Source organism: Lathyrus oleraceus, chromosome 6 (genome assembly GCF_024323335.1).
Source record: "Lathyrus oleraceus cultivar Zhongwan6 chromosome 6, CAAS_Psat_ZW6_1.0, whole genome shotgun sequence".
Taxonomy (NCBI): Eukaryota; Viridiplantae; Streptophyta; class Magnoliopsida; order Fabales; family Fabaceae; genus Lathyrus; species Lathyrus oleraceus.
In genome coordinates, this window is record NC_066584.1 from 196,691,301 (window position 1) to 196,835,479 (window position 144,179).

Consider the following 144,179-nt stretch of genomic DNA (forward strand, 5'->3'; position numbering starts at 1 on the left):
ACAACTTATGAACACTCTAGGTTTTACCAAAATTGCTGCCAACACATAGAACCAACAAACTCCCCCTTTGGCAAATTTTGGCTAAAACATACATCAGACCATTTGTTCACAAGATAATAACCACATCAGCAGTTTAGCAGCAGAAGTATTGAAACACACATTACTAGCTAAAATAGCAACTAGTAAACACATATTAAACACACATGCGCTTCCTCCACCTCAGTCTGCTCAACACAGACATCTCCTTCAACATCACCTATGACATACACCTCCCCATCTGACATCACCTTCAACAACACCTGTACATACATCATCTTCAATATCATCTGTCATCTGTCATCTGTTTATAGCATAACTACTTTAGCTACAGCTCCTTTAGCTACTTCTCCCCCTTTTAAGCCAAAAGAGACCAAAGAGACCAATGAGACAAAAATAAATGTCTATTAGTCAAACAGAATGTCACATAGAATGACAAAACATATGGTTAGGTGTTACAAAACCACAAACATACACAGCTTAACGAGATGAGATAAAAATCCAGAGAAACCAAAAAGAACCCCAAAACAATACATCAAGGCATCAAAACATGACTGCCAAAAAAAAACCACCATCAGAACATCCAGAACAGCACACCGTCAGACAAGTGGGGGACAACTTCAACAAAACTAGTCAGAGGAGTTTGCATCTTCATCAACTTCAGAACCAGAACTGCCACTTGATTCATCTTGAGATTCAGACCTCTCACTAGAGGTTTGGGCTTCTATTTCCTTGGTCTGTCCAACATTATCTCTATCATCTTGCTCCAAGCTATGAATCAGAACCTCCAAAGCTTCTTTCCTGGATTTAGCTACCCTTATCCCAGTCTCCAATTCCTTACAAGTTTCTTTCAATTCAGCAATCAAACCACCTTTTGAGGCTATCTTCTTCACAACAGATGTCATGACAATGTCATTGACATGACTGCCTTCAAACAATTTGTAATGAACTGATATAGGGGGTTTCCTTCTACTAGGAAGATCATTTGTGCTCAGAATTCCAGGTTGCTGGCTCAGGATGATCCCACAAATTATTGAGGGAAAAGCTATGGGCAGCTTGACTGCATTTGTAGAAGCATGTTTGACAATTTGTTCAAACATGAATCTACCATAATCAAAATTCAGCTTGGTTCCAACAACAAATATGAACCTTCCAAGAGCATTTGAGATTGTAGAGATGTGAATGGTCGGTACCCAATTTGTTGACCCTATCTTGTGCAAAATAACATATTTCACAGTTAGCTTTCCAGTAGGGAGATGCTTCTTGCTAGGCCACTCCTTGACCTGTTTTGCAGTTATTTCCCTACATACCTCATTGTCTGTGGCTTCTAGTTCACATGCACCTTCTGTTCCTCTTCCTAGAAACTTGTTGATCACAATTGGAGAAAAATTGTCACACTTCCCTATTACAAACACCTTACAAAACCTTTTGTTGTTTTTATCAGCAATGTCCTCAGGGATGTTCACCACAAATTCTTTAACCAGACCTTCAAAACACTGAGGTAACCCAGTAACAGTTTTCATTAATCTATCAGATTTAATCAGGTCCATGACCTCTTTAACCTCTACAGCATCCTTGCCCAGTTCTCTTTCCATATCTTTGGATTACAAACTTCCATTTTGCTGCTCTATCTTCAAGATGGAAGGAAATATTATCCAAGTGTACAACAACAACTTTTGAAGGGGATTTCCTAACAGTTGTCCTCTTGACAGGAGAGATGTCAGGGACATCGTCTTCAACATCTTCATCTGAGTCAGAACTTTCTCTTACTTTTCTCTTCTTCACCTCCACTTTGCTCCAATACTTTGAGGGGCCTACATCAGTAGCCTTCTTAGTAGTTTTGGCTGTCATCATCTCAGCCACAGACCTTCCCTTTCTGGTCTTCATCCTCTTAGCCACACCAGGATTCAAGTGATGAAGCAAGCTATCATCTTCATCATCGGAACTCTCAACTTCTAGGTCAATAACCTTCTTAGCAGAGTCATGCTTCTTAGACTGAGAAGCATTGGCAGTAGGTGACGCCACAAATTTCTTACTAGACAAAGTTTGCCCTAAAGAGCATAATCCTTCAGCAGTTATATCTTTTTCAGACCTAGAGGAATCATCCTCCTTCTCATTGTGAGGTCGAACCTCATGAGAGGGGTCCCTTCTTGGTAGAGGAGTAGAAACTCCCTTTATAGAGTGTCCTTCATTGAGGATCCTCGTGACAAGATTTCTAATGACACGATCAGTGTGATGCATGTCATCCTTAGAACTAGGAGTATAAGTAGAGCTGGAAGGGATATTGGAACTGTTACCTTGAGTAGGGCATGCAGTGGAGGATGAACTAGGAGCGTCGCCTGGAATGACAGACAAGGGAATCACGTCCAAAATGTCTTCATTAAGAAAGTCCATAGAGGGCGTTCTATCTTTGTGCGCATGTTTGGTATTTTTAGAACCAGACGGTGAAGGATGTTGTGACATCTTGTTGTTCTTGTGGAAAGGTTTCTGTTGCGCTAGCAGAGAAGGTTGATGAAGTTGAAGGAAGGTGGAAATGTTTGAGTAGAGGTTGTGTGTGAAAAGGTTATAGATGGAAGTTCCAATACTAGGTGATGATTTACAATAAATGGGGCACTTTATTTTAAGTGGGCAGACAATATTTTTATTACCTTTTCCACTCCAAATTAATTGCTATAAATTATCATAAATACAAATCCCTAATTTCCCTCTTAGACATTCAAATTGGTTAGCATCCAAAGCCTTTGTAAATATATCAGCTAATTGCATTTCAGTAGCAACATGCTCCAGGGCTATGATTTCTCTTCCATTAGTTCTCTAATAAAATGATGACGAATATCAATATATTTTGTCCTGCTGTGCTGAATAGGATTTTTAGAAATATTTATAGTACTCAGGTTGTCACAGTACAATGTCATGACATCTTGCGTGACATTGTATTCAGCCAACTTCTGTTTCATCCAAACCAGTTGAGAACAACTACTTCCAGCTGCTATGTATTCAGCTTCAGCAGTGGATAGAGACACACAATTTTGTTTCTTATTAAACCATGATATTAAGTTGTTCCCCAAGAAGAAACATCCTCCTGATGTGCTTTTCCTGTCATCAGCACTTCCAGCCCAGTCAGCATCAAAATATCCAGTCAGCATAGATCCAGATCAATGAGTGTATAACATCCCATAGTTACTGGTGCCATTGACATATTTCAGTATCCTTTTCACTTGGTTTATGTGACTGACTTTTGGTTCAGCTTGATATCTAGCACAAACACCTACAGCAAAGACAATGTCAGGTCTGCTTGCTGTGAGATATAGCAGACTTCCTATCATACTTCTGTAGAGACTTTGATCTACACTAACACCATTTTCATCTTTGGAGACTTTCAGATGTGTAGGAGCAAGTGTCCTTTTATGACTTGCATTCTCCATGCCAAACTTCTTAACAATGTTTTTTGGCATATTTTCTTTGAGATAGAAAGATATAATCTTCCATCTGCTTGACTTGTAGCCCAAGAAAATAGGTCAGCTCTCCAACAAGGCTCATTTCAAATTCAGACTGCATTTGTTTGACAAAATGTTCGACCATCTGATCTGACATCCCACCAAACACAATATCATCCACATATATTTGAGCCACCTTGAGTTTTCCTCCATCATTCTTAACAAATAGGGTCTTGTCAATGCCTCCCTTCCTGTATTCATTGTTAATGAGAAACACTGTGAGTCTATCATACCAAGCCCTAGGAGCTTGTTTCAAACCATAGAGGGCTTTCCTTAACTTATACACATGCTTTGGAAGATTTGGATCTGTAAACCCTTTAGGTTGTTCAACATACACTTCCTCATTTAAGTAACCATTCAAGAAGGCACTTTTTACATCCATTTGGAACAGTTTAAACTTCAGAATATATGCCACTCCAAGCAATAGTCTAATGGACTCAAGGCGAGCTACAAGGGCAAATGTTTCATCAAAGTCAAATCCTTCAACTTGGGTGTATCCTTGTGCTACTAATCTTGCTTTATTTTTAGTAACCACCCCTTATTCATCAGATTTATTCTTGTAAACCCACTTTGTTCCAATAAAATTTATTCCTTCAGGTCTTGGAACCAGTTCCCATACTTCATTTCTCTTAAATTGGCCTAACTCTTCCTGCATGGCATTGATCCAGAATTCATCAGTCAAGGCTTCCTTGACATTACAAGGCTCAATCTTGGACACAAAGCAGCCATGTGAGATCACTTCCCTTGATCTAGTTGTGACCCCTTTATTTGGGTCTCCTATAATGAGATCTTTAGGATGATCCTTCTGAATTCTAATAGAGGGTCCCTTATTAATTTTGTCAGCTTCAGGTTCAGCTTGAGTGAGTTCACTCTCATTACTTTTGTCTGGGAAATCAGCTGGGGGATCATTTAGGGATGTCTCAACATCGTCTGTGACATCAGTCTGTTGATCATCAACCACAACATTGATAAATTCCATCATTACTTTTGTTCTAGAATTAAAGACTCTAAATGCTCTGCTGTTTGTTGAGTAGCCCATAAATATTCCTTCATCACTCTTGGGATCCATCTTCCTTCTTTGTTCATGATCAGTCAAGATATAACATTTACTACCAAACACATGGAAGTATTTGACTGTAGGTCTTCTTCCTTTCCAGACTTCATATAAAGTAGTAGGAGTCCCTTTTTTCAAGGTTACTCTGTTGTGAACATAGCAGGTTGTGTTCATAGCTTCAACCCAGAAGTGGTAGGGCAATTTCTTAACATGAATCATAGCTCTGGCAGATTCTTGGAGAGTTCTATTTTTCCTTTCTACCACACCTTTTTTCTGAGGAGTAATGGGAGATGAGAACTCATGACTAATTCCTTCAGATGCACAGAATCCAGCAAATTTGTTGTTCTTAAATTCTTTCCCATGATCACTTCTGATTCTGATAACCTGACTTTCTTTTTCTCTTTGAAGTCTTAGACAAAGATCTTTGAAAACTTAAAATACACCAGATTTTTCCCTTATAAAATTAACCCAGGTGTATCTGGAGAAGTCATCCACCACCACATAAGCATACTTTTCCCACCAAGACTTTCCACCTGCATAGGTCCCATCAAGTCCATGTGGAGAAGTTCCAGCACTCTGGAAGTGGTGTCATGTTTGAGCTTCTGATGTGACATCTTTGTCTGTTTTCTAATCTGACACTCCCCACAAACTCTTCCTTCATCAATCTTTAAGTTTGGAATTCCTCTGACAGCTTCAACATATATAATCCTATTCATTCCTTTAAGATGCAGATGGCCCAATTTTTGATGCCATATCTTCACTTCTTCTTCTTTGGCTAGAGTACACATTGATGAATAACTAGTTTCTTGAGAACTCCACATATAGCAGTTGTCCTTAGACCCGAATCCTTTCATGATCACTTCATTTTCTTTATTAGTAATCAGACATTTAGTTTTTGTGAAGTTTACAGTTAGACCTTGGTCACATAGTTGACTGATACTTATTAGGTTTGCAGTCAGTCATTTAACAAGTAGGACATTGTCAAGGTTAGGGACTCCATGGCAGTTTAGCTTTCCAATCCCCTTGATTTCACCCTTTGCTCCATCACCAAAGGTTACATAGATGGTGGCATGAGGATAAAGGTCAGTTATTAGGTTTTTGTTTCCAGTCACGTGTCTGGAGTATTCACTGTCAAAATACCAGTCTTCTTTGGCTGAAACTCTGAAGGAAGTGTGAGCTATCAGGTTAGTAACACCAGTCCTAGGAACTCATTGTTTTTTGTTGACAATGATGTGATGTTTGGGTCTAGGTTGATGATGAGAAGGACTAGGATAGCCATACAACTTAAAGCAGAATGGTTTTATGTGACCAAATTTTCCATAGTAATGACATCTCCATCTTTGGCGTTTTCCTTTATGCTGTCTTCCCTTATGATGTTGTGACACATGATGTGACATCTTTGGTTTGCTACCAGTGTGACTACACTCAGGTTTGGATTCATTGAACCCAAGGCCAGACTTGTCTCCTGCCATTTTTCCAGTCTGGAGAATTTTTTCTAAGGTGTTAGATCCATTGTTTAGCATTCTGACATACTTTGTCATCTCATCCAGTTTGGAGTTCAAGAACACTGCTTCAGTCTTCAAATTAGAGATGGTTTCCAAGTGTTTTGCCTTCTCATTCTCCAGTTGTGTTATCACTTTCTTCTGAATTTCCACTTGTTGACACACTTCTTCACTTCTGTGACACAACTTTCTGTAGGTAGAGGCTAACTCATCAAAGGTTACTTCATCATCACTTGAGTCTTCATCAGAACCCCATCTTTCAGTCAAGGCAGCCACAAGGTTTGCAGACTCTCCCTCTGTTTCACTTTCATCATACCAAGTAGCAGCAAGACTCTTCTTCTATTTCTTGAGGTAGGTCCCACATTCATCTCTAATGTGTCCATACCCATCACATTCATGGCACTGAACTCCTTTTCCTTGTTTGGACTTTTCATCAGATCTTGTTCTTCTTCCAGCATCATTGGACCTACTGATGTCAGATGAGATGTTCTTGACATTAGACTTAGACCTTACATCCATCTTCTTCAGAAGTTTGTTGAACTGTCTCCCTAATAATGCTACATCATTTGCCAAATCTTCATCAGTCTCTTGACCACTTTCTTCCTCTTCAGTGTTTGACATGAAGGCTATGCTTTTGACTTTCTTTTCATATCCATCACACATTCCCAACTCAAATGTTTGGAGGGATCCAATTAGCTCATCCACTCTCATATTGCAAATGTCTTGAGATTCTTCTATGACTGTCACTTTCATGGTAAATCTCTTGGGAAGTGACCTGAGTATTTTCCTCACTAGTTTTTCATCTAACATCTTCTCACCCAGGGCTCCTGAGGCATTAGCAATTTCAAGGATATTCATATGAAAGTCATGGATATTTTCATCTTCTTTCATCCTCAAATTTTCAAACTTGGTAGTGAGCAGCTGTAATCTAGACATCTACACTCTAGAGGTGCCTTCATGAGTGATTTTGAGGATTTTCCAAGCATCTTTAGCCACTTCACAGTTGTTCACCAGTCTGAAGATGTTCTTATCAACCCCATTGAATATAGCATTCAATGCTTTAGAGTTTCCAAGGGCTAGTTCATCCTCCTCCTTGGTCCATTGTTCCTCAGCCTTCTTCTCAGTTGTAATTTCTCCTTCCTTAGTAATAACTGGATGTTCCTATCCTGTTAGAACAACCTTCCAAGCCTTATTATCCAAAGATTTCAGGAAGGCTACCATTCGAGGTTTCCAGTAGTCGTAGTTAGATCCATCCAGAATTGGTGGTCTGTGAACAGATCCTCCGTCTCTATCCATAGTACCAGAAAGTAACGTCCCTAGATCTCACCCAGAACCAGAGCAGGATGCCTACTCTGATACCAATTGAAATTCTGGTATCAGATATGAGATGTTGAAGGTAATGTCATGACACTAATATCTGAACAATATAAACAGGATAAAAGATAAAGAATAATAATGCAAGTGACACAAGCAATTGTTAACCCAGTTCGGTGCAAACTCACCTACGTATGGGGGCTACCAAGCCAAGAAGGAAATCCACTAAACAGAATTAGTTCAAAGACTCTCAGTAAACAACTTCAAGTTACAGTCTTTTCACCTAATCTCTACCCGTGTGACTTCTACCTAGGAACTCTTAGATATGAGATCCTACTCACTCCCCCTCAATCACAGCAGTGATGTAAAACAAGTATTACAATAAAAAGAAGACACTCTTCAAAAACACATACTTGATCTTGCTTAAAAGCTTCAACCAAGTAAATACACACTCTTGCCTCAAAGCTTAGAGTGGACAAATTACAACTCAAAAGTTAGTCCAATTCAATCATCTATGGATGAATGAATGGCTCACAATACACACGACCACATAAGACTAAAACCCTTATTCTCTCTCAATATTTTGTTCATTATTTCTTGTGTATAAAACCAGGTTTTCCATGCCCTATTTATAGAAACGTTTGGCTGGGCTTGGACATCATAAAACCCTAAAACTATTTTCCATTCATATCTTCTCATGACAGCTGATTATATCTCGTTGGAAAAAAGTCAATCTGGTTGTAATTACTGATCGAATGGCGCGTTCAATCATCACATCAATCACATAGAGATTAGCATAAAAAACGCAATCACACAATACATAACATTCAGACTGAATGTTCTGTATACAAATGTCATGACATCGAGTCTGACATCTCAGTAAAATCCTGCATATCCGCATTTTAAACACCCTGTAGGAACATGTTATCTCATATCAAGACAACACTTGTGACAACTTGTGAACACTCTAGGTTTTACCAAAATTGTTGCCAACACATAGAACCAACAAATGGAAATATGGAAGTTACAAAATACACAATTGTTTCTTCCTGCCTCGGAGATTAAGGAAGTTATTCAGGAAGTGGTTGAGGAAGCTGTTCATGATGCTGAGGTTGATTCTAGGCATCAAGATTGTGTTATGGAAGAAGATACTGCTCATATAGTTGTTTCTGAGATCCAACAATCTGAAGACCAACAAGTTGAAGCTTCTCTTCATCAATAATCTACGGGAACTTCATCTGGAGAAATTCCTAATGCGCTTCGCAAGACCATTGATGAGATAAAAGATGATAATGCTCTGGTCAAAGAACATCTAGACAAACATGAGATAATATTTTAACTGATTTTATCCAGACTTCATCCGCCTCCTCCTCAGAACCCTTAACTCTTTTAATTATTTTTTTCTTATGAATGCATCTTTCCGCCTTTTGGCATGTTTAATGAAAATCATGTTTTGTTTCTTTCCATCATTTATTTTATTATTTGTCTATGTCTTTTTGATTGATGACAAAGAGGGAGAACATATATAAGGGGAATAATCATAATTAATTTTGATATACCTAAATTCCTAACTAAGAACCCAAACATTGTTTAATGTTTTCTGCTAACAACTACTTCAAAGAATAGTTTGTTATCTGTTTTGCAGGGTTATGTTCAAAGGTCATAATGATTATGTTCAAACATTAGAAGCTCCTTTGAAGTTTCAAAGGTCAGAATGGTTAAACATCAGAAGCTCTTGTGAAGTTTCAAAGATCAGAATGTCAGTTACCAGTTTCTGAAGAAATGTTCTACTATCTGAGTCTGAAAAACCTTCATGCGGATGACTAAGAATCAAATGATGTTCTGAACTTATAAAATTGGGTACTTGGCATCAAGTTTTAAAGAAATAGAAAATTTTGGCATCTAGCTATGAGGAAATGTTGATGTTAACCATCCAACATTTGAAGATAAACCAGACTCTGATTAAAGATCATTCTGGTACTTCAAAAAGGTTAATCAGGAAAGTGTTATTTCATTCTGATTTTACCTTTTTAGGATTATACATCATAGGGGGAGCTTTATGCTTTTGTAAGATGTATTCTTTTGTGATTACCATGTACAAAATTATTCATCAAAATAAATGTTTTGTCATCATTAGAAAGGGGGAGATTCTTAGAACAAGATTTGGTTATGCATCTATACCTTAATTTTTGATGATAATAATATTGTATTTGCATGAGAATAATTTGTAAGAACAAAAATTGTTCTACAACAGATTCCTTGATTTTGATGATAATAAAGGATGAAACCAAAAATGGCACCCTAACAAAAAGTTTCTAAGTGTGCAGGATTCTAAAGAAAGAAGGAAGAAATCTGATGATGTCATCAGATACAAAACCAGATCAGATACAAATTATCAAATGATCAGAAGCATCTGAAGTGGAAACAAGTTCGAGAAAGTCTAACTCTGAGCAAAAACAACAAAGTATCAGAAGCATCTGAAACAAGAAGTAAGCTCTAGAAGTTCTGACTCTGATCAACACCATCTCTAAACTCCAGAACTTATCAGCGCTATCTGAAGAATCTATCAGAATCCAAAAGAGATCAACATCAGAAGTAAGACTCCAAAATTCTCAGATACACAAAGACTCTGATAATGGAAATGCTAATTATGAAAGAGTAACGTTAAAGTCAAGTAAAGGTTTGCAAATGGATTTCCTAAAACAGAAAGAGACGTTAATCTCCAAATTTCAATAAAGAAGATACTATATGTGGTAAGTAGTCATTTCAAGGAGAAAAAGTTATCCTGCAGAAGCTATTTATGTTATGGCGTAAATTCATGTTATTACTCATCAGTTCCAACTACCACCTCACTTCTCTATATAAAGGACTGCAAATCAACATTCAGTACACAATACATACAAGCAGAAAATATACTGAAACATCAACGCACAAGAAAACATTCTTGCTCTCTAAATCTTCACGAAGCTTTTGCTTATAACGTGAATCACTTTGTTCTTACTATTGTAATATTAGCTTATCTTAGAAGCACTCTAGATTACATAAATCTTTCATCTATTGTTTGTTGATTTCCTCAAGTGACTCTGTGTAGTCTGTATACTTGAGAGGACTAAGAGATTTTTCTCTTAGACGTTGTTTGTAATCTTTCAAGATTAGTGGATTAAGTCCTTGTTGAAGGCGAAATCACCTCGGCCGGGTGGACTGGAGTAGCTTTGTGTTATAAGCGAACCAGTATAAAATCCTTGTGTGATTTTCATTTTGAAAAGTGCTTATTTTTCAAAACAATTCAAACCCCCCCCTTTCTTGTTTTTTCTCACCTTCAATTGGTATCAGAGCTTAGGCTCTGTTATTGATTTTCTAATCAAACACTTAACAGTGTAGAGAGATCCAGAAAGAGAAAAACTATGGCCCACACAAATGAAAAAGATAGTTACAATGCTAAGCCTCCTGTCTTTGATAGAGAGAAGTTTGATTACTGGAAAGATAGAATTGAAAGTTTCTTTCTAGGCTATGATGCTGAACTCTGGGACATTGTCACAGATGGATACAAACCTCCTGTCACAGAGGATGGAGCTAAAGTTCCCAGAAGTAAGATGTCAGAAGAACAGAAACAAGTTTTCAAGAATCATCACAAGGCCAGAACCATACTCCTAAATGCTATATCTTACAACGAGTATGAAAAGATCACCAACAGAGAAACAGCCAAAGACATACTTGACTCTCTAAGGATGACTCATGAAGGAAACTCTCAAGTCAAAGAGACAAAGACTCTGGCACTTATCCAGAAATATGAAGCTTTCAAAATGGAAGATGACGAAGCCATAGAAGCAATGTTTTCTAGATTCCAAACTCTGATTGCAGGTCTCAAGGTTCTAGACAAAGGATACACAACTGCAGACCACGTCAAAAAGATAGTCAGAAGTCTGCCAAAGAAATGGAGACCTATGGTTACTGCTCTGAAGCTGTCAAAGGATCTGAACAATATTAGCCTTGAAGAACTTGTCAGTTCTCTCAGAAGCCATGAGATAGAACTAGAGGAAGATGAGCCTCAGAAAAGGAACAAGTCTGTAGCATTAAAGTCCAGACCTGAAAGACGCAAACTTGACAGAACCAAAGCTCTCCAGGCAGAAACTGAAGATGCTGACAACTCTGAACCAGAAGACTCTGATGATGAAGAAGAATTGTCCCTACTAACCAGAAGAGTTAAGCAACTCTGGAAAAAGAGGAACAACAACTTCAGAAGATCAAGACCCAGAGGGGATCGATCAGAATCAACTTCAAAAGGTAAATCTAACAAAGATATTACCTGTTATGAATGTAAAGAAACAGGTCATTACAGGAATGAATGCCCCAAGTTAAAGAAAGACAACTCTAGAAAAGAAAGCTTCAAGAAAAATACCTTCAGGACAAAGAAAGGACTGATGGCTACCTGGGATGATAGTGAATCTGGATCATCAGAATCTGACTCTGATGAACAGGCCAACGTGGCACTTATGGCTACCACATCCAGTAGCTCAGATGAAGAATCTGAAGAGATATCCTATGCAGCAAAGTTCAGACACCAGTCATGGTACCTGGACTCTGGATGCTCGCGACACATGACGGGAAGAAAGTCTATGTTCCAAAGTCTGGAACTTAAAGACGCTGGATTTGTAGGCTTCGGAGGAGATCAGAAAGGAAGGATCAGAGGCTCCGGAACTATTGGTAATGGTACTCTTCCCTCTATATCTGATGTTCTTTATGTAGAAGGATTAATGCATAACTTATTATCCATAAGTCAATTAAGTGATAACGGTTATGATGTAATCTTTAATCAAAAAACATGTAAAGCCATTAATCAGAACGATGGCTCTGTCCTTTTCACAGGCAAGAGGAAAAACAACATCTATAAAATTAATCTTTCTGATTTAAAAGAACAAAATGTTAAATGTCTGATGTCTGTTCATAAAGAGCAATGGGTGTGGCATAGACGCTTGGGCCACATTAGCATGAGGAAACTTTCTCAGCTAACTAAACTCGAGTTAGTCAGAGGCCTACCTAAACTGAAGTTTTCTTCAGATGCTCTGTGTGAAGCATGTCAGAAAGGAAAATTTTCAAAAACATCCTTTAAAAAGAAAAATGTTGTTTCTACCTCTAAGCCTCTGGAACTTCTTCACATTGACTTATTTGGTCCTGTGAAAACAGCATCAATTAATGGAAAGAAGTATGGACTAGTCATTGTTGATGATTACAGTCGCTGGACATGGGTAAAATTCCTAAAGCACAAGAGTGAGTCTCACTCTATATTCACTAGTTTTTGCTCCAAAGTGCAAAAAGAATTTAATACTAAAATTGTTAGAGTCAGAAGTGATCATGGTGGAGAATTTGAAAACAAAGATTTTGAAGAATTATTTGACTCTAATGGAATATCCCATGATTTCTCCTGCCCTAGAACTCCACAACAAAATGGAGTTGTAGAGAGGAAGAATAGGACACTCCAAGAGATGGCCAGAACCATGATCAATAAAACTAATGTGGCAAAGCATTTTTGGGCAGAAGCTGTAAATACAGCGTGTTACATTCAGAATAGAATCTCTATAAGACCCATTCTGGAAAAGACTCCCTATGAACTGTGTAAAGGAAGAAAACCAAACATTTCATATTTTCATCCTTTTGGATGTTCTTGCTTTATTTTAAACACTAAAGAACATCTGAACAAGTTTGATTCCAAAGCACAGAAAGGTATTATGTTAGGATACTCAGAACGCTCTAAAGGCTACAGAGTATACAACACAGAAACCAAAATTGTAGAAGAATCAATTCATGTCAGATTTGATGATAAGCATGACCCTGAAAAGTCAAAGCTAGTTGAAAATTTTGCAGATTTAGAAATCACTCTTGCAGGATCTGATAAAACTCCAGAAGCAACTGTCACTCAGAACTCTGAAGAAATTAAAACCCCAGAAATCCCAAAGAAAGTTAAAAGTCGTATCAATGTATCTGAAGATTTGATTCTGGGAAACAAGGACGAACCTGTCAGAACCAGATCTACCTTCAGGACCTCTGAAGATACTCCTCTTGGACTAGTGTCTCTGATTGAGCCTATGTCCTGTGATGAAGCACTTCAAGATAACGACTGGGTTTCAGCCATGCAAGAAGAATTAGATCAATTCTCAAAAAATGATGTCTGGGATCTCGTTCCTAAACCCAGAGGCACTCATGTCATTGGAACCAGATGGGTTTTCAGAAACAAGCTGAACGAGAAAGGAGAAGTTGTCAGAAACAAAGCTCGACTGGTAGCTCAAGGTTGCAGTCAACAAGAAGGTATTGACTATAATGAAACCTTTGCTCCAGTCGCGAGGTTAGAATCTATTCGTCTTCTTGTATCTTTTGCTATTAATCACTCTATCAAATTATACCAAATGGATGTCAAGAGTGCATTCCTTAATGGTTATATTTCAGAAGAAGTGTATGTCAACCAACCTCCAGGTTTTGAAAATTCAAATTTTCCAGAACATGTTTTTAAACTTAAAAAATCTTTATATGGACTTAAACAAGCTCCCAGAGCTTGGTATGAACGTTTAAGCAATTTTCTTCTGGAACAAAATTTTATCAGAGGGAAAGTTGATTCCACACTCTTCTGTAAGAACCTTAATAATGATCTCATGATATGCCAGATTTACGTTGATGATATTATTTTTGGTTCTGCTAATATCTCTGTTTGCCAAGAATTTTCTAAGTTAATGCAGGCAGAATTTGAAATGAGTTTAATGCAAGAACTAAAGTTCTTTCTGGGAATTCAAATTAATCAAACTCCAGAAGTCACGTACGTTCATCAAAGCAAGTACATTAAAGACGTTCTGAAGAAGTTTGACATGACTGAATGCAACTCTGCAAAAACTCCCATGCACCCAACTTGCATTCTTGAAAAGGAAGAGGTAAGCAACAAGGTTTGTCAGAAGCTCTATCGAGGTATGATAGGCTCTCTTCTCTATCTGACTGCTACTCGTCCTGATATTCTCTTTAGCGTCTGTCTCTGTGCCAGATTCCAATCAGATCCTAGAGAATCTCATTTAACAGCAGTTAAGAGAATTCTTAAGTATCTGAAAGGAACTCCTAACCTGGGCCTGATGTATAAGAAAACATCAGAGTATAGACTTTCTGGTTACTGTGATGCAGATTATGCAGGAGATAGATTAGAACGAAAAAGCACATCTGGAAATTGCCAGCTTCTGGGAAACAATCTGATATCCTGGGCTAGCAAAAGACAGTCAACTATCGCTCTATCAACTGCAGAAGCAGAATATATCTCAGCATCACTGTGCACAACTCAGATGCTCTGGATGAAGCATCAGTTAGAAGATCTGCAAATTTTTGAGAGTAACATTCCTATCTTCTGTGATAATACTGCTGCCATTTGTCTAAGTAAGAATCCCATTCTACATTCCAGAGCTAAACACATTGAAATAAAACATCATTTTATCAGAGACTATGTTCAGAAAGGGATAGTAACATTGAAGTTCATTGATACAGATCATCAATGGGCAGATATCTTTACTAAGCCTCTAGCTGAAGATAGATTTCTTTTTATCCTAGAAAATCTGAACATTCAAAATTGCCCAGAATGAAGTGTGGCTCTGAAAATGTAAAATGAGACTCTGACATAAACAAATGTTCTTCTGCCTCTGACTCTGATACTTCTACAAGTTAAGAAGATATCTGAGTTAGAAATCTCCAGGAATCAATCTTTTGGTATTCCTGAAGATCAGATACATCAACACGTGGAGCACTAAGCGTCTAACCCTAGAACTTCTAGACAGCTGTCAAAAGAAATTCAAAGGACAGACGTTTGAAATCTCCTTGAGCAGTGTGCGTACTGTTGGGATTAGACATTCATTAATTAGCTGTAATCATTTTTCCCCCAAGCGTGCAAACTTGAGCTTTGTGCTAACGCATTTTGATGTGTCGTTTTGCATGTGTTTTACTTAGAGTATTTAAACACTTTTCTCACATTTCACACATTTATCACTCTCACTCACTCTAAAACCCTAAACCTCTCTGAAGCATTCTCTGAAAGCTCTTCATCTTCATCAATCTTCATCTTCTTCTTCACCATGGACGCTCAACAACAACAAGTTTTCAACTTTTTCACAACAAATGGAATCAAGCTCTACTGCTCAAACTTCAAGCATTCCAACTCCAACGGTTACAGGCATCTCCATCACCCCTGTTTACAAGGAACCCCATGTTCTTGACCGTGAACCCCATATTAACCTATCTACCCCTTTTGAAGGACTGGAAGTGTTGTGTGAAACGCTAGTAGATTTCGACAACTTGAGGAGAAATGGCGTTGATCTTACTGAAGAACTTCGTCAACAAGGGTGGGAAAACTACTTCCAAAGGCTTTATGGTCCTGTTTACCCACTTCTCATCAAGGAGTTCTGGAGATTTGCAGATGCTGATGACCATTTCATCGTCTCCTTTGTTTTGGGAGTAAAGATAGTAATTACTGAAGAGTCAATTGCTTCTTTACTGAACATGGAGAGAGATGGAGGAAAAAGGATTTACAACATCCCTCCTAGGTCAAAGCGCATTACTGATGTAATCAATCCAACCATCTTCAAATCCAACACTGAAGGAAATCCTTCAAAGAACAAAGAGCTGCATCAGAACCTCAGAGTGTGGCTGAAGATCATTCTGGGAACTATTCACCACTGCCCAGCCTCTAACTCCTCTGATTACATCAATGCAGATCAGAAGTGCATTCTGTATTGCATTCAGAAGGGTGTGAAGATCTGCCTTCCTGCACTTCTCTTCAGATATCTCAGAGATTCTGTAAGGGAAACCAGAAACAACATGAAGCCCAGATCCTACATCCCTCTGGGAAGGCTCATATCTGATGTCTTCATTGAGAATGGACTGGTAGATCATCTGGAAAAGACCAAACTGATGGATGATCTGGCAATAGATACTGGGAAGCCTCTGAACGCCAGAAATCTCAAGAGTATGGGAATAATAAAGAAGATTCAAGTCAGACCCACTATGGATACCTCCTGGGATGCCTTGAAAGATCAGAGGAAGCTGCCTCATGGTCTTGCAAGGTTCTTCAAGGATGAACCCAGAGATGCGGTTGTTATCTATCTTCAGCGTCTGCTGGATGAAGGTGTTGACATATCTGACTTCAGCCTCGACGACTGTCTGGATTCAGAAGAAGACTTCGTCAGATACAAGAGAGGTCTCTCTGAGAAGAAAATAGCATCACAGGCAAAGAAGGCCAGACTTGGAGAATCCTCTGGAAGCAGATCTCCAGCTCCTCTGCAAATTTCTACTGGTACGTCTGTTCCTCCTTTTACCTCTGACCCTCTGATGGTTTCCTCTACCCCTTCCTCTAATCCTCTCCCAACACCACCTATTTTTACAACCTCTAAAATCCCACCTTCAACCACCAGAACCTCACCTTCACCAATTTTAAATATCGCCCGTACATTCATACCTCTTTCTGAACCTGAACAAATAAACCAAAGCACTTCCTCTTCATCTTCCACAGCCCCAGAATCACCACCATACCTCAACATTTCTTCTGACCCAGAACTCTCAGACCCTAACTCTCCAACCCTAGCCCAAATTTATGCTCTAAACCTCGCTTCACAACAATCAACAGAACCTGAAATAACTTCACCACCACAACAAACAACCACCATTCCTTCTGAAAACCAACCTTCTGAAAACCAACCTTCTGAAAACCAACCTTCTGAAGACCAACCCTCTGACCTTCCCACCTCTGATATCAACCCACCAAACACCTCTGCTGCACCTGAATCAGAAACTGAAACTGAACCTTTAGACTTAAACCCTCTTTACGCTTCACCCCAAAGATCTGAACCTGAAGCAGAATCTGAACCTCTCACATTAAATCTCAGCCCTCCAACATCTTCACCCCAAACCTCTGAACCAAACCTTTCTGTACCTACCCTTGAGGAAGCCATCATGCTGGTAGCAGGGGCTTCAGTACAAAAGGTCAAGTCTCTGACCACTAACTCTGAAGTCAGTGATGATCCTGACTCTGTAAGGACACACTGGAACAGAGTCATTGGCTGGATGACCTCTGAGGCTTTTAGACTGAAGAACATCTCTGAACAAGTCAGAAATGGCTACATCAGAGATGCTGAGGCAAGACTCCAGGAAAGACTTGCCAGAGAAGCTGCTGAGGAAGCCAGAAGGCTAGAGGAAGAGAGACTTGCGCGAGAAGCTGAAGAAGCCAGAAGATTGGAAGAAGAAAAGGCTCGTCAAGCTGAAATCCTAAGGGAAAAGGAAGCTGAAGCTAAGGCTCTGGCAGATGCTGCTGCTGCTGCAGAAGCTGAAGCACAGGCCGCTGCTGAAGCACAGCAGGCTCTGACTCTGGGAGAGTCCTCTTCTGTTATCCCTATGGTTCTCCAAACGCTGAAAGAGCTTAAGCAAGAACAGAATGAACTCCGGGCCAGAATGGACAAGCAAGATACTGTCAACGACAACATCCAGAACATGCTTGCTATGTTGCTTCAGAGAATGCCTCCGCCTCCGAACCCCTAGACACTTAGGATATTTTGTTTGCCTGTTGTTTTGTTTTTGCTTTCTGATGTTTTCATGTTCTTGTTGCCTTTGTGCTTTTATCTGAATACAAGTTTTTCTCTAAATTTATTTATTTTTGCTATGTCTTTTTGATTCTGACAAAAAGGGGGAGAAGTCATTAATAGCTCTGATGAAAATATTGTCTAAATACCTTAAGCACTCTGCAACATATTTTTCTTAAATTAAATTTATCTAACAATAGACTTAAGAAACTGCAGAAGGTATCTAGAAACTTCATCGCTTGGAAGCTCTGGTAAGAATTTCTGAACTCCCTAGCACTAACTCAGGGGGAGCTCTTATCTATCTGATCTGATATTATTCATGTTTCATCTGCTAATTAAGTTTGTTTTGTCATCATCAAAAAGGGGGAGATTGTAAGAACAAAAATTGTTCTACAACAGATTCCTTGATTTTGATGATAACAAAGGATGAAACCAAAAATGGCACCCTAACGAAAAGTTTCTAAGTGTGTAGGATTCTAAAGAAAGAAGGAAGAAATCTGATGATGTCATCAGATACAAAACCAGATCAGATACAAATTATCAAATGATCAGAAGCATCTGAAGTGGAAACAAGTTCAAGAAAGTCTAACTCTGAGCAAAAACAACAAAGTATCAGAAGCATCTGAAACAAGAAGTAAGCTCTAGAAGTTCTGACTCTGATCAACACTATCTCTAAACTCCAGAACTTATCAGCGCTATCTGAAGAATCTATCAGAATCCAAAAGAGATCAACATCAGAAGTAAGACTCCAAATTTCTCAGATACACAAAGACTCTGATCATGGAAATGCTAATTATGAAAGAGTAACGTTAAAGTCAAGTAAAGGTTTGCAAATGGATTTCCTAAAACAGAAAGAGACGTTAATCTCCAAATTTCAATAAAGAAGATACTATATGTGGTAAGTAGTCATTTCAAGGAGAAAAAGTTATCCTGCAGAAGCTATTTATGTTATGGCGTAAATTCATGTTATTACTCATCAGTTCCAACTACCACCTCACTTCTCTATATAAAGGACTGCAAATCAACATTCAGTACACAATACATACAAGCAGAAAATATACTGAAACATCAACGCACAAGAAAACATTCTTGCTCTCTAAATCTTCACGAAGCTTTTGCTTATAACGTGAATCACTTTGTTCTTACTATTGTAATATTAGCTTATCTTAGAAGCACTCTAGATTACATAAATCTTTCATCTATTGTTTGTTGATTTCCTCTGTCGCGTTACACGAAAAACCGGCGGGAAAACAAGAACAACAGAGCCGCCACCGTGCGTTATTTATCCCAAAAGAGGGAAAGGAAACGCTCAGAGTAAACCTGGAAAAGACATGGTCTCGCGACCAAAGAGAATGGGATCGGGAGTCGGTTATGCGAAGGGAAGGTATTAGCACCCCTCACGTCCGTCGTACTCGACGGGATCCACGCTCTAAGAAAGAAAAGGTTGCTAAAACAAACACCACACACACACACTGGCTGAAAGAGACACAGGAAAACAAACAAGACTGAAACTGACTCGGCAGGATATCGGATCCTGGGCCTACTTAGTCTATCAGGCATAGACATCAGAGTCAAAGTAGTTCGAACTGGGGAAACGACACATGCTCGCTAGGATATCGCGTCCTATGCATACGTATCTCCTTGGACGAAGGAGAATCAGAGCATTCGTAGCTCGGCTGACACGCACACAAAAACAGGCAAAGGCAAACGTGGAGCCCGAATGCCAATCACTGGACTTACATCAGCATCCAAACCAACACACGCACACTGGAACCCAGATGCCACTCGATGGACTTATACCAGCTTCCAAGCACACAACAAGAACAAACAGACAACAAATTGCTAAGGAGTCGGGAACTCGAGCCTAGCAATCGTCAAACAACACACACAAAAAGAAAAAAGGTGCCCGGAGAGACCTCGCACGGTCTCCTGCCTACATACCTCGTCTGGAACGAGGATCAGGGCGATGTAGTTCCCCCTGAGGGGAGAAAGACTAGACTAACCAGATAACAGAGGGAGACACAACTAGGGAGACTACGACTCGAGCCTAGATGTTATCATGCAAATCATCCCTAAGTTAAGGTTTCTAGCTAACTGGCACAGGGAGCCAGCCTATCCTAATCATGACTTGCACAGGAAGCAAGCCACACACACACTTAACTTGCACAGGAAGCAAGCCAAGCAAAACCTAACTTGCACAGGAAGCAAGTCTAAACTAACCCTAACTGGCACAGGAAGCAAGTCAAACAAACATACAAGCACAGGTAGCACACACTATACACAAGCAAGGGGCTCAAACAAGGCTAGGTTTTAGTCGAGGGGTCATATCAACCTCAACAAACAAACCTCTGGAACTGGGTAAATGTTGCTCTTAACCTTGACATTGAGAGCCAAGGTGAAGCAGATGAAAGGAGATGAGGGGTGTGCCTTATTGCTCTTATCCCTGGTCAGGGAGAGCATTTGAATATCAGAAGGTGTGGGAGTTCAGAAAGTTGGAACTCTTTCCACAAGTTAGACTCTATAGATCTTGGGCTTTTACTCACTATGCATCAACACAGGTAGTGTGAGCAAGGTGAGTGACACACAGACTAGCAGGGGATAGATTGCTTATCCCTTGGGTTCTGCCAATTGCCTCTTCACTTAGGAGGTCTTTGCATATGTACAAGGACAATTTTAAACAATCAAAAACATTGCCTCTTAAGGAGGACTTCAGACAGTTGCCTGGCCAAGTAACAGGCCAGGTCTTCCAGACTACATGAAGGTTAGAAGTATACCTCAATACAAATTGCTTATCAAGCAAAGCAAAGCAAAAGTTCACAAGGAACTGGGCAACTAAAAGTACCTGAAATAGTCAAACAGACATTAGTATACAACTTCAAAATTAAAGCAAAAGGAAACAGATATCAACCAGTCAACACAAACAAGCTAAGTGTGCAATGCACAGAGCTCAAGGCATGTGAGCCAAGCAACCTACAAAACAAATGTATTAGTCATGATAAACAAACACACACAACCAATTTGTATTGGTCTCATTGGACAATTGTTGGTCAACCTGAAAGAATGAGCTCAAATGTGAGTAAAAGGACCACTAGGGCAAGCCTAGGGTCAAAAGAGAATGAGAAAGTCAAAACAGCAAATGGCAAGTGTCCAAAATCATGTTCAAACAATCAAGAAATAAACCCAATTGGTTTCACATTCATATCAATCATTATCATCATTTTATAAGCAAAAGAAGTCAAAGCATGGCATTTAGAAGCCCATAGAAGTCAACAGCAAGACTTGAAACAAAAGCAATTTTAAACATTTCCAAAAATCATCAAATAAATCATGATCAATCACAACCCACAGCATGGTAAGCATGTTAAATTTCAACTCATTTGGACAAGTAGAAGGTAGTCAATGAAAATCAGAAAGGCAAGGCAATTTTAGACATGCTCAAAGAAGTCAACCAAACATACATCAACTTGAAAAAAATCATAAATCAGTGATAGCATATGAGAAATGAATGGGACTAAAACCATGGCAAAGCTTAAGATGTCTAGTAATCACATATCAAATTTCATGTCCATCTAATAAAGTATGAGGATTTCACAAATGAAATGGGAGCATGTGTCACAAACAGTCAACATAAGACCAAACAGGGGAGAAAAATCTCAAACAATTGGAAAATGTCATAAACAAATCCACAAAAAATCACATGTAAACTAGACATAATCAAGTGAATTCATGCAAAAAATCAAAGCATTTTGAGGTCAAGAGGCATGGTATTGAAAATTATCAAGTTGCACATCAATGGTGTGACACAAATTGTCACACCCTACTTCAAAAAATCATAACTCAAAGACCAGAGATGATAAATTCATGAACTCTATACCAAAATCACCATGGATGTGTCTAGTTTATGCACAAAAAATTTCAAGGGCAAAGGATAAAGCATCACTATTTCACAAATGATTTGATAAAAGGTACAAAAAATGGTCACATGAACAAAACCCTAATACCAATTAAAAACCAACCATCCAAAAATTCTGGAAAAAATATGATAAATAAGCAGAGGTCCAGATGAACACAATGCAAAAATTCCCATGAAAATTGGATTTAAAATGAAGGACTTATGAATTTTGTAAGTTGATGTATCCAAATTGAAATAAACATTAAAAACCAACATGATTTAATCAAATAATTGGTCACGATGGCAAACTGGTAAATACTTGGCCAACTAAACAAAACGCGGCGTTTTGGCCGCTGAAACGAAATAATTTTATTGGCTACCAGCAATAGAACAGTAACGCGTCCATGCAGTACGTGAAATACATTTTTCTGGAAAACGCAGGCTAGGGTTTATCAACAGTGTATCATCTTCATCACTTCAAATTCGTGAAAAAAAAATTTATGCCCAGAAATAGCAATTGAACATACCAATCAACTCAGCAAACATCACACATTACAAATCCATCATTCATTTGTATTGAATCAAGCTAAATAACATGAATCGAGCAAAAACAACATTCAACATCAAACTTAAAAACTAGATTTCTCTTAAACTACTCAACCATTCAACATGATTCCAAGTTCATTATGACCAGGGCAAGGAGACCTACCTAATGCATAGCACGATTTAGAGAAAAAAGGAGGTCGAATTCTTACTTGTTCTTAAAGAAAATGTTGAAGCAGTGAGGATTTGGTAGTATTGGCTCAAAACAGTTGCATACCAAGCTTCCCAATGATGGATGAGTGAAGAAATTTAGCTCGAGAGTGCTTGGTTTTACTTCAATCCCAGCCTGCCATTGATGAGTGCTTGGAGAAAACAGTCGTGGAATGGCTTTACAGTTGGAGATTAAAGGTTGGAATGGACTCAAAGATGATGGTAGATGATGAAGCAACAACAGCCAGCTCGTGTGCTTTTCAAGTTTTCAGAGCAAAGTTCAAAAATGCAAAAATGTCCAATTTGAGAGAGTGAGATTTTTCTGTCTTGTATGTTGGCTGCTAGGGTTTCAAATGAGCAGAAAATGAGCTATTATACTTCTGTTTATGATTGGTTAAGTGTGTTTAGCAAGGTGGTAATCCAAATTTGTAAAATGACCTCTTTTGCTAATTTTGCCAATTTCACTTAAGTGGTGAGGTGTATGATGGCTGCAGCTCGAATTGGGCTTAAAAACATGTTTCAAATATCATTCCTGAACATTCCCAATTGGCACAATTGATTAAAAATGGTTATTTCAAAAATTCATTTTTGTACCACACTTGAAATAATTCAAAGCCAATCCAAAAATGCCATTTTGATCTATGATGTTTTGGTGAATGATGGTTACATATTTGGAAAGAGGGGATCAAATGTGACTTGTTGCAAAAAACCCCACCCAATTTGGCCAAATGGTTTGAGAGATATGGCCTTTTGAAGTTCAAAAATTTCTGAAAATGATTTGATCATAACTTGCCAACCATACATGGGAATTGAGTGTTCTTGGACTTTTTGGAAATGGGAAAACAAGATCTTCAACTTTCATGTTGGGCAAAAATTCATTTGAAGCTTGTATCATGATGTAAGTTTGAGGATCAAGACTTTCCATTTTTGGCAAACTCCAATTACAGGTCAACTTTCTATTTTTGGAAATTTCTTGTCTGGCTTCAAATTCTTCCATGATGGTGTTTGACATGTTATATGAGGCCTATATGGACATGAATGAGACCTCTCAAACCAATTCCCACCTTCAAATCCCTGATCAAACGCACAGTTGACCAACAGTTGACTTTTTAGGGTTTATGGTGAACTGAGCCATGACTGATGACTTCTGAGCAATCAAACCTTGACCAAAACACTTCAAAAGGACCCCTAGGTCATGTTAACATGTTGGACCAACCCTAGGGCCTTGGCTCAATGAAAATTGCACTTGCTTGCTTGATTGACTGATCTCTTGACCAGTTTGACCTAACTTGTCAGCTGAACTTGCACTTGGGCAAATGGACAATGCAATGTTATGCAGTGGACTATATTATGTTAATGAACTAATGATGAAAATGTATGTACAAAATGTAGGTGCAAATTTGAGGTGCTACATCCTCAAGTGACTCTGTGTAGTCTGTATACTTGAGAGGACTAAGAGATTTTTCTCTTAGACGTTGTTTGTAATCTTTCAAGATTAGTGGATTAAGTCCTTGTTGAAGGCGAAATCACCTCGGCCGGGTGGACTGGAGTAGCTTTGTGTTATAAGCGAACCAGTATAAAATCCTCGTGTGATTTTCATTTTGAAAAGCGCTTATTTTTCAAAACAATTCAAACCCCCCCTTTCTTGTTTTTTCTCACCTTCATAGTTTTGGTACACTAATGGTTTGTTATTGTGTAGCTTTAACAAGCAGTTCTGGTTCTGAGTATATGACGTGCAACCTCACCAGTTTCTGAATGATGAGTTCCAAATCCGTTTCTGCGCCAGTCATAAGAAGTTATGAAAGATGTTCAAAGTAGCTGTTGCACTAATCTTTCCGCTTCTGTGTTGATTCACTCTCGAGAAGCTTCTGAGGAAATGTTATGTTGCTGCTGCAACATTCTCTCAGTTCGTGCTTTTGGATGTGACTCTGATCACCAAGCTTCTGAAGTATGACAAGCTTCTGAAGTTGTGTTACGTAGATGAAGATTTTGAAGATCTCAAGCTAGACGATTGAGGTTATCAAAGTTCTGACTGTAGATTATGAAGACTCCGAAGATTCTGAAGTTACTGAAGATCTCAAGCTAGACTACTAACGCTGTCAAGGTTCTGACTCAAGATTCTGAAGTTACTGAATCCAACTTTATGTTTCTTCATTTCATACTTCATCAACTCTCATCATGAGTCAATGAACTTAAAGATAAGATCAAATGGGTACGTGATCAAATAGTACATAGTACAAATTAAATATCCTTGATTTCATGGGCAAAGGACAATACTATACATCACACCTATCACTGATTTTATGGGAGAATGACAATACTCAATATCACTCCTTTCACCATCCAAAAGTGGACAGTCGTTCTATGAGGTTTCCCCATTTTCCCTCCAACGGTCTTCTTCTTATGATATATAAGTAAGACTTGGCGACTTGAAGAAAAATAAGGTAACGACGAAGAAATATACAAAAGTGCTACTAAACTTTGAAAAGCTATCATTCTTTGTTTCTTTAAGTAATTGTTTATCATTTGTGTAAAATATGCTTGTATAGAAGCAACTTGTAACACATAAAATATATTTCAAACTGTTTCTTTGATTCCTTAAGGAGACTAGGGTATAATCAGATCCTTGAGAAGACAAAGAAGGTTACTCTTTGTGAGTCCTTAAGGAGACTAGGGTATAGTCGGATCCTTGAGAAGATAAAGAAGACTATTCTTTGTGATTATTGTAATCTGTTGATTATAGTGAATTAATTCCTTGTGTATAAGGCAAAATCACCTTGGCGAGTGGACTGGAGTAACTTTGAGTTTCAAGCAAACCAGGATAAAAATACTTGTGTTTTCAACTCTTTGTTATTAACTTTTAAGTGGTGTTCTTGAGTTGGTAAAAATCTTTTGTTTTGTAAAACCCAATTCAAACCTCCCCTTTCTTGTGTTTTTCACACTTTCATTATACACCCTCAACAAAGTCCACGACGGTATATCCTTAACTTAGAAAGTCATCATAGTGGGATATTAGTGACCTTGAATGGTCCAATATACCAAGGAATATGTGATGGAATGTGAAAGGTTCCAGAAAAACATAGATTTTCATATCACCCATCTATTCAAACTCAATAATTTAACTGCACCAAGGCCATTCTCCTAGTGGGGGATTGATAACTTTTGGTCCCTCTCCATTGGCTCCAGGGCAGTTAAAGTTAATCATAGTGGCAGTGGATTATTTCACCAAGTGGATCAAAGTTAAGGCGCTATCAAAGATCACAATTGTAACACCCCTAATTTATTTAATTGTTTTTATTTAATTATAGCATTTTATGAATTATTTCATAATTTATTTATGTGATGTTTGTGTGTTTTTGGGTGTTTTATGATGTTTTAGAGTATTCGAGAGTATTTTAATAATTTAATAATGATTAAAATATTTGGGGGAGAGCGGTAGATTTTATTTAATTATTTAAAATAACGATAATAATAATAAATATTTTGTTTGGGATTAAATATTTGAGAATTAGTCTTAATGTTGGATTAAACCTAATATATATCGTATCGTAAGGGAGTTAGAGTAAAAATTAAGTTTTGAGGCATATCTCTAAACGACGTATCTAAGACCATTTTGGGAGCGATCGTGAGGCAGCGATTTGGAGAGGGAGGAACATCACGACCTTGAAAGCCCAATCGATAAGGTAAGGGGGGATATTGCTTACTATAGGGTAGGTTTTAAGGAGCAGAATGATGATGGTTCCCTTACCCTCATCAACGCTGGGTTATTGTTATTTTTATCTCTGTGAAATGTATCGAATCTACAAACAAGTATTTTACTATGCTGATTTGCTCTGACCATATGGGGTTTGACCTAACCCCTTTGGTCACATATTGTATGAATAATATATTTTATATTAAAATTTTGGTTTTTAGGAGTCGATCGTTGTTATGATCTGTGCCCAAATAGGATAATCCCATTTGGTCACTTTTGGTGATCAATATGATTTTTGTATCGATAAAATTGTTTTTTCTAATTTGTTAATAAAATTCAATTTTGATGTTAAATCAGAGTATAATATGAAATAGGGTTTTCCCAAAATTCTTTTGGTCATTTCTAGATGATAATATCCCACAAGTGTTTATAGGGATAATCCCATTTGATCAATCTTTGTCCTTTTTCATCGTTCTGTTCACCGTAATCCCTTTTGGGGAAAATCTCAAAACTCTAAAATTAATCTTTTGAGGTGTTGATTCTAAGTGTTGGCAACAATTTTGGTAAAACAAAGAGTGTTCACAAGATGTCATGTCTGATGCCTTAACATGAGATATCCTATGTACCTGCTGGAGTTCAAGAACATGTGCATGCAAGATTGTTTCAGAATGCCACTTACAATTCTAAGGCTTCTGATATTGGATGTACCTGCTGGAGCTTAAATGAAAGACATGTTCATGCAGGATTGTTTCAGATGACATACACAATGTCATGGCATCTGATATGGCTGTACCTGCTGGAAGTTATAAAAGGATTATTGGATTATGCAGGATTTTTCCAGGATGTTAGACCCGATGTCATGACATCCTGTACACAGAACATTTAGTATGAATGTCTGGTGTTTTGTGATTGCACAATTAATGGCAATCTTTGGATGATTGAAGATATGGCTAGCTGGCGCATTCAATCATGGATTACAACCAGATTTACTTATTTTCCAAGGAGATCTAAACAACTGTTATAAAAAGATTTGATTGGAAAATAGATTTAGGGTTTTCAAGATGTCCAAGCCCAGCTGGATGCTTCTATAAAAAGGGACTTAGAAAACCTGTTTGAACACACAACCAAGACTGAGCGAAATACATAGAGAGAGCTAGGGTTTGTGTCTGTTTAGTCGTAAGACTTGTAGGTCATTCAAGTCATCCATTGATGATTGAATTGGACTGATTTGTGGTTGTAATTTGTCACTCTAAAGCTGTTAAGCAAGAGTGTGTGTCTTCTTGATCAAAGCTGTGAAGCAAGATCAAGTGTGTGTCTTCTTGATTGAAACTGTGAAGTAAAATCAAGAGTGTGTAATTGAAAAGCATATTCTTTTCACAAGGGATTGTTGTTTAAAATCACTGGTTTGTGATTGTAAGGAAGTGAGTGGGTTCTCATATCTAAGAGTGCTTAGGTAGAAATTGCACGGGTAGAGATTAGGTGAGAAAGACTGTAACTTGTTGAAGTATACGGAGAGTCTTTGAACTAATTCTATTTTAGTGAATTTCCTTCCTGGCTTGGTAGCCCCCAGACGTAGGTGAGTTGCACCGAACTGGGTTAACAATTGCTTGTGTTATTCGCTTTACCATTCTGTATTTTTTTTATCCATTGTGTGTTAACAGATATTAGTGTCGTGACATTACCTTCGACATCTTATATCTGATACCAGAATTTCAATTGGTATCAGAGCAGGCATCCTGCTCTGGTTCTGGGTGAGATCTAGGGGCAATACTTTCTGGTACAATGGAGAGAGATGGAGGATCTGTTCATAGGCCACCAATTTTGGATGGTTCTAACTATGACTATTGGAAACCTAGAATGGTAGCGTTTCTGAAATCCCTTGATAACAAGGCTTGGAAAGCTGTGCTAACAGGATGGGTGCATCCTGTCATGTCTAAAGAAGGAGAAGCCACCATTGAGAAGAAGCCTGAAGAACAATGGTCCAAGGAGGAGGATGATCTTGCTCTTGGAAACTCTAAAGCCTTGAATGCAATATTCAATGGGGTAGACAAGAATATTTTCAGGTTGGTAAATAATTGTGAAGTGGCCAAAGATGCTTGGGACATTCTCAAGAACACTCATGAAGGCACCTCTAGGGTAAAGATGTCTAGACTTCAGCTGCTCACCTCCAAGTTTGAAAACTTAAGGATGAAAGAAGATGAAAACATTCATGAATTTCACATGAGTATCCTTGAGATTGCTAATACTTCAGGAGCCCTGGGAGAGAAGATGACAGATGAAAAGTTGGTAAGAAAAATACTCAGGTCACTTCCTAAGAGATTTGCAATGAAGGTGACTGCCATAGAAGAGTCTCAAGACATCTCCAACATGAGGGTAGATGAACTAATTGGTTCCCTCCAAACCTTTGAGATGGGATTGAATGATGGAACTGAAAAGAAAACCAAGAGCATTGCCTTCATATCCAACACAGAAGAGGAAAACAGTCAAGATATGGATAAAGAATGGGCCAATGAAGTTGCAATGCTGGGGAGACAGTTTAACAGATTGTTAAAGAAAATGGATGTAAGATCCAAGGCAAATGTCAAGAACATCTCATCTGACATCAGCAACGGAAGAAGAGTAAGGTCAGAGGAGAAGCCCAAAGAAGGAAAAGAAGTAAAGTGCTATGAATGTGATGGGTATGGACACATTAGAACAGAATGTGGAACCTACCTCAAGAAGCAGAAGATGAGTCTTGCTGCCACCTGGTCAGATGAGAGTGATACAGAGAAGGCTGCAAATCTTGTGACTACTTTGACAGGAAGATGGGGATCTGATGAAGACTCAAGTGATGGTGAAGTAACCTTTGAGGAATTCGCCTCTACCTACAGAGAGTTGTGTCATAAAAGTGTAGAGCTGAGCAAGCAGGTTTTAAACCAGAAGAAAGAAATAACTCAACTTGAAAATGAGAAGGTAGAATACTTGGAAACCATCTCCAAATTGAAAACAGAAGTTGTGGCTCTGAAGGTCAAGCTAGATGAAAGTCAACAAGTTGAGAGCCAGAAAATAGTACAACTGGAGAAGGAAAAGGGAGAACATGTGGAAACCATAGTCAAGCTAAAAACTAAAGTCATGCTCTTAAACTCAAAACTAGAAGAGACAACCAAGTATGTAAGGATGCTAAACAATGGATCTGACTCCTTAGACAAGATTTTCCAAACTGGACTAGTCACAGGAGCCAAATCTGGAATAGGGTACCATAAATCTAAGGCTGAAAGTAGTTACACTGGTTGCAAACCTCAAGCTAAAACTAAATGCAGCAATAGTAAGAGCAGTCCTAAGATGTCACATCATATGTCACATCATCAGAAGAGAAAATAGCAGAAAGGCAAACACCAAAGATGGAGATGTCATTACTGTGGGAAATTTGGACACTCAAGGCCCTTCTGCTATAAGCTGTATGGTTACCCTACCCCTGTTCATCAACAGACTCACTATCAACCCAGACCCAAATAGCACAAGCCTATCAACAAGAAGCAATGGGTTCCTAAGACTAATGTTACAAGTCTAATAACTCACAAAGAAGAGTGGTATTTTGATAGTGGATGTTCTAGACACATGACTGGAAACTCAGACTTGATAACTTATCTTCACCCTCATGACTTAAGCTATGTAACCTTTGGTGATGGAGCAAAAGGTGAAATAAAGGGGATAGGCAAGCTTGAGTGTCCTGGAGCTCCTAAACTTGACAATATTCTACTGGTCAAGGGCTTGACTTCAAATATGATAAGCATCAGTCAGCTAGGGGATCAAGGTCTGAATATCATCTTCACTAAAACTGAATGTCTGATTGTTAACAAAAACAGTGAAGTGATTATGAAAGGAATCAGGACCAAAAACCACTGCTACATGTGGAGCTCTCAAATGGATGACCCCTCTAAGATGAGTACAATTGCGAGAAGAACCTTCAAGGGAAATGAAAAATGGCAGAGAAGGATGTTACACCAAAAGCTAAGACCTAACCTCATGGAAGAGAAGGTCATGATGTCCCAAACACCTGAAAAAGGGGAACATATGACTGGTGGTATACAGTCTGAAGTTAGTAAGAGCTTTGCTGGAACTGAGACACAAGGGACTATGTGTGCAAGGAAAATTGAGATAGAAAAGATATCAGATGAAAGCAACAATTCTCAACCAGGTTGGATGAAACTACCGATAATTATATACAATGTCACACTCGATGCTTTGACATTATATTATGACAACCTGTATGGTACACCTATGGCCAAAGATCATATTCAGCACAGCTGGACCAAGTACATTATTTGCTTCCATCACTCATTTAAAAAATATGTGGAAAACAAACTCATAGTTCTACAACATGAAATGTAACTAACCAACAAGACTGCAAGGGATTTGTATGATGTCCAACTGAAATATGAAAGGGGGAAATTAGGGGCTTGGTTTCTTGAGAAAATATGGCAATTAATATGGAGTGGAAAAGGTAACAAAAATATTGTCTGCCCAATGAAAAGAAAAAGCCACATTAATAATGAATCATCTCCTAGTATTGGAAATAGTATCTATTTCATTAGCACGCTCTGCCTGAACACAATTCTTTCCATCTTCATCAATCTACTCAGAGAACCTCTGCTAGGGCAAAGAAACTCTTCTCAGAAGTTCAATAACATGTCTCAACATCCATCAACAAAACCCTTTCATACAAGAACTTCCTCCATGGAATTCTTAGATGAAGATTTGATGGACGTGACTCCTCTGCGTATGATACCAGGTGACGTCCCAGGCTCCCCTTCCATGGCTGGAGCTAAGCAAGGTAACACTCCTGAAAATTCTCCTGATACTGCTCAGGATATTGAGGAAGAAAGGTCTGAGGAAGAAGATGACACGTTGGTCAATCTTGTGAAAACAAGAGTAGCTAATAAACTAAGAAAGAGGAAGAGTATGGTTGAGATAAGGACAGATAGGAAAGAGAAAAAGGTTGCTGGTATAGGTCCCTCCAAGTCTTGGAGTAAAGTAGAGGTCAGGAAGAGGAAAGAAAATGAGAGTTCTGAATCTGATGAGGATGTCGAATACGATGTCTCAGACATCCCCCCTGTTAAAAGGAAGTCTGTAAAGAAGTCTCCAAACAAAGTGGCTGCTGTTCATCTTGACAATATCTCTTTTCACGTAGAAGATGGTGCTGCCAAATGGAAGTTTGTGACTCAAAGGAGGGTGGCAGTTGAAAGAGAATTGGGAAAAGAGGCAAGTCAAGTAAAAGAAGTCATGGAGTTAATTAAGGCAACTGGTCTTATGAAAACTGTGACTGCTCTGCCTCAGTGCTATGAGGGGTTGGTCAAAGAATTGATTGTGAACATCCCTGAGGAGATTTATGAAAGAAGCAGCAGGGAGGTCTGCAAAGTTTTTGTAAGGGGTAAGTGTGTGAAACTTTCTCTTACCATCATCAACAAGTTCCTAGGGAGAGGAACTGATGGAGGAGTAGATCTAGAGACCACAAACAATGAGGTCTGTAGAATTATTACAGCTGGCCAAGTTAAGGAATGGCCTAGTAGGAAACACCTATCAGCTAGTAAGCTCACTGTTAAATATGCCATTCTGCACAAGATTGGTTCAGCAAATTGGGTACCTACTAATCATGTCTCTACCATCTCCATTGTCCTTGGAAGAATCATTCATGCTGTTGGAACCAAGATAAACTATGATTTTGGCAAATTTATATTTGATCAAACCATCAGACATGCTTCTACAAATGTTGTGAAGTTACCTATTGCTTTCCCTTCCCTTATGTGTGGCATTATCCTGAGCCAACAACCAGGCATACTCAATACAAATGACATGCCAAGCAGAAGAAAAACCCCTCTATCCATTCATTATAAGTTGTTTGAGGGAAGTCATATAAATGATGTTGTTATGACATCTGACAGAAGAGAGCCTGCATCTCAAGGAAGCCTAATTGATCAATTGAAAGATACCTGCAAGGAATTGGAGAAGGGTATGAAGGTGGCCAAGGCAAGAAAAGAAGCTTTGGAAGCTCTTATTTGTACGCTGGAAAAAGAGGAGTTAGAGAAGGCTGGTAAGGATTCAGATGGAAAAGCACAATCCAGTGGCAGCTCTGGAAGCTCTGAAGATGAAGATGAAGGTGAAGGTGATACTTCTTCTTCTGATTAATGGTTCCTGCCTGAATTGAAGACTGGGAGGTGTGGTGGAAGTTGGGCTGCTGTTTGGAAGGCTGTTGTCTTGATTGTTTTTTTTTATTATGTATTTTGTGGCAGTCCTTATTGATGCCTGTTATGTAATATTTAGGGCTTTTAATGAGTTCCTTGGATTTGTTCATTATTCCAGCTATCACAGCTGTGTTTAATGATGGTGTGTACTTCCTGAATATTTTGTTTTAACATGCTTAATGTTATAACATCTGATCTAACATTCTCTGCTAGGCTAATAGACATTTATTTTGTCTAATTGGTCACCTTTGGTCAATTTTGATAAAAAAAGGGGAGAAGTGCTGTTATGAAAGCTGTTGTGGAAGTTGTATGTGGCTGGACAGAAGGACAACTATTATTGAAAGAAGTGCACAGGTGCTAAAACAGAATGTTGTTCTGTTTACAGTTGTTATAGATGTCAAAGAGGATGTCTGATATGGTGCACAAGTGTTGATGTTGAAGCAGATGTCAGAATGACATTCTGGCTGGTACAGGTGCTGGAGTTACAATAGCTGTTATTTGATGAATGCACAGATTTAGGGGGAGAAGAAGTACCCTTGTGCATTGTGCATTTGTGTGTCTTACTAGTTGCATCCATAAACTAGTAATTCTGATTGTTGCACAAATTTAGGGGGAGGAGATGTACCCTTGTGCATGTGTGTATTACTAATAGCCATAGCTAGTAATTGTTTTGCTTCTGCTGCTGATTAACCTACTGTTATGTTGTTTAACTGCTGATAGTTTACCTTGTGAACAAAAAGGACAGATATATGTTTTAGCCAAAATTTTCCAAAGGGGGAGTTTGCTGATTCTAAGTGTTGGCAGCAATTTTGATAAAACAAAGAGTGTTCACAAGATGTCATGTGTGATGTCTTAACATGAGATATCCTATGTACCTGCTGGAGTTCAAGAACATGTGCATGCAGGATTGTTTCAGAATGCCACTTACAATGCTAAGGCTTCTGATATTGGATGTACCTGCTGGAGCTTAAATGAAAGACATGTTCATGCAGGATTGTTTCAGATGACATACACAATGTCATGGCATCTGATATGGCTGTACCTGCTGGAAGTTATAAAAGGAATTATTGGATTACGCAGGATTTTTCCAGGATGTCAGACCCGATGTCATGACATCCTATACACAGAACATTCAGTATGAATGTCTGGTGTTTTGTGATTGCACAATTAATGGCAATCTTTGGATGATTGATGATATGGCTAGCTGGCGCATTCAATCATGGATTACAACCAGATTTACTTATTTTCCAAGGAGATCTAAATAGCTGTTATAAAAAGATTTGATTGGAAAATAGATTTAGGGTTTTCAAGATGTCCAAGCCCAGCTGGATGCTTCTATAAAAAGGGACTTAGAAAACCTGTTTGAACACACAACCAAGACTGAGCGAAATACATAGAGAGAGCTAGGGTTTGTGTCTGTTTAGTCGTAAGACTTGTAGGTCATTCAAGTCATCCATTGATGATTGAATTGGACTGATTTGTGGTTGTAATTTGTCACTCTAAAGCTGTTAACCAAGAGTGTGTGTCTTCTTGATCAAAACTGTGAAGCAAGATCAAGAGTGTGTCTTCTTGATTGAAACTGTGAAGTAAAATCAAGAGTGTGTAATTGAAAAGTATCTTCTTTTCACAAGGGATTGTTGTTTAAAATCACTGGTGTGTGATTGTAGGGAAGTGAGTGGGTTCTCATATCTAAGAGTGCTTAGGTAGAAATTGCACGGGTAGAGATTAGGTGAGAAAGACTGTAACTTGTTGAAGTGTACGGAGAGTCTTTGAACTAATTCTATTTTAGTGAATTTCCTTCCTGGCTTGGTAGCCCCCAAACGTAGGTGAGTTTCACCGAACTGGGTTAACAATTGCTTGTGTTATTCGCTTTACCATTCTGTATTTTTTTTATCCATTGTGTGTTAACAAATATTAGTGTCGTGACATTACCTTCAACATCTTATATCTGATACCAGAATTTCATGAGGAAAAGCATAACTTTTGCGAATTTGTCATTGGGAAATGTATGTTGTAAGAATTCGACCTTGGGAGGCAGAAGAGTCACCATGACAAGCGAAGAAAGGATCTTGAATTTCAGGATGGCGATCACACTTTTCTAAGAGTCACTCTAGTGAATGGTGTTGGAAGAGCCCTAAAGTCTAAGAAGCTCACTCCTCACTTTATTGGATTGTATCGACTTACTAAGAGGATTAGACCAGTTACTTATCGTGTGGCCTTACCCCGTCTCTTTTGAACGTGCGTGATGTTTTCCATGTGTTGCAATTTCGAAAGTATGTTCATGATCCTTCATACGTAATCTAGATGGACGACGTGCATGTTCGTGACAACCTGACTATTGAAGCAGCTCCTGTTTGGACCGTGGATCGAGAGGTTAAACAATTGCAAGGAAAATAGATTAATCTAGTGAAGGTCATTTCAGGAAGACCTGCTGGAGGTAGCATGACTTGGGCGCTAGAGAGCAGGATGAAGGATTCCTACTCAGAGTTGTTTTCGCCATGTAATTTTCGAGGGCAAAAATCTTTTTAATTGGGGGTAGAGTTGTAACGCCCCTAATTTATTTAATTTATTTTATTGAATTATAACATTTTATGAATTATTTCATAATTTATTTATGTGATGTTGGTGTGTTTTTGGGCATTTTATGATGTTTTAGAGTATTCGAGGGTATTTTAATAATTTAATCATTATTAAAATATTTGGTTAAGAGCGGTAGATTTTATTTAATTATTTAAAATAACGATAATAATTATTTGAGATTTATAGTAATAATTAATTAAAATATATTACCCTTTTAAAATCAAATAAATATTTTATTTAAATATTAAAGGCGTGATGCTTAATTGAATACTTAAATAATAATAATTATAAAACTCAAATAATTATAATCGTTATTTTAAATGATTAAATAAAATCTACCACTCTCCCCAAAACATTTTAATAATTATTAAATTATTAAAATACCCTTGAATACTCTAAAACATCATAAAACACCAAAAAATACACCAACATTACATAAATAAATTATCAAACAATTCATACAATGCTATAATTAAATAAAAACAATTAAATAAATTAGGGGCGTTACAACAACCACCAATATTTAGAAATTCTTCAAGAAGAATATCCTAGTCATATATGGAACACCATGTAGCGGGGTATTCGTTACCTTTAGATTTATTAACTAAATCAAAAGTAAATCATACAATTCGAGTCGCCACCGCACTTCTATTTATCCAAAGGAAAGGTTAGAAAGCGAACAAAAACCGAGAAGTTTTATCAAATCAAAAACTAATAAAAATGTCAGAGATCTGGGTAAGGGGGTTGGTTATGCAATGAGAAGGTTTTAAGCACCCAAAACATCCTTAGTACTCTAAGGGAGCCCTTTTCACAATTGTTGTAAGGTAGGTTGGTATTTGTGAAAATTTATTTGTGCAAACATGATTGGGGAAGATGAGAGAAGAATGTACAAATTATTTACAATTTTGTGTTTGAATGGATAAACCCATTGCCTACGTACCATCTTAAAAAAGATTAGGATCAAAACCTCGTAGTTCGGGGTAAAAAATATAAAAACAAGTTGGTGAATTGATTGGTCAAAAGCCTTAAGGTATTTTGTTATCAAAGGGAGAAAACTTAACCTAAAAACCACAAATCCACCATGTGAGGAGAGCTTCAACATGCTAGTGAGGGGTTAACCCTATAATAAGCATGGAAGACTTATTGTCCATCACTAAGGATATAAGTGAGTATTATATCAACCTCAAGGATAACTCAAACCTAATAGCTAATGTTTATAAAAAGATTTGGCAAAAAGTGGCCATTTGAAACCACAAAACAATTGAGTGAGTTGTATTTACCAATGAAAAATATTCACAAAAAGGTCAAAGTTGACTTAGGATTCAATTCAAAATAAGTGTTATGAAAAGAAGTTTGAAAAATCAAAAGCATAGTGCTTAGGTTTCTAATTTTTGAAAAGCAATGTTAATGTTTGCACAAAAGTTTGGCTTGGGTTAGAATGGAGGGAAGAAGAAGAATTGCTAAGATCCTAAACATGCAAAGATGAAGGAGGAAGAATAAAACCACATTGGAGTTCCCTTCTTGAGATCATAGTGATGATCCAAGTTGTTCCCTTTCTTTTGGAATAGCAAGCAATAATAAAATAACTCAAGCAATCAAGCACACAATCAATCAAGCTCCTAGGAATCTTCCAATGGCTTTTGTATCTCTCACTTTGGATGCTCATGACAATGGTTCTTCTACTTGGCAAGTTTGGGATCCCTAGCACATAAGAACACACACATCAAAAAGTTCCACAATGCAATAGAAAGAATGGACAAGAGTGAGTTTATAATTTGGTCCTTTCAAAGTCCTCTTCAAGATTAAGCATTCTAAAGGCATGAGGCCTAGTTGCTCTTTGTCATTTTTCTTCTTTTATAGCATTCTAAAGGCATGAGGCCTAGTTGCTCTTTGACTCCATTAGCATAGGGAATGTCCTAAAATCTAAGTCCTTTTGTCCATTTGCATTTGGTTCACACAATCAAAAACAACACAAGCACAATAGTATGTACACAATTATGTGCTCAAGTGAGCAAAAGGCAAATTGCATTAACATAAATATGAGCTCAAGTGAGCAAAGGGAAAAAACAAATGAATAATGAACAAGAAATTAAATTGCATTAATGTAAATTACAAGAATTAAATGACTTGAATTAAAAGTTAATGGTCTTTGGTTAGTGTTAGTGTGCCATAAGGCAATTTAGCGCTATGTTAAGCAATCGTAAGTGGACTAATGTAGTAGTCACACCTATTTGAGGCCGGTCAAAAAAACTATAGGCAACAAACACAAGTTAGAGACCATGACTAGTAAGCTAAGCTCCTACAACTTGCCATGCCAAAAGAAAAGAAGAATGATATTGTATTGATTTAGGTTTTTTGCTTGACCAAAAAGCAACCTATCCTTAATGCAAAGTCATTCATTTGATCTTTGATCAAGATGAATTAGATTTGAATCAAGGAAGGTTAAGCCTCCCATATGTCAAGGTTAACCACCAATCTTTAACTCATTGATCAAAAAGAAAAAGATGAAGAAGAAGATGAATAAGAATGTACATGAATTGAAATTCAAATGAGATATCCAACACACATTGATCAAACATGAATAGAATCAAAGTCAATCAATGGTAAACAGAAGCAAAATGAAACTTAGAAGTCAAGAAACAAATAAAATATTTTTGGTATTTTTGAGAATTAAAATAATACTTGAATTAAAATAAACAATTAAAGGTCAAACTTCAAATTCATTTCAAATTAACTTTGAAAAGTCCAAATGGATCATCCTAAGTTCAACAAGGTCAAACAAAGTTTGACAAAATTTTTCAGCATTTTTAGAAACCATAAACTATTTTTTAAACAATTAAAAATGAATAAAAAATAAACTAATTGAACTAAAATCTCAAATAAATCTCTAATCAATTAATAAATTGGTAAAAATATTTTTCATAGATTCATCATCATTCAAAGAGGTTAAGAAAATATTTTTCAATTTTTTGAATATTGGAAACTATTTAAAATGAATTAAAAATAACCAGAAAAGAGAAAATTCACAAAAAAATATCAAATGACAAAATAAAAAATATTAAAAATCATTTTCAGAAACTAGAATTAAAAAGGGAAATAATGCAATTGGTCCCATATTTTTTGGAATTAAAATGAAAGAGTTATGAATTTTTGAAATAAAATGGAATTAAGAAAATAAAATGAATTAAATCAGAAATAACAAAAATCCTGGCGCGTAGGATCTGTTTCATTAAATAACGTGGAAGATCCAAAGGTCCTCATGCGCGCCCTCACCATAAGCTCCAATCAAACGAGACACACATCGAATTAAAAAAAGTCATAACATCTGAGGGCCATGATTCAAACTGGAAATCATAATCAACGGCTTAGTTGTGATCTGGCAAAGGGACGGTGGTGTACACCACCGTCTTCTCCGGCGAGTATGGTAATTCCGACCAAAGTTGCAGGTCCAAAAATCTTAACAATAATGAGCGATCCTCATATCATTGGAAAGCTGGGGTGATGTACATCACCCCTGTGCCATTGATTTTCACTCTAGATCCTCATAGGAAGAGAAATCATAGATGGAAAATAATGGAGTTCAAACTGAACTTGATGGATTTACAAAATTAAATACACAATTCAATTGCCTCTTATGAAAGGACTTCAGAGGAGCCAATAACCACAAGAAATGAGGAAGAATCAGTGAGTTTCGATTGAAAAAAGTATGAACATCAACCTTTGAAATGCAGATCTATGAAGCACGATCTCTTCCAATTCATGATAGCAGCTTATTCTTGAGATGGAAATAGGGCAAGGCTAAGGAATTAGAGTCCAATAGTCAACCAAGGAAGTTGAAAATTGGATCTGAAAAAATTGAAGTGAAAGAGCAAAATTCCTTTTCAGTGAGGTTTGGGTTGAGTTCTGCAGCATATAAGGCGCCTTAAGGTTGATCATTGATGAAGCTGAGCATGCTTATTTATAGTGGAAGCTGATGCAAGGCATGAGAATTTCATGTGCATGTGTGATAAGGGCCTCCATGCATGGGCCTGTACAGGCGCATGGGAGGCCCAAATGCAATTGATTTGGCATGCTGAAATGTAATTGAGCTGAAACGGATGTGTACATGTAATTGAATTGGAGTGTGCATGATGTTTTAACAATGTTTCCATAATTGCACCCAAACTTTCTCCTCTTCGAAAATACCTCTTACAAAAATGCAACATGGCCTTGTGGGTAATGGTTGGAAAGGTCTTGACATGCGAAACAATTGTTATGTTGAACACAAATCCATTTCGAGTTGGGAAATTAATGAAAACTGATCATAAAGTCCAATGTACAAAACATGCATATGTGAATTTTGCCAAAATGGACCAACTTCAAGCCCCTCTTTTTCAATGATTCAAGCCTCAAATGACAAAACCTTCAACATAAAAGTTGTAGATATTTTCAATAAAATCAATTTGGACTCAAATTTTGCATCATTTGGAGTTTTTATGAGAAAGTTATGAGCACTTGAAGTTAGACTTCTTCATATTTCAATGACTTTGGTCCAAAGTGACCTATAATGTTTTGTATTATCACATATGTTTATTTTAGGATTATGAAAATTTGTTCAACATAAAAAATTAATTATACATCTTAAAATTTCCAATGCATTTGATCCCATATAAAAATCATGAAAAATGAATGAGTTATGTCCTTGGGAAATTGACCCAAAATTAGGGTTTCAGTCAAAATGACCTATAATGTTTTGAAATGAATGATGACCTTCCAAGCTTCAAATAAACTTTTTGATGAAGATGAAAGTTGTTAATATGGTTATTAAGAACATATTTTCTCTTGGGGTCATCTCCATTTGACAAACATATCAAAAGTTAGGTCTCAGTGGATTTCAAAATAGTCAGATGCCAAACTTCAAATATTAATGAATGAATGACTGAGGGGCCTCAAATAGGCTCATATATTCATAAAATGATGAATTAAAGAACTTACCTTGATTATATTTGATCATGGGTTGAGGTTGCTTCATGAGCAAGGCACAATCAATGTATAGTTGAATTAGGGTTTCCTTGGGAAACAATCCTCAAGCCCTTTGGTTTGATTTGATCAAATTGACAAATTAAGATACTTGGGATGCATATATGATGAATGAGAGCTTTGGGAACCATTGTCATGCTTGCTTTCAACTTCATCTGGCCATATCAATGCATACGGGCCTCCTAGGAGCCTTGGATCTTATGATTGCTCAAGCTACAAAACAAAAGATGTTAGTGACATATTTTTGTGATTTTGGTTAGTAAACAAAATAAGAAAAGCAATAATATACAATTCAAACATGCTTGGTGGTCTCAGACCAACTCACACAAGTCCCCCCCTAGGGTAAAGAGCCAAGATGCTATGATCCTTGAGGCAAATGCAAAGTGCAATGATATGATGCCATGAGGGATCTTAGGGTCAAAATTAGGGTCTTACAGATGCCTCTATTTAAGGTCATTCTAGCCGGAGATATGAAGGTTAAAATCTTCGTCTCGACGAGGTATAATGGGCTTAAATAATAACAAAGAGACGAATTTTGGTCCCTAAGAGACCTCATGATGCAAATGTATGTATGCAAAAGTTAATGCTCTATGGGGATATATGTCCACGAAGGATAAAAGAAATCAGGAGAAACCGAAAGTCCATACGAGTAATACACTCAGAAATGGGACAGAGACTCTAGGGACTTTACTGGGAAGTAAAGGGGATAAAATGCGTGAGCAGGTCACGGCTTAAAACTTGATGGAGACACGAAGGGATTCCATGAAAATAAATCAATGAAAAGACTCGGGCTGACGCAAAGATGCATGTATTGGGGAATATGCCAATACAACAAAACTATCCACAAAGGATACTTCAGATAAAAATCCAGACTCAGATGGGGGAAAACCCACTAAGGGACTCAGGCTGGGAAAGTCCACAAAGGACTCAGCTGAGGAAGGAACAAATGAGGTATTACTGGTTACTGGGTAATAAGCTCAAAGAGACATGTGATCAAATCACCGGTATAAGGGTGAGAGAACAACACGCTCGGGGAGAATGAATATCTAAGACCGGTATATGGGTGAGAGATATCAATCATCCAAACATCTAAGGAAGACCTAAAAAGGTATATTCAACTCAGAAAAATCTGGCTCCACAGGGGACAAAAAGTCATAATAGGGAGCAGAAAGGAAGGAACACCAAGGATACCGGTTACTGGGCATATAATAGGTGACCAACCAGGCGTGAATTAGGGAATATTTTCCAAAACACTCATCATCCGACAGGAGGGTTGAAAAAGAAAACTCGATTACAGGATGAAGATTCAATTTCATAAGGAAATACGATTCTTACTTGACTGGGGAAGAAAGAGACTTCGACTGAAGAGCGTATGAGATATATTATCTATTACCGTCAGAACGTAGATAACATTCTCGCATGGAAGATTATCCACAACCGGTTACTGGGTTAATAAAGGATAAATCGCCCGGAACGAAAGGACATCGGGATACCGACTAATGGGTATAAAATGATGACCAATCAAAGGGAGAAACAATCATTACCAAACAAGGGTAAATGAAAGATGACTCGCTGGGGATACATTGCTTGATCAGAGAAATTATCCAAGAGATATATCACCGGTTAATGGGTGGTATACTCAAAAGGTGAAGGAATATCAATACCGAATATTGGATAAAGATAACCAACAAAGAGGGGATTACATCTACCGGTTACTAGGCAGAAAACCACAGAAGAGAGTAACCGTCATCGGTTAGGATGAACAAAATCAAGGGTTAACTCTGCACGGGGACAAAATGGGGTTTACAACTACCAGTTACTGGGTAGAAAATCATAGAAATAGGACTTATAACTACCGGTTACTGGGTAGAAGGCCACAACAACTCCGCCGGGGGAAAAATGGACAATTACTGGTTACTGAGCAATCCTTCATCTAAACTGCGGGGAAGTGCAGGGGAAATAACACAAGTAGTCAATCTAGGAACAAACTAGAGAGACACAATGAAACAAGACTCAACCCAATGAGGATATAACTCAGGGGAGTAATTCCATCCCAATACATGTTTTGGGAGGAAACTGAAATAACAATCATCCACGAGAACATAACTTAGTGGGGAATATGGAAGAAAGGATATACACTTTCTGCCTATGGGGCTGACTCTATATGGAGAGATCAAACACAACATCTGCTTGGGGAAATATATATCACCAAATAGCAGGAGATAACAAACAAAGATATATGGCAAAGAATGCAACATGAATATCTGAATGTTTATAATTATGCACATATATGCATGGTTTATGTATGATTAATGTTGACAAACAGACATATCTAACACAAACAGTTCCAAGAATCGATGGACGGACATCCGGTACTACATCTCAAAAGAGAAAGCCAGGAAGCACTGATCTCTGCAGGGGATAAAAAGCCAATGTTGAGGATCAAATAGAGTTGCTGTCGGGAACAAAAGCTACTGCTAGGGAAGCACACAGGATCACCGAGGATTAGAGAACGCTGTTGGGAATAAGCGAGGGATCCCAATCACCAAAGCTGGGGATCTTCCAACAGTATGCAGAGACAAGGATAAGATTAGTCGGAGAAAAAAAATCTACGGGGGTTCTTATCGGGGGACGATATAGAATTCTGTGGGGAACAATCACCAACAAAAGCACATCAAACAACATTCACTTCTAAACACGGAAGGAAATGTCTCTGCTACGGAGAAGGAGAACCAGTCACTCCGCTGGGGAAGGAATCAACATATCTTCCACGAAGTTCCAACGCCAAACTTAAATCAGGCAAGGCTTTAGCTGGGGGAAGCTAAGCACGGATAAGATCCGTCGTAGAAACAACTCTACTGAGGAAATTATCAAGGAGAGAGATGAAACTCTGTGGGGAATATCCACCAAACAAAAAGTTCCAATATCCAATCACAATTCCTCAAACTGCTGGAGAAACAAACTCTGCCGAGGACAAGGGAAACACTGCTCCACTAGGGGTAGGAAAATAAACATTTTCGTCACCCGCTCCGCTAAGGGGAAAACTATCCAAGAAGAAGGAAGCAACAACAATCAGATTCTCATCAGGCAACTCCACTGGGGAACAATTGTTGAGGGCTGAACTAGAAACAACCTGTAGGCGCTTGGCTGGAGATAACCTGCTGGTGACCAGACTGGGGAAGTCTAAGATGAACAAGCCTGCTGAGGATGAATAAAGAGGCAAACCTACCGAAGATTAATGTAGGTGAATCCACAAGAGATAAATTACAAACCCAATGCTCAATCTGCGGGGGATTTCCAATTTGAATGTGGGAATACCAATTTCCTCGAAAATATAGCATATCAATTTATCAATCTATAAGGGATTTTAGGTCAATCCACACAAGGGATGACAACCATATAATTGATAACACAAATGCTAGATCCAACCTCATTGGGGAGCCAGAAGATTAGGAACAGACTCCAGACTCTCTGGGGAATCAGATGACTGAGGCCAAATTCCAGACTCTCTGGGTGGTGTTATAGATATACTTCTCTAAATAACTCAGGACCAAAGCTCCAGTCTTTCTGGGGAATTTGGTGATGCATAATCTTCTTCTGCGCTCACGGCGGAGACAACCTGAAAGATGATGAAGAGGATACAAATATGCTAGGAATATGAACAAATGTCTTACCCTTTTGGAGATCATACTGTCCTTGGGAGAGCACTGAAGATGTCCCAATTTATCCTTTTTGGTCTTTGTGAATGTTCACTTTGTTTAAAAACAATTTATGAAAATTTTATTTATTTAAAGCAATGATATTTATTAATTAAAACATGCAAACATTTGTTAAACAGAAAAAAATAAGAGTGCAAAGAATTGGATAAAGGCTCAAATTTATTTGATGGAATGGTAGTCTGCAAATGGCAAGACTCCATGGATCTTTACAAATTTGAAATTGGTGATATATATTGGAAAAAGGCTACATTGAACATAATGACCATTTCTTCACCAACTCTGAATCCAATGTATTTGAAGCTTCAGTTGACGATGACTGAGCGAAATTCCTTAACAGAAGATAGTTGTAAAACAAAGTCTTGTCAAGATGCAGTTACTTGCCAAAAATCCCTAATTTTTGCCTAGATTTCCCCAGGGTGAGGTACTCAATCTAGCGGGATATATATTCATTTCTTATGTCTCTAATTTTTGCTTGGATCGCCCTTTCGGGTTTTCAATCCACCAAGACGCTCATTTTTGCCTAAGCCGCCCTCTCGGGTTTCTGACTTAGCGAGCTATTTTATTTTTATTTTAGGCGAAGTATTTCTTGACTGCATCTGAATTCACAGGACGAGTGAAATCCTCCCCATCCATAGTTGTAAGTATCAAAGCGCCGCCTGAAAAGGCTCTCTTAACAACATATGGACCTTCATAGTTTGGAGTCCACTTGCCCCTGGAATCGGACGCGAAAGACAAAACTTTCTTGAGCACAAGGTCACCTTCTCGGAACACACGAGGCTTGACCTTCTTATCAAAGGCTTTCTTCATCCTTTGCTGATATAACTGACCATGGCACATGGCAGTCAATCTCTTCTCTTCTATTAAATTCAGTTGGTCATAACGACTCTGAACCCATTCAGCATCAGTCAACTTAGCATCCATCAAGACTCTCATTGATGGGATCTCGTCCTCCACGGGGAGCACAACCTCCACGCCATAAACAAGAGAGAAAGGGGTTGCCCCTATTGAAGTGCGGACAAACGTACGATAGCCATGCAAAGCAAATGGCAGCATCTCATGCCAATCTTTGTATGTAACAACCGTCTTCTGGATAATCTTCTTGATGTTCTTATTAGCATCTTCAACAGTCCCATTCATCTTGGGTCTATAAGGAGAAGAATTGTGATGTGTAATCTTGAACTCTCTACACAGCTCTTTCATCATCTTGTTGTTCAAGTTAGATCCATTATCAATAATGATCTTATTTGGCACACCATAACGGCATATGAGTTGATTCTTGATAAACTTCACAACCACCTTCCTGGTCACATTTGCATATGATGCCGCTTCAACCCACTTGGTGAAGTAATCAATAGCTACGAGATAAAATTTGTGACCGTTGGACGCTTTCGGCTCTATCATGTCAATTCCCCACATAGAGAAAGGCCATGGTGATGAAATCACATTCAGAAGTGTCAGGGGAATATGAATCTTATCCGCATAAATCTGACACTCATGACATTTCTTCACGTACTTGCAGCAGTCAGACTCCATTGTCAGCCAATAGTAGCCTGCTCTCAACATCTTCTTGGCCATGGCATGTCCATTGGAATGAGTACCAAATGAACCCTCATGGACTTCAGTCATCAACAAGTCTGCTTCGTGTCTATCCATGCATCTGAGCAAAACCATGTCAAAATTCCTCTTATAAAGCACATTGCCGTTGAGGTAGAAACTGCCTGACAAACTCCTCAAAGTCTTCTTATCTTTAACAGATCCCCCAGGTGGGTAAATCTGACTCTGAAGAAAACATTTGATGTCATAATACCATGGCTTATCGTATTTTACTTCTTCTACTGCAAATACATGAGCTGGTCTATCCAAGCGCATCACAGTAATATTGGGGACTTCATTCCAGAATTTCACCATAATCATCGAAGCAAGTGTAGCAAGCACATCTGCCATCCGTTTCTCATCTCGAGGAATATGATGGAAGTCAACCTCAATAAAGAACATTGAAATCCTCCTCACATAATCTCTATATGGGATGACGCCAGGCTGATTCGTCTCCCATTCACCCTTAATCTGATTAACAACAAGGGCCGAATCACCATAAACATCAAGATGCTTGATCCTAAGATCAATACATTCTTCTAAACCCATAATACAGGCCTCACACTCCGCCATATTATTCGTGCATTTGAAAGTTAGCCTTGCTGTAAAAGGAAAATGTGTGCCCTGAGGAGTAATAATCACTGCCCCAATACCATTTCCATATTGATTTACAGCGCCATCAAATACCATGCTCCATCGGGAACCAAGCTCTGGCCATTCATCGAGCGTAGGCTCATCGCAATCTTTCATTTTCAAATACAAAATCTCCTCATCAGAGAAGTCGTACTGAACTGACTGATAATCCTCAATTGGTTGATGTGCCAAGTGGTCAGCCAAGATATTACCTTTAATAGCTTTCTGAGCTCAATACTCAATATCATACTCAGACAACAGCATCTGCCAACGGGCAATCCTCCCAGTTAAAGCAGGCTTCTCAAAAATATACTTGATTGGGTCCATTTTGGATATCAACCAAGTCGTATGATTTAACATATTCTGGCGTAAGCGCTTAGCAGCCCAAGCCAAAGCACAACATGTTTTCTCAAGCATTAAGTATCGAGACTCACAATCAGTGAACTTCTTACTCAGATAGTATATAGCATACTCTTTCTTCCCTGATTCATCTTGCTGACCAAGGACACAATCCATAGAGTCTTCAAGAACAGTCAAATACATAATCAAGGGTCTCCCTTCCACATGCGGAGATAGAATCGAAGGCTCAGACAGATATTCTTTGATACTGTCAAAGGCCTTCTGGAAATCCTCGGTCCAATCATGACGCTGATCTTTCCGGAGGAGCTTGAATATTGGCGCACATGTGGCAGTCATGTGAGATATAAATCTGGAAATATAATTCAAGCGGCCAAGAAAACCTCGGACTTGCTTCTCAGTTTTGGGCGCAGGCATCTCTTGTATTGCTTTGACCTTGGCAGGATCAACTTCAATACCTCTCTCGCTGACAATAAAGCCCGATAACTTGGTAGAACGGACTCCAAATGTACACTTGTTTGGATTCAGACGAAGCTTATACTTACCTCAAATGCTGAAAAAGCTTCAACAAGTGCTCAACATGTTCCACTTTCGTTCTCAACTTCACAATCATATCATCAACATATACCTCGATCTCCTTGTGCATCATATCGTGAAACAAGGTAGTCATAGCTCGTTGATACGTAGCTCCGGCGTTCTTCAAACTGAAGGGCATCACTCGATAACATAATGTTCCCCAAGGTGTGATGAATGTTGTCTTCTCCATATCCTCGGGTGCCATTTTAATTTGATTATATCCGGAAAATCCGTCCATAAATGAGAAGACATTGAATTTAGCTGTATTATCTACCAACATATCAATATGTGGTAGAGGAAAATCATCTTTCGGACTAGCTTTATTCAAGTCTCTATAGTCCACACACATTCAGACTTTTCCATCTTTCTTAGGCACGGGCACAATATTGGCCACCCATTGAGGATATGTAGAAGTCACCAGAAACCCCGCATCAATTTTCTTCTGAACTTCTTCTTTGATCTTCACTTCCATGTCAGGATGAGTCCTTCTAAGCTTCTACTTTACAGGAACACACTCAGGCTTCAAAGGCAAGAAATGTTGCACGATATCAGTATCTAGACCATGCATGTCTTCATATGACCAGGCAAAGACGTCGACATATTCTCGTAGCAACTCAATCAACCCCTTCTTTACAGATTCTTCTAGGAGTGCCTCAATCTTCACTTCTCGAACACAATCCTCAGACCCCAAGTTGACTGTTTCCAGATTCTTAAGATGTGGCTGAATGATCTTCTCTTCGTGCTCAAGCAGACGGGTAATCTCATTAGGAATCTCTTCAACATCATCTTATTCGGCCTCAAATACAGGGAACTCAAAGTTGGGAGATGGTGTTGGATCATTATGTTCAATGGGTTTGATCAACCTGCATAATGATTTTGGATATAAAAGAGATTTTAGAATTCAAAGAAGGCAAATCATTATCCAGATGAAACTATTGATTTTATTTTGTTTTTAGGGTTTTTTGTGATCACCAATTTCATGCAAAAAGCAAAAAGTGAAAATAATTTGAAAAACAAACATTTACCATGAATTTATTGAACGAATATCATTGTATTTATGTGCCAACAATGTCATCACTTCTCCTTTTGGCATGGGAGAAGGGTTTTTAAACAAAAATGAACATTACGTGGACTTATGGACAACTGTTGGAACATCAACAGCGACCCAATTATTGCAGACCCCTCCAGGGATGACAAAGTTGCCAGAATCTTCCTCTGCATCATCCTCCACAACAGCAGCAACTTCCTGGTCCTCAACTGTGTGGATAAAACCACCACTCTGAAACAGACCGTGCTCGTTGAAAGTGCCCGAAGAATACCCTATGCCAGCCCGAGATTTATTGTCTTCCAGCTTGATCATTTGTCCTAAACCAGTAGTTGCGCCATGCTCAATGGCAAACTTTGCATCATTGTAGGACGCAAATGAAGAAGTTCCTTTCTTAGAAGGCTCAGCAATAGACAAAGCTTGGAACGGCGACCCAACTTCGTCCTCATCATCAATATAAGAAAAGGAAGACAGATGGCTAACCAAGAGAGCCTTCTCTCCCCCTACCACCACCAACTTTTTGTTCTTTACGAACTTCAACTTTTGGTGTAGGGTGGATGTCACGGCGCCTGCCTCGTGAATCCATGGTCTGCCTAACAAACAGCTATATGACGGGTGAATATCCATGACCTGAAAAGTGATCTGGAAATCACTTGGTCCAATCTTGACTGGGAGCTCAACCTCTCCAATCACAGTTTTGCACGATCCATCAAAAGCTTTGACGATCACTCCACTTTGCCTCATGGGAGGCCCCTGATATGACAATCTTTCTAGAGTGGATTTTGGCAACACATTCAGCGATGATCCAGTGTCTACTAGCACACTAGACATGGCATCATCCTTGCAGCTCATGGAGATGTGAAGTGCCAAATTGTGGTCTCTTCCCTCCTTGGGGAGATCAGCATCACAAAAACTCAGGTTGTTACAAGCAGTAATGTTTGCAACAATACTATCGAATTGTTCTATTGTCACATCATGATCTACATACGCCACGTCCAACACCTTTTGCAGAGCTTCACGGTGTGCTCATAATTCATTAACAAAGACAACACATATATCTTTGGAGGCGTTTGTAGAAGCTGATCTACAACATTGTACTCACTCCTCTTGATGAGCCTTAGCATCTCATCACAGACCTCTTTCATCATGCCATTTTGGCCAGCAGGGACATGAGTTCTAACAGCATCGGCAGTTCTATTAACAACAAGTTCCAGATTCAGAGAATTGGAAGAATTTTCCATCGGACGGGTAGCACTATCAGCAGTATCAGCTCTCCCGGTGTCAGCTTAGGGTTTCGGCGGCGCCGAGAAAACACGACCACTACGGGTCAAACCGCTGACATCAACAATGTTCACAACAGAAGTGGAGGGTAGGGGCACCTCCCCATCTTCCAATGCCACATCATTATAATGACAGGGAACAACCTTGTTGGAAGAGTATGGCGCAGGGCCAGTTGGCTTAATTATGAGAGTAGGAGAAGCCTTTTGCTTGCTGCTGTAAGACCCTAATTTTGGCCCTAAGATCCCTCATGGCATCATAACATTGCATTTGCATCTTACCTCAAGGATCATAAGCATCTTGGCTCCTTACCTTTGGGTGGGATCTCTTGAGAGTTAGTTTGAGATCACCAAGCATGCTTGAATTGTATATTATTGCTTTTCTCAGTTTATTTACTAACCAAAAGCACAAAAATATGTCACTAACATCTCTTGTTTGTAGCTTGAGCAGTCACAAGATCCAAAGCTTCTAGGAGATCCCATGGGCATTGATATGGCTAAGAGAAGATGAAAGCAAGCATGTCAATGGTTCCCAAATCTCTCATCCATCAAATATTCCTCCCAAGAATCTCAATTCATCATTTTGATCAAAGAAAACCAAAGGGTTTGAGGTTTGTTTCCCAAGGAAACCCTAATTCACCTGTTCATCAACTGGGCCTTGCTCATGAAGCAACCTCAACCCATGATCAAATAAAATCAAGGGAAGTCCTTAAATTCATCATTTCATGCATATTTGAACTTATTTGAGTGTCCTCAATCATCAATTCATCAAGATATGAGGTTTGGACTTGAGAAGCTGATCAGTCAATTCATTTGACTATTTTGAAGTACACTGAGACCTAACTTTTGATGTGTTTGTCAAATGGAGATGACCCCCAATATAAAAAATGTTCTTAATAACCATATGAAAAACTTTTATGTTTATAAAAAATTGATTTGAAGCTTGGAAGGTCATCATCCATTCCAAGACATTATAGGTCATTTTGACTGAAACCCTAATTTTGGGTCAACTTCCCAAGGAAATAACTCATTCATTTTTCATGATTTTGAAGTGGGATCAAATTAATTAGAAATATTAAGATGCCTACTTCAAATTTTATGTTTATAAAAATTTCAAAATCCTAAAATAAATACATGTGATAATGCAAAATATTATAGGTCACTTTGGACCAAAAGCATTGAAATGTGAAAAAGTCCAACTTCAAGTGCCCATAACTTCTTCATCGAAAATCCAAATGATGCAAAATTTAAGTCCAAATTTATTGTCTTGAAAAGATATAAAACTTTGATGTTCAAGAATTTGTCATTTGGCGCTTGGATCATTGAAACAAAAGGGCTTGAACTTTGGCCATTTTTGAAATTCTCACATGTACATGTTTTGCACGCTACACTTCATGACCACTTTTCATCAATTTCCAAGTTTCAAATGAAGTTTTGATCAACATAACAAATGATCCTCATGCAAAAATCTTTCCAACCATCACTCATAAGGTTGTGTTTCAAGTATGGACATGGCATTTTCGAAGACATGAACACATTGGTGCATTTTTGAAAATCAATAAAATTTGCATTGCATGAGCCAATACTACATAATCTGCACGTCCAGTTTGCATATGCTGATGATTAGCTGCCAAATCCAAGTGGAATTGGGCCCTCCATGCACCTGTACAGGCCCATGCATGGAGGCCCTTTCCATTCATGCAACACTTTGATCATGCATTTCAGCCATGCTTTTGCTATAAATACAATGCTCATGCCTCTCATTTCAGCAACCTGAAGGCGCCCTAAATGCTGCACAATTGATCCCTCAACCACACTCCAAAGGAACTCACTAATTTTTCTCCAATTTTCAAATCTAAAATTCAATTCCATTGATTATTTCTTAGATCTAAAAGTTCCTAAACCTCACCACCTTGATTCATAGAGTGTACTGCAAGCATTAACACCAAGAAATTGGGTCTCCAAGCTCTGCAAATCAGAGGTTTACTTCTGATTTTATTTTCTTCGAATCTGCTCATACATTGCTTGTTTCTTGTTGTTTTTGTGTGATCTGAAGTCCTCTTCATAGAGGCAGTTGATTTGAGCTTTAAATTTTTAAATTCCAATAAGTTCAGTTGAACACCACATAAATTCCATCTCTGATTTCTCTCAATGTAGAAACCTAGAGTGGATTTGGTTGGCACAGGGGTGATGTACATCACCCTAGCTTTCGATTGGTACCTAAATTGTGGCATTTGGTGAACATTTATTTCTCTGCAAGTTTGAGCTTCGCCGGAAGCTGGCCGGAGAAGACGGTGGCGCAGGTCACCGTCCAATCTCCAGATTCAATCTCATCCGTGCATTTTATTTTCCAGATTTAATCTGATCCGTCCCATGTTATGACTTGTTTAAATGCTACATGTGATGCATTGACTAAGGAACATGGTAGGCGTGTATGTGTGAGCCTTATGATTTGCTAGCTCAAATAATGAGCTCAGATCAGACGCTCCATGTTTTTTCCATTATTTTAATTTCTGATTTTTATTTTCTTTTATTTCTTTTAATTCCATTTCATTTTAAAAATTCATATATCCTTCATTATTGGTCCAAAAAATGTGAGATTAATTGCATTTTTCTTCTTTTAATTCCTAGTTTCTAAAAATGATTTTTAATATTTTTTATTTTATCATTTGATATTTTTTAAGAATTTTCTCTTTTCTGCCTATTTTTAATTCATTTTAAATAGTTTTTGATATTCAAAAAATACAAAAATATTTTTCCAACCTCTTTGAATGATGATGAATCTATGAAAAATATTCTCATCAATTTATTAATTGATTTGAGATTTATTTGAGATTTTAATTCAATTAGGTTATTTTTATGCATTTTTAATTGATTAAAAATAGTTTCTGACTTCTAAAAATGCTGAAATTTTTTGTCAAACTTTGTTTGACCTTGTTGAACTTAGGATAATTCACTTGGACTTTTCAAAGTTGATTTGAAGTGAGTTTGAAGTTTGACCTTTCTTTATTGTTTTAATCCAAGTTTTATTTTAATATTGAAAAATACCAAAAATATTTTATTTGTTTCTTGACTTCTAATCTTCATCCTGCTTCTGTTTACAATTGTTTGACCTTGATCTTCTCTATCTTTGGTCAATGCTTGTTGATTATTTCATTCCATTTCCATCATTGTACTTTAAAATCCATCATCTTCTTCTTCTTCTTCTTCTTCTTCTTCTTTTTCTTTTTTGATCAATGAGTTAAAGATTGGTGGTTAGCCTTGATACATGGGAGGTTTAATCTTCCATGATTCAAATCTAATTCATTTTGATCATGGATCAATTTAATGGCTTTGCATTAAGGATATGTTGCTTTCTAATCAAGCAAAGAACCTAAATCAATACAAGATAATTTCTCATCTTCTTTTTGGCATGGCAAGTTGTAGGAGTTTGATTCACTAATCAAAATCTCTAACTTGTGTTGTTGCCTACATTATTATTGACCGGCCTCAGATAGTTGTGACTTCTACATAAGTCCAATTACGAATGCTTAACATAACGCTAAATTGCCTTATGGCACACTAACTCTAACACTAACTATTAACCATTAACATTTAATTCTTGCTCTTTACATTTATGCCATTTACTATTCTTGTACATATTATTCATTTACTTTTGCCCTTTGCTCATTTGAGCACATGTTTATGTTAATGCAATTTGCCTTTTGCTCACTTGAGCACATAATTGTGTATATATTATTGTGCTTGTGTTTTGTTTTGATTGTTGTGGACCAAATGCAAAAATGGACAAATGGACTTAGGTTCTAGGACATTCCCTATGCAAAAAATGGAGTAAAAAGGCCTCAATGTTGAAGATGGATTAGAAGGACCAAATCTCTAAACTCATTCTTGTCCATTCTTGATTTACTTCATGGAACTCTTTGATGTGTGTGTGCTTTTGTGTTAGGGAATCCTATTTGAGCCAAATTGAAGAACCATTGTCATGTGCTTCAAAGAGAAAGATACAAGAGCCATTGGGGACCTTCTAAGAGCTTGCTTGATAAATTTGATTGCTTGAGCTTACACTTATTTGCTTGCTTATTCCAAAGGATGAGAGCTACTTGGATCATTAATATGATCTCAAGAGGGGAACTCCATTTGTGGTCATGTTTCTTATCCTTCATCTCTTGTATGATTAGGACTTTAGCCATTCTTCTTCTTCCCTCCACTCTAACCCAAGCCAAACTTTTTGTGCAAACATTAACACTTGTTTTCAAACATTAGAAACCTAAGCATTATGCTTTTGATTTTAAAACTTTCTTTTCATAACACTTATTTTGAATTGAATCTTTAAGTCAACTTTGACCATATTTTGGTAAATACTTTTCATTGGTAAATATAACCCATTCAAATACTTTTGTGGTTTCAATGGCCATTTTCCTATTAAAACTTTTCATAACCTTTAGCTATTAGGTTTGAGTTATCCTTGAGGTAGATGTAATACTCACCTATATCCTTAGTGATGGACAATGAGTCTTCCATGCTTATTATAGGGTTAACCCCTCACTAGCATGTTGAAGCTATCCTCACATGGTGGATTTGTGTTTTAGGTTGAGTTTTCTCCCTTGGATAACAAAATCCTTAAGGCTTTTGGACCAATCAATTCACCCACTTGTTTTGAGATTTTAACCCCGAACTACGAGGTTTTGATCCTAATCCTTTTTAAGATGGTACGTAGGTAATGGGTTTATCCATCCAAACACAAAATTGTAAATAACTTGTATATTCTCTTCTCATCTCTTCAATCATGTTTGCACAAACAAATTTTCATAAAATACCAACCTTACAACAAGTGTGAAAAGGGATCCCTAAGAGTACCTAGGATGTTTTGGGTGCTTAAAACCTTCCCATTGCATAACCAACCCCCTTACCCCGATCTCTGACATTTTTACTAGTTTTTGATTCGATAAAACTATTAGGTTTTTGTTCGCTTTCTAACCATTCCTTTGGATAAATAGAAGTGCGGTGGTGACTCGACTTGTATGGTTTACCTTGGATTTAGTCAATATGTCTAATGGTAACGAATACTCCGCTATAGCTGCCATCGTATCGGATGACAACAGGTTCGGGTATCCGGAATACAGGTGATATCACATTAACTTCATCATCCTCATCACGATTCTGAAGTATCTCTATCACACATTCATCCAACATTTCTTGGATGTCTTTTCTGACCTGACGACATCCTCTCTCATTGACAGTGCAAACGCGGTAGCTGTCGTGGTCATGCTCATAGTGAATGTATTGACACAACAGTCTATGCATCTCGACCAGAGATTGTCAGATATGGCTGACATATCAGACCTTATATTTACCAGGGCAACCCTGAACCATGTTGACAGCCGATTTCCCATGCTCGGGAAATGGGTTCTTCTTCATGTTAGGACCTACGTCCTCGAAAAACAAGATACCGCTTCTCACAAGGTCTTGAACCTTGGCCTTCAACGGGTAGCAATTCTCCACATCATGTCCGGGAGCACCGGAATGATAAACACAGTGAAGCGCAGGCTTATACCACCACTGAGGGTTGGTAGGTATAGCAGGTGGGTCAGGTGGAGTGATAAGTTTTCTTTCAATTAAAGAAGGATATAACACTGCGTAGGTCATCAGAATAGGATCAAAAGTGACCCTTTTCCTATCATAGCTTGTACTGGTCTGATTGTTGTTTCGAGGCTGGTAGGCCTGCTGTTGAGGATGGTGCTGTTGTTGCTGATACTGTTGATGTTGCTGTTGCTGGTTGTGATTATGATGTTGATATTGCTGGTTTTCTCTGAAAACAGGGGCTATATGAGCCACCTGGTGCTGATTACCGGCGGGACGCACGGTCTTCCTCCTCATAGAGGGTCTTCTAGATTTGACATGGGAGGTCACAACATGTGCTTCACCATCTTTCTTCTTCGCAAACGTCCCATAACGTTTGGCAGAAGAGCCTTCTTCTCTAGTCAGGCGCCCTTCCCTGACTCCTTCCTCTAGACGCATCCCCATATTCACCATCTCGGTGAAGTCAGAAGGAGCGCTAGCAATCATCCGCTCATAATAGAATGAGCTCAAGGTCTTCAGAAAGATCTTGGTCATTTCCTTCTCTTCTAGCAGAGGCACAATCTGTGCAGCTAATTCTCGCCACCTCTGGGCGTACTCCTTAAAAGTTTCCTTATCCTTCTAGGACATGACCCTCAATAGATCCCTATCGGGAGCCATATCAATATTATATTTGTATTGCTTGACGAAAGCTTCACCAAGGTCGTTGAAGGAGCGGATGTTCGCACTATCCAGGCCCATGTACCATCTCAAAGCGGCACCGAACAAACTATCCTGGAAATAGTGGATTAGGAGATGATCATTGTCGGTCTGAGTCGACATTTTTCGTGCATACATAACCAAGTGGAAGAGTGGGCAAGTGTTGCCTTTGTACTTTTCAAAATCAGGCACTTTGAATTTGATAGAAATCTTGACATTAGGAACCAGGAAAAGCTCAACAGCAGATTTGCCAAAGAGGTCCTTCCCTCTACGAGTTTTGAGTTCCTTGCGAAGCTCAAAGAACTGATCGTTCATAGCATCCATCTTCTCATACACGTCTGGGCCCTTAGATGGCTCAGAGTGGTAAATGGTGTCATCTACTCTCGGTATAGTATGCACGACTGGAGGTGGCACAACGAGGACCGGGATAGATGACGGAAAAGAAGCAAACGTTGGGGCGAGAGCCTCTGGGACGAAGTTCGGGGGCATCCCCCAAGGAAACCCGACTGGCATAGCAGTATGCGCGAAGTGAGCGCTGGCAGCAGGCACTGTTGAAGAAGCAATCTCAGAAATGACTGTCCTCTGGGGAGGAGTTGAAGGCGTTGAAAAAGACTGGCTTTGGGCGGCCAAGAAAAACTCCATCAGGGCAGTCAAGCTTGCCACTTCATCCTTCAATTCTCTGTTATCTTGTTCTAGGTGATCCATTAGTCTTGATGAGTTGGCTATGGTATAGTACCGATGCATCAACTTGTCTTCAAAATAAATGAAGAACACAGAGTTAGACCACTGAACAAGAAGCCCTGGAAGAAAACCTGCTTATGCACATGATGCATGCAATGCTTATGCATATGATTTATTTTTAATCAGAGGAACTTTAGAGTTCTATTTGAAAATATTTGGAAAATATTAATCATTGAGACATATATGGAAATATCATATCAATAATATATGGAAAAATTTTAGACCAAAAAAGTACAGTCTTGGTAACCAAATACAATACAAGAGAGAAGGAAAATGAACATCCTATGGGACCTTAGAAACAATCGTCTAAAGCTCTGGAGACCATAAGATAAGCAACACGGAGCTTCTTCACCTCTCTCTCATAGGCTGCTTCCATATCTGCCTTCTCCTTGGCAAGTCGATCATACATCCTCTTCCAAAACCTGGAAGACCGAGGAAGAAGAGAAGTCACCACATCATCGATAACCTGATGCTTAAGAAACACTATCAACGCATCCTTATCTCTAAGCTGTTGAAGTAACTCATCTCGCTCACGAATCCAAGCACGCGAACGGTCTTCGTCTCTCAACTCCTCTACTCCTTGGTCAGGGAGGGTTGAAGGCCCAGCCATAACCATAGGTGTAGGTCTTGGATAATCATAAGGCATAAGGTACTCAGAATCTCTCCTCCTAACCCATGAGGTATAGGGTTCCAAAGCAATACAGTTCTTCGGACCAAACTCTTTCCTTCCCTTCTTATGAATCTTGCGCCAAGCGCGGACCATCCTGCCCTTCAAGTTTTGGGGATCTTTACCCTCTTGAAAGAACACACCCTCTAACAGAATGTTATTAGGTTTATCCTTGAAGGGGAACCCAAGCTGACGACGTACTAAAATAGGGTTGTAGTTAATCCCACCACATGTACCAAGAAGAGGCACATTGGAGAATTCACCACAAGAGTCGATAATCTGCACACCATCATATATACGGTTATACCAAAAGATATAATCATTAGTGAGAGACATAAGTCTCGTGGACCACCGTAGACATCCTTTTTTCTCCTTGAAGGCGACCGTCTGTGGCAAGTGCGAAATAAACCACTTGTACAACAGAGGCAAACAACATACAATGCTACCACAACCCTTTGCATTCCTCATATGCAAAGAGAAATAACTGTCACCCAACAGAGTCGAAACGGGATTAAGAGTAGAGAAAATCCTAATAGCGTTCACATCCACAAACTTGTCGATGTTGGGGAATAGCACTAGCCCATAGATGAGAAGTACAAATATGGCCTCAAAGGCGTCCTCACTCATGGCCTTCCCATACATAGTAGCTTGAGCAATGAGGAAATCAGACGAGAGACCTTGAATTCCACCTTTGGTAGTCATATGTGCAGCAATAATAGATTTATCTATATGCAACAGATCAGCAATCTCTTGCGAAGTAGGAACCCTCTCCAAGCCACTGAACGGCAACTGATCTAGGATAGGTATACCCACAAGATAGGCATACTCATCAAGCGTAGGCAAAAGCTAGAAATCCGGAAAAGTGAAGCAACGGTACAAGGGATCATAGAACTGCACCAATACACTCATCAGACCTTCATCCACCTGAGTAGCAAGAATAGACAGAAGCTTCCCATGACGAGCTTTAAACCCCAAGGGATCTAATACATAGGATGTCAAACTCCTTAACTCTTTCAAGTCTGGCTGTCTGAATCTGTACTTCTTCATATTCCTTCTTTGTCTATCCATGTCTGAAAATTTGCAAATAGACCTCTTAAGTTCCTTGAAAATTTTCTCATTGTTGATGATATGGATATGTATGAATGCATGAATGCATGGATGTAACAATCACACTCAAGGATCAAGCAAAACACACAACACAAAGGTCATGGGATGGATCAAGTCATCCTTAATATCAATCATCCATTTTGGTGGATTATGGTTTACACCTTATCAACACCCAAGTTCCATTGATATTAAGGATATACAAGAACGGATCAACCATGAATCAAGGGTTTGTTGCAAGTCACGAGCATGGAGTCTCGGTTAAGAACCACACAAAGGGAGTGTACTATGGTTAAACCTGCCAAACATGTTCTACAAGAGGTTCCCATAGTCATCATCCCATCTTTCGGATATTATCGGATAAACGACTACTCGTATTCCAAAAATATTCTCAAGAGAGACTCTTATGAGTGTAGTATCGCGTAACAATCGTATCAAATCTTACACTTGAACGACTTTTGCACTACGTCCTAAAAATAGGCCAAGATGGGCTTGGTAAACTAAGGTCCTTGGCTTCTAAGGCATATATTGGAAAGAGTAATGCCTAACCACGACTACTCGTGTGACATTATTGATCCCAACATAACCTCCACCAAGTGAATGGGCTTACAAGTCAACTTGCTAAGGAATAACTCCACACAAGTCAACAAGACTATGCCATTCTCCTATCATAAGTGCACTCGAGTTTGGGTATAGAACTCAACTCACAAAGATCACCAAGAATACAAGCAATTAATATATCAAGCAATTCATACATTACAAATAATACAGTAATCCCAAATTTGCACAAAAATATGTCAGAAATAATATACAATACAATACAATACAACAAAGATGAAAAGTAGGCAAAACCCACTAGGCCAAGATGTCCCCAGCAGAGTCGCCACTTTTCTGTAGCGGGGTATTCGTTACCTTTAGATTTATTGACTAAATCAAAAGTAAATCATACAATTCGAGTCGCCACCACACTTCTATTTATCCAAAGGAAAGGTTAGAAAGCGAACAAAAATCGAGAAGTTTTATCAAATCAAAAACTAATAAAAATGTCAGAGATCTGGGTAAGTGAAGGTGAGAAAAACAAGAAAGAGGGGTTTGAATTGTTTTAGAAATTAAAAGCTTTTTCAAAAGTAAGAACACACAGAATTTTATACTGGTTCGCTTATAACACAAAGCTACTCCAGTCCACCCGACCAAGGTGATTTCGCCTTCAAAAAGGACTTAATCCACTAATCTTGAAAGATTAATACAACCAAACGTCTAAGAGAATGATTTCTTAGTCCTCCCAAGTATACAGACTACACAGAGTCACTTGAGGAACAAAGGCAATTTAGCAAAATAAATTTGTAATAGAGAGTGCTTCTAAGAGTAAGCAAGTATTACAGCAGAATATTTAAACAAGCGTTTTCACGTATGAGCAGCAACTCGTGAAAAAATGAGAGAGAATGTAAAGAATTTTCTGTGCGTTGTTGTGTCTCTCAATGAGGTAGGTTGTCCTTTATATAATGGTGAAAGGACCGTTGGAGTGATGACAGAATATTGGCCTTTGATGAGCATTCAATGTCATTACTTCTGTGTTTCTTGGCATAACCAATTTGTTTCTAAAAATACTTCCTTTCCATTTTAAGAAATTCTTTCCGATACTCTTTCTGGATTTGGAGAATCTTCATCAGAGTCTTTGTTATCCCGGAGTCTCTGTGTCATAAGGAGATTGCGTTGAGGTTACATCAGAGCTTCTAAGAGTACCGGTCTTCTAGATCATCAGAACTAAGTCCAGTGGATGTTTAGAGCTTCTGGTTCTTTCTACTGTCTTGTTTTGCTCAGAATCAGAACTTCTAGAGCACACTTCTTCTTCAGATGCTTATGATCTTCTAGTACTTTGTATCTGATCAGAGTTTGTATCTGATAAAACGATCAGATTCCTTTGTAGTTGTTCAGAGTCTTGTACACTTAGAGAATTTTCGTTAGGGTGCCATTTTTGGTTTCATCCTTTATTATCATCAAAATCCTGGAATTCTATTGTAGAACTAATTTTGTTCTTACAATCTCCCCCTTTTTGATGATGACAAAACAATCTTAATTAAGAGATGATACATTTAGATAAGATTTTTTTAGATCAGATAGAAGTGAGCTCCCCATGAGATAAGTCTAGGAGTTCAGAAGTTCTTACCGAAGCTTCCATGAGATGATGTTTCTAGATACTCTTCTGCAAATTTCTAAGTCAAAAAGATTAGAACCAATTTTTTAAACAATGTTTGCAGAGTACTGAAAGGATTTAGATATATTTTCATCAGAGCTGTTTTTAGTTCTCCCCCTTTTTGTCAGAATAAAAAAGACTTAGATAAATGAAGGAAGGACAAAGATATATATATATTCAGAGATGTTAGAAAACATAAACAGCAGAAAGCGAGAACAAACACAACAAAAAGCAACAAGCAAATCAACAAGCAAAAAAAATCCTAGGTGCCTAAGGGTTTGGAGGAGGAGGCATCCTCTGAAGCAGCTGGGTCAGCAGATTCTGAATGTTGACATTGTCTGAATCCTGTTGATCCAATCTGGCTCAGACTTCTTTCTGCTCCTTCTGAAGATCTTCAAGTGTCTTGAGAACTAGAGGGACAAAGGTGGAAGACTCCCCCTGAGGTAGAGCATCCGGTTCTACCCTGTTGGCAAATTCTTCAACACGACGAGCTTCAGCTTCAGCAACGGCTTTAGCTTCAGCTTCAGCAGCAGCTTTTGCTTCAGCTTCAGCAGCAGCAGCCTCAGCTAGAGCTTTGGCTTCAGCTTCCTTAATCCTTTGCATTTCCTCTTGTCTGGCTTTCTCTTCTGCTTCCTTGCGGGCTCTCTCCTCAGCTTCTCTGGCTAGACGCTCCTGGAGTCTTAACTCAACGTCACTGATGAAGTCGTTGCGGACTTGCTCAGAGAGGCTCTTCAGTTTGAAGGCTTCAGCGGTCATCCAGCCAATAACTCTGTTCTAGTGTGTCCTTATAGCTGAAGGATCATCACTGATGCTAGAGTTGATGGTCAGAGACTTGACCTTGTCAACTGAGGCTTTTGCAAACATCATGATTGATTCCTCAAGGGTTGGCAGGGTGTTTTCTGGTTCAGAGGCTGGGGGTGGAGAAATGGGAGGGCTTAGGTTGAGTAGGGGAGTTTGTGGTTCAGCGGATGTATTTGGTGGGTGTGCGTCAGAGTTGTTTGGTTGAGTTTCAGCGTGAGGTGTTTCAGATGGAGGAGGGTCAGATGTGGTTGGGTTTGGTTGTTCTGTGGTTGAGGTTGCTTGAACTTGGAGCTTGTTCGTGTGAATCCATTTATTGAGAGAAGTTGTAGACTGATTGTTGTTGGGAATCCATGATTGTTGTTGAGAGCTGAGTTGAAGGTTGAAGAATGCTGCAGGAATGCCTTGAGAGAGAGCTGAACTTGCAGAGGGTTATGAGTGCGTGAGAGTGAAAAGTGTGCAATGTGTGAATAGAGGTGTTTAAATACCCAAATTAGGGCGCATGCAAAACGACACACAAAGCAGAGTTTAGCACAAAAACCAAGTATGCACATTTAGAGGGAAAATGATTACAGCTCATAAATGATGTCTAATCTCAATAGTCAGTACACTGCTCGAGGAGATCTCAAGAGATTGTTCCTTGATTACTGCTAGACAACTGTCTAGAAGTTCCAAGGTCAGACGCAAGGTACTCCACGTGTTTGCTCTATCTGATCTTCAGGAATACCAAAGGATTGGTTCCTGGAGATTTCTAACTCATATGACTTCTAACTTGGTAGGAGTATCAGAGTCAGAGGCAGAATCCACTTTGTTTACATCAGAATCTTATTTTACAAACTCAGAGGCACTTTTTATTTAGGGCAATTTTGAATGTTCAGATTCTTTAAGATAAAGAGGAATCTATCTTCAGCTAAGGGTTTAGTAAAGATGTCAGCCCATTGATGATCTGTATCAATGAATTTCAATATTACTACCCCTTTTTGAACATAGTCTCTAATGAAGTGATGTTTTATTTCTATGTGCTTAGCTCTGGAGTGTAAAATAGGATTCTTGCTTAAACAAATGGCAGCAGTATTGTCACAGAAGATAGGAATGTTACTCTCAAAGATTTGCAGATCCTCTAATTGATTCTTCATCCAGAGCATCTGAGTGGTGCATAGTGATGCTGAGATGTATTCCGCTTCTGCAGTAGACAATGCTATGGTTGATTGTCTTTTGCTGGCCCAGGATATCAGATTCTTTCCCAAGAGCTGACAATTTCCAGATGTACTTTTTCGTTCCATTCTGTCTCCTACATAATCTGCATCACAAAAACCAAATAGTCTATACTCTGATGTTTTCTCATACATCAGGCCCAGGTTAGGAGTTCCTTTCAGATATCTGAGAATTCTCTTAACTGTTGTTAAGTGAGATTCTCTAGGATCTAATTGGAATCTGGAACATAGACAAACACTGAATAGAATATCAGGACGAGTAACGGTCAGATAGAGAAGGGAGCCTATCATACCACGATAGAGCTTCTGACAAACCTTTTAACTGACTTCTTCTTTTTCAAGAATGTAGGTTGGATGCATGGGTGTCTTTGCAGGTTTGCATTTAGCCATTTCAAATTTCTTCAGAATGTCTTTTATGTATTTACTTTGATGAACATAGGTGACTTCTGAAGTTTGATGAATCTGAATTCCTAGAAAGAACTTTAGTTCTTGCATTAAGCTCATTTCGAATTCTGCCTGCATTTGCTCAGAGAATTCTTGACATACAAAGGCGTTAGCTGAACCAAAAATGATATCATCAACGTATATCTAGCATATCATGAGATCATTATTAATGTTTTTACAAAAGAGTGTAGAGTCAACTTTTCCTCTAATAAAATCATGTTCCAGAAGAAAATTACTTAATTGTTCATACCAAGCTCTAGGAGATTGTTTTAGTCCATATAAAGATTTCATAAGTTTAAAAACATGTTCTAGACAATTTGAATTTTCAAAACCCGGAGGTTGGTTGACATACACTTCTTCTGATATATAACCATTAAGGAATGCGCTCTTGACATCCATTTGATACAGTTTGATAGAATGATTTATATCGAATGAGACAAGTAAGCGAATAGATTCTAACCTGGCGACTGGGGCAAAGGTTTCATTATAGTCAATGCCTTCTTGTTGACTGTAACCTTGAGCCACCAGTCGAGCTTTGTTTCTGACAACTTCTCCTTTCTCATTCAGCTTGTTTCTGAACACCCATCTGGTTCCGATAATGTGAGTGCCTTTTGGTTTAGGAACAAGATCCCAGGCATCGTTCTTTGTGAATTGATCTAGCTCTTCTTGCATGGCTAGAACCCAGTTGCTATCTTGAAGTGCCTCATCACAGGAAGTAGACTCGATCAGAGATACTAGTCCCAGAGGAGTTTCTTCAGGTGTCTTGAAGGTAGACCTAGTTCGGATAGGTTCGTCCTTGTTTCCTAGAATCAACTCTTCAGATATGTTGAGGCGACTTTTAGCTTTCTTTGGGATTGCTGGGGATTTAGTTCCTTCTGAAGTTTGAGTGGTAGTTGCTTCAGGAGCTTTAATCTTCTCGTCAGAACCTGTAAGAGTAATCTCCAGATCTGAAAGTTTCTCAACTAGCTTTGACTTTTCAGGGTCAAGCTTATCATCAAATCTGACATGAATTGATTCTTCCACAATTTTGGTTTCTGTATTGTATACTCTGTAGCCTTTAGAGCGTTCTGAGTATCCTAATATAATACCTTTTTGTGCTTTGGAATCAAACTTGTTCAGATGTTCTTTAGTATTTAAAATAAAACAGGAACATCCAAAATGATGAAAATAAGAAATTTTGGGTTTTCTTCCTTTACACAGTTCATAGGGAGTCTTCTCTAGAATAGGTCTTATGGAGATTCTATTCTGAATATAACACGTTGTATTTATAGCTTTAGCCCAAAAGTGCTTAGCCACATTTGTTTCATTGATCATGGTTCTGGCCATCTCTTGGAGTGTCCTATTCTTCCTTTCTACAACTCCATTTTGTTGTGGAGTTCTAGGGCAGGAGAAATCATGGGATATTCCATTAGAGTCAAATAATTCCTCAAAAAATTTATTTTCAAATTCCCCACCATGATCACTTCTGACTCTGATGATTTTAGAGTCAAATTCGTTTTGCATTTTGGAATAGAAACTAGTGAATACAGAGTAAGACTCACTCTTGTGCTTTAAGAATTTTACGCATGTCCAACGACTAAAATCATCAACAGTGACCAGTCCATATTTCTTTCCATTGACTGATGCTGTTTTCACATGACCAAATAAGTCAATGTGAAGAAGTTCCAGAGGCTTAGAGGTAGAAACAATATTTTTTTTTAAAAGATGATTTTGAAATTTTTCCTTTCTGACATGCTTCACATAGAGCATCTGAAGAAAACTTCAGCTTAGGTAGACCTCTGACTAACTCGAGTTTATTTAGCTGAGATAACTTTCTCATGCTAATGTGGCCCAAGCGTCTATGCCATACCCATTGCTCTTCGTGAACAGACATCAGACATTTTACATTTTGTTCTTTTAAATCCGAAAGATTTATCTTATAAATATTGTTTTTCCTCTTGCCAGTGAATAGGACATAACCATTGTTTTGATTTATGGCTTTACATGTTTTTTGATTGAAGATTACATCATACCCGTTATCACTTAATTGACTTATTGATAACAGATTATGCATTAATCCTTCTACATATAAAACATCAGATATAGAGAGAAGAGTACCATTACCGATAGTTCCGGAGCCTTTGATCCTTCCTTTCTGATCTCCTCCGAAGCCTACGAATCCAGCGTGTTTAAGTTCCAGGCTTTGGAACATATACTTTCTTCCCGTCATGTGTTGCGAGCATCCAGAGTCCAGGTACCATGATTGGTGTTTTAACTCTGCTGCATAAGATATCTGCAACATAAACAATCTTATCCTTTGGTACCCAGAGTCTTTTGGGTCCTTTGTGATTATTTTTCCCAGAGTTTCTTAATACTTTGGGTTTTCTAGCATTGTTAAATTGTTGTGCTTGTGTGTGTGTATAGTGATATGAAAATGGAGATTTAGGTTGGTCATTAGTAGAAGTTTTATCTTCACTAGGATCATACCCAATTCCTCTTCTATTGTTCTGACTGACCCCATAAATCATGGATGCCATTCTGCTCCTCTCTATCCCATTTTTCAGAAACTTTTGAAAAGATTTTTCATATTTATAAATTATTGTGTTTGATGTTTGTGGAGCTTGAGATAACGCTTCTTCAAGTTTTGAGTAATTTTTCTTTGTTGAATCTCTTTCTAATATCAAAGTTCTGTTTTCATCTTTTAGTTTTAAAATTGTTATCTCAAGTTTGCCACATTCTTCTAATGTTTCTTCAAGAACACCTTTTATAGCTTTAAATTTTTGTTTGAGTTTCTGATATGAGTTTAGAGTTTCAGACAGACATGATTCTAGGTCAGATCGAGAAAGTTCAGAAAATACCTCTTCAGATTCAGATTCTTCATCTGAAGTATTCTTGGTTGTGGTAACCATGAGTGCCACATTGGCCTGTTCATCAGAGTCTAATTCTGATGAGTCAGATTCGCTGTCGTCCCAGGTAGCCATCAGTCCCTTTTTGGTTCTGAAGGAATTTTTCTTGATGTTCTCTTTTCTGGAACTGTCTTTCTTTAACTTGGGACATTCGTTTATGTAGTGACCTGTTTCTTTACATTCATAACACGTAACATCTTTGTTAGATTTACCTTTTGAGGTTGATTCTGATCAATCCCCTCTGGGTCTTGGTTTTCTGAAGTTATTATTCCTTTTTCTCCAGAGTTGTTTTACTCTTCTGGTCAGAAGGGATAATTCTTCCTCATCGTCAGAATCTTCCTGTTCAGAGTCATCAGCGTCTTCTGCTTTGGCCTGGAAGGCTTTGTTTTTGTCAGACTTGCACCTTTCAGATCTGGACTTTAGTGCTACAGACTTGATCTTCTTCTGAGGCTCATCTTCCTTCAGTTCTATCTCATGACTTCTGAGTGAACTGACAAGCTCTTCAAGGCTGATGTTGTTCAGATCCTTTGATAGCTTTAAGGCTGTGACCATGGGTCTCCACTTCTTTGGCAAGCTTTTGACTATCTTTTTGACATGGTCCGCAGTTGTGTATCCTTTGTCTAGATTTTGAGACCTACAATTAGAGTTTGGAATCTAGAAAACATTAGCTCTACAGCTTCATCATCCTCCATCTTGAAGGCTTCATATTTCTGGATTAGAGCCAGAGCCTTTGTTTCTTTGACCTGAGAGTTTCCTTCATGAGTCATCTTCAGGGAGTCGAGTATATCTTTAGTTGTTTCCCTGTTTGTGATTTTTTCATACTCATTGTAGGATATGGCATTGAGAAGTATCGTTCTGGCTTTGTGTTGATTCTAGAATTTGCGCTTCTGATCATCTGTCATTTTGCTTCTGGGAATAGCAACTCCAACATCTGTTGCAGGAGGTGTGTATCCGACTGTGACAATGTCCCAGAGATCAGCGTCGTAGCCCAGAAAGAAACTTTCAATTCTATCTTTCCAGTAATCAAATTTCTCTCTATCAAAGACTGGAGGCTTAGCGTTATAACTATCTCTTTCATTGGTGTTGGCCATAGTTTTTTCTCGTTCTGGATCTCTCTACACTGTTAAGTATTTGATTAGAAAATCAATAACAGAGCCGAAGCTCTGATACCAACTGAAGGTGAGACAAACAAGAAAGGGGGGTTTGAATTGTTTTAGAAATTAAAAGCTTTTTCAAAAGTAAGAACACACAAAATTTTATACTGGTTCGCTTATAACACAAAGCTACTCCAGTCCACCCGACCAAGGTGATTTCGCCTTCAAAAAGAACTTAATCCACTAATCTTGAAAGATTAATACAACCAAACGTCTAAGAGAATGATCTCTTAGTCCTCCCAAGTATACAGACTACGCAAAGTCACTTGAGGAACAAAGGCAATTTAGCAAAATAAATTTGTAATAGAGAGTGCTTCTAAGAGTAAGCAAGTATTACAGCAGAATATTTAAACACGCGTTTTCACGTATGAGCAGCAGCTCGTGAAAAAATGAGAGAGAATGTAAAGAATTTTCTGTGTGTTGTTGTGTCTCTCAATGAGGTAGGCTGTCCTTTATATAGTGGTGAAAGGAACGTTGGAGTGATGACAAAATATTGGCCTTTGATGAGCATTCAATGTCATTACTTCTGTGTTTCTTGCCATAACCAATTTGTCTCCCTGAATAATTTCTTTCTAAAAATACTTCCTTTCCATTTGAAGAAATTCTTTCCGTTACTCTTTCGGGATTTGGAGAATCTTCATCAGAGTCTTTGTTATCTCGGAGTCTCTGTGTCAGAAGGAGATTGCGTTGAGGTTACATCAGAGCTTCTATGAGTACTGGTCTTGTAGATCATCAGAACTAAGTCCAGTGGATGTTTAGAGCTTCTGGTTCTTTCTACTATCTTAATTTGCTTAGAATCAGAACTTCTAGAGCGCACTTCTTCTTCAGATGCTTCTGATCTTCTAGTACTTTGTAACTGATCAGAGTTTGTATCTGATAAAACGATCAGATTCCTTTGTAGCTGTTCAGAGTCCTGTACACTTAGAGAACTTTCGTTAGGGTGCCATTTTTGGTTTCATCCTTTGTTATCATCAAAATCCTGGAATTCTATTGTAGAACTAATTTTGTTCTTACAGTAAGGGGGTTGGTTATGCAATGGGAAGGTTTTAAGCACCCAAAACATCCTTAGTACTCTAAGGGAGCCATTTTCACAATTGTTGTAAGGTAGGTTGGTATTTGTGAAAATTTATTTGTGCAAACATGATTGGGGGAGATGAGAGAAGAATGTACAAATTATTTACAATTTTGTGTTTGAATGGATAAACCCATTGCCTACGTACCATCTTAAAAAAGATTAGGATCAAAACCTCGTAGTTCGGGGTAAAAAATCTCAAAACAAGTTGGTCAATTGATTGGCCAAAAGCCTTAAGGTCTTTTGTTATCAAAGGGAGAAAACTCAACCTAAAAACCACAAATCCACCATGTGAGGAGAGCTTCAACATGCTAGTGAGGGGTTAACCCTATAATAAGCATGGAAGACTTATTGTCCATCACTAAGGATATAGGTGAGTATTATATCAACCTCAAGGATAACTCAAACCTAATAGCTAATGTTTATAAAAAGCTTTGGCAAGAAGTGGCCATTTGAAACCACAAAACAATTAAGTGAGTTGTATTTACCAATGAAAAGTATTCACAAAAAGGTCAAAGTTGACTTAGGATTCAATTCAAAATAAGTGTTATGAAAAGAAGTTTGAAATATAAAAAACATAGTTCTTAGGTTACTAATTTTTGAAAATCATTGTTAATGTTTGTACAAAAGTTTGGCTTGGGTTAGAGTGGAGGGAAGAAGAAGAATGACTAAGATCCTAAACATGCAAAGATGAAGGAGGAAGAATAAAACCACATTGGAGTTCCCTTCTTGAGATCATAGTGATGATCCAAGTTGTTCCATTTCTTTTGGAATAGTAAGCAATAATCAAATAACTCAAGCAATCAAGAACACAATCAATCAAGCTCCTAGGAATCTTCCAATGGCTTTTGTATCTCTCACTTTGGATGCTCATGACAATGGTTCTTCTACTTGGCAAGTTTGGGATCCCTGGCACATAAGAACACACACATCAAAAAGTTCCACAATGCAATAGAAAGAATGGACAAGAGTGAGTTTAGAATTTGGTCCTTTCAAAGTCCTCTTCAAGATTAAGCATTCTAAAGGCATGAAGCCTAGTTGCTCTTTGTCATTTTTCTTCTTTTATAGAATTCTAAAGGCATGAGGCCTAATTGCTCTTTGACTCCATTAGCATAGGGAATGTCCTAAAATCTAAGTCCTTTTGTCCATTTGCATTTGGTTCACACAATAAAAAACAACACAAACACAATAGTATGTACACAATTATGTGCTCAAGTGAGCAAAAGGCAAATTGCATTAACATAAACATGAGCTCAAGTGAGCAAAGGGAAAAAAAAATGAATAATGAACAAGAAATTAAATTGTATTAATGTAAATTGCAAGAATTAAATGACTTGAATTAAAAGTTAGTGGTCATTGGTTAGTGTTAGTGTGCCATAAGGCAATTTAGCGCTATGTTAAGCAATTGTAAGTGGACTAATGTAGTAGTCACACCTATCTGAGGCCGGTCAATAAAACTATAGGCAACAAACACAAGTTAGAGACCATGACTAGTAAGCCAAGCTCCTACAACTTGCCATGCCAAAAGAAAAGAAGAATGATATTGTATTGATTTAGGTTTTTTGCTTGACCAAAAAGCAACCTATCCTTAATGCAAAGCCATTCATTTGATCTTTGATCAAGATGAATTTGATTTGAATCAAGAAAGGTTAAGCCTCCCATATGTCAAGGCTAACCACCAATCTTTAACTCATTGATCAAAAAGAAAAAGATGAAGAAGAAGATGAATAAGAATGTACATGAATTGAAATTCAAATGAGATATCCAACACACATTGATCAAACATGAATAGAATCAAAGTCAATCAATGGTAAACAGAAGCAAAATGAAACTTAGAAGTCAAGAAACAAATAAAATATTTTTGGTATTTTTGAGAATTAAAATAATACTTGAATTAAAATAAACAATTAAAGGTCAAACTTCAAATTCATTTCAAATCAACTTTGAAAAGTCCAAATGGATCATCCTAAGTTCAACAAGGTCAAACAAAGTTTGACAAAATTTTTCAGCATTTTTAGAAACCAGAAACTATTTTTTAAACAATTAAAAATGAATAAAAAATAACCTAATTGAACTAAAATCTCAAATAAATCTCAAATCAATTAATAAATTGATGAGAATATTTTTCATAGATTCATCATCATTTAAAGAGGTTAAGAAAATATTTTTGCATTTTTTGAATATTGGAAACTATTTAAAATGAATTAAAAATTACTAGAAAAGAGAAAATTCACAAAAAAATTTAAAATGACAAAATAAAAAATATTAAAAATCATTTTCAGAAACTAGAATTAAAAAGAGAAATAATGCAATTGGTCCCATATTTTTTGGAATTAAAATGAAAGAGTTATGAATTTTTGAAATAAAATGGAATTAAGAAAATAAAATTAATTAAATCAGAAATAACAAAAATCCTGGCGCGTAGGATCTGTTTCATTAAATGACGTGGAAGATCCAGAGGTCCTCACGTGCGCACTCCCCATAGGCTCCAGTCAAACGAGACACACAACGAATTAAAAAAAGTCATAACATCTGAGGGCCATGATTCAAACAGGAAATCATAATCAACAACTTAGATGTGATCTGGCAAAGGGACGGTGGTGTACACCACCGTCTTCTCCGGCGAGTATGGTAATTTCGGCCAGAGTTGCAGGTCCAAAAATCTTAACAATAATGAGCGATCCTCATATCATTGGAAAGCTGGGGTGATGTACATCACCCCTGTGCCATTGGTTTTCACTCTAGATCCTCATAGGAAGAGAAATCAGAGATGGAAAATAATGGAGTTCAAACTGAACTTGATGGATTTATAAAATTAAATACACAATTCGATTGCCTCCTATGAGAGGACTTCAAAGGAGCCAATAACCACAAGAAATAAACAAGAATCAGTGAGTTTCGGTTGAAAAAAGTTTGAACATCAACCTTTGAAATGCAGATCTATGAAGCACGATCTCTTCCAATTCTTGATAGCAGCTTGTTCTTGAGATGGAAATAGGGCAAGGCTAAGGAATTAGAGTCCAATAATCAACCAAGGAAGTTGAAAATTGGATCTGAAAAATTGAAGTGAAAGAGCAAAATTCCTTTTCAGTGAGGTTTGGATTGAGTTCTGCAGCATATAAGGCGCCTTAAGGTTGATCATTGATGAAGCTGAGCATGCTTATTTATAGTGGAAGCTAATGCAAGGCATGGGAATTTCATGTGCATGTGTGATGAGGGCCTCCATGCATGGGCCTGTACAGGCGAATGGGAGGCCCAAATGCAATTGATTTGGCATGCTGAAATGTAATTAAGCTGAAATGGACGTGTACATGTAATTGAATTGGAGTGTGCATGATGTTTTAACAATGTTTCCATATCTGCACCCAAACTTTCTCCTCTTCGAAAATACCTCTTACCAAAATGCAACATGGCCTTATGGGTAATGGTTGGAAAGGTCTTGACATGAGGAATTATTGTTATGTTGAACACAAATCCATTTGGAGTTAGGAAATTAATGAAAACTGATCATAAAGTCCAATGTACAAAACATGCATATGTGAATTTTGCCAAAATGGACAAACTTCAAGCCCCTCTGTTTCAGTGATGCAAGCCTCAAAAGACAAAACCTTGAACATTAACATTGTAGATCTTTTCAAGACAGTCAATTTGGACTCAAATTGTGCATCATTTGGAGTTTTTATGAGAAAGTTATGAGCACTTGAAGTTGGACTTTTTCACATTTCAATGACTTTGGTCCAAAGTGACCTATAATGTTTTGTATTATCACATGTGTTTATTTTAGGATTATGAAATTTTTTTCAACACAAAAAATTAATTAGACATCTTAAAATTTCCAATGCATTTGATCCCACCTCAAAATCGTGAAAAATGAATGAGTTATGTCCTTGGGAAGTTGTCCCAAAATTAGGGTTTCAGTTAAAATGACCTATAATTTGTTGAAATGAATTATGACCTTCCTAGCTTCAAATAAATTTTTGATGAACATTAAAGTTGTTAATATGGTTCTTAATAACATGTTTTCTCTTGGGGTCATCTCCATTTGACAAACATATCAAAAGTTAGGTCTCAGTGGATTTCAAAATAGTCAAATGAATTGATTGATCAACTTCTCAAGTCCAAACTTCAAATCTTCATGAATGAATGATTTAGGGGCCTCATATATGCATAAAATGATGAATGAAAGAACTTCCCTTAATTATATTTGATCATGGGTTGAGGTTGCTTCATGAGCAAGACACAATCAATGTACAGTTGAATTAGGGTTTCCTTGGGAAACAATCCTCAAGCCCTTTGGTTTGCTTTGATCAAATTGACAAATTAAGATACTTGGTAGGAATATATGATGAATTAGAGCTTTGGGAACCATTGTCATGCTTGCTTGCAACTTCATCTGGCCATATCAATGCATAGGAGCCTCCTAGGAGCCTTGGATCTTATGATTGCTCAAGCTACAAAACAAAAGATGTTAGTGACATATTTTTGTGCTTTTGGTTAGTAAACAAAATAAGAAAAGCAATAATATACAATTCAAACATGCTTGGTGGTCTCATACCAACTCACACAAGTCCCACCCTAGGGTAAGGAGCCAAGGTGCTATGATCCTTAAGGCAAATGCAAAGTGCAATGATATGATGCCATGAGGGATCTTAGGGTCAAAATTAGGGTCTTACACACCATAGTCTGTTATCACTAACAACAATACATAATTTACAAATAAAAAATTGAATAAACTCTAGCATCACTTCATATCATTATAAAGCATCTTTTTTTGTTATGTATTTTTTAATTTCTAGTGTCCCGTGTTGAACAAGTTACTCCAAGCACAAGAAGGGGATGAGTGAATTGTGTTATTTAGATTTCAAGAAATTTTTATAAAAATAATTGATTTTAAAAATATTTGTATTAAGAAAGAATAAAAAGCAAAGAATAAGAAACAAAAATAAAAATAACAAAAATATAAAGAGATAGAGTAAGAAATATCACACTAAGGAATATCCTAGTTCGGTCTTAAACAATACAACCTACTCTATTTCCCCAAAGTTTTCTCTTAAGATTACCACTAAACAACAAATTAAGCTTTTATAAAAGTTCATCTCAACAACCTTACATAAACAACATGAGGTTTTACATAGGTCCAGTCCAACAACCTTAATCCAAGATTTTAATAAGTTTAGCTTGGAACCTTCAAATATATTACAAGATAACAAGAGAACTAAACTTCTGAATAAAAAGATTTAGCACAATAGAAAAATAACACAACTCTCTGATACAACTTTTTGCTCTATCAACACTAAGGTAACTTATATTGAATAAAACTAATAAAAGAAAGAGAAAAAGTGAGATAGGAGAGATGATTATGAAGGTGTGAAAAACACAAGAAAGGGGGGGGGGGTGAATTGGGTTTTAAAAATAAAAGATTTTACTCAACTTAAGAACACCACTCAATGTTAACAACAAAGAGATAGAAACATAAGTATTTTTATCCTGGTTCGCTTGAAACTCAAAGCTACTTCAGTCCACCCGCCAAAGTGATTTTGCCTTATACACAAGGAATTAATCCACTATAATCAATTGATTACAATAATCACAAAAAATAACCTTCTTTATCTTCTCAAGAGTCCGACTATACCCTAGTCTCCTTAAGGTAAATTCAAACAAACAATTTGAATAAAAGTTCCTGTGTTTACAAGATGCTTCTACACAAGCAAATTTTACACAAATGAAATAAAAGCACTTAAAGAAAAATCGTGTACAAAAATTGATAGCTTTTCAAAAAGAAAACATACTTGTTAAAAGTTGTAGCGCTTTAGTAGAATTCTTTTTCTTCAAGTCTCCAAGTCCTAGTTATATATAATAAGAAAAAGACCGTTGGAGGAAAAAATGGGAAAACCAAATAGAGTGGTTGTTCACTGTTGGATGGTGAAAGGATTGAGACTGCATACTGTCTTTCGCCCACAAATTCAGTGACAGGTGTGATGTATAGTATTGTCCTTGCCCATGATATCAGGTAGTGGAAAAAATATTTGATTTGTATTATGTACTATTTTACCACGTACCCATTTGATCTTATCTTCAAGTTCATTGGCTTCTGATGAAAGTTGATGAAGCATGAATTGAAGAAACATAAAGCTGGATTCAAAAATTTCGAATTCTTCAGTTAGAACCTTGACAGCGTCAGTAATCTTGCTTGAGATCTTCAGTATCTTCATAATTTTCAGAGTCTTCAGAATCTACTGTCAGAACCTTGATAACCTTAACTTTTGGCTTGAGATCTTCAGATTCCTCAGCTAAGTAACAAAACTTCAGAAGCTTGCCATTCTTCAGAAGTTTGATAGTCAGACTCATGTCCAAAAGCCGAAGTGGAGATAACATTGTAGCAGCAACCTAGTGTCTCTTCAAAAACTTCTCAGGAGTGAATCAACACAGAAGTAGAAAGAACATTGCAACAACAACTTGATATCTTTCAGAATTTCTCATGATTGGCGTAGAAGCGGAATTCGGAACACAATTTTTCAGAAACTGTTGATGTTGCACATCATATACTCATAATCAAAATTGGCTTAAAGATACACAATAACAAACCATTAGGGTACCAAAATTGTTCTCACACAAATTCAACATTGTTATCATCGAAAATCAAGGTATAGAAGTATAACCCAATCTTGTTCTAACAAATTATTCATAAAATTGGTGTGACTCTAAGTGAGGAAAATACTCTTTTACATATGATTTTTTTGAATAAAAAGGTAACAATCCATGGGCTTGATCGATTCCTAATCAATTAGAACACCAGACTAACATATTAGGTTAAGCCAGAAAAGGAAACCCTAATATACGATGTCATTTAATCGATTAACAAGGCTACCTAATCAATTATGAGGTGTTACTCCTACTCTGATATATTATATTAAAGGCCTAATTGGTTAGACAATCGAGTTTTACTTTCCGAATTGATTAGAAAGCTTTCTAATTGATTAAGTACTTGTCAAAATTGGTTTTTAAAAAGTTTTAAGAAAAAGATAAAAGAGTTTGAAATATTTTGGGCTAGTGTGTACATCGCCTTAGTACTTCAAGAGCTATTTTTGCTTCATTTACATTTAATTGATAAAAAAATAAGATAAAACATTAAGCGCATGATCATGCGAGCTCTCACAACTTTAGTTCCTTTCAATTACTTAATTTAACTTCGTTTAGATATTTCAATTGTAACTTTGAACACTTTGACTTGTGATTTCTTTTTGATTGATGAAATAGTTCAGCACCACTGCAAAAATTTAAAACTAAGTCTTGTTTCTGACGACTTCACCCTTCTTATTGAGCTTGTTTCTGAAAACCCATCTGGTTCCAATAACATGGAAACCCTTTGCTTTCTGAACAAGATCCCATACATCATTCCTGGTGAATTGACCCAGTTCCTCTTACATAGCCAAAATCCATTCATTATCCAGAAGAGCTTCATCAATAGTTGTGGGCTCAATCAGAGAAACTAAACCCAAAAGAGTTTCTTCAGAATGTTAGAATGAAGACCGAGTTCTGACTGAAGCGTCTTTATCACCCAAAATAAATCTTTAGAATGAGAGGTTCTTGATTTACTCTTCATATAATGATTTAGACCAACAACAAATTCTTGTTGAGTCATTTCTGAGTCTTTTTCTTCAGATTCTTTAACTCTTCCTTCTGATTCTTTATCCTCAGATTTTGAGAATTTAATCTTCATATCTGCAAATTTCTTAACTAGATTTGACTTTTCAGGGTCAAGCTTATCATTGAATCTAACATGAATTGATTCTTTAACAATTTGTATTTTAGTGTTAAAGATTTTGTAGCCTTTAGAGAGTTCAAAATATCCTAATAATAAACACTTTTGTGCTTTAGAATCAAACTTGCCAAGATTCTCTTTAGTGTTCAACATGAAACACTAACAACCAAAAGGATGAAAATAAAAAATGTTGGGCTTTTTGTTCTTATGCAATTCTTAGGTAGGATTACCTAGAATAGGTCTAATAGAAATCCTATTATGAATATAGCAAGCTCTATTAACTGCTTCTTCCCAGAAATGCTTAGCCATGTCAATTTCTTGGATCATGGTGCGAGCCATTTCTTACAATGTCCTATTCTTCCTTTCTACAACCTCATTTTTCTATGGAGTTCTATGATAGGAGAAATCATATGAAATGCCATTTGCATCAAAAAGATTTTCAAAATGTTTATTTTCGAATTTGCCACCATGATTACTTCTGACTCTGACTCATCCTTGTATTTCAAGAACTTTACCCATGTCAAAGACTATAGTCATCAATAATGACCAATATATACTTCTTACCATTGATAGAGGCAGTTTTCACTGGACCAAACAAATCAATATGCAAAAGTTATGACGGTCTAGAGGTAGAAACAACAATTTTCGCTTTAAAAGATGTTTTAGAAAACTTGCCTTTCTGACATGCTTCACAAAGAGCATATGAAGCGAACTTCAGGTTGGGTAAGCCTATGACTGATCCAAGCTTATTTAGCTGAGAAATCCTTCTTATGCTGGCCCAAACGTCCATGCCATACCCATTTCTCCTATTTTGATCCTCAAGATCAACATGTCTAATTTTATAAATGTTCATTCTCTTTCCGTTAAAAAGGATTGTACCATCTTTCTGACTAACAACCTTACATGACTTCTGATTAAAAAGGATGTCATAATTGTAAGACCCTAATTTTGAGCCTAAGATCCCTCATGATATCTCATCATTTGCATTGGCTTTGGGATCACACCTTGGCATCCTCCTTACCCCTCATTCATTGGGTTTGCATTAGGAGAGATGACCAAGCACTTTTGATTGTATCATACTTTATTTTTATATGTTTACTAACCAAAAAACCAAAAATATGTCTATGTGTAGCTTTGTTTCTTTTGTAGGTAGTGTCTGTGTCTACCCGTGCCTCATCAAGCTCACAACTAGGGTTTGAGACCCTCATGGAAAGAGATCAATAAAGAAGAGGTCCAAATTTATTCTAAGCATCATATATGGATCCCCATGTTCATTATTTGTAATTTTGATCAAGAGTTCATCAAGATTTTGAAGCTTGTTTTCCTTGGAGCCCTAATTCATCTGGGTATCTTGTGTGACTTCCTCAGCAAGTTTCTTTATCATTTGGTAAAATATGTCAAGGTATACTCCATTATACATCATCTTATGCATATATGATTCTCTATGAGCCCCAAAGATCAAGAGAACTTCAATTTTGCAAGTTGGTTCAAGGAGGTAGACCAGAGAAAGTCAACTGGTCAAAACTGGGGTTCCCTAGACCCTATCTCCTGCAATTTTTGTCATATAAAAATGATTCTAAGAGTAAAGTAACTCTTTATGACATTAAAAACAAATTTTATGTTGGCACCAATAGCTGGTTTTTGTTGGAAATTCATTGTTTATGGTGAAAGATTATGAGTCACTAAATATATGCCCTAGTTAGGAGGTCAACTCCCAAGGACCATAGCTTGCTCAATTTTTATCATATGAAGGCTATTCAAGTTTCATGATCAATTTCAAGATGTCTTCTCCAACTTTTATACTTTGAGAAATGTCAAATTCTACTTGAAAGGGCATGTGCCAAGAGGAAACATTATAGGTCATTTTGGGCCATTACCATTGAACAAGCAATTTTCCTCAAGTTCTAAAATCCATAACTCCCCATGAAAAATTCAAATGATGTCAAATTTCTGACAACATTGAAGAGGAATGAAATAAATACAACTTTGGTGAAGAAAGCATTTTCATTTAGAGCTCATAGCAAAAGTTATTCAAGGTGGAAGAAATGGTCATTTGACTTTGTACTTAGAAAATTTTCAACAATTTTGATTTCTCCAACTTCCACCTCAAAATTCATCCTGGTCCAGGATCGAAATGGAAAAGTGTTCAACATCAAAGTTGTTCCCCTTGATTTCACCTTTCTTTAAGCATCCAAGATCACTTCATTTGGAAAAGAATTGAGGGACTTCCGCATGGATTCTTCTCATGGTTTATTTTGGCAACATTTGAACTCAAACTCCATTTAACTTTTCATGGATCGATGTTATGACATCAGTAACATTTGTGTACAAATTGGAGTAGTTTGCAATGATCATTTTGGGCCTAGCACATGCCCTTGGACCCATGCACTTGGATTTCTATTTTTGGCTCAAAATTCAAGTGGTGTGAATATCACTTTCCATGGCCTATATAATGAACTCATTGGCTTCAAATTGAAAAGAACCTTCTGTCTAAGCCTTGCCAAGCAGTCCCAGAACCCCATTCCATATAATTTCTTGAGGATTTCATTAAAATCGAGTTCTTGATTCCATTTCTGTTTGGGGATAAGAACTCCAAGAATTCATAGCCCTTTTCATCTCTATCACTCACTGCAAGCAAGAGGAGGAAGAACCAAGTGGATTTACATTGAGATTAATCCAAATCACTACAATCCAAAGGAAACAAGATTGAGTTGCTTTGAGGCCAAATCGAAGCCACTCATACCTTGTACCTCAAATAGGTCTAACATTCTCTTTAAAATTGAGGCCAAATTCGAGCTCCTGAGTTTTTTCTCTGTAAAATGGTATGCTCACTTGTTATTTTTGGTGAACTTTGGTGGTGGATCAGTCCGGTGAGGTCCACCGGAGAAGATGACCGGAGCTAGGGCTCTGGTGGTGTGTTGGCATGTTCCAAACCCTCAGATCTTGTTCCCACATTTTAATCTGATCCCTTGCTTTTAAATACCAAGCATGTGAGGCGTTGACTGCAGTGCACAATGGAATGCACACTTAGCCATCAGATCTGTCACTTCAATTAATGAGGGAGATCTGATGGCCATTGTTTTTTCTATTTTCTTTTTAACTTATGATTTTTCATTTAATCCATTTATTTTATTTAATTCATACTAATTTCATTTTTAATCTAAAAAATACGTGACTTTCACTAAAAATCTTTAAATACTTTCCACTTCCATATTTTGAATTAAAATAATTTTTTGGATTAATTTTGATATTTTTCATGAATTAAATGATTTTTAACTTGTTTTAAATATTTTTAAAATACTTTGACCTTGTTTGACCTAGGATAAATCCCTTGGCCATTTATTTGCTATTTTGAAGGGATTTGAGGTTTTGTCCATTTTAAAATGCATTTTAATTCATTTTTAATTTGATTTTTAATTGAATAATTGTTTAAAAATTATGTTGAGCCATTTATTTGGTCTTGTTATGTTTGACTTTTTGTTTGGCCTTGATCATGATTGATTTGACTTTTGTTTGACCAATACTATTGGATTTAAGGGATTGATGAAATGTACATTTCATCTCCCAAAATGAATGGATAGTATTGATCAGATGAAATTCCTCCTATGATCAATTTGGGTTTCTATTTCTCCTTCCCTCTTCATCTTCATCCCTATTCTTCCCCAATCCATGATTGACCAATGATTTCTCTAATGTCTAAATGCTAGTTGATTCATCAATGACATTTTCTCAGATGAATCAACATGAGTTTGACTGAAATAGGTCTTTCCCATTTATTTTAGTGTGTGGTATGTTTTAGGAGTTTGGTTCTTTGTACCAAATCTCTAACATGCATTAACACCTATATTTTTATTTCCCGGCCTCAGATAGTTGTGACTTCTACATAAGTCCAATTACGATTGCTTAACATAGAGATAAATTTGTCCCGCAAGGCATATCATTCTAGTAAGTGAGATTGTAAGTCTACCATTCTTCATGGCATTGTGTGAAAACTTGACCTTTTTTCCATTCCTGAGAGCTGGTGGCGTACTTGTTGATTTATCCGAGTTGGAGCCCTTCTCATGGATGATGTCTTGGTTCATAGATTCATACTTATGGATGAATGGTTGACTGTTCTCCAAAGAATGAATTAAGCAATTCAAATTCTTCACTAACATTTGACTAACCATTGACTAACTTTTATTAATGTTGCTTTATCTTCAAGTCATTTACTTAATGCAATTTAAATTCAGTATCTTTATCATTCATTGCCATTTACATTTCATGCAAAATGTTTATGTTTCAGTTATTTTCACTTTGCTCATTTGAGCAATATCTTGTGTTTGTATATTTTGTTTGCTTGTCTTTGTTTTTGTTTATCGTCTTAGGACCTTAAAATACTTAATAACAATAAAAACCCTAAAAAACATATTGGTGGACTGTTGGATTTAATCTGAACTTTTGGACATAGAAGTAGGCCACATTCCCTATGCTAAATGACTTGGCCAATGCCACTATTTGAGACTGAGCTATCTTTGACAATGCTTTTCATCTGATGCAAGCCCGGAGTGCCACTCTGTTCATCTGTCCCTTTGTCTTTGTGCTTAATTGTTATGTTGATTATGTTTGATGATTGTTTCTGTGAGTTTGTAAAAGGAATATTTCATCTGATGCATTGAAGACTACTAGCTCTTGGATTGCTTGCTTGGATATTATGGTTATATTTATTTGATGCATTGGTCTTCATATAATTGCTTGGATTGCTTATGCTTGTTGCTTGCTAAAGTCCAAAGGAAAATGGGTTTCTATATGACACTCTTGCCTGTTGGATTGCATCCCATTGGTCAGATCTTTTCAACTCTTAACTTTTAATTTTTGTTTAGGATAGTCCCTTCATCTCCTCCCACTTATTAAATTTCAAAATCTCTCCCTCTTTTCAAAAACCTTCTTTGTTTGTGTTTTCAACTTATACATGTTTTAATGATTAGAAAATTTGGTCTTATGTCATTGAATTTTCAAACTTTTTTTCTTAAATCAAACTTGTAAATAATTTAATCATATTGACTTTAATTTCAAAAAGACAAAAATAAATAACAACCCCATTCAAATCTTTGGGCCTTTTCATTTAAACATTTGTTAAAATCAATTCACCAACTTCTTTGAATTTTTTACCACGAACTACAAGATTTTGATCCCTCATTTTTATGTTGTTACATAGGCATAAGACCGACGGTCTTGTCAAACACAAAAATATAATTAATAAATTCTTTACTCATCTCCCCACTCTATATTTTTATCAAACATCCTTTTGACCAAACCACTTGCACACAAAAATGGCTCCCTAGGAGTACCTATGACACTTTGGGTGCTAACACCTTCCTTCTATGTAACTGATCGACCACCATTTACACTCAGTTTTCATCATCTATCCAGCATGGAATCTTCATGAATCAGTAACTTTAGCGTTTTATTTTAGTGATTTCTTCAGTTTATTGCATTGTATGAATTTCCGTTTGTTTTATGTTACATTAGTAGTTTTTCGCCTTTTGTCGCATTTTATGCGTTTCTGTGTAGAATATTGGTTTCCAGGTTAGATTAAAAGACCGAAAGTGCGTAACGGAAGAAGGGAGGTTAGATACTTAAGGAAAAACGAAAAACAGACAAAATAGGGGGGCTGACACGGGTGCCCGTGTCACTTGACACGGCCCGTGTCAGCATCTGCAGAGCAAACCATCAGGAACCCAGTAAAACAGTGGGCTGACACGGGTGCCCATGTCACCTGACACGGCCCGTGTCACCATGGCATGCCTTGTTGATCCTACAGAGGAGCCAACACGGGCAGTAGTGTCACCTGACACGGCCCGTGTTGGCCATTTCGCTCAAAATTCTGATTTTTCTTATTCTAACTCCTGTGAACATCCGAAGGGCATTTTAGGCATTTGGCATTGTTTTTAGTTGTTTGAAAAGTATTTAGTTAGAATTTGGGCACTGAGAAAAGGACTTTTGGATCGTGAAAAGAAAAGATACGAAAATAGGAAGCAACCTTGCAAGGTGTGGAGAAGAGAAGAGATCTTCAAGATCGAAAGAAATTGAAGATTAACTTTCATCAACAACAACTTGTAATGTCTTTAATTTGTAATCTTTTGTCTTTGAATATTATGAGAGGCTAAACCCCCCAATGCTAGGGGGTGTCCCTGAATTGCTTCTGTATGAATATTTTATCCATGTTCTTATAATCATTGATGTTTTCGTAATTCAAATTATTATACAACGTGCTTAATGCTTAATTTTATCGGACAAATGAAATTCTGATTTCTGGTTAAGGTTTAGGTCGGACAAACCACCTTATCACTTGTTGTATAATAAAACCCTCGTTTAATCACTTAGGAATGAGGATCAAACTGTGGTTACTGTAAATTCTTGATAAAATAAATATTTCTTAATAGCAATTTAAATGACTAAGGAATTAGGAGTGAAATTGCCTGTTAAATGGTTTTGGCTAAGGAATTAGAGAAAACTACTCTAGAGAAACTGTTTTAAATTATAATAGCATCGATGTTATATGATATGGAAAAAGTGGAATACACAACAATTCATACACCTGGCCTTAACATTATTTCTCATATAGAATAAAAGAGTTTAATACGCTTTATATTTTTATTTCTTATAAATCGTGAAAACAATCATCCAACCCCATATGAACTTTTGTTCAATTGAACTATTATAAAAATTGATACTTTCTACGCAGTCCTCGAGACCGATACTCGGGATAACTCCCTTTTTATTGCTACATTGGTGCAAATAGTACACTTGCTATTTTACTGATCAAGTTTTTGGCACCGTTGCCGGGGACCGCCAAAAGTATAAGTTGAAAAATAATTCAATTGGAATTTTGTTGCTCTGCAGCTAAATTTTTTTATTATTATTGTTTATTCTAATCATTGTCTAATCTATGTATACGAGGTAAGGCCTCAGCTGAATTTCTTTTTGACGCAGAACCCGAAAGATTATTGCGTGCAAGACGACAAAAAGTTAGGCTGGAACTTTCAGAATCAACACCTATTGTTTCTGAGTCTGAAAAAGAAGAAGTTGTTTCAGTACATTCAGAAGACTCAGAAGCTATTTCTGAACCTATGGCTGAACCACAGGGTGAAGCCCCACCACCTCCTGCAGAAAGACGTTTGGGTGACTATGGGGGTGCAAATGCTCCTACTGGAAGGTTATCAATTGTGAACCAACCGGTAAATGTTGATCACTTTCAGCTGCACCCGTCAACGATTCGTCAACTCGAGAGGAGACCGTTCTCCGGAAAAATCAATGAAGATGCCAACAAGCATTTACAAAGATTTCTGACCATGACGACATCGTTGAAAATTGAAGGACACTCAGAGGAGGCTAAAAAGTTGGTTATGTTCCCGTTTACACTGTCGGAAGATGCCGAAGAGTGGTTTTACTCTTTACCCGCGGGAAGCATAACAACTTGGCAACAAATGGAGACAACATTCCTGAATAAGTACTTCCCTGCTTCTGTGTATATCCGTAAGAGATATGATATTGTTAACTTTAAACAGAAGGAAGGAGAGCCACTCGGAGACGCTTACAAGCGGTTCAAGCGACTGTTGGTTGCCTGTCCTACTCATAACATGGATGCAACTGAAGAGATGCAAAATTTTGTGAATGGGCTTAGAATGAAGACTAAGCAACTCATAGACACAGCTGCCGGTGGCTCAACAAACTTTACAACAACCACTGGAATAAAGAAAATCATTGAAGCCATTACAACAAATGAGCATCTGGAACTCTATGACCGCAGTGTAAGCCAACCTGAAGGTATCATTGATCTCAAATTGGAAAATCAAGTTGTGAAGATGGAAGATCAAATAACAACTGAAGTAGAGAGAAGACTCAAGAAAATGACTCTTGACACTCAAACGGTGGCACAAGTGCAACCGGTTCAACCTATTCAAGCTGTTAGTTGTGAAATTTGTGGAGGTCCTCACTTCGCCATGCATTGTGTGGAAACTGCTCAACAGGTAGAAGAGATTAATTTTCTGAAGCAGAATAATCCGTACTCCAATACATATAATCCTGGATGGAAAAATCATCCAAATTTTTCCTGGAAGGACCAGCAAGATGCTCAGAAACAAGCGCCCACCCAGTATCAAAGTCAACCACAACAACAGTACCGTCCACAACAACATCAACCTTACCAGCAACAATTTTATCCATCTCAACAACAATTCCAACAATAGGTTCCAAGAAAAGCAAATTGGGAAATTGCCATTGAAAAAATGGCAGCTCAAAGTTCTCAATTTCAAGAGGAGACTAGAAGCAATCTGAGAAACACTGGTGCTTTAATAAAAAATCTGGAAGTGCAAATGAGTCAGATTGTTCAACAACTTGCGGGTTCGGCAAACACCAGGTGCTTTACCGAGTGCTACAATTACGAATCCAAGAGAGCATAATAATGTGAGTGTTGTTACCACAAGGAGTGGTAAGGCAAAAGAAGTCCCTGAAAAAGATGATGAACAAGAAGATCAATTGCTTGAAGTTGATTTGGAGATAAAAGAGAATGAAGTTGTTAGTGAAGAGGTGACAGTACTTGAACCTGTGGCTAAAGAAAAAGTTAGTGAATCAAAGCCGGTTGTCAAACTCCCTTTTCCAACAAGAAATAAGAAGAAAGAGAAACATGAGAAGAACTTTGAAAAGTTCTTGGAGATGTTCAAAAAGCTCGAAATTAAGATTCCGTTCTTGGAGGCACTTGAGCAAATGCCCTCTTATGCTAAATTCATGAAAGACATTATTTCAAAAAAGACATTGACTCTATTGTATTAACCGAAACTTGCAGTGCTATTTTGTAGGGTATGAAGATCCCGGTAAAGAAAAAAGATCGAGGCTCGGTAACTATGCCTTGCACTATCGGGGATAGATCTTTCAAGAAGGCCCTTATAGACTTGGGGGCAAGTGTGAGCCTCATGCCCTTATCCATTTACAAGAGGTTGGGGATTGGAAAAGTACAGGATACCCGAATGACACTTCAATTTGCTGACCACTCTATGAAGAGACTTTATGGAGTGGTGGAAGATGTTCTTATGAAGATTGATAAGTTTGTCTTTCTGGTAGACTTTGTGATCTTAGAAATGCCGGAAGATGAAGAGATACCGCTCATTCTTGGTAGACCATTTTTGGAAACCGGGAGGTGTTTGATAGATATAGAAGAAGGCACCATGACTCTAAAGGTTTATGATGAAGAGTTAAAAATTGATGTGCGCAGCACCATGAAATACAAAGATGATATGGCCACCAGCCAACACATAGAGGTTATTTATCAAATGGTTCTACAAGAAAATCACCTAGGGGAACAAAAATTACCATTGGAGAGAGTCCTAAGTCTCTCAATTTTTGAAGACACTCAAGAAGTGGGTGACAAGGAGATGGAAGTGTTAACTCTGATGGCAACACAACATCCCGTTAAGGGATCCCGATCACTCTGATGGGAAAATTAAGGGAACCTCAAGTTGAAGAAAAGAAAGATGAGACAAGAAAGTGGCTGAGTTGAAACAGTTACCTGACAATCTCAAGTATGTTTTTCTAGACCCCGAAAAGAAATGCCCGACTATTATAAGCTCTCATCTAGAGTTTTCTCAAGAAGACAAGCTTGTCAAGGTTTTGAAGAAACACAAAAGTGCCATGGGATGGACAATAGAAGACCTGAAGGGAATCAGCCCTACAGTGTGCATGCATAAAATTCTCATGGAGGATGGTCATAAACCGGTGGTGCAACCACAAAGAAGACTAAATCACGTAATGAAGGAAGTGGTCAGGAAAGAGGTTGTTAAACTGTTAGACGCCGGGTTGATTTATCCCATTTCTGATAGCTCTTGGGTGAGTCTAGTGCATGTGGCCCCGAAGAAAGGAGGAATTACAGTTATAAGGAATGAAAAAAATGAGTTACTCCCTACTAGGATGGTCACGGGTTGGCGTGTGTCAATCGACTATAGGAGGTTGAATTTGGTAACCAAAAAGGACCATTTTCTGCTACCATTCATTGATCAGATGTTGGAAAGGTTGGTAGGTCATGAGTACTATTGTTTCCTTGATGGATACTCTGGATACAACTAGATAGCTGTTGCATCGGAAGATCAAGAGAAGATAACTTTTACGTGCCCCTATGGTATCTTCGCTTACAGAAGAATGCCATTCGGGTTATGTAATGCTCCAGCCACATTCCAAAGATGCATGACCTCCATTTTTGCGGACATGCTCGAAAAGCATATGGAGGTCTTCATGGATGACTTCTCGGTATTTGGTTTTTCTTTTGATAATTGTTTAACTAACCTTTCCCTTGTTTTAGAAAGATGCCAATAGACCAATCTGATCCTCAATTGGGAGAAATGTCACTTCATGGTTCGAGAAGGAATAGTCTTAGGCCACAAAATCTCTGACACAGGGATAGAAGTGGACCAAGCCAAGATTGAGGTAATCGAAAAGCTGCCACCTCATGTGAATGAAAAAGGTATAAGAAGCTTCTTAGGACATGCGGGTTTCTACCGCAGGTTCATAAGAGATTTCTCCAAGATAGCTAAACCCTTAACTACCCTGTTGGTTAAGGACAAGGCTTTCATTTTTGATAAAGACTATGCCATTGCTTTTGAAACAATAAAAAATAAATTGGTGATGACACCTATTGTCATTGCTCCTGACTGGTCTCTACCCTTTGAGATTATGTCTGATGCAAGTGACATCGCAGTGGGAGCAGTGCTTGGGAAACGAAGAGATAAGCTTCTGCATGTTTTCTATTATGCCAGTCATGTGTTGAACCCTGCACAGATGAATTATGCAACTACCGAAAAGGAGTTGCTAGCTATAGTCTATGCCTTTGACAAGTCCAGGTAATATCTGTTGGGTTCTAGAGTCATTGTTTATACTGACCATGCTGCTTTGAAGTATTTGTTTGCTAAACAGGACTCAAAGCTAATACTGTTGTGGTGGATCCTGCTCCTCCAAGAGTTTGATGTGGAAATCCGGGACAAAAGAGGGTGCGAAAAGACTGTAGTGGATCACCTTTCCCGGATGTCCCCAATAGAAGAGAATGAGGAAAAGCGCCCAATAAATGATGAGTTTGCTGATGAACACATCCTTGCTGTCATTGGAATGCCTTGGTTTGCAGACTATGCAAACTATCTAGTGGGCGGGGTGATCCCGAATGAGTTTGACTCTAACCGTAAGAAAAAGTTTGTTCATGATTGCAGGTTCTATTTGTGGGACGACCCCTTCTTGTACAAGAAGGGAGTAGATGGTTTGGTCCGAAGATGTGTTCCAGAAGAAGAACAGAGGGATGTGCTGAAAGCTTGTCACGATTCAGACTATGGTGGAGACTTTAGTGGTGATAAAACTGCTGCCAAAGTCCTCCAATCAGGTTTATACTGGCCGACACTATTCAAAGATGCTCAACAAATGATCAAAGAGTGCGATAAATGCCAAAGGATGGGAAATGTTTTGAAAAGAAATCAGATGCCGCAAAATCCCATGTTGGAAGTTGAACTCTTTGATGTGTGGGGTATTGACTTTATGGGGCCGTTTCCACCGTCATTTGGAAAGAACTACATTTTGGTGGCGGTGGATTATGTATCCAAGTGGGTAGAAGCAATCGCGCTACCAACAAATTATGCAAAAGTGGTGGTCAAGTTTTTGAAAGAAAACATATTCGTCAGGTTTGGAGTTCCAAGAGCTCTTATTAGTGATGAAGGAACTCACTTCTTAAATCACCTAATGGAGAAGCTACTCTTGAAATACAATGTGAAACACCAGATAGCCACTCCATACCACCCGCAAACAAGTGGTCAAGTTGAAGTGTCGAATCGGCAGCTGAAACAAATCCTGGAAAAGACGGTTAATGCTTCTCGCAAGGATTGGGCGAGTAAGCTTGATGATGCACTCTGGGCATATCGTACTGCTTTCAAAACACCGATTGGTATATCCCCATATCAATTGGTATATGGTAAGGCCTGTCATCTACCCTTGGAACTGGAACACAAAGCCTTGTGAGCTTCCAAATTCCTTAACTTGGATCTTGAGAAAGCAGGAGAATCCCGAATCCTTCAACTCCACGAGTGTGAAGAATTTAGGAACCTGGCATATGAAAATGCGAAGATCTACAAAGATCAAACGAAGAAATGGCATGACAGAAGAATTCAAAGGAAGGAGTTTTGGGAAGGACTGTTCAATTCAAGAATGAAGCTGTTCTCTGGAAAATTGAGATCGAAATGGTCAGGCCCATTTGTGGTGCACAAAGTATATCCCCATGGAGCAGTTGAAAAAAAACCCTTCCAATGGAGATACTTTTAAAGTGAATGGCCAGAGATTGAAGCCGTACAATGTGGGGCAAGTAGTGGGCCAAATTGATGTTGTTCATCTTGCCTGATAAGATGTGCAATCGTCGAGCCAAGCGACGTTAAACGAAGTGCTACGTGGAAGGCAACCCACGCTTTTGTATCTAATCATTTTCTTTGTTTGGTAGTGTGTTCCCTACTTGCAGGCATAAATAGTGTTTCATGGAGGAGTTAAAGGCAGCGGTCGCAACGAATCTCTGAAAAATTCGGATGCTCAAGCCGTGCACAACACAAGAAAGAAAAATCAAGAAAAATGAGAAAACAGGGGCCTGACACGGGCGCTCGTGTCAGGAAGAGGATTTTGGTGTTGAAAATGGGATTTCCAGGGGCCTGACACGGCCACCCGTGTCGGCACTGGACCAAATAAGCTATTTTTAAGTGCTTCTGGGAATGACAAGGCCCGTGTCAGAAGGGCGTGTTAAGCTGACACGATCGCCCGTGGTAGCTGACACGGCCGTGTCAGCTCGCGCAGTGTTGAAATTTTTTGAAAAAAATAGCCGTTGGGCACCTTTCACCATGCATTTTTGACCGTTGGAGGAGGGTCCCACCTCCGAAAATCAACCTATAAATACACCCAATCCCCACTTTTTTCCTCATTTCGCACATTACCTTCATACTTCTTCATCTCCACCTTCTTTCTCTCAAATACGACCTAATACCTTCATAATTTTCACTCAAAAGCTACCTCCTTTCACCACCTATCTCGGTCGGTTCTCCATCCATCTTCTCAAAAAGTTCACCACTTTCTACTCTCAACACTCTTACGGTAATATTTTTCACTTAATCTCTTTTTCCAAATTGTTGTGTCTTGTTACTGTGTGCAGGTACAATATGTCTCGCCGAGTCGAAAAAAGCAAAAATGTGGCGGTACATTTAAAAAGGAAATTAACCCCTACGAGGTATATGTGTAATAGCACACTGCAGGAACTGGGATTGCAAGTGGAGGTACACCGTATGTTCCACACCCTAGGGATGCTAGAATTTATGTAGCTGGAAGCGCCTACTTTCGCGCGAATTACGCTGGAATTTCTGAGCACCATCGACTTTAAGCTGAAAAACAGGTGGAATGGAACGGAAAAGGAGTATTACGGTACGTTGCACTTTTGTTTATTCAATACTGATATGGAACTGACTGTGGAGGAGTTAGGGAGGATCTTGAAACTCCCAATTATAGGCCCTGGAGCGGTGCCCGATACATTTGTCCCGGCGGAATTTTGGACCGCCATAACAGGTAATAATAAATATGTATCCAAAGGGGAAAAGGCATCGGGTATCCATAACCCATGTTTCAGGTGTGCACAGAAGGCATTGGCATATACCATTTTTGGTCGCGGGGACATCACAGGTGTTTCCACACAAAGGGAGCTGTTCTTCCTATACAGTATGGCATCCTAGGCTCCGATCAATGTAGCAACCTTTGCAGCCGACTACTTAGGGAGAGTTTGTCGCGCTACTTCAGGCGACATTTCTGTTGGCGGCATGATTACTCAGATTGCCGACCACTTCGGATTTGGTGCTGCTCTAGTTGACTCCCCCCAGGTGCCAGGTAAAAGTAAACTGGACATGGCAACCTTGATTCAGCAAGGCATGATCACGGTAAAACAAGACTACTACTCTCTTTTGTGCCAAAAAGTACATGTGCTTAATTTACCTGCTTACGATTTTATCAGTATCACTAACAGAGCCAACTGGCTCTATGACTGTCCCAAACCAGAAGAGGAGGACGAAGATTTGTTTGACTTTTTGCCTACAGATGAACCGATGGAAGGTGCACCGAGCACCGAGGAGCCTTTTTACCAACAACCGCCGGAACCAACTCAAGTATCCGGATCCTACTCCATGCCATCAGACCAGTGGGGCTGGATCCATGATGAGATTGGCCACCTTCGCAAGGAGTAATCCAGGCAAGGTGAAGAGCTCACCAGATTTGGAGCTGAACAACGTCGTCAAGGGACGGTTTTGGATGAGATGAACGCAATGATGCAACGCATGATGTTGCATTATCCATACCTGCCACCACCTCCTCAGTAATCGCTGTAAGTGCTCCTCATATCTTAACTTTAATCATTGCGGACAATGTTTGGTTCAGGTGTGGGGAGGTTTTTAATTGAATTGCTTTAAATTTCATTTTTATTGTGTCTGTGTGTTATTTTGTTCGTCGTTGTGTGGTTGTTTTTATTTTTGCAAGTTATAGATGAAAGTAGATGATGCTGGAGAAATGAGAAACTAGTGGACAGTGAGTAAAAGACGCAACCCCGGACTTTCTCCCGAGGCAACCTGGAAGGTGACACAGCTGAGAAACAAAAGGTTGGACGCAACTTGGAAATCCAGACCGAAAAAGAAGAAGGTAAGCCCTAGCTGACAAATAAGCTGTCTATCATAAAGAATGTTTGAAGTATGCAAGCTTACCCAACATGGTGAGATTTTAGCTTAACCAAACACAAAAAGAGCGCATTCAGGTATGACTCTATCTCTCTAATTTTGCGTAAGTTCTACTGATACAACACTATACAAAAACGCACACTGAGGCACGTTGTTTGTTTTCAACCTTTGAGCCTTTCTAGCCACCCATAATGTTGTTTTCATCCGTTGTTAACCCCTTTGAGCCTGTGACCCTTTGTTTGTGTAAACCATCATGTTAACCCTTAGCCATACACTCCCTACCCTAGCTCGGCATGACTGTGTAATGTAAAACTTGTGCAAAAAGATAAGTCTGGGGTATTCATCCGTAGAATAAAAATGTTGTTGAAAAATTGGTAAGTGCAAGGAAAAGAAAGATGAGAAAAAGAAAAAGTGTGTAGAAACATCCGTTTCTACCGAGAAATAAAAGAGAAAAAGAAATGAAAAATAAAAAAAGGTATCTATATAGAGAAATGAAAAAAAAAAGCACTTGCCTTAGAAATATACTCATGTATTAATATGAATTTGAGGGGAAAAAGAGTCAAGAGTGAAGGACGGCCGCAAAATAAAATTCTTGCACAAAGAAAAACAACAACATGAATGCCGAGCTGTAAAACCTTTTGTAATCCATCTTGTTGTCTACTCTCCCGCCGTACCTAAGCCCCGTTACAACCTTGAAGACCTCCTAAAGTGTGTGAGTTGTGTTTGTGCAGTTGACGTAGAATCTATTCAAAAAGTAAGAGTTGATATTGCATACCTTGATTTATTGAGTGCTAAACACCTTAACCTCGAGAGATTTGGTGAGTAGTGTGAAGAAGCTTGTAGGTAAAAGAACTCTCTGAAATGATAAGGCAGTGGAAAATGTCGAATGTGTTGAGGAAATAATAGAATCCATGGTTGACCTCCGCTTTGTCTCTTGCATCACTTGAGGACAAGCAATGAGATAAGTTTGAGGTTGTGATCGGCCATCATTTACACTCAGTTTTCATCATCTATCCAGCATGGAATCTTCATGAATCGGTAACTTTTGCATTTTATTTTAGTGATTTCTTAAGTTTATTGCATTGTATGAATTTCCGTTTGTTTTATGTTACATTAGTAGTTTTTCGCCTTTTGTCGCATTTTATGCGTTTCTGTGTAGAATGTTGGTTTCCAGGTTAGATTAAAAGACCGAAAGTGCGTACCGGAAGAAGGGAGGTTAGAGACTTAAGGAAAAGCGAAAAACAGACAAAACATGGTGGCTGACACGGGTGCCCGTGTCACCTGAAACGGCCCGTGTCGGCATGGCGTGCCTTGTTGATCCTACAGAGGAGCCAACACGGGCAGCAGTGTCACCTGACACGGCCCGTGTTGGCCATTTCGCTCAAAATTCTGATTTTTCTTATTCTAACTCTTGTGGATATCCGAAGGGCATTTTGGGCATTTGGCATTGTTTTTAGTTGTTTGGAAACTATTTAGTTGGAATTTGGGCACTGAAAAAAGGACTTTTGGATCATGAAAAGAAAAGATACGAAAAGAGGAAGCAACCTTGCAAGGTGTGGAGAAGAGAAGAGATCTTCAAGATCAAAAGAAATTGAAGAGCAACTTTCAGCAACAACAACTTGTAATGTCTTTAATTTGTAATCTTTTGTCTTTGAATATTATGAGAGGCTAAACCCCCCCAATGCTAGGGGGGTGTCCCTGAATTTCTTCTGTATGAATATTTTATCCATGGTCTTATAATCATTGATGTTTTCGTAATTCAAATTATTATACAACGTGCTTAATGCTTAATTTTATCGGACAAATGAAATTCTGATTTCTGGTTAAGGTTTAGTTCGGACAAACCACCTTATCACTTGTTGTATAATAAAACTCGCGTTTAATCACTTAGGAATGAGGATCAAACTGTGGTTACCGTAAATTCTTGATAAAATAAATATTTCTTAACAACAATTTGAATGACTAAGGAATTAGGAGTGAAATTGCCTATTAATGGTTTTGGCTAAGGAATTAGAGAAAACTACTCTGGAGAAACTGTTTTGAATTATAATAGCATCGATGTTATATGATATGGAAAAAGTGGAATACACAGCAATTCATACACCTGGCCTTAACATTATTTCACATATCGACTAAAAAAGTTTTATACGCTTTATGTTTTTATTTCTTATCAATCGTGAAAACAATCATCCAACCCCATATGAACTTTTGTTCAATTGAACTATTATAAAAATTGATACTTTCTACGCAGTCCTCGAGATTGATACTCGGGATAACTCCCTTTTTATTGCTACATTGGTGCAAATAGTACACTTGCTATTTTAGCGATCAGTAACCAACCCCCTTTCCTGTAATCTCTGATATTTTATTAGTTTTGATTTGAAAACTTCTTATCTTTGAGTTTTATTCGTACTTTTGCCCTTTTCCTTTGGAAACAATAAAAGCGTGCTGGCGACTCTGGTTTTGTTGACGTCAAGTTTATCCATAGCTTGATGGTCATGAATTTACCGCTATAGAAATTAAGTGGTGACTCTGTTAGGGAGTAGTCCTCAGTTGGTTTAGCCTACTTTTGTATGTGTATATATATTTGTATATTTGATGTTTGTTTGTATGTATTATTGTGTGATACTCTGTCTATTGTGCTTGGTGATCTCTGTGTGGTGAGATAAGTTCTAACCCAATTTTGAGTGCAATCTAAGATATGAGGGTGGTATAGTCATGTTAGCTTTGAAGGAGTAGTCCTGAAAGAGTTGACATGAGATCCCTAACTCAGTGGAGACCTCTTTGAAGTTACTGATGTCACACAAGTAAGTCGTGATAGGCATTACTTTCTCTAATTTGGGGGTCCAGGAAGCTCAGGACCATAAAACATTTAACCTAACTTGGCCTATTTAGGACGTAGTGCAGAGACTGTTCAAGTGTAGACTTGATAACAGTTGTTATGCGATACTACACTCAGATAAGTTTCTCTTGAGAATACTATGGGTTGATGAGTCAGTCATCGTAACCTATAGTATTCGATAGATGGGATCAAGACTCTGGGAAGTTTTTTTAGAACATGATCTGCAAGTTTTTATCCTTAGTACACTCCCTTTTGGGATGGTTCTTAACCCGACTTCATGCTCGTGACTCACAACAAACCCTTTAATTCTTGGTTGATCCGATCAGTCTTGTCAATATCAATGGAACTTGGGTATTGATATGGTGAAAACCGTAATCCACCAAAATGGATGATTGATCTTGATAATGACTTGACCCATCCATTGACCTTTGTTTGTGTTTGTCTTGTGTGTGATCCCTTGTGTGTGGTTGTTGCATTCATGCATACATGCGTATCATGACATTTATCACAAAAAAATAAATTTCAAGGAAACTAAGGTCTTGTTTGCAAATATTTTCACACCATGGATTGTGGACGAAGGAACACTAAGAAGTACAGTTTCAGATGTCCTGATTTGAAAGAACTAAGGAAGTTTTCATCCTTTGTATTAGATACCTTGGATTTCAAGAAACGTCATGTGAAGCTCTTATTTGTATTATCTACTGATGTGGTTGAAGGCTTCTGATTGTTTTGGTTCAATTCTATGACCCTCTCTAGTGGTGCTTCACTTTTCCCGATTATCAGCTTGTGCCAATGTTAGAGGAGTATGTCTATATCTTGGATATACCTGTATCTAACAAGGTGACTTTCAGTGTATTGGAGGAGATCCTAAGATCTCATGTTATAGCCGAAGCTCTTCATTTGAAGAAATATGAGATTGATACTCATTTGGTGAAGAAAGGAGGGATTCTTAGGATGACTTATGAATTTCTTATTGGTAGAGCTACTGTTTTTGCTCAAGCCGATATCATTGATGCTTTTGAAGCTATCTTTGTTTTTCTTACCTATGGTCTAGCTTTGTTCCCTAACATTGACGATTTTATTGATATTAACGCCATTAGAATCTTATTGATTGGGAATCCTATTTCGACTCTGTTGGGTGACATGTACTTCTCTTTGCATTTGAGGAATTCTAAAGGTGGTGGGACTATTGTGTGATGTGTTCCTTTTCTCTACAAGTGGTTTATTTCTCACTTGCCTTAGACGCCTGCTTTCTTGGAGAACCGACAATGTCTACTGTGGTCTAAGAGACTTATGTCTCTCACTAATGATGATATTGTTTGGTATGATATTGCATTGGGTATCTTGGATAGTATTGAAAGTTATGGAGAGTTCTCTAAAGTGCCTCTCATGGGCACACAAGGAGGAATCAACTACAAACCTGCTTTGGCCCGTCATCAACTTGGGTTCCCCTTGAGAGATAAAACTAATAATGTTTAGTTAGAAGGTCTATTATATCAGGAGGGTAAAGATCCCCAACTTTTAAAGAGTAGAATGGGGTGTGATTGTGCATAGAAAAGGAATATCTGAGCTTGGTCTATGAAACTGTGTAACTTTGGAAGCTTACACTTTTTGGGTGAATAATAGAGCTTTGGAGCTCAAGATGCCGTATGCTTATGAGAGACCTATGTCAGTGGTTTTGGTTGAGCCATCAACTCTCCCTAACCAAGATGTATAGGAGTTGGAAGACACACTTACCAAGATGAGGCGAGAGAGATACTTGTGGAAAGAGCGGTTCCATGCTTTGAACCAAAAGCATGAGGAGTTGCAGCTTGAGTCGAAAGACAAAGATGCACTTATTGAGATTCTTGAGGAGTGTGCATTGAAGAGACAGAGAGAGCCGAAGGATTTGTTTTCCTCTAGTATTCCTCAGCCTTCCGGTGCTTGGAAGAAGATTGTTGATCTGCTTGTCCTCGAGAAGGCTCAGATGAAGACATCCTTTAGGTCAAAGATTCAACGCATCCGAAGGAAGTACACTTCTTTTTCCAGATCATCTGATGCAGTTACTAGGGATCCTTAGGATGATAGTTCCTTTTCTCTTATATTTATATTTTGGTTTCTAAAATTATACTAAGTGTAATCCTTCTAACTTTTATGAATAAAAATAGATTTTATGGTCAATTGAATTATTATTATTGTTGATTATTATTATATTTGCAAACACGACTTCATATGTTCCTTGAAATTAAAAACAATCAAAAACATTGCATTTCATGCATCATTTGCATAACAGGTTTCTTCCGCCAGGTGTCTTATCAGTTCTGCTTCTGTGTATCAACCACGTTGACTCATCACTATAACACCCGAGCTAATCGACTGAAGAGAATGGAACACGTTGAAGAAGAGAATAGAGAGCTGAAGGATGAAATTCACAGACTCACAACCTTGATGGAGTCTATTATAGATGGTCAAAACCAACCCTCTCCACCTCGTACAACTCCTCCTCCTTAAAGGACTGCCATTTCAGAGATCACCTCATCATGTATGCCTATTGTTGTTGCCAGCCAATCTCCGCCTGTCATGCCTGCTGGGTTCCCGTGGGGGATGCCACCAAATTTTGTGCCTGAAGGGACGCGCCTACATTTGTTTCTGTGTCGGCATCTAACTCGGTCCTGTTTCTACCTCCTCCCATTGTTCACACTCTTCCTCGTGTCGAGGAAACCATTTACCACTATGAGTCGTCTAAAGGTCCAAATATTTAAGAAAAGATGGATGAGATGAAGGATCAGTTTCTTGAGCTGCACAAGTAATTGAAGAACCTGAGAGGAAAGGATTTATTTGGTAAGAGTGCTGCCAAGCTGTGTCTAGTTCCCAACGTCAAAATTCCGGTGAAGTTCAAGGTCCCGGACTTTGAAAAATAAAAAGGGAATACTTGTCCATTAAGTCATCTTGTCATGTATGCAAGAAAGATGTCTACTCAGACCGACAATGACCAACTGCTTATTCACTACTTCTAGGAAAGTCTGACAGGTGCTGCGCTTAGATGGTATATGGGCCTAGACAGTGTTAGTGTTCGTACTTTTAATGACTTGCATGAGGCCTTTGTCAAACAATATAAGTACAATGTTTATATGGCACCAAATATGGATCAATTGAGTTCGATGTCTCAGAAGGACAAAGAGACATTTAAAGAATATGCTTAAAGATGGAGGGAGCTAACTGCTCAGATTAGTCCAGCTTTGGAAGAAAAGGGGATGACTAAGATATTCTTGAATACGTTGAGTTTATTTTACTATGAACGTATGATCGCAAGTTCCCCTAATGATTTTACCGAGATGGTAAACATGGGGATGAGATCGGAAGAAGGCGTCAGGGAGGGATGTTTGTCTAAAGATGAAGCGTCAACAAGCAAGAAGTACGGTGGGAGCTTCTCCAAAAAGAAGGAAGGAGAAACTAATGCGGTAACAACAGGAAGGAAAAAGAGGCCTCATGTGAGAAAAAAATCTCAGTCCCGTCAACATCAACATCAAGTTTTAACGGTAATTCTATTCTTTTCCAACAACTTAACTAATCAATCAGTTCCAATTTAACAACAATATCAATAACAACATCGACAACAACCGCAACAACATACCAACTATAACAACAACAATCATCAGCATAACTTCAAGAGGAAGAAGGTATCTTTTGACCTCATTCCTATGACATATGCAGAGTTGTATCCATCCTTGGTACTCAAGAATCTTATCCAACCAAGGAATCCTCCACAAATTCCTGAGCCACTGCCATGGTGGTTCAAATCTGATCTTCATTGTGCTTTTCACCAGGGAGCCCCTGGTCATGACATTGAAAATTGTTATCCCTTGAAGTACGAAGTTCAGAAGCTAGTCAAAAGTGGTATGGTGTCCTTTAAGGACATAGCGCCGAATTTTAAAGCCAACCTCTTGCCTGCTCATTGTAACGCTTCTGTGAACATGGTAGACGTCAGTCATGGCAATTTCAGGGTATTTGATGTGTGCCGTATCCATAGGTCCTTGGTGGATATTCACAAAGATTTTTTCCTGGTGAGCCATTGTGAACATGACCATGATGGTTGTGTTATTTGCAGAACCAACCCTCGAGGGTGTGTAGTTGTTAAAAAGGATATTTAAAGGTTGATGGATGAGAATGTTATTCAAGTTCAAAAGTCGAGGTATATGGTAAATGATGTGAAAGTCATTGTACCCGTGTTCAACACCCATGAGCGGGTAGTTATTCAATTTGATAGCACTAGCAAGATGAAAAACAGATCGGTATCACCGTTGGTTATACGGTTAGCGGGCCCCATCCCCTATTCATCTGATAAAGCTGTGTCATATAAGTATAATTCCACCATGATTGAGAATGGTCAAGAGGTTCCCCTTCTAGTTGCAAATTCAGTGGTGAATATCACAAATGTAGTGAAGGTGACCCGTAGTGGTCGTGTGTTCAGTCCAGTGTTTCCTAAGATTATGGAAGATGTGTCCGTGGGTAAGAAGGCAGAGATTCCTGTAGTTCATTCGATTAGTTCTCAAACGTGTCTTTCTGGTGAATCCAACAAGTTGAATACTAATGATGATGATGAGGTATTAATTCTGATCAAGAGAACCGAATTTAATGTTATGGAGCAGCTGCTTCAAACACCGTAAATAATTTATGTGCTGTTATTACTGATGAATTCTGAGGCACACGGGGAAGCACTGCAAAGGTTGTTGGAATAAGCTTGTGTGGAACATGATGTTACTGTGGATCAGTTTCACCATTTTGTTGCTAACATTATTTCCTGTAACAACCTGAGCTTTTATGATGAAGAACTTCCTGAGGAAGGTAGGAATCACAACTTGGCGCTTCACATTTCAATGAACTGCAAAGAGGAATCTCTGTCCAATGTATTTGTTGACACTGGTTCGTCATTGAATGTGTTTCCAAAGTCAACTCTAGCAAGACTTTATTATCAAGGCACCCCGATGAGGTACAATGACGTGGTTGTTAAAGCGTTTAACGGTTCTCAGAAAACTATCATTGGAGAAGTGGACCTTCCGGTTAAGATAGTGTTGCGGTAAATTTATGTTCATCAAGCTATGGATAAGCTAGACATCAATAAAACCAGAGTCGCCATCGCGCTTTTATTGTTTCCAAGGGAAAAGGGAAAAAGTACGAACAAAACCCAAAAGTAAGAAGCTTTCAAATTAAAACTAATAAAATGTCAGAGATTACAGGTAAGGGGGCTAGTTACATAGAGGGAAGGTGTTAACACCCAAAGTGTCCTAGGTACTCTTAGGAATCCCTTTTTTGTGTGCATATGTATTTTGTACAAAGTGATGTTTACAAACAAATAGAATGGGGGGATAAGAAAAGAATTCATTAATTATATTTTTGTGTTTGACAAGACCTTCGGACTTGTGCCAGCGTACCAACATAAAAATGAGGGATCAAAACCTCGTAGTTCATGATACAAATTTCAAAGTGTGTGCATTGATTTTAATCAGAAATTAAGTTTGAAAGGCACAAGGGTCAAGAAAATGGTTTGAATGAGTTAGTTCTTTTTGGCTTTTTGAAAATTTTAAGTCAAGTATAGTTAAGTCTATTTACAAGTTTTATTAAGAAAAGAAGTTTGAAAATGCAACGGCATAAGGCCAAAGTTTCTAGTTTGCCAAGTGGTCAAAGTTTAGAATAAAACTAGTTCAAGCAAAGAAGTTTTTAAAAGGAGGGAGAGATTTTGAAATTAAAGAGATGGGGAGGAGATGAAGAGACTAATCCTAAGCACAAAATTAAAAGTTAAGAGTTGAAAAGATCTGACCAATGGGTAGCAATCTAATAGACAAGAATGTCATATAGAAACCCAAATTTCGTTGGACATTTAGAATCAAGCAACACACAGCGCATATTATATCAATCTTGAAGAGCAAGGCATCAAATAAAGATAGCCACATCCAAGCTTAGCCACTCCATGATCTTCTTCAAATTAGCCTATGTAGCAGATGAATTCCACAAGTCACAGGTTCAAAATAACAGCTCCATAGTGATCATGTTGTAGATGAACTCAAAGGGATCTTCAAAGTTGTATCAGATGAAGTTTCAAATTGCAAGCACTTGGTTTCACAAAAGTTGGCATTGGCCAAGTCCTTTTTGCATAGGGATGTTGCCTAGATTCTAAGTCCAATTGTCCAAGATCAAGCCAACAGTCCACACAATAGTTTTTAGGGTTTTTTGTTTCGTATTATGTACATTAATGGTCAAAGACCACACAACAAAACAAAATATACACAAGCAAGATATATCATATAATATGGTCCAAATGGACAAAGTGAAAATGACATTAACATAAACAATTAGAATGGTATGAATAATAGAATATGAATATAGACTTGAAATTAAATGGCATTGAAGTAAATGGCTTGAAATTAAATGTTAGTTGTTAATGAGTTAGAAGTTAGTATTGATTTTCTTTTGCTTTTTTAAGTCATTCTTTGGAGAACACTCAACCCACTTATCACAAGCATGAATCCTTGAACCAAGACATCTTCCAAAGGAAGGAAAAAAGGCCAAGTTTCCACACAATACCATGAAAGAGGGGAGACTTACAATCTCACTAACTAGAATGCTATGCCTTTTTGTGTCAAAAATTTAGCGCTATGTTAAGCAATCGTAATTTGACTTATGTAGAAGTCACAACTATTTGAGGTCGGGCAATAGAATTTTGGTGTTAATGCATGTTAGAGACATAATATAATGGACTATGCTCATGAAACATACCACACACAAAAAGAATATGCAAACGAGGTGGCCTAATCTTATCCATACTCAAGTTGATTTTTCAATCAACTAGCTTTAGGACTTTGAGATATCATAGGCCAAATGAAATGGATGCATAAAGAAGGGGAATTAGATGAAGAGGGAGGGGAATGGATCATAACTCAAATTGGCCAAAGGATGACTTTTACCAAATTAATATCATTCATTCATTTTGGGAGATGGAATGTACATTCCATCAATCCCCTAAATCCAATGATATTAACCTAACAAAGTCAAATCAACCTTGACCAAGGCCCAACAACACAAGTCAAACTTACACAAACCATCACAAGAGGTCAACACAATTATTTGTCATTTATTCAATTTAAAAATACTAAAAATAATGCATTAAATTAAATATGGTTTATCAAATTCCTAAAACCTCATCAAAACACCAAAGAAATGGCCATGAGATTTATCATAGGTCAAACAAGGTCAAAGGACCTTGGACAAAAAAATTTCAGAATTTTTAAAGACTTAAAAGTATTTTTAAACAATTAAAAATAATCACAAAATCAATTAAATCATGAAAAATATAAATAATGATCCTAAAAATAAATTTAATTCAAAATATGAAAGAGGAATTTATTTAAATTTTTTTAGTGAAACTCTCATATTTTTTGGATCAATATTAAAATTAATATGAATTAATGAAAATCAAATGAATTAAAACAAAAATAAGAAAATCAAAAAAATGTGAGCCACTTGATCTCCCTCATTAATTGAGGTGGCAAATCAAGTGGATGGAAATGCGCATTCCATGGTGGAACTTAGTCAGCACGCCACACGCGTGGTAATCAAAATCAACACCTAAGATTAAAACATTTCAAATGGATCATGTGGTCTGGAGACGTGCCAACACACCGCCGGAGTCAGAGCTCCGGTCTTCTTCTCCGGTGGACCTCACCGGACTGGTCCACCCTTAACCATCACCAAAATAAAAAAGGAGGACATGATCTGAAAGAAAAAATGGCGTAGAGCACAAATCTGACCTCAATTTTAACTAGCTCCAAATATATAAAAAGTTATGAGGAGTTGAATTTTGAGTTGTGACAACCGAGTTGCTTCGATTTGACCTCAAAGCAACTCAATCTTCTTGCCTATATTAGTAGGACTTCAGACAACCAAAGATCCAAGAGAACTGATGAGAATTTAGTGAGAATCAAAGAGATGAAGTTTTCTGAAATTTACCTTCAATGTTGTGCAGAAATGGATCTTGCTTGCTTCAACCTTGATCTGATCACACTTGAGAAGCTTGTAAGAGTGGTTTGGAAATGGTACAAAGCTTTGGATCCTGGAGTTTCTGAATCTCCAGAGAGTGAGATTCAAACTAAATTTTCAAGTTGAAAATTCTCAGGTTTTCCTTTGAATTGTGAGGGTTTCAATTGGGGGGCAAAGCTGGCGCGCAAGGTATTTTTGAATTGAGCTCCAATGGCCTGTATTTATAGCAATTGGGATTGATATTTGCACACTTGAAAAATTGCTAAATTTGGACATTTCATGCACAAGCTTGCATGGGCGTGTACATGCCCATAAAGCAATCCAATTTGATCCACTTGCAACTGTTCTGAAGTTCAAATGAGGCTTGGATGTCAAGGCAATGTGAAATGGGATTTTTGACATTTGATTTCTTCCAATCATACAAACCTGTTAAATCCATGCACAACCCTAGCAAACTTTATACAAAATGCATGAACTTGGGTTCTTTGGAAAGCTTGGATCAAGGGGAACAACTTTGATGTTGGACACTTTTTCATTTGGAACTTGGATCATAGTGAATTTTGAGGTGGAAGTTTGGAAATTTCAACATGTTGAAATTTTTTCTAAGTGTCAAGCCATATATCTCAATATTCCACCTTGCTTAACTTTTTATGTGAGCTTCAAATGAGAAACGCGTCTTCATAAAAGTTGTAGATCTTTAAAATACCTTAAAAAGGGTCACCAATTTCATGTCATTTTTATTTATAATTATAGAGTTATGCATTTTTGAAGTTGAGGAAAATCACTTGTTCAATGGTATAGGGCAAAAATGACCTATAATGTATCCTCATATGACATGCTCATAAAAGTTGAATTATCTCTTAGTCCAAACATAAAATTTAAATTAGACATCTTTAATTTCATTGTGAAACTTGGAAATAATTCATCTCATAAAAATTGAGGAAGTTATGGCCTTGGGAAGTTGACTTCCAAATTAGGGTTTAGACAAAATGATCTATAATGTTTCAACCTAGAAAATGATTTTACAAGCAAAACTAGCTATAGGTCTCAACATGAAAGTGGTTTGGAATGTTATTTAGAGTAACGTTGATCTTGGAATCATTTTCATATGGTGAAAAGTGTAGGAGATAGGGTCTAGGGAGACCCAGTTTTGATCAGATGAATTCATCTAGCCAACCACCACCAACCAACTTGGTAACCTTCAATTCCGTTGGATTTCTAGGGTCATCGTAGACAATATATGAATAAGATGATGAATTTTGAAGTATCCCTTGAGAAATTTGATCAATTGGTGAGATATCTTGTTGGAGAAGTTACTCAAGATACCTAGTCAAACTAGGGTTTCCAAGGCAAATCACCTCCAAACTCTTGAAAAATACTTGATCAATATGGCGTATAGAGATCATTGTGACTCATATATGATGATTTGAAACATTGTGGACTAATCTTTGATTGTGCTCTTAGCCACGAGGGTCTTAAACCCTAGGTATGAACTTGATAGATCAATGAGGATCATGCCCAACCTATAAAAGTTAGGCAAATGAAAAGACATATTTTTGGTATTTTGGTTAGTAAAATAATAATATACAAGTATGATACAATCATATGGTGCTTGGTGATCTCTCCCAAAACAAACCCAATGAGAGAGGGGTAAGGAGGATGCCAAGGTATGATCCCAATGCTAATGCATCTGATGAAATTGCATGAGGGATCTTAGGGTCAAAATTGGGCTCTTACAGATAGGTCTGAGTGATTTTAAAATTACTTTTCAAGTAATGGACATCCACCCGGCCTACAACTGCTTGATGTGAAGGCATTGGATCCATGAAGTTGGAGCCGTGACATCTACTCTACATCAGAAGTTAAAATTTATGAAGAACAACAAGCTTGTCGTTGTTGGTGGAGAGAAAGCATTATTGGTAAGCCATTTGTCATCCTTTACTTATGTAGATTCTGGAGAGGAAGTTGGAACACCGTTTCAAGATTTGTCTGTTGCTGATGAATTGAAGAAGACTAGGGCACCCATGCCTTCTTTGAGGGATGCCAAAAAGGTTGTTCAGGATGGTAGCACCGACAGATGGGGTCGTGTGGTAGAAGTTGTTGAGAACAAGAATAGAGTAGGGATGGGATTTCATCAAGGCCCATTGAATGCCAATGTAAAGACGATACAACCAGTTTTCCGTAGTGGAGGGTTCATTCACAAGGATGATCAACACTCAGCTGCCATTATTAAAGACAATGATGGAGACGAAGTTTGTGATAACTTTATAACTCACAGCCAGACTTGCAACAACTGGATTACTGTTGATGTTCCTGTGGTTATGCACCGTTCGCAGTAATTTTTTTATTATTTAAAAAAAAATCCTTCTCCTATGCCTAAGGGAGAAGTGAAACATTGTTGGGCGCTTTCAATATTATCATCAATAAAATACAATTTTATTCATCCATATCTATGATGTTTGTTTTTACGTTTTGCTTTTTCTAAAAATGGTAATCACAAAAAAAATAAAAATAATAATCTTCCCATCTGCATAATATTTGTTTGCACTCCACTTCTCTAAAATCAAAATATGAAATCATTATGCAGGTTGGTTCTCAAACCCATTGAATGTAATGATCCTACTCCCTCTTCAAATTTTGATTTCCTTGTATTTGAAGCAGAAGAAGAGAATGATGATGAAGAAGTATCTGATGAGTTATCTCGTTTGCTTGAGCACGAGGAAAAATCCATTCAACCGTTTGAAGAACATATTGAATTAATCAACTTGGGTTCCGATGATGATGTGAAGGAAGTCAAGATTGGATCTCAATTGTGTCCAAAAGCTAATAAGGGGTTGATTTATCTTCTTCGAGAGTATTCTAATGTGTTTGCTTGGTCCTATCAAGATATGACTGGTTTGGATTATGAGATTGTGGAGCATAGATTTCCTTTGAATCCAGAATGCCCGCCGGTCAAGCAGAAATTGAGAAGAGCTCATCCTGATATGGCAGTGAAGACTAAGGAGGAAGTGCAGACAAAAATTGATGTTGGTTTCCTAGTTACCTCTGAGTATCCGCAATGGGTGGCCAATATTGTGCATATTCCTAAGAAGTACGGAAAAGTCCGTATGTGTGTTGATTATAGAGATTTGAATAAATCCAGTCAGAAAGATGATTTCTCTCTGCCACACATTGATATGTTGGTAGACAATACAACTAAATTCAAAGTCTTTTCGTTTATAGACAGATTTTCTGGTTATAATCAGATCAAAATGGCACCCGAAGATATGGAGAAAACCATATTCATTACACCTTGGGGAACATTATATTATCGAGTGATGCCCTTCGGTTTAAAGAATGTTGGTGCAATGTACTTGTAGCGGGGTATTCATTACCATTAGAGATATTGACTAAATCCAAGGTAAATCAGACAAGTCGAGTCGCCACCGCACTTCTATTTATCCAAAGGAATGGTTAGAAAGCGAACAAAAACCTAATAGTTTTATCAAAATTAAAAACTTGTAAAAGAGAGTCAGAGATCTGGGTAAGGGGGTTGGTTATGCAATGGGAAGGTGTTAGGCACCCAAAACATCCTAGGTACTCCTAGGGAGCCCTTTTCACACTTGTTGTAAAGGTTGTTGTTTTGTGAAAAATTTGTTTGTGCAAACATGATTGAAGAGATGAGAAGAGAATATACAAGTTTATTTACATTTTGTGTTTGGATGGATAAACCCATTGCCTACATACCATCTTAAAAAAAGATTAGGACAAAACCTCGTAGTTCGGGATAAAAATCTCAAAACAAGTTGGTGAATTGATTGGTCCAAAAGCCTTAAGGTCTTTTGTTATCAAAGGGAGAAAACTCAACCTAAAACCACAAATCCACCACGTGAGGATAGCTTCAACATGCTAGTGAGGGGTTAACCCTATAATAAGCATGGAAGACTCATTGTCCATCACTAATGATATAGGTGAGTATTACATCTACCACAAAGATAACTCAAACCTAATAGCTAAAGGTTATGAAAAAAATTTGATTAAAGAAGTGGCCATTGCAACCACAAAAAGACATTTTGATGGGTTATATTTACCAATTAGAAGTGTATACAAAATGGTCAAAGTTGACTTAAAGATTCAATTCAAAATAAGTGTTATGAAAAGAGTTTGAAAATCAAAAGCATAAGGCTTAGGTTTCTAATGTTTGAAAACCAATGTTAAGTGTTTGCACAAAAGTCTTGGCTTGGGTTAGAGTGGATGGAATAAGAAGAAGGGCTAAGTCCTAAGTAAAGCAAAAAGGTAAGGGATAAAGAACAAAACCACAATGGAGTTCCTCTCTTGAGATCATATTGATGATCCAAGTAGCTCCCATCCTTTGGAATAAGCAAACATACAAAGCATAAACTCAAGCAATCATCAATCAAGGTGAACTTGGAAGAAAACTTCTCAATGCATTTTGGATCTCTCTCTCTTGGGAGCTCATGGTAATGGTTCTTCAATTAAGCTCAAGTGGGAACCCCTAGCACAAGAACACACATATCAAAGAGTTTTATGAAACAAATCAAGAATGGACAAGAGTGAGTTTAGAGGCTTGGCCCAATATTAATCACTAAGATCCTTTTGCTCCAATTTTGCATAAGGAGTGTCCTAGAAACTAAGTCCATTTCTCCATTCTTTGCATAGGGAAAAATCCTAAGATCTAAGTTCACCTCTTTGCATTTGGTCCACAACAATCAAAACAAAAACACAAGCACAATAGTATATACACAATTATGTGCTCAAGTGAGCAAAAGGCAAATGGCATTAACATAAACATGTGCTCAAGTGAGCAAAGAGAAAAGAAAATGGATATATGTGCAAGAATAGTAAATTGTATAAAAGTAAAGAGCAAAAAGTAAATGTTAATTGTTAATGGTTAGTGTTAGTAATTAGTGTGCCATAAGGAAAATTTAGCGCTATGTTAAGCAATCGTAATTGGACTTATGTAGAAGTCACAACTATCTGAGGCCGGTCAATAATAATGTAGGCAACAACACAAGTTAGAAGTCTTGATTAGTTAACCAAGTTCCAACAACTTGCCATGCCAAAAAGAAAAAGAGAATTGATCTTGTATTGGTTTAAGCCTTTTGCATGATTTACAAGACAACCTATCCTTAATGCAAAGCCATTCATTTGATCAATTGATCAAGATGAATTAGATTTGAATCAAGGAAGGTTAAGTCTCCCTAATCAATGCTAACTTATCAACCTTCAACTCATTGATCAAAAAGAGAGAATAAGGATAAGAAGAAGATGAAGAAAGGATAAGGAAATGGAAAGATCAAAATGCATAAGGTGAAATAAAATGTACCAATCCATATGTGTTGACCAAATGACATTGAAAGTCAAAGTTAAACAATTAGAAATCAGAAATGAGATGAAGATTGGAGATCAAACAATAAGCAAAATAGTTTTGGCATTTTCAATATAAAAATAAACTTGAATTAAAAATAAAAGAAAGGTCAAACTTCAAAATCACTTCAAATCAACCTTGAAAGGTCCAAGTGATTTATCCCAAGTTCAACAAGGTCAAACTAAGTTTGACAAAAAATTTCAGCATTTTTAAAAGTCAGAAACTATTTTTAATCAATTAAAAATGAATAAAAATAACCTAATTGAACTAAAATCGCAAATAAATCTCAAATCAATTAAAAAATTGATGAGAATAGTTTTCATAGATCCATCATCATTCAAATAAGTTAGAAAAATATTTTTGTATTTTTTGAATATCAAAAACTATATAAAATGAATTAAAAATAACCTGGAAAGAGAAAATTCATAAAAAATATCAAATGATAAAATAAAAAATATTAAAAATCAAAATCAGAAACTAGAGTTTATTTGGAGAAGAATGCAATTGGTCCCATATTTTTTGGACCAATAATAAAAGAGATATGAATTTTTGAAAGTTATTGGAATAAAAGAAATTAAATCAAAAAATTGGAAATTCAAAAAAACTAGGAGCGTTAGATCTGAGCTCATTAATTGAGCTGGCAGATCATGCGCTCCAGATGCACGCTTCCACCATAGACCAAAGTCAATGCGCTACACAATGAATTAAAATGAGTCATAACAAGCGAGGGCCAGGATTAGATCTGGAAAACTCAATCCAACGATCCACATTCAAACTGGCAATGGGACGGCCACCAGAGCCACCTTCTTCTCCGGTGAGTTTGTGTTTTCCGGCCAAAATTGCAGACAACCAAATCTTAACCAAAATACACGATCTATACATCTTTGGAAAGTTGGGATGATGTACATGATCCCTGTGCCACTCAATTCCACTCTAGATCTCTATATTGAGAGAAATCAGAGATGGAAGTTCTGTGGTGTTCATCATGAACTTAATGGATTTCAAAAATTAAATGCACAGTCATGATGCCTCTATTGAGAGGACTTCAGCCAACACAAGATCCAAGCAAATAGGTCAATATATGATGAGTTTCGAAGAAAATACTAGTTGAAGAATAAACTTGAATTCTGGAGGTTTGAGCTTGATTCCTTGCTTTCTTTGCCAAAACAGAAGATCAATGAGTTGAAGGATGAAGGTTTAGAAGCTTTAGATCCAAGGATTCAACTATATGTAGTTGAATTTTGGATCTGAAAAATTTGAAGAAGAGTGAAATAGCTTCTTTGGTAATGGTTATGAATTTAGTTGTGCAGCATCTCAGGCGCCATTAGGTTGAATTTCAAGTGAAGCAGGCAAGTGTATTTATAGCAAGAGCTTATGCAATGCATGATCAAACTCGTGTGCATATGAATTGGGTCCTCCATGCATGGGCCCGTACAGGCGCATGTGAGGCCCAAAACTTGGTGCAAATGCAAGCTGAAATGAATGTGAGATGGTTGGGACGTGTAGCTTGGAGTGAATTGGCTTGTGTAATGAATTTCAACATGTTATGCATAATCATGCCTAAAACTTCTCCTCTTCGAAAATGCCATTTGCCAAATCCAAACATGATCTGTGAGTAATGGTTGGAAAGGTTTTGGTGTAAGGAACAATTGTTATGTTGGGCAAAAATCCATTTGAAGTGTGGAAATTGGTGAAATTGGAGTTTAAAGTGCAAGGTGTAAAACATGTAAAGGCAAAGTTTCTAAATTTGGCCAATGTTCAAGCCCTTCTGTTTTGACGATGCAAGCCACAAATGGAAAAACCTCCATCATCAAAGTTGTAGATATTTTCAACAAAATCAAAATGGACTTAAATTTTACATCATTTAGATTTTTTATGAAAGAGTTATGGGCTCTTGAAGTTGGACTTTTTTGCCTTTTAATGCATTTGGTCCAAAGTGACCTATAATGTCTTGCATTAATACATTTATTTACTTTGAGATTTTGAAATTTTGTTCAACATAACATTTTAAGTAAACATACTAAGCTTTCCAATGCATTTGATCCCACCTCAAAATCATGAAAAATGAATGAGTTATGTCCTTGGGAAGTTGACCCAAAATTAGGGTTTCAGTCAAAATGACCTATAATGTATTGGAATGGGAGGTGACCTTCCAAGCTTCAAATAAATTTTTGATGAACATGAAAGTTGTTCATATTGTCCTTAAGAACATTGTTTCTTTTGGAATCATCTCCATTTGACCAACACATAAAAAGTTAGGCCTCAGTGCATTTTAAAATAGTTAAATGAATTGACTGATCAACTTCTCAAGTCCATGACTCATATCTTGATGAATTGATGATTGAGGATACTCAAATAAGTTCAAATATGCATGAAATGATGAATTAAAGAACTTCCCTTGATTGCATTTGACCATGGGCTGAGGTTGCTTCAAGAGCAAGGCATTGTGGTGCACAAATGAATTAGGGTTTCTTTGGGGCACAAACCTCAAACCCTTTGACTTGCCTTGATCAAAATGATGAATTGAGATGTTAGGGAGACACATTTGATGGATGAGAGATTTGGGAACCATTACCATGCTTGCTTTCATCTTCATTTGACCATATCTCTACACAAAGGATCTCCTTGAAGCTCTTGAACTTGTGATTGCTCAAGCTACAAACAAAAGATGTTAGTGACATATTTTTTGTGCTTTTGGTTAGTAAACAAAATAAGAAAAGCAATAATATACAATTCAAGCATGCTTGGTGATCTCAAACCACTCACAAGAAAACCCACTTAAAGGTAAAGGGAACCAATATGCTAATGATCCTTGAGGCAATGCAAATGCAATGTTATGATGCCATGAGGGATCTTAGGGACAAAATTGGGGTCTTACAGTACCAGAGAGTCATGAACGCTCTTTTGCATGATAAGATTCATAAAGAGATAAAGGTTTATGTTGATGATATGGTTTCTAAATCAAGGGATGAAGAAGAGCATGTTGAGCATTTGTTGAAGTTATTCCAGCGTTTGAGGAAATATAAACTCCGCTATAATCCCAATACATGTACTTTTGGTGTTCGATCTGGTAAGTTGTTTGGATTTATTGTCAGCGAGAAAGGTATTGAAGTTGATCCTGCCATGGTCAAAGCAATACAAGAGATGCTTGCACCCAAAACTGGGAAGTAAGTCAGAAGTTTTCTCGGCCGCTTGAACTATATCCCAAGATTTATATCACATATGACTGCCACATGTGCGCCTATATTCAAGCTTCTTCGGAAAGATCAGTCTTGTGATTGGACCGAAGATTTCCAGAAAGCTTTTGACAGAATCAAAGAGAATCTGCTTGAGCCTCCGATTCTGTCTCCACCCGTTGAAGGAAGACCTTTGATCATGTATTTGACTGAGCTTGAAGAGAGCATGAGCTGTGTTCTTGGTCAACAAGATGAATATGCAATTTACTACCTCAGTAAGAAGTTAACCGACTGTGAGACTCGATATTCCATGCTTGAGAATACATGCTGCACATTGGCTTAAGCTGCTAAGCGTCTATGCCAATATATGTTGAATCATACTACTTGGTTGATATCCAAAATGGATCCAATGAAATACATTTTTGAGAAGCCTGCTTTAACTGGAAGGATCTCCTGTTGGCAGATGTTGTTATCTAAGTACGATATTGAATACCGATTTCAAAAAGCCCTTAAAGGTAGTGTCTTGGCTGACCATTTGGCTCACCAGCCTATTGAAGATTATCAACCAGTGCAGTATGATTTTCCCGACGAAGAGATTTTGTACTTGAAGATGGAAGGTTATGATGAACCATTGCTTAAAGAAGGGCCAGAACCTGGTTCCCGTTGGGGCATGGTATTTGATGGAGCTGTTAATTCGTAAGGTAATGTCATTAGGGCAATGATTATTACTCCCAAAGGCACTTATTTTCCGTTTACAGCTAGATTGACCTCAAGTGTACAAACAACATGGATGAGTATAAAACTTGCATTATGGGGCTTAAAGAAGCCATTAATCTCAGAATTAAATATCTTGACATCTATGGAGATTCAACTTTGGTTGTGAATTAGATCAAAGGTGAATGGAAAACGAATCAATCCGGTTTGATACCATATAGAGATTATGCGAGGAGGATTTAAACTTTCTTTACAAAGGTTGAGTTCCATTATATTCCCAAAGATAAAAACCGGATGGCAGATGCTCTTGCAACTCTAGCTTCCATGATTGTGGTGAATTTTTGGAACGAAGTTCCCAATTTGACTGTGATGCGTGTTGATAGGCCAGATCATGTATTTACCGTTGAAGAAGTCAAAGATGAAAATCCATGGTAATATGATATCAAATGTTTCCTCCAAAGTCAGATTTACCCGTCTGGGGCATCTTTGAAAGATAAGAAGACTTTTAGAAGATTAGGTGGTAACTTCTACCTGAATGGTGATGTGCTTTATAAGAGAAATTTCGATATGGTTCTGCTTAGATACGTGTATAGACACGAAGCAGACATGTTGATGACTGAAGTCCATGAAGGTTCCTTTGGTACTCATTCCAATGGACATGCTATGTCGTAGAAGATGTTGAGAGAAGGTTACTATTGGTTGACAAGGGAATCTGACTGTTGCAAGTTTGTGACGAAATGCCACAAATGTCAAATTTATGCTGATAAGACTCATGTTCCTCCAATAATGTTGAATGTCATTTCTCTCCATGGGCCTTCTCCATGTGAGGAATTGATATGATTGGCATGATTGAGCCCAAAGCTTCGAACAAACATCATTTCATCCTGTTGGCTATTGATTACTTCACAAAATGGGTTGAAGCGACATCGTATGAAAATGTGACTAAGCAAGTTGTTGTAAGATTTATTAAGAATCAAATTGTATGTCGTTATGGTGTGCCAAGTAAGATCATTACTGATAATGGATCAAACTTGAATAACAATATGGTGGAAGCTCTTTACAAAGACTTCAAGATTGCACATCAAAATTCTTCTCCCTACAGACCCAAGATGAACGGGGATGTTGAAGCTGCAAACAAGAACATTAAGAAGATCATTCAGAAGATGGCTGTTGTAAGACCCCAATTTTGACCCTAAGATCCCTCATGCTATCTCATCATTTGCATTGACTTTGGGATCACACCTTGGCATCCTACTTACCCCTCATTTATTGGGTTTGTATTGAGAGAGATCACCAAGCAAATTTGATTGTATCATAATTTTGTGTTCTTTTCTTTTCTAACCAAAATGCCAAAAATATGTCTATGTATTCCTTTGTTTCTTTTGTAGGTAGTTTGTGTGTCCACCTATGCCCTATCAAGCTCACAACTAGGGTTTGAGACCCTCAAAGCAAATAGATAAATCCAAAAGTGATCCACTTTGGTTCTAAACATCATATATGGATCCCCATGTCCTTAATTTGTTAATTTGATCAAGAATTCATCAAGAGTTTGAAGCTTGTTGGCCTTGGAAGCCCTAATTCAACTGGGTTTCTTTAACAATTGATCAAAGATATCAAAGGATACTTCATTATACACCATCTCAAGCATATATGATTCTCCATGAGTCCCAAAGGTCAAGAGAACTTCAAGTTTTCAAGTTGGTACAAAGAAGTTGACGAGTGAAATTTAACTAGTCAAAATTGGGGTTCCCTAGACCGTATCTCCTACAATTTTTGTAATATGAAAATGATTCCCTAAGAAAAGTTACTCCTTATGACATTCCAAACAACTTTTGTGTTGGCATCAATAGATAATTTTTCTTGGAAAGTCATTATTTATGGTGAAAGATTATAGGTCATTTTGTCTAAGCCCTAGTTAGAAGGTCAACATCTAAGGGCCATAACTTTCTCAATTTGAATGAGATGAAGGCCATACAAGTTTCATGATTAAGTTAAAGATGTCTTCTCTAACTTTGATTCTTTGAGAAATTTCAAATTCTACTTGCAAGAGCATGTGCCAAGAGGAAGCATTAGAGGTCATTTTGGGCCATTACCATTGAACAAGCAATTTTCCTCAACTTCTAAAATGCATAACTCCGTCATGCCAAATCCAAATGATGTCAAATTTGTGACCAAATTGAATAGGAATAAAAAAGATACAAATTAGGTGAAGTAACCATTTTCATTTGAAGCTCATAGAAAAAGTTATTCAAGGTGGAAGAAGTGGTCATTTGACTTGGGACTTAGAAAATTTTCAATCATGTTTGATTTCTCAAACTTCCACCATAAAATCCAGTATGATCCTAGCTCCAAATGGAAACGTGTAAAACATCGAAGAACACTTCATTTGGACAAGAATTGAAGGACTTGGGCATAGGTTCTTTTCAAGGCTACATTTGGTAAGATATATGTTCAAATTTCATTTCTATAATGCATGACCACATGATATCATTTCAGGTTGATTTGCACATAATGTTGGATCATTTGGCATCATTCAATGGGCCTTGTACACGCCCATGCATCCATGCAATCAAACTTGCTAATTTTGGCAAAAATTTAAATGGTTTAGTGTAAGACCCTAATTTTGAACCTAATATCCCTCATGCTATCTCATCATATGCATTAGCATTGGGATCATACCATGGTATCCTCCTTACCCCTCTCTCATTGGGTTTGTTTTGGGAGAGATCACCAAGAACCATGTGATTGTATCATACTTGTATATTATCATTTTACTAACCAAAATACCAAAAATATGTCTTTGCATTTTCCTAACTCTTTTGTAGGTAAGGCATGATCACCATTGATCCATCATGTTCACATCTAGGGTTTGAAACCCTCATTGTTAAGAGCACAACCAAGGAGTGATCTACAATGCACCTAAGTAACATATATGAGTCCCAATGATCTCTACAGGTTTTTTTGATCAAGATTTCTTCAAGAGTTTGGAGTTCGTTTGCCTTGGAAACCCTAGTTTGCCTGGGTATCTTGAGTAACTTCTTCAACAAGCTTCTTCATCAGTTGATCAAATTTCTCAAGGGGAACTTCAAAATTCATCATATTATGCATATTTGATCTACCATGAGTCTAAAAAGTCAATAGAATTGCAAGCTATCAAGTTGGTTGATGGTGGTTGGCCAGATGAATTCATCTGATCAAAACTGGGTCTCCCTAGACCCTATCTCCTACACCTTTCATCATATGAAAATGATCCCAAGAGAAAAGTTACTCTAAATGACATTACAAATAACTCTCATGTGGAGGTCTAGAGCTAATGTTTCTTGGAAAGTCATTTTCTATGTTGAAACATTATAGGTCATTTTGTCTAAACCCTAATTTGAAAGTCAACTTCCCAAGACCATAACTTGCTCAATTTTTATGAGATTAAATATTATCAAGTTGCACAATCATATTCAAGATGTCTACTTCAACGTTTATGTTTGGAGTGAGAGCTAAATCAACTTTTATGAGAATGTGGTATGAGGATACATTATAGATCATTTTGGACCAATACCATTGAATAAGTGATTTTCCTCAACTTCAAAAATGCATAACTCCCTCATTATAAATCCAAATGATGTCAAATTGGTGACCAGTTTGAAGGTATTTGAAAGAGATAAAACTTTGATGAAGGAACTTTTCTCATTTGGAGCTCACATAAAAAGTTTAGTAAGGTGGAACATTGAAGTATATGACTTGACACTTAGAAAATGTTTCAACATGTTGAAATTTCCAAACTTCCACCTCAAAATTCACCATGATACAAGTTCCAAATGGAAAAGTGTTCAACATAAGAGTTGTTCCTCTTTATCTAAGCTTTCCAAAGAGTCCTAATTCATTCATTTTTGATCAAGTTTTCTAGGGATGCGCATGGTGTTAACAGGTCTGCATCAATTGGTAAAATCAAAACTTCAAATGATCATTTCACATTTCCTTGCCAATCAAACTTGATTCAGACCTCATTTCAGTTGGTTTTGGACCTTAGTGTATTGCTTCATAGGCTTGTATATGCACATGAAAGCTTGAACATGACATTGCCAAATTTGGAAGAAATTGCAAGTGTGCAAATAACACTTGAATTTGCTATAAATAGAGACCCTCTGAGCTCATTCTAGAGGATCCTTGCGCGCCAGCTTTGCCTCCACTCTTCAAACCCTCACAATTCAAAGGAAAACCTGATAATTTTCACTTGAAAATTGAGTTTGAATCTCACTGTTTGGAGATTCAAAAACTCCAAGATCCAAAGCATCTTGCCATTTCTAATCCACTTCTGCAAGCTATTGGAACAAGATCAAACAAGAATTGAAGCAAGAAGGATCAAGTTTTGCACATCATTGAAGGTATTTTCCATATTTTTCTCTCTCTTCGATTCTCACTCAATTCTCATCAATTCTTTTGGATCTTTGGTTGTCTGAAGTCCTACCAATGTAGGCAAGAAGATTGAGTTGCTTTGAGGTCAAATCGAAGCAACTCAGTTGACACACCTCAAAATTCAACTCCTCATATCTTTTTATATATTTGGAGTTAGTTAAAATTGAGGTCAGATTCGTGCTCTACGCCATATTTTCTTTCATATCATGTCCTCCTTTTTCATTTTAATCATGGTGATGATTGAACCAGTCAGGCGAGGTTCGCCTGAGAAGGTGACCGGTCTTTGGCTCCGACAGTGATGTGGCATGGTTCAGAGCCATTGATTTCATTTTAAATGTTTTAATCACAGGCGTTGGTTTTGATTATCACTTGTGTGGCGCACTGACTAAGTTCCATCATGGAACGCGCGTTTGTGTCCACTTGATCTGCCACCTCAATTAATGAGGGAGATCAAGTGGTCCACGTTTTTTTGTATTTTCTGGTTTTCAATTTATTCCTTTGATTTTCATTAATTCATATTAATTTTAATATTGATCTAAAAAATGTGAGAGTTTCACCAATTTTTTTTTTAAAAAAATCCTCTTTCATATTTTGAATTAAAATTATTTTTTGGATCATTATTAATATTTTTCATGATTTAATTGATTTTGTGATTATTTTTAATTGTTTAAAAATACTTTTAAGTTTCCAAGAATTCTGAAATTTTTTCTCTAAGGTCCTTTGACCTTGTTTGACATATGATAAATCTCATGACCATTTCTTTGGTGTTTTTATGAGGTTTTAGGAATTTGACCAACCATATATAAATTAATGCATTAGTTTTTGTTTTTTTAATTGAGTAAATGCCAAATAATTGTGTTGAGCCTGTTTGATTGATTTGTGTAAGTTTGACTTGTGTTGTTGGGCCTTGGTCAAGGTTGATTTGACTTTGTTAGGTTAAGATCATTGGATTTAGGGGATTGATGGAATGTACATTCCATCATCTAAAATGAATGAATGATCTTAATTTGGTAAAAGTCTTCCTTTGTCCAATTTGAGTTTGGTCTACCTCCCCTCCCTCTTCATCTCATTCCCATTCTTTATGCATTCATGTCATGGTCCTATGGTATCTCTATATCCTAAGGCTAGTTGATTGCAAAATCAACATAAGTATGGATGAGATTAGGCCACCACTTTTGCATATTCTTTTTGTGTGTGGTATGTTTCATGAGTATAGTCCATTATACTATGTATCTAACATGCATTAACACCAAAATTCTATTGCCCGACCTCAAATAGTTATGACTTCTACATAAGTGCAATTACGATTGCTTAACATAACGCTAAATTTTGACACAAAAGGAATAGCATTCTAGTTAGTGAGATTGTAAGTCTCCCCTCTTTCATGGTATTGTGTGGAAACTTGGCATTTTTTCCTTCCTTTGGAATATATCTTGGTTCAAGGATCTATGCTTGTGATAAGTGGGTTTAGTGTTTTCCAAAGAATAACTTAAAACAAAAGCAAAGCAAAAACAATACTAACTTCTAACTCATTAGCAAATAACATTTAATTTCAAGTCATTTACTTTAATGCACTTTATTTTTTAAGTCTTATTCATTTGCCATTATTCATACCATTTTAATTGTTTATGTTAATGTCATTTTTTTACATTGTCCACTTGGACCATATTTTGTGATATATTTTTGTTTGTGTATATTGTGTTTGATTGTGCGGTCTTTGACCATTAATGTACATAATAAAAACAAAAATCCTAAAAAACACCTTGTGTGGACTGTTGGTTTGATCTGAGACTGTTGGACTTAGAATTTAGGCAGTACTCCCTATGCAAAAGGATTTGGCCAATGCCAACTTTCATGTAAACAAGTGCTTGTAATTTGAAACTTCATCTGATACATCATTGAAGATCCATTTTAGTTCATCTGTAACATGATCATTATGAAGCTGTTATTTTGAACCTATGATTTGTGCCATCTTGGAATTCATCTGATGCATGGGAAACTTTGAGGAAGATCATGGAGTTGCTAAGCTTGGATGTGGATATCTTTATTTGATGCCTTTCTCTTCAAGTTGAAATTTTGTGCATTGTTTGTTGCTTGATTCTAAAAGTCCAAAGGAATTTGGGTTTCTATATGACATTCTTATCTATTGGGTTGCAACCCATTGGTCAGACCTTTTCAACTCTTAACTCTTAAATTTTGGCCTAGGATTAGTCTCTTCATCTCCTCCCCACTTCTTTAATTTCAAAATCTCTCCCTCCTTTCATAAATATTCTTTGCTTGTGTTTGTAGATTTTCAAACTTTGACCACTTTTGCAAACTAGAAACTTTGGTCTTAAGCCATTGCATTTTCAAACGTCTTTTCTTAATCAAACTTGTAAATATACTTAACTATACTTGACTTAAAATTCTTAGAAATCCAAAAATAATTAACCCATTCAAACCATTTTTAGGCCTTTGTGCCTTTCAAACTTAAATTTTTGTTAAAAGCAATGTATCCACTTTGAAATTGATGCCACGAACTACGAGGTTTTGATCCCTCATTTTTATGTTGGTACGTAGGCACAAGTTTGAAGGTCTTTTCAAACACAAAATATAATTAATGAATTATTTTCTCATCCCCCCATTCTATTTGCTTGCAAACATCATTTGTACAAAATACATATGCACACAAAAAAGGGCTCCCTAGGAGTACCTAAAACACTTGGGGTGCTAACACCTTCCCTCTGTGTAACCAACCCCCTTACTTGTAATTTCTGGCATTTTATTAGTTTTGATTTGAAAACTTCTTATCTTTTGGGTTTTGTTCGTACTTTTCCCTTTTCCCTTGGAAGCAATAAAAGAGCGGCGACGACTCTTGTTATTTGATGTCTAGCTTATTCATAGCTTGATGATCATGAATTTACCGCTACATGTAGAAAGCATTTCCTTTTCCTATATAAATAAGTGCATTGCCTCAGAAGTTCACATACACATTGCCCAGCCTTTCCAAATCATTTATGAACCCTACACCATAGAATACCTTGAGGATTTCTTTGAAATCGAGTTTCAATTTCACCTTCTATTTTTAGATTCAAACTCCAAGGATTCATTTCCTTTTTCATCTCAATTGGTCACTGCAAGCAAAAGGAGGAAGAACCAAGTGAATTCAGATAAAGATCAAGCGAAATTGGAGCTACCCGAAGGTGAATTTTCTTAAACTTTTCTTCTTCGATTCTCCCTCATTTCTCAACTATTTTACTTCATTGTTGGTTGGCTGAAATCCTACCAATGTAGGAAACAAGATTGAGTTGCTTTGAGGTCAAATAGAAGAAATTCAGTTCATGATCCTCAAAATTCAAATCCATGTATCTTTCAATATACTTGGAATTGGAAGAAATTGAGGCCAAATTCGGCTCCTGAGCATTTTTCCTTTAAAATGATGTCCTTATTTTTTATTTTGGTGGTGGTTGATAGTGGACCAGCCCAGTGAGGTCCACTAGAGAAGATGATCGGAGCTAGGGCTCCGGTGATGCACTGGAACATCCCACGCTATCTGATCTCATATCCATGTTTTAATCTTGGCCCTCCTTCCCGATTACCACGCGTGAACACGCGTTGATAGTAGAACATGATGGAAGCGCATGCTTAGCCATCAAATCTGCCACCTCAATTAATGAGGGAGATCTGATGGCCCTTGTTTTTTTTAATGTTATTTTTATTTCTGAATTTCCATTTAATCCCTCTATTTTGTTTAATTCATAATAATTTCATTTTTAATCCAAAAATATGGGACTTTCACCTAAAATCTTTAAATATTTTTCTTTTCGATATTTTGAACTAAAATTATTTTTTGGATTAATTTTGATATTTTTCATGAATTAAATGTTTTTGTGCATATTTTTAATTGTTTAAAAATATTTATGACTTTATAAAAATCATAATTTTTTTTTGTCTAAGGTCCTTTGATCTTGTTTGACCTAGGATAAGTCCCTTGACCATTTATTTGGTGTTTTGAAGGGATTTGAGGTTTTGACCAAATTAAAATGCATTTTAATTCATTTTTTAATTGATTTTTAATTGAATAAATGCTTGAAAATTATATTAAGCCATTTTTATGGTCTTGTGATGTTTGACTTTCTGTATGGCCTTGATCATGATTGATTTGACTTTTGTTTGACCAATACTATTGGATTTAGGGGATTGATGAAATGTATATTTCATCACCCAAAATTAATGGATAATATTGATCAGATAAATTTTCTCCTGTGATCAATTTGGATTCTATTTCCCCTTCCCTCATCATCTTTATTCCTATTCTTCCCCAATCCATCTTTGACCAATGAAATCTCTTCATGTCTAATGCTAGTTGATTCACCAATGACCTAGTGTCAGATGAATCAACATGAGCCAGACTGAGATAGGTCCTTCCCCCATTTATTTTAGTGTGTTATATGTTTTAGGAGTTTGGTTATTTGTACCAATTCTCTAACATCCATTAACACCTATATTTTTAATTCTTGGCCTCAGTTAGTTGTGACTTCTACATAAGTCCAATTACGATTACTTAACATAGAGCTAAATTTGACCCTCAAGGCATATCATTCTAGTAAGTGAGATTGTAAGCCTCCCATTCTTCACAGCATTGTGTGGAAACTTGACCTTTTAGCCTTTCATGAGAGCTAGTGACATACTTATTGAGTGTTCTCCAAAGAATGACTTAACAAAATTAAAACTCTTCACTAACATTTGAATAACACTTGACTAACTCTTATTCATTATGCTTTTACTTTCAAGTTATTTACTTTATGCAATATAAATTTCAGTCATTTACCATTCACCTGCCATTTTACATTTCATATAACTTGTTTATATTTCAAGTCATTTTCACTTTGCTCATTTGAGCCATATCTTGTGATTGTATATATTGTTTGTTTACCTATATTTTGTTTGTGGTCTTAGGACCTTAAAATACCTAATAACAACAAAAAACACTAAAAAACATTTGTTGGACTATTTGGACTTGTTCTGGACTTTTGGACTTAGAACTAGGTAACATTTCCTGTGCTAAAGGACTTGGCCAATGCCAATATCTAAGACTGAGTTATCTTTCACTATGCCTTCATCTGATGCAAGATCTTGAGTTCCCTTGATTCATCTACTGCTATGCCTTTGTGCTTAATTGTTATTTTTTTATTATTGTCTATGTCTGATGTTTTGTTCTAAGTTGATCAAGGAATATTTCATCTGCTACATTGGAAGACATTGGAGACTGGTAGCTATTGGAATGCTTGCTTGGATATTATGGCTATATTTATTTGATGCCTTGATCTTCACATTATGCTTGGATATTGTTCATTTCTTATTGCTTATTGCTTGTCAAAGTCCAAGGGAAAATGGGTTTCTATATGACATTCTTGTCTGTTGGATTGCATCCCATTGGTCAGATCTTTTCAACTCTTAATATTTTTTTAGCTTAGGGTAGTCTCTTCATCTCCTCCCACTTCTTAAATTTCAAAATATCTCACTCTTTTCAAAAAAACTTTCTTTTCTTGTGATTTCAAACTTAGACATGTTTTAATGACTAGAAACCTTGGCCTTATGCCATTGAATTTTTCAAACCTTTTCTTAAATCAAACTTGTTAATAAACTTAACCATATTGACTTAAATTTCAAAAAGACAAAAAGGACTAACAACCCCATTCAAAATTTTGGCCTTTTGTGCCTTCTTATTAAACTTCTGTTAAAATTAATTCACCAACTTCTTTGAAATTTTTACCATGAACTACGGGGTTTTGATCCCTCATTTTTATGTTGGTACGTAGGCATAAGACCGAAGGTCTTGTCAAACACAAAAATATAATAAATGAATTCTTTTCTCAACCCCACTCTATATTTTTCCAAACATCATTTTGACCAAAACACTTGCACACAAAAAAGGGCTCCCTAGGAGTACCTAGGACACTTTGGGTGCTAACACATTCCCTCTGTGTAACCAACCCCCTTACCTGTAATCTCTGGTATTTTATTAGTTTTGATTTGAAAACTTCTTATCTTTGGATTTTGTTCGTACTTTTCCCTTTTCCTTTGGAAATAATAAAAGCGCAGTGGCGACTCTGGTTTTACTGACATCAAGTTTACCCATAGCTTGATGGTCATGAATTTACCGCTATAGAAATTAAGTGGCAACTCTGCTGGGGAGTAGTCCTCAGTGGGTTTAGCCTACTTTTTTTGGTGTATATATTTGTATATTTGATGTTTGTTTGTATACATTGTTTGTGTAATATTCTGTCTGTTGTGCTAGGTGATCTCTGAGTGATGAGATAAGTTCTAATCCGAACTTGAGTGCAATTAAGATAGGAGGTTGGTATAGTAATGTTCAACTTGTGTGGAGTAGTCCTTAACAAGTTGGCTTGAGACCCATCTACTCAGTGGAGACCTCTTTAGAGATACTATTGTCACACAAGTAATTTGTGGATAGACATTAATTTCTCTAATTTGGGGGTCCGAGAAGGTGAGGACCGTAGAACATTTAACCCAACTTGGCCTATTTAGGACGTAGTGCGGAGATTGTTCAAGTGTAGACTTGATAACAGTTGTTACACGATACTACACTCAGACGAGTTTCTCTTGAGAATACCATGGGTTGATGAGTCAGTCATCCTAACCTATAGTATCCAATAAATGGGATTAAGACCGTGGGAACTTTTATAGAACATGATCTACAGGTTTTTACCCTTAGTACACTCCTTTGGGATGGTTCTTAACCCGACTCCATGCTCGTGACTCATAACAAACCCTTTAATTCTTGGTTGATCTGATCAAGTCTCACCAATATCCTTGGAACTTAGGTGTTGATAAGGTGAAATCCATAATCCACCAAAATGGATAATTGATCTTGATGATGACTTGATCCATCCCTTGACCCTTGTTTGTGTTTTCCTTGTGAGTGATTGTTGCATTCATGCATACATGCACATCATAACATTCATCACAACCATAAACTTTTAAGGAACTAAGGTCTTGTTTGCAAATATTTTCAGACCATGGATCATGGACGAAGGAACACTAAGAAGTACAGTTTCAGATGTCCTGATTTGAAGGAGTTAAGGAAGTTGTCATCCTTTATACTAGATCCCTTGGACTTCAAGCAACGTCATGAGAAGCTCTTGTCTGTGTTATCTACTGATGTGGTTGAGGGACTTTTGAGTGTTTTGGTTCAGTTTTATGACCCTCTTTATCGGTGCTTCACTTTTCTTGATTATCAGCTTGTGCCTACGTTAGAGGAGAATGCCTTTCTTTTGGGTATACCCATATCTGACAAAGTACCTTTCAATGGATTATAGGATATTCCTAAATCTCATATTATAGCCGAAGCTATTCATCTGAAGAAGTCTGAGATTGATGCTCATTTGATGAAGAAAGGAGGGATTCTTGGGTTGACTTCTGATTTTCTCATTTGTAGAGCTATTAATTTTGCTCAAGCCGGTAGCCTGGATGCTTTTGAAGCTATCTTTGTATTGCTCATCTATGGCTTGGTTTTGTTCCCTAATATTGACAATTTTGTTGATGTTAACGTCATTAGAATTTTCTTGATTGGGAATCTTGTTCCGACTCTGTTGGGTGACATGTACTTCTCTCTGAATTTGAGGAATTCTAAAGGTGGTGGGACTATCGTGTGTTGTGTTCCTCTTCTGTACAAGTGGTTTATTTCACGCTCTCCTCAGACACCTGCTTTTTTGGAGAACATTCAATGTCTATGTTGGTCGCAGAGACTTATGTCTCTTACCAATTATGATATTGTTTGGTATGATTCTACATTGGGTAGTTTGGACATCATTGATAGTTGTGGTGAGTTCTCTAATGTTCCTCTCATTGGTACGCAAGGAGGAATCAACTACAACCTTGCATTGGCCCGTCATCAAATTGGTTTCCCTTGAGAGATAAACCTAATGACACTCAGTTGGAACGTATATTCTATCAAGAGGGTAAAGATCCCCAACTTTTAAATAGTAGAATGGTGCGTGCTTGGCGCAATGTGCATAAGAAAGGAAGATCCGAGCTTGGTCCATGCAACTGTGTAGCTTTGGAAGCTTACACTATTAGGGTGAAGAAGAGAGCTTTGGAGCTGAAGAGGCCATATGCTTGTGAAAGACCTATGTCTTTGGTTGTGGCTGAGCCATCAACTCTCCCTAACTAAGATATATAGGAGTCGGAAGACGCACTCACCAAGATAAAGCAAGAGAAAGATATGTGGGAAGTGAGATTCCATGCTTTGAGCCGAAAGCATGAAGAGTTGCACCTTGAGTTGAAAGACAAGGATGCACTTATTGAGATTCTTGAAGACCGTGCTGTGAAGAGATAGAGAGAACCAGAGGGTTTAGTTGCCTCTAGTATGCATCAGCCTTCCGGTGCTTGGAAGAAGATTGTTGACCATCTTGTCATTGAGAAGGCTCAGATGAAGACATCCTTTGAGTTTGAGATTCGATGCATCCGAAGGAAGTATGCTCCCATAGACAGATCATCTAATGCAACTGCTAGGGATGCTTAGGATGATAGGTTATTTTTCTCTTGTAATTGTACTTTAGTTTTTGAAATTATACTCAGTGTAATCCTTCCAATTTTATGAATAAAAAGAGATTTTATGGTCAATTGAATTGTTATTATTGATTATTGTTATTATTGATTATTGTTATTACTAATTAAGAATATTTGCAAGTAAAACTTCATTTGTTCCTTGAAATTAAAATAAAAAACATTGTATTTCATGCATCATTTGCATAACATGTTACTTCTGCCAGGTGTCTTATCAGTTTTCTTCTGTGTATCAGCCAAGCTGACTCACCACTACAACACCCGAGCTAATCGACCAAAGAGAATGGAGCATCTTGAGCAAGATAACAAAGAATTGAAAGATGAGATCGCCAGAACCGGAAGCCTTCACCTCCTGTAACTCCTCCTCCTCAAAGGAATATCATATCAGAGATCACTTCATCAACCGTTCATGTGGCAGCCAACTAGTCTGTTCCTGCCATGCCAATTGGATTCTCGTGGGGAATTCCACCTAATTTTATGCCTCAAGGATATGCGACCACTTTTTCTTTTGTGCCGCCTCTAATCGTTCATACTCTGCCTCGTGTTGACGAAACTATTTACCATTATGAGCCGTCTGAAGATCCAGATGTTAATGAGAAGATGGATGAAATGAAGGATCAGTTCCTCGAGCTGCGCAAGGAGTTAAAGACCCTGAGAGGAAAAGACTTATTTGGCAAGTGTGTTGCTGAACTATGTTTGGTTTCTAACGCCAAAATTCTGGTGAAATTCAAGGTCCCAAACTTTGAAAAATACAAGGGGAATACGTGTCCCTTGAGCCATCTTGTTATGTATGCCACGAAGATGTTTACTCAAACTGATAATGATCAACTGCTTATTCACTATTTCTAGGATAGTCTGATTGGACCTGCCTTTAGATGGTATATGGGCCTGGACAGTGCTAGCATTTGTAATTTCAACGACTTAGGTGAGGCTTTTGTCAAGCAGTATAAGTATAACGTGGATATGGCGCTAGATAAAGATCAGTTGAGGTCCATGTCTCAGAAGGACAAAGAGACTTTTAAAGAATATGCCTAGAGATGGAGGGAGCAGGCTATTCAAATTAGTCCACCTTTGGAAGGAAAGGAGATGACCAAGATATTCTTGAAGACACTGAGTTCATTTTACTATGAACGAATGATTGCTAGTGCCCCTAATGATTTTACCGAGATGGTAAACATGAGGATGAGATAGGAAGAGGGAGTCCGTGAGGGACATTTATCCAAATACGAAGTGTCAACAAGCAAGAAGTATGGTGGGAGTTCTCTAAGAAGATAGAAGGAGAAACTAACGCAATATCAGTTGGGAGGCAGAGGAGGCCTCATGTGAGGAAAAGTTCTCAATCCCGTCAACATCAATATCATGTATCATCAGTAATTCAAGTTTTTTCCAACAGTTCAACCAATCAGTCAGTTCCTATTCAGCAACAACAACCACAAGAATGTACCAACTACAACAACAACAATCATCAACAAAATTTTGAGAAGAAGAAGGTCACTTTTGACCCTATTCCTATGACATATACAGAGTTGTACCCGTCCTTAGCCGTTAAGAATCTTATCCAACTAAGAAATCCTCCTCAAATTCCTGAGCCACTACCATGGTGGTTCAAACCAGACTTACATTATGCTTTTCACTAGGGAGCTCCTGATCATGATATTGAAAACTGTTATCCCTTTAAATATGAAGTTCAGAAGCTTGTAAAGAGTGGTATTGTGTCCTTCGAGGACATATCGGGAATGTGAAAGCCAACCCGTTGCCTGCTCATGGTAATGCTTCTGTCAACATGGTGGAGGATTGTCCAGGGAGTTTCAAAGTTTTTGATGTAAGTCAAATCCGTAGGTCTTTGGTGGAGATGCATAGAACTCTGTGTTTGATTAGTGATTGTAAACATGACCATGATGGTTGTGTCATTTGCAGTGTGAACTCCCATGGGTGTATCATTTTCAAAAGGGATATTCAAAAGTTGATAGATGAGAATGTTATCTAGATTCAACAGTCAAGGGATATGGGAGATGATGTGAAAGTCATCGTGCCAGTGTTCAAGACCCCTGAGCGGGTAGTTATTCAATGCAATAGCAGAAACATCAATAATGTCAACAGATCGGTATCACTGTTAATTATACGGTTAGCGGGCCCTGTACCCTATGCATCTAATAAAGTTGTGCCATATCAGTATAATACCATAATGATAAAGAATGGTAAAGAGGTTCCTCTACCAGTTGTAGACTAAATGGTAAATATCGTGGATGTAGTGAAGGTGACCCGTAGTGGTTGTGTATTCAGTCCGGTTTTTCCTAAGATTGTGGAAGATGTTTTAGTGGGAAAGAATGAAGAAGTTCCTATAGTGGATTCAGTTAGTACTCCAACATGTCAGTATGGTGAATCCAGCAAGTTGAAGGCTAATGATGATGATGAGGCGTTACGATTGATAAAGAGAAGAGAATTTAACATTATGGATCAGCTGCTTCAAACACCGTCGAAGAGCTCTGTGCTATCATTATTGATGAATTCAGAGGCACACAAAGAAGCCTCGCAGAGACGGCTGGAACAAGCTTATGTAGAACATGATGTGACCGTGGATCAGTTTGACCACATTGTTGCCAACATTATTTCCTGTAACAACCTGAGTTTTTCTGATGAAGAACTTCCCGAGGAAGGTAGGAATCACAATTTAGCGCTTCACATTTCAATGAACAATAAGGAGGACGCCTTGTCCAATGTGTTGGTTGATACTGGGTCATCATTAAATGTGTTGCCAAAGTCAACTGTAGCATGAATTTCCTATCAAGGAGCCCCAATGAGGTACAATAGCGTGATTGTCAAAGCGTTTGATGGTTCTCAGAAAACCATCATTGGAGAAGTGGACCTTCCAATTAAGATAGGTCCGAATGATTTTAAAATTATTTTTCAGGTAATGGATATTCACCCAGCCTATAGTTGTTTATTGGGAAGGCCTTGGATTCATGAAGCTGGCGCAGTGACATCTACTATACACCAAAAGTTGAAATTTATGAAGAACGCCAAGCTTGTCGTTGTTGGTGGAGAGAAGGCATTGTTGGTAAGCTATTTGTCATCTTTTACTTATGTTGATGCTGAAGAGGAAGTTGGAACACCATTCCAAGCTTTGTCCATTGCTGATGAATTGAAGAAAACAGGGGCACCCATGTCTTCTTTAAAAGATGCGCATGAGGCTATTCAGGCTGGCAATATTGATAAGTGGGGCCATGTTGTGGAAGTCGCCGAGAACAAGAATAGAGCATGTTTGGGATTTCAACCAGGGCCATTCAACGCCAATGTCAAGGTTGTACAACCAATTTTCTGCAGTGGAGGGTTCATTCACAAGGATGATCAACAATCAGCTGCCATTATTAAAGACAATGATGATGAAGACGAGGCTTGCGCCAACTTTGTAATGCACGACCAGACTTGCAACAATTGGGTTACTGTCGTTGTTCCTATTGTTATGTATCACTCGAAGTATTTTTTTTATTTTGAGAAAAATCCTTCTCCTATGCCTAAGGGAGAAGTGAATATTGTCGGGCATTCTCTTATTATCATCAATAAAAGACAATTTTATTCATCAACATATATGATGTTTTATTTTTACTTTTTTGCTTTTTCTGAAAATGGTAATCACAAAAAGCATAAATAAATAATAATCTTCTATTTGCATAATATTGTTTGCCCTCCATTTCTCTAAAATCAAAATATCAAATCATTATGCATGTTGGTTCTCAAACCCATTGAATATAATGATCCTACTCTCTCTCCAAACTTTGATTTCCTTGTGTTTGTAGCTGAGGAACAGATTAATGATGAAAAAGTATCTGATGAGTTATCCCGTTTGCTTGAGCACGAAGAAAAAGCCATTCAGCCGTTTGAAGAGAAAATTGATTTAGTCAACTTGGGTTCTGATGATGATGTGAATGAAGTCAAGATTGGATCTCAATTGTGTCCAGAAGCTAAGAAGGGGTTGGTTGATCTTCTCCGAGAATATTCATATGTGTTTGCTTGGTCCTATCAAGACATGCTTGGGTTGGATTATGAGATAGTGGTTCATAGATTGCCGTTGAAACCAGAATGCCCGCCAGTCAAGCAGAAGTTGAGAAGAACTTATCTTGATATGAAACTGAAGATCAAAGAGGAAGTGCAGAAACAAATTGATGTTTGTTTCCTTGTTACCTCCGAATAACTGCAATGGGTGGCCAATATTGTGCATGTTCCAAAGAAAGATCGAAAAGTGTGTATATGTGTTGATTACAGAGATTCAAATAAAGCCAGTCTGAAAGATGATTTTCCTCTGCCACACATTGATATGTTGGAAGACAATGCAACTAAATTCAAAGTCTTTTCATTTATAGATGGATTTTTCGGCTATAATAAGATCAAGATGGCACCTGAAGATATGGAGAAGAGCACATTCATTACACCCTGGGGAACATTCTGTTATCGAGTGATGCTCTTCGGTTTAAAGAATGCGGGTGCGATGTACCAGAGAGCTATGACCACTCTTTTTCATGATATAATGCATAAAGAGATCGAAGTTTATGTTGATGATATGATTGCTAAGTCAAGTGATGAATAAGAGCATGTTGAACATTTGTTGAAGTTATTCCAATGTTTGAGGAAGTATAAACTCCGCTTGATTCCCAATAAGTATACTTTTGTTGTTCGTTCTGGTAAGTTGTTGGGCTTCATTGTCAGCGAGAAGGGTATTGAAGTTGATCCTGCCAAGAAAAAAGCAATACAAGAAATTCCTACACCCAAAACTGAGAATCAAGTCAGAGGCTTTCTCGGTCGCTTGAACTATATCTCAAGATTTATATCGCATATGACTGCCACATGTGCGCCTATATTCAAGCTCCTTCGGAAAGACCAGTCTTGTGATTGGACCGAGGATTACTAGAAAGCTTTTGATAGTATCAAAGAATATTTGCTTGAGCCTCTGATTCTGTCTCCTCCTGTTGAAGGAAGGTCGTTGATCATATATTTGAATGTGCTTGAAGAGAGTATGGGTTATGTTCTTGGTCAGCAAGATGAATTTGGGAAGAAAGAATATGCAATTCACTACCTCAGTAAGAAGTTAATCGGCTGTGAGAATCGGTATTCTATGCTTGAGAAAACATGTTGCGCATTGGCTTGGGCTGCTAAGCGTCTGCGTCAGTATATGTTGAATCATACTACTTAGTTGATATCCAAAATGGATCCAATCAAGTACATTTTTGAGAAACCTGCTTTAACTAGGAGGATTTCCCGTTGACAGATGTTGTTATCCGAGTATGGTATTGAATACCGATCTCGAAAGTGATTAAAGGTAGTGTCTTGGCTGACCATTTAGCTCACCAACCTATTGAACATTATCAGTCAGTGCAATATGATTTTCCTGACGAAGAGATTTTGTACTTGAAGATGGAAGATTGTGATGAACCATTGCTTGAAGAAGGGCCAGAGCCTGGTTGCCACTGGGGCATGGTATTTGATGAAGCTGTTAATTCATATGGTAATGGCATTGGGGTAGTGATTATTACTCTCCAAGGCACTCATTTTTCATTTATAGCTAGATTGATCTTCAAGTGTACAAACAATATGGTTGAGTATGAAGCTTGCATTATGGGGCTTGAAGAGGCCATTGATCTCAGAATTAAATATCTTGATGTCTATGGAGATTCAACTTTGGTTGTGAATCAGATCAAAGGTGAATGGGAGACGAATCAACCCGGTTAGATATCATATATAGATTATGCGCAGAGGATTTCAACTTTGTTTATAAAGGTTGAGTTTCATCATATCCCTCGAGATGAAAACCGGATGGTAGATGCTCTTGCAACATTGGCTTCAATGTTTGTGGTGAATTTTTGGAATGAAGTTCCTAATTTGACTATGATGCGTCTTGATAGGACAACTCATGTATTTGCTGTTGAAGAAGTCAAAGATGAAAAGTCGTGGTATTGTGATATCAAATGTTTCCTCCAAAGTCAGATTTACCCACCTGGGGAATCTTTGAAAGATAAGATGACTTTGAGAAGATTAGCTGGTAACTTCTACCTAAATGCTGATGTGCTTTATAAGAGAAATTTCGATATGGTTTTGCTTAGATGCGAGGATAGACATGAAGCAGACCTGTTGATGACTGAAGTCCATGAAGGTTCCTTTGATGCTCACTCCAATGGACATGATATGGCAAAGAAGATGTTGAGAGCAGGTTATCATTGGCTGACAGTGGAATCTGACTGTTGCAAGTTTATGAAGAAATGCCACAAGTGTCAAATTTATGCGGATAAGATTCATGTTCCTCCGACACTGTTGAATGTCATTTCCTCCCCATGGCCCTTCTTCATGTGGGGAATTGATATGATTGGCATGATTGAGCCTAAAGCTTCGAACGAACATCGTTTCATTCTGGTGGCTATTAACTACTTCACGAAGTGGGTTGAAGCAGCATCGTATGCAAATGTGACCAAGCAAGTTATTGTGAGGGTTTATCAAGAATCAAATTATATGTTGTTATGGTGTTCCAAGTAAGATCATTACTGATAATGGATTGAACCTGAATAATAATATGGTGGAAGCTCTTTGCAAACACTTCAAGATTGCACATCATAATTATTCTCCCTACAGACCCAAGATGAATGGGGCAATTGGAGATGCGAATAAGAACATTAAGAAGATTATTCAGAAGATGGTTGTGACGTATAAAGATTGGCATGAGATGCTCCCATTTGCTTTGCATGGGTATGGTACATCCATCCGCACTTCAACAGGGGCAACCCCTTTCTCTCTCATTTATGGTATGGAAGTTGTGCTCCCCATGGAGGTTGAGATCCCATCATTGCATGTTTTGATGGAAGCGAAGTTGACTGAGATCCCATCCCTGAGGAAGTACTTTCCAGAGGATGTCAGAGGAAAGAAAGAGATAGAGTTCTTAGAATTGAAGCAGGGCAACCGGTCTGTTACTGAGTATGCTGCTAAGTTCACAGAGCTGTCGAAGTATTACACTCCCTATGATGAGGCAGTAGCAGATGGGGCAGAGTTGTTTATGCTGTTAGCGACTTTGGAGGCTAAAGATAAACTGGTGATTTGCGATCTAGCCGTGGTGTGTGATTTTCCTGATGTGTTTCCTGAAGAAGTGAATGAATTACCGCCAGAGCGTGAAGTTGAGTTCTCGATTGAATTGGTACCTGGTACTAGGCCGATATCGATGGCTCCGTACCGTATGTCTGCTGTTGAGTTAGCTGAATTGAAGAGTCAGCTGGAAGATCTGTTGGATAAGAACTTTATTCGTCCGAGTGTGTCACCGTGGGGCGCACCAGTGTTATTGGTTAAGAAGAAAGAAGGTACTATGAGGTTATGTGTGGACTACAGGCAACTGAATAAAGTGACGATCAAGAATCGGTATCCTTTGCCGAGGATTGATGATTTGATGGATCAGTTGGTGGGTGCGAGTGTGTTCAGCAAAATAGATTTGAGATCTGGGTATCATCAGATACGTGTGAAAACTAAGGATGTTCAGAAGACTGCTTTCAGGACAAGGTATGGACATTATGAGTATTCTGTAATGCCTTTTGGTGTGACTAATGCGCCTGGAGTATTTATGGAGTATATGAATAGGATTTTCCATCCGTACCTAGACAAGTTTGTTGTGGTGTTTATTGACGATATTTTGGTGTATTCGAGATCTAAAGAAGAGCATGCTGAACATTTGAGAGTGGTTCTAGGAGTTCTGCGAGAAAAGAAGTTATTTGCTAAACTGTCCAAGTGTGAATTTTGGTTAGAAGAGGTTAGTTTTCTTGGTCATGTGATTTCAAGAGGTGGTGTTGCTGTTGATCCTTCTAAGATAGAAGCGGTATCTAAGTGGGAAGCTCCGAAGTCTGTCGCTGAGATTCGAAGTTTCCTTGGGTTGGCTGGTTATTATAGGAAATTCATTGAGGGATTTTCTAAGTTGGCGTTACCGTTGACGATGTTGACCAGAAAGGGGCAAGCGTTTGTTTGGGGACTCAAAATGTGAAGAAGGTTTCCAAGAGTTAAAGAGAAGGTTAACTACTGCTCCTATTCTGATATTACCGAGTTCGTCGGAATCATTTGAGGTTTGCTGTGATGCTTCATTGTTGGGTTTGGGTGATTGTTGACAGATTGACAAAATCGGCTCATTTCATTCCGATCAGAATGGATTATCCGTTAGAGAGATTAGCCGAGTTGTATATTGAGAAGATTGTAAGTTTGCATGGTATTCCGTCGAGTATTGTTTCGGACAGAGATCCTAGATTTACATCGAAGTTCTGGGAAGGTTTGCAGAGGGCTTTGGGAACTAAGCTGAGATTGAGTTCTGCATATCATCCGCAGACTGATGGTCAGACTGAGAGGACGATTCAGTCACTAGAGGATCTTTTGAGGGCTTGTGTTTTGGAAAAGGGAGGTGCTTGGGATTGTTATTTACCTTTGATTGAGTTTACCTACAACAATAGTTTTCATTCGAGCATTGGTATGGCACCGTTTGAAGCTTTGTATGGTAGGAGATGTCGGACACCTTTATGTTGGTATGAGTCCGGTGAGAGTGCTGTGGTTGGACCGGAGATTGTTCAACAAACTACGGAAAAGATTAAGATGATTCAGGAGAAGATGAGAATTGCTCAGAGTCGTCAGAAGAGTTATCACGACAAGAGGAGGAAGTCACTTGAGTTCCAAGAGGGAGATCATGTGTTTCTTCGTGTCACTCCGATAACTGGGGTTGGTTGAGCTTTGAAGTCAAAGAAGTTGACACCTCGATTTATTGGTCCTTATCAGATTTTGGAGAGGATAGGGGAGGTAGCCTATCGTATCGCTTTACCGCCGTCACTTGCGAATTTGCATGAGGTTTTCCATGTGTCTCAGTTGAGGAGGTACATTCCTGATCCGTCGCATGTGGTCCAAGTGGATGATGTACAGGTGAGAGATAACCTGACTGTTGAAACATCACCTATGAGGATCGAGGATCGAGAGTTAAAGCAGTTGCGGGGTAAAGAGATTGCTTTGGTAAAGGTAGCTTGGGGAGGACCAGCAGGTGGCAATGTGATTTGGGAACTTGAGAGTCAGATGAAGGAGTCCTATCCAGAGTTATTCGCTTGAGGTATGTTTTCGAGGACGAAAACTCTTTTAGTGGGGGAGAGTTGTAACACCCCGATAAAAATAAGATAATTATTTAATTTAAGTTAATATTATATTTATTAATTTAATTAAGTAATTGGAATTATTGGATTATTATTATTATTATTATTATTGGAATAATAATTATTGGAAAGTATATAAGTGGGAAATAAGAAAAGAGTTTCATTTTGGTAAAGAGGGTTTTTACGTGAAAAGCAGAGAAGCGGCTGAAAAGGGAGAAAGGGCAAAGAGGAAGAGCAAGAGAGCAAGGGTTGAAGAACGGAAAAGATTGGAGCTTAAGGATTGCCGGATTAACTCAGGTAAGGGGAGTTTATCGTCGTTTAATGGGTATTATGGGGTAACATGTAATGGGTAGTGATAAGCCGTTGATTTGACCCTAATTGGATTATGAATGTTGAAAAATTGTGATGAATACTTGATGTGAAAACGGTAATTGAATCTGTAATTGGATGGGTAGTGATTTTCCGAAAGCGTAGCTTTTTACGGAATTGGAATCGGAGGTCCGGAAGTCCTCCAACGGCGGAAAATGCGGAGAATTCTGCATTCTGCTTCGTGTTAGCGCAGGAACAGCTTTCTGTCTTGCGTTAACCGGTTAACCCAGGGTGTTAACCGGTTAACACTGTTATGAATTGTGAAAGAATTGTTGTTTGTCTTGCGTTAACCGGTTAACCCAGGGCGTTAACCGGTTAACACGGTTAAAATTTGCCAGGAAGTGTATTCTGTCTTGCGTTAACGGGTTAACCCAGGGCGTTAACGGGTTAACGCTGTTGAAAAACTGAAAAATTGCATTCTGTCTTGCGTTAACAGGTTAACCCAGGGCGTTAACGGGTTAACGCTGTTGAAAAACTGAAAAATTGCATTCTGTCTCGCGTTAACAGGTTAACCCAGGGCGTTAACCGGTTAACACTGTTGAAAACTGAAAAAAATTGTATTTTGTCTTGCGTTAACGGGTTAACCCAGGGCGTTAACGGGTTAACGCTGTGGGAAAAGTGAAAAATCGAATTTGCTCAGAATTTAATGAAATTCGTCAGGGTGAGTCGGGTAATATTATAGTTAATTTTGATGAGTAATTTTGTTGGGTTTATGTTATGAAGTGTCAATACAAGTATGACTGAGTTGTTAAGTTATTTCCGTGTACGGAAAGTTGTTAAAGATACTGAGTTGTAAGCTTGGTGAGCCAAAGTTGATTATAAGTTGATTATGTTGAAAACATTGTTGTGTTGCTATTATTATTATGTTGTCGGAATTTTAAAGTCGTGTATGTCATGTAAATTCATATGCATTAAGTCGGAGCTTTGCTCACACCACGTTGGCCTGGATTGGCAAAAGTTGAAAGTTGAAGGCTTAAGCCTTGATGCCTCGTTAAATCGGCAAATTTTAAGTTGGGAGTTTTACTCCGAATGGTACCACATGCATGGAGTCTCATTGCATAATGTATGTATGGCGTATGATATGAATGGATGTATTCCAGTATTATACGTGTGTTGTGGGTTGTGTGTTGTGTTGATGTTGAGTATGATTGAGTTGATATTGCCGTTGCTGAATGTGTAATCTGATTTGGGTGATGAAATGTGTTAAATTACTTAACATTGCATGATATTTTATAATGCTCATTATATCGATTGAGGAACTCACCCTTACAACTATTTTTCAGGTAACGAGCAGTGATTGAGTAGGAGCTAGTGCTTGGAGTCTAGTGTAGTTCCTTAGTGAGTCATGCTCTGGTAGATGTAACATCGGGATGGGATGTTTTAAATGTTTATTGTTGGTTGTGAACCATTTTACATGTAATGTGTTACATGTTTTGCATGATTGAATTGGTCTCTATCCGCTGCGTATTATGCAAGTGTTTACTTTGTTTTAATAAAAGAGCATGACAGTTATTATGGTGAATAGTGTGAATTGATTGTGTGACACCCTTAATTGCATATTTACTCTGATTGATATATTGTTATTTTAATTAAAAAAAATTGGGGTATTTTTTTTGAAGGGTGTTACATTAGTGGTATCAGAGCATAGTCGGTCGAGTCGAGTCATAATTATTCTGTTTCCCTGTACGGGATAGGTGTTGTGTAACCCTATTAGTACTTATTGTTTTAACTTGTTGGGTTCTCAGAATAGAGATGGATGGAAGAGGTAGAGACGATGCTGCGATTGCTGAGGCTCTGGGTATGCTAGTTGGAGTACTTGGAGGGAATCCAAATGTTGTGGGAATGGGAGCTGCTCGTCAACTGAGTGAGTTCCAGAAGAACAATCCTCCAATGTTCAAGGGAGCATACGAACCAGATGGCGCTCAGAAGTGGTTGAAGGAGATCGAGAGGATCTTTCGAGTGACTGAGTGTGTCGATAACCAGAAGGTCAGGTTCGGTACGCATATGCTGTCAGAGGAAGCAGATGATTGGTGGGTTGCTACCCGCACTGAGTTGGTAGCTGCTGGGGGTGCTGAGATCACTTGGGCTGTGTTCAGAGAGAGATTCCTGAGGAAGTACTTTCCAGAGGATGTCAGAGGAAAGAAAGAGATAGAGTTCTTAGAATTGAAGCAGGGCAACCGGTCTGTTACTGAGTATGCTGCTAAGTTCACAGAGCTGTCGAAGTATTACACTCCCTATGATGAGGCAGTAGCAGATGGGGCAGAGTTGTTTATGCTGTTAGCGACTTTGGAGGCTAAAGATAAACTGGTGATTTGCGATCTAGCCGTGGTGTGTGATTTTCCTGATGTGTTTCCTGAAGAAGTGAATGAATTACCGCCAGAGCGTGAAGTTGAGTTCTCGATTGAATTGGTACCTGGTACTAGGCCGATATCGATGGCTCCGTACCGTATGTCTGCTGTTGAGTTAGCTGAATTGAAGAGTCAGCTGGAAGATCTGTTGGATAAGAACTTTATTCGTCCGAGTGTGTCACCGTGGGGCGCACCAGTGTTATTGGTTAAGAAGAAAGAAGGTACTATGAGGTTATGTGTGGACTACAGGCAACTGAATAAAGTGACGATCAAGAATCGGTATCCTTTGCCGAGGATTGATGATTTGATGGATCAGTTGGTGGGTGCGAGTGTGTTCAGCAAAATAGATTTGAGATCTGGGTATCATCAGATACGTGTGAAAACTGAGGATGTTCAGAAGACTGCTTTCAGGACAAGGTATGGACATTATGAGTATTCTGTAATGCCTTTTGGTGTGACTAATGCGCCTGGAGTATTTATGGAGTATATGAATAGGATTTTCCATCCGTACCTAGACAAGTTTGTTGTGGTGTTTATTGACGATATTTTGGTGTATTCGAGATCTAAAGAAGAGCATGCTGAACATTTGAGAGTGGTTCTAGGAGTTCTGCGAGAAAAGAAGTTATTTGCTAAACTGTCCAAGTGTGAATTTTGGTTAGAAGAGGTTAGTTTTCTTGGTCATGTGATTTCAAGAGGTGGTGTTGCTGTTGATCCTTCTAAGATAGAAGCGGTATCTAAGTGGGAAGCTCCGAAGTCTGTCGCTGAGATTCGAAGTTTCCTTGGGTTGGCTGGTTATTATAGGAAACTCATTGAGGGATTTTCTAAGTTGGCGTTACCGTTGACGATGTTGACCAGAAAGGGGCAAGCGTTTGTTTGGGGACTCAAAATGTGAAGAAGGTTTCCAAGAGTTAAAGAGAAGGTTAACTACTGCTCCTATTCTGATATTACCGAGTTCGTCGGAATCATTTGAGGTTTGCTGTGATGCTTCATTGTTGGGTTTGGGTGATTGTTGACAGATTGACAAAATCGGCTCATTTCATTCCGATCAGAATGGATTATCCGTTAGAGAGATTAGCCGAGTTGTATATTGAGAAGATTGTAAGTTTGCATGGTATTCCGTCGAGTATTGTTTCGGACAGAGATCCTAGATTTACATCGAAGTTCTGGGAAGGTTTGCAGAGGGCTTTGGGAACTAAGCTGAGATTGAGTTCTGCATATCATCCGCAGACTGATGGTCAGACTGAGAGGACGATTCAGTCACTAGAGGATCTTTTGAGAGCTTGTGTTTTGGAAAAGGGAGGTGCTTGGGATTGTTATTTACCTTTGATTGAGTTTACCTACAACAATAGTTTTCATTCGAGCATTGGTATGGCACCGTTTGAAGCTTTGTATGGTAGGAGATGTCGGACACCTTTATGTTGGTATGAGTCCGGTGAGAGTGCTGTGGTTGGACCGGAGATTGTTCAACAAACTACGGAAAAGATTAAGATGATTCAGGAGAAGATGAGAATTGCTCAGAGTCGTCAGAAGAGTTATCACGACAAGAGGAGGAAGTCACTTGAGTTCCAAGAGGGAGATCATGTGTTTCTTCGTGTCACTCCGATAACTGGGGTTGGTCGAGCTTTGAAGTCAAAGAAGTTGACACCTCGATTTATTGGTCCTTATCAGATTTTGGAGAGGATAGGGGAGGTAGCCTATCGTATCGCTTTACCGCCGTCACTTGCGAATTTGCATGAGGTTTTCCATGTGTCTCAGTTGAGGAGGTACATTCCTGATCCGTCGCATGTGGTCCAAGTGGATGATGTACAGGTGAGAGATAACCTGACTGTTGAAACATCACCTATGAGGATCGAGGATCGAGAGTTGAAGCAGTTGCGGGGTAAAGAGATTGCTTTGGTAAAGGTAGCTTGGGGAGGACCAGCAGGTGGCAATGTGATTTGGGAACTTGAGAGTCAGATGAAGGAGTCCTATCCAGAGTTATTCGCTTGAGGTATGTTTTCGAGGACGAAAACTCTTTTAGTGGGGGAGAGTTGTAACACCCCGATAAAAATAAGATAATTATTTAATTTAAGTTAATATTATATTTATTAATTTAATTAAGTAATTGGAATTATTGGATTATTATTATTATTATTATTGGAATAATAATTATTGGAAAGTATATAAGTGGGAAATAAGAAAAGAGTTTCATTTTGGTAAAGAGGGTTTTTACGTGAAAAGCAGAGAAGCGGCTGAAAAGGGAGAAAGGGCAAAGAGGAAGAGCAAGAGAGCAAGGGTTGAAGAACGGAAAAGATTGGAGCTTAAGGATTGCCGGATTAACTCAGGTAAGGGGAGTTTATCGTCGTTTAATGGGTATTATGGGGTAACATGTAATGGGTAGTGATAAGCCGTTGATTTGACCCTAATTGGATTATGAATGTTGAAAAATTGTGATGAATAGTTGATGTGAAAACGGTAATTGAATCTGTAATTGGATGGGTAGTGATTTTCCGAAAGCGTAGCTTTTTACGGAATTGGAATCGGAGGTCCGGAAGTCCTCCAACGGCGGAAAATGCGGAGAATTCTGCATTCTGCTTCGTGTTAGCGCAGGAACAGCTTTCTGTCTTGCGTTAACCGGTTAACCCAGGGTGTTAACCGGTTAACACTGTTATGAATTGTGAAAAAATTGTTGTTTGTCTTGCGTTAACCGGTTAACCCAGGGCGTTAACCGGTTAACACGGTTAAAATTTGCCAGGAAGTGTATTCTGTCTTGCGTTAACGGGTTAACCCAGGGCGTTAACGGGTTAACGCTGTTGAAAAACTGAAAAATTGCATTCTGTCTTGCGTTAACAGGTTAACCCAGGGCGTTAACGGGTTAACGCTGTTGAAAAACTGAAAAATTGCATTCTGTCTCGCGTTAACAGGTTAACCCAGGGCGTTAACCGGTTAACACTGTTGAAAACTGAAAAAAAATGTATTTTGTCTTGCGTTAACGGGTTAACCCAGGGCGTTAACGGGTTAACGCTGTGGGAAAAGTGAAAAATCGAATTTGCTCAGAATTTAATGAAATTCGTCAGGGTGAGTCGGGTAATATTATAGTTAATTTTGATGAGTAATTTTGTTGGGTTTATGTTATGAAGTGTCAATACAAGTATGACTGAGTTGTTAAGTTATTTCCGTGTACGGAAAGTTGTTAAAGATACTGAGTTGTAAGCTTGGTGAGCCAAAGTTGATTATAAGTTGATTATGTTGAAAACATTATTGTGTTGCTATTATTATTATGTTGTCGGAATTTTAAAGTCGTGTATGTCATGTAAATTCATATGCATTAAGTCGGAGCTTTGCTCACACCACGTTGGCCTGGATTGGCAAAAGTTGAAAGTTGAAGGCTTAAGCCTTGATGCCTCGTTAAATCGGCAAATTTTAAGTTGGGAGTTTTACTCCGAATGGTACCACATGCATGGAGTCTCATTGCATAATGTATGTATGGCGTATGATATGAATGGATGTATTCCAGTATTATACGTGTGTTGTGGGTTGTGTGTTGTGTTGATGTTGAGTATGATTGAGTTGATATTGCCGTTGCTGAATGTGTAATCTGATTTGGGTGATGAAATGTGTTAAATTACTTAATATTGCATGATATTTTATAATGCTCATTATATCGATTGAGGAACTCACCCTTACAACTATTTTTCAGGTAACGAGCAGTGATTGAGTAGGAGCTAGTGCTTGGAGTCTAGTGTAGTTCCTTAGTGAGTCATGCTCTGGTAGATGTAACATCGGGATGGGATGTTTTAAATGTTTATTGTTGGTTGTGAACCATTTTACATGTAATGTGTTACATGTTTTGCATGATTGAATTGGTCTCTATCCGCTGCGTATTATGCAAGTGTTTACTTTGTTTTAATAAAAGAGCATGATAGTTATTATGGTGAATAGTGTGAATTGATTGTGTGACACCCTTAATTGCATATTTACTCTGATTGATATATTGTTATTTTAATTAAAAAAATTTGGGGTATTTTTTTAGAAGGGTGTTACATCACTCACCCTATGAATACCAATGCAGTCAAGAAATACTTTGCCTAAAAAAGAAAAGAACAGCTCGCTAAGTTGAAAACCCGAGAGGGCGGCTTAGGCAAAAATGAGCGTCTCGATGGATTGAATGCCCGAAATGGCGATCCAGGCAAAAGTTAGAGACATAAAATAGAAAAATCATCCCGGTAGATTGAATTCCCCATCTTGGGGAAATCTAGGCAAAAATTAAGGATTATGGCAAGCAACTGCATTCGGTTGGTCCTGATCTTTGAATGCAGTTTTGAGAAGTCATTTGGTTCTGATTCTTCATTCTCAACCAAAGGCAAACACAATGGATTTTGAAGTTGGTAGGAAGAGTAGTGATCATTGTAACCAATGTAGCCCTTTTCCATAAGAACTACCATTTTCAAACCTTGTAAAGATCCATGGAGTCTCGCCATTTGCGGACTACCATTCTATTAAATAAAGTTGAGCTTTTATCCAATTATTTCTACTCTTATTTATTTCTATTTTAAAATTGAATCTTTATGATGATAATTTCAAAATAAATAAATTAATGAATAATCATTTTTCTTAAAATAATAAGGAATTTACTTTTAAGAGCAATCGATTTCAAAGAGGGATGTCAACAAAAATTTCAAGGACGGTAAGTCTTGATGTGTGAAGCACTTGTTAGTCTTCCCCAAGCATTTGGTGACTTCGTTCGCACCCAAAGTTCGTCATTCATTCCCAGCATGGTTGATAAGTTCCTCTTTGAGTAATTTATTATCCCCGGTAGAGTTGGTGGACGATTCTTCTTCCAACTGAGCGGATGATTGGTCTCCTTTACAATTCATCTTTCCCCAACTGAGATGTTCTTGTTTCTACACTTCCCAATTTGGTACTTGATGAATGAACCATGGATTATCTTGAAACCTTTGTTTGGTCTCCATATTTCTTATACATTTCTTGCATAGCCGTGACAGTTTCTCACCTGCGTGAGTTGATAGATCTGGTTGACTTTGTTGTTGTGCCTTGGAATTGGTTTATTTCGTAATCTCTGAGAAGAATTTGATGATCATGGAATTTTGTGTTCTTTGACGTGCCCTGGAAAATCATTGTATCACCACCAGAGCTTCATAGAAATATTTATTGATGAAATCCCTTGTGGAGCATCTGGCTCTCCTCACTCAGAGTTTTATCTCTTGATTGTGACTTGATATCAGCTCTTTCCCCAGTAGCGCTCGGTTCTGAGCAATATTGGTTGTCCCCCATTTGGTATAGTGGTGACTTAAAATTCCCCGCAAGGATCCTTGGCATATCCCCTTTATTCCTCAGCATTATTGGGTGCTACTCTTCAGTAGTGCTTTCTTCCCCCGTGGAGTTTTCCACGATTGGGTGGATGCATGTTCTCCATCACTTCCCCCAACTATAGTTGAATTCATTTTGAGTAGATTTTATATCCTCGGTGATTTATCATCATCCCTAGCAGATTCTCCAGTTGGTGCTCCATCTTGTTGAGATTAACCGAACGTCTGGTTGTGATGCTTCAAATCTTTGTTACTTGTATCATTTGTGCTCGTTTGTCAGCATGATCATACACATGCATATGCATGCATAAAACACGTTATCATATATCTCATTGTGTATCTTATCACATTTGATGTTTATTCTGATCCACTGCTTTGGTGACATTATCTCCCCATGCATATTTGGTGTGTCTGTCCTCCTTCAATTGTAGAGTGTCAACCACTTAAACAATTTTTTTAATCTTTTCTCCTTTCCCCACTGAGTTATTTCCTCGTGGGCAATTATTATTTCAGTTTCCTCCCCAGCTCATTATTTGGATGAAACCACTCCCCTTGAGTTATATCCTCATTGGGTTGAGTCTTATTTGATCGTTTCTTTCTAGTTCTTACCTAGATAAATCTTTTGGTCCCCTGAGAGTTATTACCCAGTAGCTGATAATATTCTTCTTGGTGTTGAGTACTTTCCCTGTGTTAATTTACCCAGTAACCGGTAAAAGGTAACTTACTCCTTTGTTTTTCTCCAGCGGATTCGTTTTTTCGTTTTCCTAACAAGTATATCCTTGATATGTTCATCTTAACCGGTGACGAATATTCTTCCGGCTTGGCATTCTACCCAGTAAAAAGGTAGTTGTAATTCCTATTTTTCCCAGAAGAGTTCATCCTCGATATGTTCACTTTAACCGGTGACAGATTGTCTCTTTCTTCGGTATATTACCCAGTAACCAATAGTTGTAATTCCTATTTGCGATATTCTGCCCAGTAAATGGTAGATATAAATCCTATTCCCCCCTCAGAGTTTATCCTTGATATGTTCACTTTAACTAGTGACGAATTTTCTTTGTTTGGTCTTCTATACCCATAGATAGTTGTAAACCCTTTTTTCCCGGTAGTCTATCCTTGATATGTTCATCTCAATCGGTGATGGATATTCTTCCTTTAAGTTTATCCTTGATATGTTCATCTTAATCGGTGACGGATACTCTCTCTTTGGTCTTTTGTCCAATAACTGGTAGTTGTAATTCCTATTTGAATTCCTTTCCCCAGTAGGTTATTCTTACCCAATGAACGGTAATGAATATGCCTCCTTTTCCTTAGTGAGTCATCTTTGATATGTTTACCCTAACCGGTAACGAATGTCCCCCTGTCCGAGTGTACTAATCTTCTTACCCAGTAACCGTTAGTAGATAATACATCTCTTTTACTCCTGCGTTGAAGTTTATTCTTCCCCAGTTGAGTTTGAGTGCATATTTCCCCTGTGAAGTACGCCAATCCCCTGTTGCGTTCGAGTACTTTAACTTTGCTCTGATTTACACATTTCCTCAACATATACTTCTTGCTATATTGGTGTTATCCCAATACACGCGGCTTTCCTTTCTCACCAGTCTGAGTCTTTCCATTGATTTATTTTCATGGAAATCATCTCGTGTCTCCAGTAGTTTGTAAGTCGTAGCCTGGCCTACGCATAACCTTTTATCCCCCAGAGTCTTTGTATCCTCAGCAAGTTTTCCTGACGGAATACATTATGCTCCTGTGGACTTTCAGGTTCTCTGGATTCTTTTCCTTTGTGGCAATATATTCCCCATAAAGATTATTTTTGCATACATACCATATGCATCATGAGGTCTCTTTGGGACCAAAATTTGTTTCTAGATGTTGTTATTTAAATCCATTATGCTAAGTTGATACGAAGATTTTAGCCTTCACATCCTCAGCTAGAATGTCCTTAAATAGGGGCAGCTGTAAGACCCCAATTTTGACCCTAAGATCCCTCATGCTATCTCATCATTTTCATTGACTTTGGGATCACACCTTGGCATCCTCCTTACCCCTCATTCATTGGGTTTGTATTGAGAGAGATCACCAAGCACATTTGATTGTATCATACTTTATTTTATTTTGTTTACTAACCAAAATTCCAAAAATATGTCTATGTATGCCTTTGTTTCTTTTGTAGGTAGTGTGTGTGTCCACCTATGCCCTATCAAGCTCACAACTAGAGTTTGAGACCCTCAAAGCAAATAGATCAATCAAACAATGATCCAATTTAGTTCTAAACATCATATATGTATCCCTATGTCCTTAATTTGTTAATTTGATCAAGAATTCACAAGAGTTTGAAGCTTGTTGGCCTTGGAAGCCCTAATTCATCTGGGTATCTTTTGTGACTTCCTCAACAGGTTTCTTCAATAATTAATAAAACATATCAAGGTATAATTCATTATACATCATCTCAAGTATATATTATCCATCATAAGCCCCAAAGGTCAAGATAACTTCAAGTTTGCAAGTTGGTACAAAGAAGTTGACAAAAGAAATTCAACTGGTCAAAACCGGGGTTCCCTAGACCATATATCCTACAATTTTTGTGATATGAAAATTATTCCAAGATAAAGGTTACTCCTTATGACATTCCAAACAACTTTCATGTTGGCATCAAGATCTAATTTTGCTTGGAAAGTCATTTTTTATAGTGAAAGATAATAGGTCATTTTGTCCGAGCCCTAGTTAGAGGGTCAACTTCCAAGGACCATAACTTGCTCATTTGTTATGATATGAAGGACATCCAAGTTTCATGATCAATTTCAATATGCCTTAGCTAACTTTGATTCTTTGAGAAATTTCAAATTCTACTTGCAAGGGCATGTGCCAAGAGGAAACATTATAGGTCATTTTGGGCCATTACCATTGACCAAGCAATTTTCCTCAATTTATAAAATGCATAACTCCCTCATGCCAAATATAAATGATGTCAAATTTATGCCCAAATTGAAAAGTAATGAAATATCTACAACTTTGGTGAAGGAACCATTTCCATTTGAAGCTCATAGAAAAAGTTATTCAAGGTGGAAGAAGTGGTCATTTGACTTGGGACTTAGAAAATTTTCAATCATGTTTGATTTCTCAAACTTACACCTTAAAATTCACCATGATCCAAGCTCCAAATGGAAAAGTGTTCAACATCAAATTTGTTCCCTTGATGTCACCTTTCCAAAACATCCACGAACACTTCATTTGGACAAGAATTGAAGGACATGGCCATAGGTTCTTTACAAGGCTTCATTTGGTATGATCTATGTTCAAATTTCATTTCCATAATGCATGTCTACATGATATCATTTCAGGTTGATTAACACAGAATGTTGGATCATTTGGAATCAATTAATGGGCCTTGTACACCCCCATGCATCCATGAAACCAAACTTGCTAATTTTGGCAAAATTTCAAATGGTGTAGAAAGCATTTCCTTTGCCTATATAAACAAGTGCACTGCCTCAGAACTTC